The sequence below is a fragment of the Ascaphus truei genome, chromosome 3 (genome assembly GCF_040206685.1).
Source record: "Ascaphus truei isolate aAscTru1 chromosome 3, aAscTru1.hap1, whole genome shotgun sequence".
Lineage (NCBI taxonomy): Eukaryota > Metazoa > Chordata > Amphibia > Anura > Ascaphidae > Ascaphus > Ascaphus truei.
The window spans coordinates 17,903,659-18,045,731 of record NC_134485.1 but is presented as its reverse complement, the minus strand read 5'-3'; the positions used below and the strand labels follow the sequence as shown (position 1 = coordinate 18,045,731).

Sequence of the window (142,073 nt, the reverse complement as noted above, 5' to 3'; positions counted from 1 at the left end):
GAAGAATTTGTCTCCCCCTCCTCCTGATAAACTCCACTCTCAGGCAGGAGCTTGTATAAAAGTGCAGTCTCTTTATTCCTTCCTTATTCACAGCATTCACAGCAGACAGTTGCACAGGAGGCTGTCCTCCTTTAGGATGTCCCTGACTCCACTCTGGGCCTAGGGCCACCCAAAGAGGGTTTAGCTCTTCCCCTACCCCCTTGGCAGGGTAGGAGGTATGTGGTCCACACTATTGAACTCTGACGCTAACTCCAACAGCTCTACTCATTCTCCTCTCACTAACTCATTCTCTCAACTCTCTAACACCGACTTTCCACTAAATAGGAAGCGCAATGCCCCAAGTAAATTCAACAGGCACCGCCCCTGTGTCTCTTGATTGGACACAGAGTCTGGTGACCTGCCTTCACTGCAAGAAATTGGAAAAGTAATCCCTATGGTGCATGCACTCAACCTTTGTAATAGAACTCAATTTTATCAACTAAAAGAGATGGAAATCCATCTCCACTCATATATACTTTATTAATTGGCACAAAATAATTAAAACCTATTTCAACATATAGCTAAGGTCACCATTCGTACCGTTTTTTTGAAACCTGTACCGGTTTAAGTCTGTCCCGGTTTTTGTCCCGGCTTTTGTCCCTGGTCCCGGTATTGCGGTGCAGCGGCGGTGAGGAGAATGCGGCGGCCGGTAAGTATTTTCTATGTGTGTGTGTGAATGCTGCCGGGGGGACTGAATGATGGAGAATGCCGGGGGCGGGACTTAAAATGCCGGCCGGCCCGCAGGGGATTGGTTGAATGATGATGCCGGGGGGGGGACTTAGAATGCTGGCCGGCCCGCAGGGGATTGGTTGCAGGCAGGTCAGAGGAAGCCGGGGGCGGGACTTCCGCTTTGTGCAGAGCACACTTGTCTTCCCGGCTTCCTCTGTGCGCGTGAGTGTCCCCCTTCTGTCCTGGGTCCCAGCCAGGGAGGGGTAATAGGAGGTGGTAGCGGGGGTGCGCCTGCCTTTGTACCACCTTGTACCTTTGCCCCCCCCCGGTGCTCCCAGCATTGTCCCTCCTGGCGCTCCCAGCATTGCCCCCCCGGCGCTCCCAGCATTGCCCCCCCCGGCGCTCCCACCATTGCCCCCCCGGCGCTCCCACTATTGCCCCCCCGGCGCTCCCACTATTGCCCCCCTGGCGCTCCTGCCATTGCCCCCCCGGCACTCCCACCATTGCCCATCGGCGCTCCCAGCTTTGCCCCCCCGGTGCTCACAGCTTTGCCCCCCGGCGCTCACAGCTTTGCCCCTCGGCGCTCACTTCCCCCCGTCCCCTTGGTGTGGGAGATGGGCTCGGGGGCGGGCAGTGGTTGCTGCGCGGTCGCGGGCGGTGCAGGGGCTGGCGGGCGGTGCAGGGGGAGGCGGGGTGTATCTATGTGTGTGTATCAGTGTGTGTATCAGTGTGTGTGTGTGTGTGTATCAGTGCGGGTGTGTGTGTGTATCAGAGGGGGTGTGTGTGTGTATCAGTGGGGGGGTGTGTGTATCAGTGGGGGGGGGTGTATCAGTGGGGGTGTGTGTGTGTATCAGTGGGGGTGTGTGTGTGTGTATCAGTGTGGGGGTGTGTATCAGTGTGGGGGTGTGTGTATCAGTGGGGGGGGGTGTGTATCAGTGGGGGTGGGGGTGTGTATCAGTATCAGTGTGTGTGTGTGTGTGTGTGTATCAGTATCAGTGTGTGTGTGTATCAGTATCAGTGTGTGTGTGTATCAGTGGGGGTGTGTGTATCAGTGTGTGTGTCAGTGGGTGTGTGTCTCTCTCCCTCCCTCTCTCTCCCCCACCCTGTCTCCCTCCTTTCCTCCCACCCTGTCTCCCACCCTTTCTCCCTCCCACCCTGTCTCCCTCCCACCCTGTCTCCCTCCTTTCCTCCCACCCTGTCTCCCTCCTTCCCTCCCACCCAGTCTCCCTCCTTGTCTTCCACCCTGTCTCCCTCCTTGTCTCCCACCCTGTCTCCCTCCTTGTCTCCCACCCTGTCTCCCTCCTTGTCTCCCACCCTGTCTCCCTCCTTGTCTCCCACCCTGTCTCCCTCCTTGTCTCCCTCCTTCCCTCCCTCCCTGTCTCCCACCCTGTCTCCCTGTCTCCCACCCTGTCTCCCTCCCTCCCTGTCTCACCCTCCCTCCCTCCCTGTCTCACCCTCCCTCCCTGTCTCACCCTCCCTCCCTGTCTCCCTCCTTCCCTGTCTCCCTCCTTCCCTGTCTCCCTCCTTCCCTCCCACCCTGTCTCACTTCTTCCCTCCCACCCTGTCTCCCTCCTTCCCTCCCACCCTGTCTCCCTCCTTCCCTCCCACCCTGTCTCCCTCCTTTCCTCCCACCCTGTCTCCCTCCTTGTCTCCCTCCTTCCCTCCCTTCCTGTCTCCCACCCTGTCTCCCTGTCTCCCTCCCTCCCTGTCTCCCTCCCTCCCTGTCTCACCCTCCCTGTCTCACCCTCCCTGTCTCACCCTCCCTCCCTCCCTGTCTCACCTCCCCTCCCTCCCTGTCTCACCCTCCCTCCCTCACCCTCCCTCCCTGTCTCACCCTCCCTCCCTCCCTGTCTCACCCTCCCTCCCTGTCTCACCCTCCCTCCCTATCTCACCCTCCCTCACACTCCCTGTCTCACCCTCCCTCACCCTCCCTGTCTCACACTCCCTCACCCTCCCTGTCTCACACTCCCTCACCCTCCCTGTGTCACCCTCTCACCCTCCCTCACCCTCCCTGTCTCACCCTCCCTGTCTCACCCTCCCTGTCTCACCCTCCCTATCTCACCCTCCCTGTCTCACCCTCCCTCCCTGTCTCCCTCCCTCGCCCTCCCTCCCTAGCCCTCCCTCCCTGTCTCCCTCCCTCGCCCTGTCTCCCTCCCTCGCCCTCCCTCCCCCCCTGTCTCCCTCCCTCCCTCGCCCTCCCTTCCTGTCTGTCTCCCTCCCTCGCCCTCCCTTCCTGTCTGTCTCCCTCGCCCTCCCTCCCTCGCCCTCCCTCCCTCGCCCTCCCTCCCTGTCTCCCTCCATCCCTGTCTCCCTCCATCCCTGTCTCCCTCCATCCCTGTCTCCCTCCATCCCTGTCTCCCTCCCTCGCCCTCCCTCCATCCCTGTCTCCCTCCCTCGCCCTCCCTCCCTGTCTCCCTCCATCCCTGTCTCCCTCCCTCGCCCTCCCTCCCTGTCTCCCTCACCCTCTGTCTTATCTTAACTACCGTATACCTACACCGAAGTAACCTACTCTGCTTTCTTCCAGATCTGACTCAAATTTCACGCGGGAGACATGGGAAGACAGGTAAGGAACACCTCCCCTCCAGTATAGTACCTTGAGGGACTGCGGATCAGGTAAGATCCCAGGCGGGATTGCTGCTTTTAGAAATTGTGAAGAGGGGGCGTCCTGACACTGGTTAATGGGTTCAGAATCATTCACATCTGGGTTTTTTATTTTTTCGATTATTGAGGTGTACACACACACACACACACACACACACACACACACACACACACACACACACACACACACACACACACACACACACACACACACACACACACACACACACACACACACACACACACACACACACACACACACACTCTCTCTCTCTCTAATGGTAGTAAAGTATAAGTGTACTACAATAAATAATCTGTTATATATATATATATATTTAAAAAAAATGTGTCCCGGTTTTTCATTTTCAAAATCTGGTCACCCTACATATAGCGTGTCACTACAATCCTGTATATAAACATATTGGTTGACAGTAAATTGCCTCTTTCAGGTCAAAAGAAGAAAATATCATGTGCTTTATATAGCAAGTGGGCTTGTATAGCAAAGAAAACTGGTTTAAGTGATAAATGTGAGTTATAAAAAATAAATAAATAAATATAGTAAATTGTTACTCGTGCTAGTGAGGATATATGTCCACAGAGTGTACAGATCTGTGATTAAATGTGTACAAAATATACTATATAATATATAATAGACCAGATATCTTTGGTAACAAAATTAAGCACATGATAATGACCTGTGGCAATCCCTGTTAATATAGGGTCACCATATAATACTGATACTTTTTAAATTGTGTACCAATAGTTGCTTTAAAATAGACTATTGATATGCTTCACATATATTGCTCATACATCTCTTAGTAAGCCACTGCACTTCTTTGATATATATGTGCTGTTCGTCAAGTGCAGCTCTTTGGTGTCACTGTTTAGCATATAGGCTAAAAACATATCCCAGTGGGTAGCTTATATCAGATTGCTTAATAGCAATAATGAAAACCTCTGCATATATATATATATATATATATATATATATATATATATATATATATATATATATATATATATCTCCTGTACTGTTATAGCTTTGTTAGTATTTCCTTCCGTCACCATATATTATACAGTATGTCCAGCATCAGGTTTATATATCTATGTCTATGTATAAAGAGGTTAATTTAGGGTAGCCTATGCACTCGCTTCCCGTGGTTGCTGATTCTACGCCACCTCAATTGTTATTTTAGGGCAGATGAGAGCAAGTTTCTAGCTACTAGTGGATAAATCATCGGTCCACATCTCTTTTTAACTAGCTAGAGAATACAAAGTATCGTGTGGCAACTGACTAGCGTCCTGCGTCGCCGTCGCACTACAAACTAGATGACTGTGATGACATCTTCACCCTTGGGAGGTGTGGGAGGCAAGGAGAAGAAACCTAGTATGGCCACTCATACACCTAGTGGATGATAAGTGAAATAGTTAAAACGTAAACTCTTTATTAGCCAAACTAAAATAATGGGTATTAAAACGAATATTAAACACTATGATCCTATAGTCTGATACATATTGATGTTCATTTGCAGTTCTTATTGTTTGATCCAGAGCACTGACTTTAGTGCTCAGACTATAGGATCATAGCGTTTAATACCCATTATTTTAGTTTGGCTAATAAAGAGTTTACATTTTTAGTGCTCCATTTCCTGTGAGACCCTGCCTGGCCTTGTTTGTTTGTTTGTGTTTGTTTGTTTGTGTTCGTTGTGCTCTCTCTCTCTCTCTCTCTCTCTCTCTCTCTCCTCTCTCTCTCTCTCTCTCTCTCTCTCTCTCTCTCTCTCTCTCCTCTCTCTCTCTCTCTCTCTCTCTCTCACTCTATGCCTCAGGGCTGCAGCCTAGGGAACCCCTTCTAGGCATAGACTTCCTCTATGTGAATCACGAGAGTAGTGTGGAGTCTTTCGTGAGAGCACAATGTTGGGCACTGTCCCTAACTCTAAAAAAATAAAGGGAATCTGTATCCTATATCCTAGACATCCATATTCTGAACTATATACAGTACACTATTCATAATGAGGTCCCTCCTCTGTGACTCCACCAGGGACCTCCCTTCCATAAACTTCTCCCTCACTACGTCTATGATGACATCACTATCACTAAGCAGAAGAGGGCAGGGCTATGATCATAGGGAAAAGTTTGAATGGGACTGCCAGGGACCCCTGCTGTGATAATCCGATGGGCCATTAGTCTGTCTGCAGAAATGTCACTGAAATGTTGCAGCATGTACCCAGCATGTACCCAGTATGTACCTGGGTCTTGTTGGTGATAGCCCCAGATTTTCAGACCCAGGACTGAGAGTATCATTGTTGTAATGTTTTGCTATACCTTGATTGCATTTTGTTAAGCTGTGATTGTTTGCTGTGAATATGTGGCTTTTGGTCATCACTCATCAAGTCCCGTCCTTAGTTTGCAAAGCTGTTTTTTTGTTTAGGAGATTGCTGGGGACAATTAAAGTTCGTTAAGGATTCATAGCCCTGTGTTGCTCTTCTGCACTGCCTACTACAGTACCAACTTTATTTGGGTGTGTTGAATAATTCACTGGAAATAAACTATACCACTAGGTGTCACTGTTGCATTCCGTAGATATTTAAAAGGAAAAAAGATTTGTCACGGTATTACTGAAACCCCCCAAAAATCAGCATTATAATGCCTTTTACTGGATCAATAAATGTTTTACAGTATACACTTTTTTTAAAATTCCACAGTATATTTCAATAATAACCATGCGAGGTTCTAAAATATTTCCACTCTGATCTATTAATTTCTTACCTCTCGATTCTTGCCCATTCCATTTGCTAACCCACCCAAATAAATAAACACTTGGATTGGAACAAATACAGACTCTTTGGGTGGGTACAAATGGCCACAGCCTTTTTTATTAAACATAAACCAGCACTCCTGGACCTGGTCAGAAAGTAGCCCAACCTATTGAACCTGATTACGCTCACTGCCGCCACATGACCAGTGATCAGTCCAGTAAACACTCCTGGTTTGTAACACCTGGGGCCCCTCTTAGCAGTATACTCCCAGGCCCATCACTCCTGGCTCTGCCTCAGGAGATGACATCTTGGACCCTCTCCCATTATCTATCTTGGTAAAACTGACCAGTATGTGACAAACGTAATAAAACGTAATAACACCACCAAGACCGTTGCCATACCCTCGATAACCTCTTTTTTCCCCCTTTCCCTTTGGAACAATATAACATTTCGAAATACAATAATAATAATAAACTTAAAACATAACTTATCCCATAAATCTGAAACCCCGAAAGAGGTGGGCAGGAACCTTTTGGGAGGTGTTAAGAAGATGAGAGAGGTAGGTCACAGGGCAAAAGCCCCTTAAATAACCCAATAAACACACAATTCCAGCAAGCTCTAACACCAGAACCCACCACATCATATATATATTTTTGTGTCAAAAGGAGTGCTACTGAGCGTGGCCAAATGTATACAGCAAAAGACAAAGATACACAATGCTACATCCAATGTGACAAAATACATAGTTAAATACTTCAATGTTAGTATTCTCATGAGTAAGGGTCATTTAGTTAAACCCTTTGGCCAAAGCGTTATAAGCCTGCAGCCATTTCTCGGCATGACCTGTATGCAGGTCCTAACACTACATGTGAAAATTCTCATTTACCTCTGCAGTGGAGGGAGAATGGCCTTAAATAACCTATCCCGTCCTCATCCTCCTCTCCACCCCAGTGCATCACTGCATGGCCACTTAGGCAAAGAGTCCGGCTCCCTTCCCCTTATTTGGTCAGGGGTTCCTTTACCCTTGTACCCTCGATCCTTGACCATTCCATTTGCTAACACACCCACGCAAATATAGACACTTTGGTTGAAATAAATACCGACTCTTAGGTTGGGTACAAATTGACAAAGCCTTTTATTAAACAGCACTCCTGGACCTGTTCAGCAAGTAACCCCGCCCATTGAACCTGATTATTCTCACCGCCGATACATAACCCAGTGAGCACTCCTACTTCGTAACACCTGAGGTCCCTCTTAGGAGTACACCCCTTGGCCCGCCGCACCTGACCCTGATCCAGGGCGCATCCTTTCTCAACATTAACCCCCTGCACAAAAAGGACCAGTCTGCACCATTGCAATGCCGAGCCCATGTGACCCCTCAAATGTGCTTTACCACTGCAACAGCAGTGCAGTCTCCTACAAAACATCCTACAAGCCTACATAAAAGAACTACAACTATTCTAAACTGGTGAACTCCCTCCCAATAACTATCGGTGTGTATGTGGATGTGTGCATGACCAGCCTTCTCTCCTTTGAAAGCCCGCTGAACTCTGACTGGATTGCAGAGGCTGGGATTCCATGAGCTCACAGAGCCATCCTTCGCCGTGCTGCTCCGTTTTTCTTCTCAGCCGCCACAAGAATCCTCTCACACTCCTCCTTCAGTGGGGTCAAAACCTTCGCTGCCTGGGCGATCCTCCATGAAGCAGGTGCCACTCTTCCCTTCCTTCTCTTTGGTCCCCTTAGCGCAGCTACAGGAGAATTCTGCACAAAAGACAGAAGCAGCTCCAGGCAGAACCTTTTGGGGAGGCCTTCAGAGGATAAGAGAGGTAGCCCCTTGAATAACCTATCACTCCCTCATTCCCCCCTCCCCCCCCAAGCGCATCACTGCATGGCCACTCTGGCCAAGGGCCAGAACGCCAAAATGTGGTGCCTGAGGCGAGTGCAGAGAGCAACCGCCCCAAAGCGCAAAAATTTGCACAGGCTGTGTACCGATAGGCAGGGGCGGAGTCAGTCGCATCTGTAGAATAATGGATGCAGTTAACCCTTGTTTGCCTGAGTCTTGTTTGCCTTGTTTGCGGCGTCTGCACGTAGAGAGTGCGCGCTTTGCGCCGTCCATGTCATGACAGGGCGGATCCTGGATAGGGTCCCTGCAGCATCTATGGTGCTGAGAGTGGGACACGTGCACGCAGTTTGTGGCTGACGCGCGTCACCCGTGACGTCGCTGGAGGAGTGGTGCTTCACTTCGATCCTCACACACCCTAAAACGGTCTCCATTTGCATAACTCTGCACACATCTTTTACAAATGGGTACAAATGTCACCCATCCTACTGGGCAAAGCTACTAGAGACCAATACAAAAAGTCTCATAGCAGTAATTGCTGCAAAGGTGATTCTACCAAATACTGACTTAAGGGGCTGAATACTTATGCAACCAGTACATTTTGTTTTTGTACATGTAAGGGATCGGGGGACACGCGCCTCTCAGCGGGTCCCCGTCACCCAGACTCCCAGTGCGGCCGCTCGTCCCAGACACCCACCCCGTCGGCTCCTTACCTCCTCCTGTCGGACGCCATGCTGCTCCTCCGCGGCGCATGCCGCATCCTCCCACACACGGCAGGGGCGCGCGCATGGGAACCTTACAGGGCGCGCGCACCCGATTCTCTTTGCCGTCCTCCCGCACCGCTGGCTCCGCCTCCCATCAACTACAGGCTGTCTCCACCACTCACCTGGCTGACTCCCACTCTGGGCACCTGAACCTATCCCTGGGCTCGCTCAGACAGGCCGCCGCTTCACCTCTTGCTCTCATTGGTCCTCCTGCATATATAACCCCAGTCTGCCCTCTCCTTTTTCGCTCTGCATAGTTCTTCTGTGGCTTCGCTTGTTCGGTCGTCTATGCCTGGCTCTCTTCTGTATTACAGCTCTAGTTCCTGTCCCTGCCCCCGTTGGATACCCTTGGATTTGATCTTGGCTCTCGTTGACTTTGTGTACCTCGCTACTCCCTGGACTCGGCTTTGGACCTTACTACGCTGCTCTCTCCTGTCCCTGACCTACGGCTCTTGGATCTCTACCCTCGGACTTCTGGCACCCCGGACACAGCAAGTATCAAGCTAACCCTTTCTCACCAGGCCCGGTAACGCATCATACCACACTCCGGGCACGCCCTCACTGCTGTGGGTGCGTTATACCCTTACCCACCTCAGGTCTGCGGGCATTCAGGCATTACAGTACATTTCCTTTGCTGACATTTAAGTTCCTTCTCAGTGTTCAGTTTAACCACCACAGCTTTGCAGCTTAGAATAAAAAAAGTTTGTTTGAAAGGCTGTGCATACATTATTTGAAATTCAAAAATACGTGACATTATTGGTATGGGGAGAATACTTCTGCAAACAGCTGTAGATTCCATTATCTTAATTAATAAAGGGGAAGTTTAGGTGTAGAAATAATTAAGATGAAGAAGTCCTGAATATTTTCTTATGACTTGTCTTTGATTTCTATGCAAACCCTGAAGATTTCTGATGTAATTTCATTTCCTGTTTGTCTGAGGCTGTCAGTCAGGTCTTTATACTGTAGACATCAGCAAGACTTTCTATCTCAGGACTAGAAAATAGACGGAAGATACTAAAAAGTGGTTAGAAAATGCGCCACAGGAGTCTACTTAAAAGGAGTAGCTTGGCTTCTGAACCATGCACATCAAAAGACAGTGGGAGTCAGACATGGTCAAGCGCTATCTCCCTTTATTTCAACTCCGGTATATGTTTTTTGACGAGACTTAAAATTTAGCATTCGTCTTTACTCCGTGTTGGATAATGTGGGGTTGTACTAATTCAATTTGGGAGGAGGGGAGGTGCTTTGACACAGTGCACTATTGTTTGGAGCTCAATTTCTGTCAAATATAAAATAACCAGTTTTTTTACAACTGGTGCAGATCGTTAGACAGGAGAAATGTGTTATGTGCCCCTTAAAGTTCCCGGCTTTTTGACCCAAACTGAGGGGGGAGGAGGGAAGTGACGCACAGTTTGATACATCTCATTAGAATCTGTGCGTCATATAATTCTTCCCCTAACTCCCTAAATCTTCTGTTTGACACTCGCCAAAATCCCAAACTGACGCCAGCACAGAGAATAGTGGCCCAAAGAGCTTGATACATTAACACAAGGCACGCTAGACGAAAATTATACTTTTTGCATGCAATTTGCTTACAAACTGCCTTAGTATCCAGCCCGCAGCAGATTTAGGGATCTCCCTGTAGAAATCCTGTGCAGTGTAATAATCTAAGGGCGCGTAAATAGTGACGGCGCACAGAACGGGTGAAGGGCTGTCTTGTTTACCAAGCATTGCAAGCTATTTAGAGGTAGATCTTGATTAGCTGTTACGTTATCAGCAGCAAATTATAGAGCAGCTTTTTTTTGAAAGCAACAACTTTAGATTCACTGTTTAACGGTCTGTTTGTATATGTGACAACAATTACTTCTAATCTCAAACCGTCTACAAAAGGCCAGCTGCATTTTACCCAGCATCACCACACAGCAAGCTACAATCATGGCTCAAGAAGGATACAGTCAATTACCATTAGCTCATCCAGAACCGAAGAAGAAGTATAAAGTACCTTGCCGGTCCAGGAGGTCCACAATTATGGATGATATAATATCAATAGTATGAAAAAATAAATCTAATAGACATTGCAATAAAAATAGTGGGGAATATTAAGTATTTGAATGAATCCGGTACTTCTAGTGTTAATGTGGCTACAGTTTGACTAAAAAATACAAAGAAATAGTTTTATGGCCTGCCAGACCAGGCCTGTGTTCTATGGGATTGATAGAATCTAGAGATAGGGCATTTTTTTGGGCAGAGATGGGATTCAATTATGGCTCTTCTGACGCTCAAGTAAACAGGACACTTTTAAAGGTACTTTCTAAGGATTACTGGAAGGGTTCTACAGAGCGCCAAGGGGCTGCTTAACCCTACCATTAAAAAGATAAGAAAATGGAAAACTGGACCTGAAACCTAAAGTTCAAGCCCGTTATAGCGCGATCCGCTACAACGCGGATCCGCAATTAACGCGGTCTGAGTGTGGCTCCCGATTTAAAACATCTCCAAGGATTGTCCAATGCTTTATTGCTAACGGACAAACGCGGAGACAGACACACACGGAGACAGACACACACAGAGACAGACACACACAGAGACAGACACACACAGAGACAGACAGACACACAGACAGACACACACACACACAAACAGGTTAATATACACTTAAAACCTGCCAGAATACTAAAGCAAGCTACCTTCTAAAAAAAACAGCTTAGTGTCTAATTTCTTTACTGGCCTTAAATAATGGTACAGACATTTTAATATGATGCAATATATTTATAAATCTGTAGAAGTACATTAAAGGTATTCATCTATAGTCTTTTGACCTTTAGAAAATTCTTCTCTCAAACAGATTTAATTTTTTTTACATCCTGAATTCTCATGGCACTTTTCTTTTACATTTTTACAGTTAAAATTGGGACGATATCTGGAGGTACAGTACAGGTCCCTCCAAGCAACACAACAAAAGAGGGGGGGAAATACCCTCTGCTCATATACAGATAACATTAACCAAACTAATTTTCCCAAAGGGATCAATGTACAAAATATGTTTTCCTTACTGATCCAATTTCTTGGGGGTGCCGCCGTGTCCCCTGATCGCGGTGGCCATTTTTTTAGTTTTTTTTCTTCTATTCAATGCTTTATTGCTAACGGACACACATGGAGATGGACACACCAGAGACAGACGCACACCCACACGCGCGCGATTGCTGACCCGTAGTGTCGGATTACCAGCACCCTGCAACGGGTATGTCCTGCGTGGGTGCGCCTGGTACCCTGATCCAGGCGGCCAATTTTTGTTCCGCAATCCCCGTCATAACGCGGTCGCATTATAACTGCACTGTGTTATAACTAGGTTCAGCTGTATTTTGAAGTATAACATTTAGACATTTGTAATCATTTCAAGGAGAAGAATGCAATAAGGCCAAACCCTTGATGTTTCAGAGGTGGCAAGGGACAGATATTAATTTGTCACTCAAATTTAAGGGCAAGACAGTCAAAATTAGTTTTATTACATTCAGAAATCTCGCCTAAACCTATTGATGTGACTCGCATCTGTCAAAGTATTAGAGAAATCAAGATATGAGGTCTTTCATATATTTAGTCAGACTTAAAACATCTTTCTAGAGGAGTTTTTATGTTTGCTTAAATCATAAATGTCAGCCCGAGCTGATTTACGACAGGGGAGGACTCATGTTGCTTCAATGGGACAAGAATGGTACATAAGGCTTAGCAAGAAGTTATTATATTGAGAATTCAACAAGATGTGTGTTTTTTCAGATCAAACATGTGAGTTCCCATCTTTCCTATGCCAGTGACCTCTCTGGGAAAAACCTATGACGTGGTAAAGTATAGGAATTTCTATGTATGTTATATCCTTTTATTTTAAGAAATTGATTTGCATTTATTATAACTGTATGTTTTGTAATCTTTTTTCTGTAATCTAAGCACTGTATTTTTATATATATTAAAAACATTTTTTTAAAATAAGTAATGCTTTGGGCTCTGATTGAACTGTTTGCATGCTTTCTGCAGAGTAAAGTACATTTTTAGACACATTTTGCTACAACAGATTTTTGTGTGTTGTGCATACAGTAGTTTTTTTTTCTTTAATAAACAGGGACCTTAGACCATGGCATATATATACATACTAGTTTTTGAGTCTAAGAGGGCTATGCACTAAGCTCGTTAAGTAGTTTTAAGAGCGCAAAGTGCTCTTAGAACGTGATGTTCCGCCGAACACGATTCACTAAGCCACGCAAACAGGCACTTTGCGTTCTTAAAGTGACGTTTTCCTGGAAATTTTTCAAAGTCCAACTTTACTCGTACGATAACCTGTTTGCGTTCAATTCTGCCCTTCTCCGGGATTCACTAAGCTACGCAAAGTTATCGTACGCGAAAGTTGCGTTCAAAAAGATCGTCAGCTCAAGGCAGGTGATAAAAATACTGGACTTTGAATCATTTCTTTGTTTACATTTTTGCATGCGCAAAATCCATACAACAGGCCGGCGGGTGTCCCCGGCTGACACCGCGGGGGTCCCCGAGGGAGGCCGGGGGTCACGCGGGTGTCCCCGGCTGACCCTGCAGGGTCCGGGGGTCCCCGGCTCACCAAGCGGGGGTCCCCGCGGGAGTGAGGGGGTACCCGCGGGCCTGCGGTACCAATGTGGTGCCTCCAAAAATAATAAACAATATTTATAACTAAATACACCCCCTAACACATACAATACAGTAATGGGCAAAATTACTATTATCCACATATGGATAATAATGCATTTGCCCATTTTAAATACATATAAATTACAATAAATACAGTAAACACACTTTACATTTCCAGGCACCCACGATGAAGGCCGTCTTCATCCTCATCTTCATCCTGCCCATGTCCCTTCGGTGCTGCAAAACATACACAAGAATAAAAATAGCCAATGTAATGTCCCCTAACCCCTTAATCACCATAGCGGTCATTAACCGCTTCAGTCATTAAGGGGTTAACCCACCCTCACCCACCACTTGGGAGGCCTAAATACCCTCCACCACTACCCATCCCGTGAGGCCTAACCACCCTCACCCACTAACCAAGGTGGGAGGCCTACCCACATACCCTTGGGGCCAATACACCCTTCCCCCACCCCCAGTACCCACAAGAAAAACAATACACAGCCCCACAATAAACATCATTATATTTATTCAATACATAACTCACCTCCTGTGCCCCCCATAAATACATGATTTATTATTTTACATACAGGGTTAATACCCCAGGCCCACGGGAGTCTCCTTTAGCCCTGATGGGTGTCCGTAAACCTCACAGTAGCCCAGCACCATGTTTCAAACAGGGTCTGGAGGCCTACGGGTGGTCCCCGCCAGGCGCCGTGGTCCACCAGGTGGTCTCCGCGGGTCACCATGGGCCACAATGGGGTCTCCACGGGTAGGCCCGCGGCTGTCTGGGGGGCCCCGGGTCAGACCCACAGGTGTCTGAGGGGTCTCGGGTGGTTCCCACGGGGGTCTGTGGGCCCATGGGTGGTCCCTACGGGTCTGCGGTTTCCCCAGGTGGGGCCACCAGTTCTTCCCCGCAGGTATCCCCCGTGGACACCTCCAGCCTGGTACCTGTGGAAAGCCCGAGGAGACCTCAGGTGGTCTCCAGAGGTCCTCCACAGACCAAAAGGAACCAACCCTCTAAGTAAAAAAATAAACCTGACCTATACAATAAATACATCAATCCCCCCCCCCCCCTCAACACATACAGTACAATAATGTGCAAAATAACTATTATCCATATATGGATAATAGATTATTTGCCCATTATGAAACACATAAAACATGCATAAATAAAAACATGAAATCTTAATCTGAAAATCACCACATTGCATGTTACAATTAATCCAGCAGCACTTTTAAAAATAAACCAACAAACCAGCAGCTACACAAATGTATATCAAATGTCACACAATTGCATTTAGTGTGTACATGATGCAATTAATCTGTGCATCATGTAACACTATGCAAAATCAATTTCAAAATAAAATACACTATGAACAATGTCCCCTAACCACCAATGCCATCCACAAAATCAAATAGAAATTAAGCAATATAAATAAATTTACCATCAATCAATTAATCAATTTCCTAAACCAATTACAATACAATACAAATCAATTATACAATTCCCTATTCAATTCCTAAAGCCAAACCATTGCCAAAATAATTCTAATTGAAAGTAACCACCATCATTCAAATCTAACTACCAGAAATAAGCCATTAAAAATAACATGTAACTAAATACAAATTACATTACACACACCCATGTATAAATAAAGCTGCTAAATACATTAGAAATACATGAAAAGAACATAAACATTAGCATTGCCTTTAAGATGACGTCATGAAAAGAAACATGGCCGCCCTCAGATGGTACGGTAGCCAATCAGAGCGTGGGAACTCCTCCCAACTCTCTAGTAGACCATGTGACAGAGGCTTTGCTTCAGCCAATCAGAGTTGGGATGGAGTTCCCACGCTCTGATTGGCTACCGTACATCTGAAAGCGGCCATGTTCCTTTTCATGACGTCATCTTAAAGGCAATTGAAGCACAGCTATTCTGATTGACTGGCGTCATTGCCTTTAAATGACGTCATCAATTTTTTCCCCCCAAATCACATGGTTTTTACGGTCCAATCAGGGCCGTGGGAACCATTTGACGAAAATGTGACGTCATAGGCCTATTAAAGCCTATGTCGTCTCATTTTGAAGCCAGGCGGCGAGGAGGGAAGACCTCCCCTCCTAAGAAGAGAAGAAGGGCGTGGCAGAAGAAGACAGAAGAAGATGGAGAAGACCCCAAAGAAGATAAGAAGACTCCAAGACTGACGGAAAGGATTATAAATAGAAGAAAGAAGACACAGACTTGGATTGTAATGTTTTTTTATTTTATGGTTACCTTTGGATTGGTTCGAAATCTTCCGGTTCACCTGGATTTCGGTGAGTGGGCCATCTAATGGTAAGTAAACAAAAGTAAAGTTTATTATTTTAACTTTTACAGGTTTTTTTTAATTTTTTATTCATGTGTTCCCCCCCCCCATTTAATGCCCCTGAATTGATCTATGTCCCTATGGATATACATACATTCAGGGACACTGAATGGGTGTATTGTATGTGATTTGTGGATGTAAATGCATTGTTTTTTTATGCACTTTTATTGCCCCTGTATGTTATGTATATCTATCTATATGGATAGACATAATGGGATAATAAATGATTGTTTTGCTAATGTTTATGTTCTTTTCATGTATTTCTAATGTATTTAGCAGCTTTATTTATACATTGGTGTGTAATGTAATTTGTATTTAGTTACATGTTATTATAATGGCTTATTTCTGGTAGTTAGATTTGAATGATGGTGGTTACTTTCAATTAGAATTATTTTGGCAATGGTTTGGCTTTAGGAATTGAATAGGGAATTGTACAGTATAATTGATTTGGATTGTATTGTAATTGGTTTAGGAAATTGATTAATTGATTGATGGTAAATTTATTTATGTTGCTTACTTTCTAATTGATCTTGTGGATGGCATTGGTTGTTAGGGGACATTGTTCATAGTGTATTTTATCTTGAAATTGATTTTGCATAGTGTTACATGATGCACAGATTAATTGCATCATGTACACACTCAATGCAATTGTGTGACATTTGATATACATTTGTGTAGCTGCTGGTTTGTTGGTTTATTTTTAAAAGTGCTACTGGATTAATTGTAAAATGCAATGTGGGGATTTTCAGATTAAGAATTCATGTTTTTATTTATGCATGTTTTATGTGTTTCATAATGGGCAAATAATCTATTATCCATATGTGGATAATAATTATTTTGCCCATTACTGTATTGTATGTGTTAGGGGGCGGGGGTGATGTGTGTTGTATATTGCTATGTTTATTGGGGGCAATTGTCCCCAATAAACATGCTATTGTGCCTTAACCCCTTCATTGCCTTAGCGGATAGCCGCTAAGGTAATGAAGCTACTTTAATGTATTTTATTAATAGTGTGCGGGAGCAGTGGGTCCCCTGAGCTGAACCGCATTGATTTCTGCCTCAGGGACCCCCTGCTTCCCGCGTTACAGGTCCCGGTTTGGGGCATCGGGGCCAGTGTCACCGCCATCTTTATAGAGCCCACGTCGCGTCTTGGACGCTATAAAGATGGCGTGACATTGCCCTCCGATGCCCCATACCGGGGCCTGTAACTCGGGAAGCAAGGGGTCTCTGAGGCAGAAATCAATGTGGTTCAGCTCAGGGGACCCCCTGCTCCCGCACACTATTATTAAAATGTACATTAATGCAGCTTCATTACCATTGCAGATAGCCGCTACAGCAAGGAATTATTGTTTATTGATATGTGTGTTTTGACAGTAGTGTAGATGTGTAGGGGGTCTCCGGAGCTGAACCGCATTGGTTTCATGTCCGGGGGCCTCCTACTTCAGGAGATACAGGCCCTGTTATGGGGTGCCGGTATCCCCTGCAGAATGTAAATGTCCTGGTCACGTGACGCGGAAGCTTAAAAGTGCAGGGGATACCGGCACTCCATAACGGGGCCTGCATCTCCGGAAGTAGGGGGTCCCCGGACCTGAAACCAATGCGGTTCAGCTCAGGAGACCCCCTGCTCATGTATACTATTATTAAAATGATTTTATTTAGTGTACGCCTGTAACAGCCCTGCATGGAGATACAGAATCTCCATGCAAATGTTACATGCAGCTTTTTTTTCTATCAACTATCGCACGTGAAGTTTAAGAACGCTAGCAGAGGGAAAAAGCTTGCAAGTACGATAAGCCAGTTTTTGGTCCGTCCGAGAGAAAATGGGCTCAAGGCCTTAGTGAATCGCATCTCCAGCTTCACTTTGTATCGGACGTGATTTTTTATTTCAACCAGACGCAAAAGCACGGAGCTTAGTGCATAGCCCCCTAAGACTCTTTGACACCAAAACCAAAGGACTTAATGCGGACATGGGTTTTCTCACACCCTATCAAAATTGTTTGTAATTATCCTGCTTGCTTCTATTCTTATCCACACTTTCTCTCCCCCCCCCCCACCCACAGCATCCATCCCCCTCCCCCTCCCCACCTTTCCTTGTCACCCTCCCCTGGCTTCAAACACTTTTAACACTTTTTAACACATACCATCCGAAAACCATCTACAGGCAGTATTACACCACTCTTTTTATATTTCTGCACATCAGATATAACAAACAGAGATAGCGCCCGGGTACCTTCGCAAACAAACTTTTAACACCCTACCTTATCTACAGTACATATCTGTTTTTAATTTTGTATTTTTTTTCTATCTACACTGTTTAAGCCATAGATTCCTGTGTATATCAGTATTGCTGACCTGAAGAAGGGAGGAGAACTCTTGAGAGCTTGTCCATGACATAAATTGTTAGTCCAATAAAAAAGGTATCACCTAATACTGAAGAACTATATATATATATATATATATGTATATATATATATATATATATATATATATATATATATATATATATATATATATTTATTTTTTCCCTGCATATTTCTTGGGTGGTGGAAGCGGATAAATACTATTGCAATCGAGTAAGAGGTAAATATTAACTCATTAAAAGTACCTTGAGCAGGAGAAAGCTGAGCTGGCTACAGTAGCCATGTGCATTAACCCTGGTTGCATATACAAGTCACGTGGTTACTTGTGTGCTGCTCGTGACATATGGATGGGGATGGATTGAAGTGAGATATTGTTCATTGGAGGGACCTTTGCAGCAGGTGAAAAGTGGGCCAGCTTGCAAGCTGTGTATTAACCCTTGTCCCGTATGCAGGTCACGTGCTCACAGGTGTGCCGTACCTTACTGACATGGCCACTCAGTTGGTCCAATGCAGGGAAAGCTATTATGTGGCACAGTGTACTGATACAAGTCAATAAATTCGATCCTGCAATGCAGTTTTCTATAAAAAGCACTGGCACAACGTCCAAAGAAATCTGCAAGCAAACCTAACAGTGCAAAGTAACTGCCCAGGACACCTCTTTGTGATCCTTTCTGACCATCAAATACATAAGGGAGCTGTGTTCCAGCACTTACAACAGCAGAACAATTACTTCAGACAGAGGGCCCAGGACATTTGCAGACTGAGTTCATGTTGATATTTAATGATTGCACATTTAAAGGGACAGTCTCTGCTAGGTCCAAAGATCCAAGGTTCTGGCTGTATAAATGTCATTTTAATGGTACAGCGCTGACTTTTATCAGTGAGAGTCTTGTTAAAGGGGTTAAATATTGGTGTTTGATTCCTTTTTATTAAAATAATTAGATACCTATAATTATTTTGAAATATTTTTGAAAGTTACTTTACAAACATTGTAAGCGGAGACTTACAAGAGGCAAGAATCTCCCCAGGTAACCCCTCGCCCTCCCTCTCTCACCATCCCCTTATCTTTATTAGCTCTCTGATAAGAACAAGTGGGCTAAGGGTAAAGAAGACAAACTTCCACACTCAGAGGCCCTTCAGAAATACAACGTGTAATTCATTTCCAAAGAAACAAAATCTTTGTTTTTAGCATGGTTACTTTTGTTTTAAGGAGGCCATTACATACTCCCTCCCCCCCCCCCCCCCCCCACACACACAAAGGATTGACTTTTGGCCGATTACAAGGGATGGCACCTTTAAAGTGTCAGTGCCAGAAAGCTCACAAAAAGAACAGTTGTAAATAACTTAACATTGTAATTTTGCTGCCTTAACACACGTAATAATTTCTAACCCCTTTGCTGCCAGGGGGGCCAGGAAAGGGGTCAAAACAAAAACGTTTCATGTTTGGGTTGCTTTGAAAATTAAGTAAATTTGTCTTTTAAGAGTTAACTCGGCATGAATAGCTATCCCCTGTTTTTTCAGTCCTTGATTTATCCCCTCCCCGTCATGAGTCCTACCAATGTCACATTTTGCCTATGAAAAGGGTCGTCGTTTGGTACCCAACAACACACAGTGATATCGCCCACACACAAGGAGGGCACTGATCCATCGTCCATCATCTCGCCAAGTTTTATGTTCACAAAATAACATTACATGACTGATTTGTATTTTAGCCTTGACCCTTTTAAACAGGAGAATGCTATTATTATTTATTCATTGTGGTCCTAATACGGAAATGCAGAAATTTGATCTTGTTGTTGGATTCCGTGTTTTTAGCGATTTATTTCAGCACTTAGGGAGGTCATTTATCTACAGATTTATACAGCAAACGTTATAACAACCCGCGGCACGCTGCAGCGGGACCTACACCAAAAGAAAGCAAATATTTGCATCTGCGTCAAATTGCACCAGCTGTACACGTGCGACGCAAACGAATGCTGCATCTTACATTTGGCGCGGATCTCTTAGGAGCCGCGGGTAACACCAAAATCTGGTGGATTTATTTGATGTAACAAGTGAGGAAACTGCACCAGTTATAGGTGCAACTTTTGCCGGTCTAGGACATTCGGTTACGACCGTTTTGCCGTGACAAGGTCACCGCCGGCATTTATCCGCCACTCACCTCACCGCAGGGACATCTCGCTGCCAGATGGTTTGGTAAAAAACCCTAATCTTAACCCTAATACTAATGCTACCCATACCCTAAAAAACTTAACCCCTTACTCTAAAAGCCCTTACCCGAAGCCCTCAGCCTAAACCCCTTACCTTAATCCCCTAATTTAAAAACCTTAAACCCATACCCTAAACCCCCTATCCTTAACCCCCTACCCTAATCACTAAAACACATTAAGTTAACTTACCTTATTGGCAAAACGGATGGCGGCTGAGTGTCCAGCGGCTGTGGTGAAGGGTCCCTTGGCGGCCAAATGCCAGTGGCGACTTGCATCGAGGTGGCTGCGACCTAATTTCCGATTCCTACTTATGATACATCCCGCAGCAATAATCCTCTGGCACCGGGGCAGTTGCCATCATGGTCCTTCAACTTGCCCTCCGCAGTAAAGGCTTGCTACATCTGTATCCTCTGCTATTTGTACACACCTCGCCTTCACTGGGAAGCGATGGACTACATCCAACGCCTTTACACTGAAGAAGTCTTTTGGATATTCTCATTTGTGGCTTGGATGCTTCCAGTGATGTTTGATCTAAATAGTTCCTTTAAACTTCTCCCATTACTTTAGAACAATACTACATTTAAGCTCCGTTGTACGATTGTAACTCAGAACAAAGTGTTTTGCATTCTTCATATCTATTTTGTATTTGAAGCACTGAATTGTTCCTCTTAGCTGGACACAATATACAGCTCAACCCCGTTATAACGCGATCCGTTACAACGCAAATCCGCTTATAACGCGATGCAAGCGCGGCTCCCAATTTTTCTATTTATAAATATTTCACAACACGATTATTGGTATCTTAAATACTTTATTGTACAATGCATACAATTGTACATTATTTCTTATGCGATCCACTTATAGTGCGATGTTTTTCTGTGGACCCCAAGCACAGCGTTATAAGGGGTTGAGCTGTAGTTAAAGAATATAATATTGTAGCCCCCCCCTTTGTGAACAACAAGTTAGTATAAGGGGTTACAACCTTAATGGGTTAACTGTAAGGATAAGGAAATTGGAGGATATACTGTATATAGCTTCCCTGAACCAGGTTCCTCGGGAGTGGCAGTTGTAGAGGGCCTCATCGTGACTCATGTATATAGGTTTGTGTATATAGTTATATGCAGGGTCGCCAACAGAAATCATGGGGCCCGGGACAAATTAAAGGAGCAGGCCCCCCCCAAACCCATAGCGCATCCCCCCCCCCCGAACCCATAGCACACCTACCACGAAAAAATATCTTTTAGCGCGCAATGACAGTGGGTGGGTGGGTGAATGACAGTGGGTGGGTGTGAAGGTGGATGGGTGAATGATAGTGGGTGGGTGGGTGAATGATGGTGGGTGGGTGAATGACAGTGGGTGGGTGAATGAAAGTGGGTGGGTAAATGACAGTGGGTGGGTGGGTAAATGACGATGGGTGGGGGGGTAAATGACGATGGGTGGGGGGGTAAATGACGGTGGGTGGGTAAATGACGGTGGGTGGGTGGGTGGGTTGGGTAAATGACGGTGGGTGGGTCAAATAACGGTGGGTGGGTGGTTGCATAACGGTTGGGTAAATGACGGTTAAATGACGGTGGGTGGGTAAATGATGGTTGGGTAAATGACGGTGGGTAAATGACAGTTGGGTAAATGACGGTGTGTGGGTGGACGGTTTGGGTAAATGACGGTTGGGTAAATGACGGTGGGTGGGTGCATGGGTGGGTTGGTGGGTAAGTGGGTAAATGACAGTGGGTGGGTGGGACGGTTTGAATGACGGTGGGTGGGTGAATGATGGTGGGTTGTTGAATGACAATGGGTGGGTGGGTGAATGTTGAATGTGGGTGGGTGGGTGAATGACAGTGGGTGGGTGGGAGATAGTGACTGGTTGGTTAGGAGATAGTGACTGGGTGGGTGAATGACAGTGACTTGGTGTGTGAATGACAGTGGGTGGGTGAATGACAGTGGGTGGGTGGGTGAATGACAGTGGGTGGGTGAATGACAGTGACTGGGTGGGTGGGAGAAAGTGACTGGGTGGGTGGGAGACAGTGACTGGGTGGGTGGGAGACAGTGACTGGATCGGTGGGAGACAGTGACTGGATCGGTGGGAGACAGTGACTGGGTGGGTGGGAGGCAGTGACTGGGTGGGTGGCAGTGACTGGGTGGGAGACAGTGACTGGGTGAGTGGGAGGCAGTGACTGGGTGGGAGACAGTGACTGGGTGGTTGACAGTGACTGGGTGGGTGACAGTGACTGTGTGGGTGGGTGGGAGACAGTGACTGGGTGGGTGGGAGGCAGTGACTGGATGGGTGACAGTGACTGGGTGGGAGACAGTGACAGTGGGAGACAGTGACAGTGGGTGACAGTGACTAGGTGGCCAAGTCTGCACGGAGCCAGCACCCTGACAAGTTATGAGAGACTGAGCAAAGCCATGTACATAGTCAAACTCCTAAAGAGCCAGGCAGGGAGGGTTTCAATAACTTAGGAAACCATCACTTTGGACTGCTGCACTCACCTGCCTGGGACCTGCTGGATTTCTTGCACGTGTGAGAGATAAAGAGGTTAGACAAATGTAAGTCTCTCTCTCTCAACAACACAATGATTTGAGACAGAGCAGTGTATGGTGAAACATGCAGGGTTAGTTACTAAATCAGGGGTGGCCAACTCCAATCCTCAAGGGCCACCAACAGGTCAGGTTTTAAGGATATCCCTGCTTCAGCACAGGTCACTCAATCAGTGGATCAGTCATTCTGACTGGGCCACTGATTAAGCCACCTGTGCTAAAGCAGGGATACTCCTAATACCTGGCCTGTTGGCAGCCCTCGAGGACTGGAGTTGGCCACCCCTGTACTAAATTCTCAGAGCTGAATAATGGGGGTGTAATCTGTGCAAAAGGACTGCACCATATTTATGAAAAGACCGACATGAAAGAAAAAGCTCCAATTGATTTAAATGGGATTCCTTGTATCCTGCGCTCTAGTGTTAAACATCTCGGTTCTGTGGTTCTTATGGTAACATTTAGACTGCCGAGGGTTTTCAGGAAAGCCTCATTTGAACCTCCTGGGCACTTAATAATTCAAATGCTTATGTCTCCTGAGCAGAGCATCAGATTATAAAAATAAAACACTTTGGAAAGAGAAAGAGATCTCTTAAAGTGGCACTGGCTCTTCACATTTTTGTGCCCAGGGAGCCAGATGGTATAAAGAATGAAACATGTATTGTCTATCAAAAATTACAAAAAGGAGATGAAAAGCCTCCTACTCCTTGGTAAAGCACCTTATGGTGTGAAACGCGTAGGAGGCATGTCACCTCCTTTTTGTAATGTTTGATAGACAATACATTTTTCATTCTTTATACCATCTGGCTCCCTGGGCAGTGCGCTGCTTTGTGCATTTACGTGCATGTTTTTGTTGCTGTTTGATCTCCATCTGCGGCTGGACACGCCTCTAAAGAATCCAGTTGGCTTCAGGAGTGGGTAAGATTCATTGAGGAAATATTATCATTCAAGATTTACTACAAAATGTGGTGAGTTTTGGACTTTTATTATATATCTGTCTCCATTGAGGCTACGGGGAAGTGAGAAAATCATAGTTTCTGTAACATTCAGGAGTGCTAAGAGTTGTTGGGATCAGTTACTCATGTAACATTTTCCCAACTGTCTGGGGGTAGGGGACAGGTGTAGAGTTTCAGCTCACCGAGGGTCCTCTAGTATGGTACTTGGCATGAATGTGACCCTGGTTATGGGTGCTCCTGGCCTGGCTGGAGTACTTGCTGTCAGGGCTGTGGCCCTCCACTCCCCAGGGATGTAGGAGGAGGAGGTGGAAGCCTCAGCCTGATAGGGGACTCCGTAGAGGGTCCAGGAGTGGATGCAGCTAGGGGGATTGCCAGACCAGGATATATGAGTGGGCAACCTTCGGGCAGAGTCTCTGGTAGGTATAGGCCTGAGGGGCATTCTCCATACATATTTCTTGGTCCGCAGTCAGCAGTATGGTACTCCAGTTAAATGTAGGATCATACTTTCGGCCTCTAATCAGGCATTGGCTAACCGGGGAAGTTGTCTTTATTGTTACCGGACTTCCCACTGGGGCGTGAGGGCGGGCACACTTCCCACTGCGACTACATGGCGAGGGGGTTCTTTGACTTCTATGGCCCAGTTGTGGACCTCCTGCCTTGAGGGCACAAACATGGTGTGGGATGTTCTAATTTAGCTGCTGATTTGGGCACCCCAGGTCTGAATCTCAGCAGCGCCTCCAATTGTAGCGCTGTTTCCCCCACCTTATGCGAGATGTTGCGGCTACAGAGTGTGTATGTGGTGCGTTACCTGAAACTCACAGGAGGCCTGAACCTCTGCTGCTGGGAGCCTGGGATGTACCTGATCCATCCGGTGACAATGCCTCCACCAGTGAGGGATCCTGACAGCGCTGGATAACCCCTTCACAGGACTCGATACAATAAGTACACGCAGTGTTTAGAATAACAGGTTTACAGACATGCAATTGGTAACACTATATTACAAATAACTCAGGCCTCACACGGCCTTACCCACACACTGTATCTCACTGTCCAACCACCTAGTCTGCACCCTGGTGAGAATGTCCCCTAACTTACTGAGGTGCCCTGGCACCAAACCAACATGGTGTCCACATTAGCTAATCCACCCTGAAGCATGTGACAGCGCTGCCCAGAGTGTGTACAGTATACTGCTGCGGCCAAGTTTATTCGAGCATTTGCCCGTTCTTGCGCGCCGAAGCAGCGGAAGAGCGCCCTCCGATCGGGGCGCTCTCCCTACCGCTGCCGGGTCCGCCGGGTCCCCCGGAACCCCCTGCCGCTGTCCCGCGATCGCGGGACACCAGGGCTCCCTCGGGGAGCCCCTGGACGCGCGTGCAGGGGGCGCACGCTCCCGAAGACGCGTGACCGCGCGTCTATGACGCGCGGCACGCCGAGGGGCGGCCACTAGCAAGCCGGGAAATCTCCCGGCTTGCGGATCTGGCCGCAGAGTAATAAAGCGTGTCGGTAGTGTAGTTGGTGCACTTGCTGTAGTACCTGTGCAGGTGCTCCAGCACCCAGGTACTGCTGAATGGCAACAGGAATCCGCTGATCCAGTGACATTTTCCGCAAAGGCGTCTGCCTCTACGGGAGGTGGACTCCCGCTGAAGTGTCCTACCATGAAGAGAGTCTCTATACTTGTGGGGTGATCTGGTCCCAGACCACCGGATGCGAGTGCTATGCAGCACCCTGGCTGTGTCCCTTGCACTGACACATAAGGGGCAATGATCCCTGTCTATGGGCTGGTCGCTGAAGCAACCACAATCTAGTTGTGGCTCAGGCCCTACCTGGATCCTAAGAGGAGTAAACTAGGCCTAGTCTCAGAGCCACTGGCTCTGAGACACTACCTACTTGGTTCAGCTTCTTCCCCAGACTGGCGTGGCTTGCAGCGCGCCAAATGTAACAACTCTCCGGACTAGGGGATTGTTGCAGCCCTATTGGCTGTTGTGTAGCACCTGATTTAAGAGCCCCAGGTGCTGCTGGGGATTGTAGTTCCCCCTGCGGAGCTTCCCATACAATGGCTGCCGCTCGCACTAGCCAATGCGCATGCGCACCTCCTTGTAATGGCCACTGGCTTCGGAGCCTCGGAGCAAGCCTCACTGTGCATGCACGTGCATCCAAACATGACGGCACCCTATAAATGGGGCCCGCAGGCTTCTGTACCTTCCCTCACCTGCCGGACACACCCGCGCACCTCTGCAGTCACATCAGGAGGTAGGGAACCACGGGGCAGCCAGGGGGGACCTGCCTACAATTCCAATTAAAACCAAAGGGATTTTAGCACCAGGGTTTGAGCACCAGTTTTGCCCTGATTTTGCAGCTGGGAAACTCTGACAAATTACTCTCAATGTGAACTCATGGAAGTGTGTTGGAGAAATATGCTTTTAAAGGAACATGTGCTCCTAAAACAAATGTCCCCCCCCCCCGCACACTAAGTGGTAAGCAGAGCTGGACCACGTTGATTTCAGCTCCGGGGACCCCCTGCATTCTGAGATACCTACCTCCGTAGGTCATGCCGGCATCTCTCTGCAGGTTTAAATATCCTGGTCACATGGACCAATAGGAAGCCGCAAGGGATGACATCATGGCTTCCTATTGGTCAGCATGATGTGGGACATTTAAACGCCACTATTTTGTTAGCTCCACCAAGCCCAGCAGAAGCTGCTACCGGCACCCTCTACGGAGGTATGTATCTCTGGGAGGAGGGGGTCCCCAGAGCCAAAATTAACGTGTCTCAGCTCCGGAAAGTCCCTGCTTTAACCATAAAGTATTTAAAAGAAATGTAAAAAGTGTCACCATGTTCTGCTGCTTTAAATGACAGATGCGGCATCAGATCTCTAACCGGAAACAGCATTACATCACCTGTCCCCAATTATCATTGTGTCACACTTTTGAACACATGAATACTTTCCTTAACAGACAGCCTTGCTAATGGTATGTAATGCAAATTATATTCTACAAGATATCATGAGAGGGTGACGCATCACTTAATGTTACTGAGCTACAGTACTTGGTGATCTGGCATTTAAAAATAGATCTCTGGCAGGAAAAACAATTGCTCCATGAATGCTGAAGTTAGGGAGATCTGTTTCTGGCATTTAATCCTAATTATCAGGTTAAATATATCATTGATTTTGAAAAGGGTTTATGGTAAAATTGGAAATGAAAAAGACATGGGGAAAAAAAAGATTTCGAAGATGTGTTGTTAGCGTGATAGAATTGTCTCAGTTGTTATATTTGGGAGCCAATTAATTAACAACATATATCAATACTTATGTATGCTACACTGTACATAGGTAGCGTAATACGAAATGCACAAGTAATACACCACAGGTGGTACAGTATCATGAAGGAGCGGCTCAGTGAGTAAAGGCGCTGAGTTTGAAGCAGGGGAACCTGGTTCAATTCCCACAGCTCCTTGTGACCTTGGGCAAGTCTCCCCGTGCCTCAGACACAAAAACATAGATTGTAGCTCCTCTGGGGGGGACTGTGCACTGTACTGTAATTGTAAAGTGCCTCGAGTCCCATTGGGAGGAAAGTGTTATATGAAATAAAAAAGTTATATTATTATTAATGGAGCCATGTATTCTTTTGGCTACTAATCTGGCCTCCCTAACACATAAATGCAGTGCAGGCAGGTTAATCTGGGTTTTCCCCTGCAGTAAGCAGCTCCCTTGAGTGACAGGGGTAGGGTGGGCAGGCTAAGGCCTGTGTACTGCCCAATCAGGGGCTCAGACCTTTGACCCTCCCCCGGGGTACAAAAGGGTCTGCACAGATGAATTTAGTGAGTTCTCTCCACGAGAGAGAAGAGAGAGACGAGAGAGAAGAGAGGGAAGAGAGGGAAGAGAGAGAAGAGAGAGAAGAGAGAGAAGAGAGAGAAGAGAGAGAAGAGAGAGAAGAGAGAGAAGAGAGAGAAGAGAGAGAAGAGAGAGAAGAGAGTGAGTGTTCCAGGGAGTGTGGAGTCAGGGCTCTTACCCCCTTCCATCCCCTCTCTTAGGGGAGTGGGACAGCTTCCCCTCATCCCACCAGGGGAAAAGCAGAGGATAGACCCTTGGGGCCTCAAGCCTCCTGGGTTGATTCCAGAGACCATCCAGCAGAGGGAAGAGAAGTGTACCCTGTATGCTGTTACCCTGTTGGTGAAGAATAAAACCGTTCCTGTTATTTTATACTCCAGTCTGAGACTGCAATTAATCAGGGGGAGTATCAGTAGAGGGTTCTCCTGCAGCGATTGCATCCAGTGCTGCTTGAGCCTGCTGGAGATGGAGGCGCCTGCACCAATGAGAAAGAACCAACCATCACCCCAAAAGCCTGTCCGGTCTTCCCCAATAACAACGATGGAAACTCGGCGCTTCTGTGAGCCAGCAGGTAACCAGCACATAACACCCTGTAATAGTGAGATCTCCCAGAGGGTGGGGGAAAACCTGTTACATTAATATCAAGGAGGGCGTTTTCAATAATAAAAACTCCCCCCCTGTACTTTGCTCAAAGTAACACTAATAATAACTAGTAAGACTGGAGGTCTTAAAGGGGTTTATTTATGAAAGTCCCAGGATGCAAAAAAACAGCACAAGGTTTACCAAAGAAAAAATACTATTGATTTCAATGAGGTTGCTCTTCTTTGGCTTTTTCATGTGTCGGTGTCCGGAGACTTTGATAAATAACCCTCAACAAGCCCAACCTCAGTTGATATTAATTTTTTTCAAGGGAGGGGGCTATTAAAACTTCGAGTGCCCAAGGACATAGTCACTACGTCATGGGGACTGGCACTGCGGTGGGCGCCGAGACTTAGCGCAGGAGCAGGCAACTCCAGTCCTCAAGGGTCACCAAACAGGTCAGGTTTTAAAGATATCCCTGTCTCAGTACAGGTGGCTCGATCAGTGGCTCAGAGTTGAAGACTAAGCTACTGATTGAGCTATTTTTTTCTAGCGCTATCATTCTCTCTGTAAACTTGATGATATTATTCTGTTATCATTATTATATTTGTAAAATCTTAAAATAAACTATTTAAAAAAAAGAAAGAAACAAAGAGTTTTCTATCAGGAAACTCATTACAGTATCTAGGTAGATAAAGTGACTTGCACAGGTTCACCCAAATCAGGACCTGATTTCTGACTACTGTAAGGTTCCATTAACCCTTGTCTTGTCTGAGTGAGCAACCTATTGCTCGGTTGTGAAGGGGTTATTAGAGTTGTATCCTCTGGCATTTAAGGAGTTAATATGCTGTGTTGAAGATTTGCCTAAGAGCAATAATCTCCTCTATGTCCGGACTGCCAATGTTTTTTATGTGGTGGTTTGGCAGAGAAGGAGTTACATGGTAAATATGGCATGAATTCACAAGTGTAAATATTCACAGATTGGTAAGAAAAGAACAAACCCAGAGTTAATTTGTGAGTAGTGGCCACCGGAGGGATTGCATATACTCACACAATTGTTTACAAAAACCGCACGGGCGATTATTATCAAAAAATTGGTTAAATATTCGTGAACTGAAGTTTCATACATTTTTCCACCTCTAAGTGAGAGCATGTCTGTCCCCTGTCTTGCCTTGTGAGCAACTGCTTGCAATTTGAGGGAACAGGTGTCCAGTATTGAACTGGGCTGTCCTGTATTTTTATACACTCTGTCCAGTAATAAATGAGAGTTAATATTGGACATGTATGTGTCCAGTATTACCTCTCTGGACATAGTTACTTGACCGGTTTGTGGGGCCCGCTGGACTTCCCTGATCAGGGAGAGAGCAGTGCTGATGCTGGGTAATGCAGCCAATCAGAAGGAGGGGTCGGGAGACTGGGGGTGCTGCCAAGGAGAGGAGCCGTGAGAGGTATGTGTGTGTCTCGAAAGTGTCGCACTTTTCACCATTGTATCCAGTATTTTTGGAGAAGCCACCTGGTAACCCTATGTGGGATTGATTTTTGCAGTAGTTAGGAAGCGTCTCACATACAGGTAATATAGTGATACAGTATGTAACACATTCTGCACCTGGATCTGTCACTTTTGTTCTTTGTTAATTGCTATGTCTGACTTGCCATACACTTAGCAGAACAAAGATCTGCATCAATGTTTGCTTATGTATACAAAGAACACCCGCACAACTTACCAATGAACCAATGTGAGGTGCTAACTACTGTAGGAAGGGACATGATTGTATCAAAGAGAAAAGGAAACCTAGAATATAAGCACTCTGTCACAACTGTGTTTATAGTGGATGTATTAAAATACTTTATTTGTATCAATAAATAAAAAAGGGGGTTTAAAATAAAATATGTATCAAACAGTACGTGACTGTCAATTTGTAACGTAACTCTGGTAAGTTAGGTTGATGTAACGTATGGCGATCCCTGATAGATTTTTAGGATCTGTTGCTATAGTATAGCTGCCTATAAATATAGGAATGGGCCATAACGGGGCCACCGTATAGATACCGTCTTGTCCCCTTAGGGACTGGATCAAAGCATGTAGTGATTAGCTGTATAGTAATGTATTAATGATCCGTGGCAAGGGTGCGATGATGGTTCCAGTCAATGTGACCACCTATACACATATATTCAGTACAAAACCAGTGGGTAACCTCCTTGACTGTATGGCAAATGATAGGATCCTAAGGGGACAAGATGGTATCTATACGGTGGCCCCATTACGGCCCCATTCCTATATTTATAGGCAGCTATACTATAGCACAACAGATCCTGAAAATCTATCAGGGATCTCCATACGTTACATAAACCTAACTTACCAGAGTTACGTTACAAATTGACAGTCACATACTGTTTGATACATATTTTATTTTAAACCCCCTTTTTTTATTTATTGACACAAATAAAGTATTTTAATACATCCACTATACACACAGTTGTGACAGAGTGCTTATATTCTAGGTTTCCTTTTCTCTTTGATACAATCAATGTTTGCTTAACAAGATTATTACTGTTTGGAACACATACATATTGTTTAGCCAGCAGCGGTGGAACAACCATAGGTTCAGCTGTACCAGGGCCCTTACTGTTAGGGGTCCTCCTTCCAAACTACCACTCGCTCTCCAGAACAGTGTTCTAGCATTTCTACAGGGCCCCCTCTCTCTCCTCCCTGACCTGGGGGCCCTATCTGTGCAGCGGGGCCTTACCCAGCACTAAGCTCTTTCAAGTACCATTGCGCATAGCCGGCCTCAAAATAACCTCTTCTAAAGAATTTAAGAATGATCTGATTGGCTTCCATAACAAATCTAACCTTGCTAAAAACAAATATTTTGCTCCTTTTTGTTTCTTTAGAAATTATTTATAAATTACTTTTCTTAGGAATGGTGCAGTGCTTGTTAGTCAGGTTTTTCCACCTATGCGTTTACCACCCTTTACAAATTTAGAGAGCCACTAAAAGGTACAGTAAGTAAGGAGGAAGAAAGGGAGGTGTTGCCTGTGCAAATTCTTCTTGAACACACAGTGAAAAGGGAACAACCAGAGAAAATGAAAACCCTTTAATATCTCAGCCCACCTGTTTACAAACTAACGTAAAAATCCCTGTTACTGCCATTAAGTACACTTTGATCCTGAAAGGGATTACTCCTTTAAATTGTGTTATGCCAAATGTCTACTATACAGAATGAGGATTGGAAAGCACTACTGCCACTTACTCAGGCAATAGTAAAATAACCCAGCCCATTTTTTTTTTCTCGTTATTTGTTTTCAAATTCCCTCTGGTTTTGTTAATATTTGATTTATCACCCTGATTGTAATCTGAAGTAACCCGGAGACCAGACAGATGGGAAGACCTGGCAGCAAAAAATAAACCAGTTACACTGGTATCCAACAAGCACAAAACCCTGCCCCACTGTTACTGTACCAACGATTCTTCCCTTTGTGGTTGCTTTGGGGTTTTGATGTGTGTGCAATAAAGAAGCTGATGGTTCAGAGTGGGGCAGAGCTCAGTTTGCTCTGAAAAATGACAGCAATTCTGTTAGCAAATTCCATTGGACAAAAGGCAGCAAAACTTGGCATGTTTTTGGCAATTTGACCTACTTTTTGTGTTTGTGCTTAGACCCCAAGGTGCTGTAGGTATCAAGCAAGCGGATGATTTAGATTGTGTGCTGAGAAAGTATGGGCACTTCTGCCTGTACTGACACATAATTATCGTACCCCTGTGAGCGCACAAAGTGCTAGATGCCAGCTCAGCCTGCAGGCATGGCAGGTCCTGCTTTTACTAATGACTCACACTATTATAATGACAGCTTCTATAATCTAACAATACAGACATATGTGCGTGGAAGTAGGAGGAGAGATGCACCGCACATGCACATTCTCCCCATATCTCTGAAATTAATCATTCTGCATTATCCTCTTTGGCTCCTATTCAATACTCTATGAAGCTGCTTTCTCCTTGTCAGCAAAGCTTTAAGCTCTATTCTAACAAGTGGGAATGACAAAGAGAAAACACCATATTAAACAGGGTGTAATTTGTGTATAAAATATTAGGTAGGGTACCCCCGCATCGGCTAATGGTATTACAGTATAAAGGTAGTGGTGCTCCCTGGGTAGTAGTGTGTGTGTGTGTGTGTATATATATATATATACATACATACATACATACATTCATACATACATACATACATACATACACAGTGGTCGACAAATCATCCAAAAATCTACTCGCCGAACAAAAAATCTACTCGCCCCCAGCCCCACCCCCAAACCCGCTTTTTAAAAAAAATGAATAAATTCCTAGTAAGAACAACATTCGTTTTTGACATTAGTATATTTATTGTATTACATTATACTACAACTAGTCCTTGTTACGTGTGTGTGTGTGTGTAAATGTTCCTGAACCCCATAACTAGTGCCTGGACACCCCCGCGTCACAATATCTAAAGCAAGAAAAAATGGGTGTATATAGCGCTAAAAATATAATTCAGTGATAATAAAAGTGAAGTGATAATACACAAAAATTAATGACTAGGCTGCCAGGTAACACCAACTCCAAGACACAGTTGGTAAAACAAGACAAATATTAAACAATACAGACCGCCGCCGATTAGTCCAAAGGTGGAAACAAAATGTCCAGCACTGAAATAGTCTCAAATGGTATATAGCTGTAGATGTATCTTCCCAACTTGACTTCAGTATGTAGACTCCGTCAACATAATGCAGAGAAAAAAAGACAAAAAGAACACATCATAGTGCAATAGGCAAATACTAAAACATGCAGGACCAACAAGACAAGACAAACACTACATATAACAAGCAAGGCTGACTACTACTAAAAGATAAATTTATTATACACAATAACAATGAGGTAGCAGACGTGGGATCCGGTGGGTAAAAACCGGAATCCTACTTACAAGACTGCCACAGATCAAATGCAGGGGTTTAGAGGTGAATGGTGACCGGCTGTAGCTCCGTCTAGACTTCTGACATCCAGGGCTCTCCTCCGCTCCATGACCGGAAGCGCGTCACACCGAGCGACTCGGCGGCTCTCCTGGAGCTGTCCGTCAAGCTGTCTCTGAAAATGCCCTCACAGGGGCGGGTACAATCGCCAAAGTCCCTCTCACAGAACTGAACTGCTGCTGCAAAACTTGCACGTTCTCTGCCACTCTCAACACGTATTAATAAATCGGCCCAACGCGTTTCATGCGCATGCGCACTTCTTCAGGGGATATAGGATACTAGGCATGGATTACGTATATACTGACAAGACTATTGCTATTGGATGGTATAACAAAAAACTGTTACATGATTGGTTTAAGCAGCCGTCAGTCATGCCCTATGAACAATCAGCCTCACTAACACATACATAACAAACAATTACAACAAATCTAATATATCTCTAAAATATCCTAATGCAATAGATGATGTTACCTACTTAGGTGTGTACTTATACATAATATGAAAATCCATAATACTTACAAATCGTAAACTAGACACAATATATAAATCAAACTATTAATATCACATATTACAATAAAAGTTACATAAGTGTAAATATAAATATATATATTTTTTTTTTTAGTAGACAATTAATATACAAAAAATATGATCATTTTAAAAAAGCTCCTAGGTCGAAATCAATGTTTAAGCCGTTCGGAGAGAGGGTTTTCAGCTCATAGATCCAGTATGACTCTCGCCTACTGATCTGATTGAGCTGATCGCCCCCCCTCCAACTGGCCCGCACCGTTTCGATGGCCTTGCATTTCAACCCAACCGGATTTTTATTGTGATGAGTTAAAAAATGGTGTGAAACACTATGTATAATGAGACCTCTCTTTATATTATATATATGCTCATATACTCTCCTCTGATAGCACCTCCCTGTACGGCCCACATACTGAAGGCCGCAGGGGCACTCGTGTAGATAGATCACAAATGAAGTATGGCAATTAATGTAAGACTTAATGTTATAAGTTTTTAAAGTCACATTTGATCTAAATATTTTAGTATTATCACTATATGAACAAGCAGTGCACTTGGTACATTTAAAAAAACCTTTTGTCGTATTTGTTGACACAGATTCACCATGATCCAAAGGACAACTGGGTGCCAACCGTGATTTTAAATTGGATGCTTTGGTGAAAATAATTTTAGGTTTAGCTGGAAGACATTGTGCTAACGTATTATCACACAGAAGAATGGGCCAATGTTTATTTATGATATGCCGAATTTTTGGGGCCATTTCGTTATACTGTGTCACAAAGGCCAGACTACCATTAAATTCGTTGTTTCTTGCTAGTTTTTTTATATTCTAGGAGACTATTTCTATCTATCCGATCTACCTGCTGGATGCATCTGAAAGCAGCAATCCCGCCTGGGATCTTACCTGATCCACAGTCCCTCAATGTCCCGGTACCCTCATTCCCGCAATGTTATACATTGGAGGGGAGGTGTTCCCTACCTGTCTTCTGGTTTAGGGGGGATTCCGATGTCTTCCGTGTGAAGCTCGAGAGTTAGATCCGGAAGAAAGCAGTATAGGTTATTGCGGTGTAGGTATAGGGCAGTTAAGATATATAGGGTAAATAAGAGATCCAGAGTGTGAGAGAGTGTGAGAGAGTGTGAGAGAGAGTGTAGGTGAGACAGAGAGCGAGAAACAGAGAGCGAGAGACACACACACAGAGAGCGAGAGACACACACAGAGAGCGAGAGACACACACACAGAGAGAGAGAGACACACACACACACAGAGACACACACACACACACACAGACACACACACACACACACACACACACACACACACACACACACACACACACACACACACACACACACACACACACACACACACACACACACACACACACACACAGAGAGAGAGAGACACACAGAGAGAGAGAGAGACAGATAGAGAGAGAGACAGAGAGAGAGAGAGCCAGAGACACACACACACACAGAGAGAGAGAGACACGCACACACACACACACACACACACACACACACACACACACACACACACACACACACACACACACACACACACACACACACACACAGAGACACACACATACACAGAGACACACACACACACACACACACACACACACACACACACACACACACACACACACACACACACAGAGAGACACACAGAGAGAGAGAGACACACAGAGAAAGTGAGACACACATAGAAAGTGCGACACACAGAGAAAGAGAGACACACAGAGAAAGAGAGACACACAGAGAAAGAGAGACACACAGAGAAAGAGAAACACACAGAGAAAGAGAGACACAGAGAGAGAAAGAGAGAGAATGAGAGACAAAGACAGAGAGAGTGTAACAGAGAGTGCGAGAGGGCGACAGAGAGAGGGAGAGGGCGACAGAGAGAGGGAGAGGGCGACAGGGAAAGGGTGAGGGCGACAGGGAAAGGGCGAGGGCGACAGGGAAAGGGTGAGGGCGACAGGGAAAGGGTGAGGGCGACAGGGAAAGGGCGAGGGCGACAGGGAAAGGGTGAGGGCGACAGGGAAAGGGTGAGGGCGACAGGGAAAGGGTTAGGGCAACAGGGAGAGGGTGAGGGCAACAGGGAGAGGGTGAGGGCAACAGGGAGAGGAGATGGTGACACAGGGAGAGCGAGAGGGTGACACAGGAAGAGGGAGAGGGTGACACAAGGAGAGGGTGACACAGGGAGAGGGTGACAGGGAGAGGGTGACACAGGGAGAGGATGACACAAGGAGAGGATGACACAGGGAGAGGGTGAGGGTGACACACGGAGAGGGTGAGGGTGACACAGGGAGAGGGTGAGGGTGACACAGGGAGAGGGTGACACAGGGAGAGGGTGACACAGGGAGAGGGTGACACAGGGAGAGGGTGACACAGGGAGAGGGTGACACAGGGAGAGGGTGACACAGGTTGAGGGTGACACAGGGAGAGGGTGACACAGGTTGAGGGTGACACAGGGAGAGGGTGACACAGGGAGAGGGCCACAGGGAGAGGGTGAGGGTGACACACGGAGAGGGTGACACAGGGAGAGGGTGAGGGTGACACAGGGAGAGGGTGACACAGAGAGAGGATGAGGGTGACACAGGGAGAGGGTGACACAGAGAGAGGATGAGGGTGACACAGGGAGAGGGTGAGGGTGACACAGGGAGAGGGTGAGGGTGACACAGGGAGAGGGAGAGGGTGACACAGGGAGAGGGAGAGGGTGACACAGGGAGAGGGTGACAGGGAGAGGGAGAGGGTGACACAGGGAGAGGGTGACACAGGGAGAGGGTGACACAGGGAGAGGGTGAGAGGGTGACACACTCACAGACACACACACTCACTCTCAGACACACTCACTCACAGACACACTCACTCACAGACACACACAGACACACACACACAGACACACACAGACACACACAGACACAGACACACACACACACACACACACACACACACACACACACACACACACACACACACACACACACAGAGAGAGAGAGACACGCACACACACACACACACACACACACACACACACACACACAGAGACACACAGAGACACACACATACACAGAGACACACACACACACACACACACACACACACACACACACACACACACACAGAGAGAGACACACAGAGAGAGAGAGACACACAGAGAAAGTGAGACACACATAGAAAGTGCGACACACAGAGAAAGAGAGACACACAGAGAAAGAGAGACACACAGAGAAAGAGAGACACACAGAGAAAGAGAAACACACAGAGAAAGAGAGACACAGAGAGAGAAAGAGAGAGAATGAGAGACAAAGACAGAGAGAGTGTGACAGAGAGTGCGAGAGGGCGACAGAGAGAGGGAGAGGGTGACAGAGAGAGGAGAGGGCGACAGAGAAAGGGAGAGGGCGACAGGGAAAGGGTGAGGGCGACATGGAAAGGGCGAGGGCGACAGGGAAAGGGTGAGGGCGACAGGGAAAGGGTGAGGGCGACAGGGAAAGGGTTAGGGCAACAGGGAGAGGGTGAGGGCAACAGGGAGAGGGTGAGGGCAACAGGGAGAGGAGATGGTGACACAGGGAGAGCGAGAGGGTGACACAGGAAGAGGGAGAGGGTGACACAAGGAGAGGGTGACACAGGAAGAGGGTGACACGGGGAGAGGGTGACACAGGGAGATGGTGACACAGGGAGAGGGTGACACAGGGAGAGGGTGACAGGGAGAGGGTGACACAGGGAGAGGATGACACAAGGAGAGGATGACACAGGGAGAGGATGAGGGTGACACACGGAGAGGGTGAGGGTGACACAGGGAGAGGGTGAGGGTGACACAGGGAGAGGGTGACACAGGGAGAGGGTGACACAGGGAGAGGGTGACACAGGGAGAGGGTGACACAGGGAGAGGGTGACACAGGGAGAGGGTGACACAGGTTGAGGGTGACACAGAGAGAGGGTGACACAGGTTGAGGGTGACACAGGGAGAGGGTGACACAGGGAGAGGGCCACAGGGAGAGGGTGAGGGTGACACACGGAGAGGGTGACACAGGGAGAGGGTGAGGGTGACACAGGGAGAGGGTGACACAGAGAGAGGATGAGGGTGACACAGGGAGAGGGTGACACAGCGAGAGGATGAGGGTGACACAGGGAGAGGGTGAGGGTGACACAGGGAGAGGGTGAGGGTGACACAGGGAGAGGGTGAGGGTGACACAGGGAGAGGGAGAGGGTGACACAGGGAGAGGGAGAGGGTGACACAGGGAGAGGGTGACAGGGAGAGGGTGACACAAGGGAGAGGGTGACACAGGGAGAGGGTGACACAGGGAGAGGGTGAGAGGGTGACACACTCACAGACACACACACTCACTCTCAGACACACTCACTCACAGACACACTCACTCACAGACACACTCACTCACAGACACACACAGACACACACACACACACACACACACACACACACACACACACACACACACACACACACACACACACACACACACACACACACACACACACACACACACACACACACACTCACAGACACTCACTCACAGACACTCACACACAGTCAGTCACACACACACTCACAGACACTCACTCACAGACACTCACACACAGTCAGTCACACACACAGTCACCCAGTCTGTCACTCACACACACACACTCACCCGCAAGGCAGGGGGTTGCACATGGCAGCAGTGGGGCCTCCGCACGGCAGCAGGGCCCTCTGCACTGCAGGAGGGCCTCTGCAAGGGGCCGCCCCCCCTCCAGAGGTGTACACCGCCGCAGCACCTCCCCCCCAAAGCAGACGCCGCAGCACACACCCCCCGAAGCGGCCGACGCCGCAGCGCGCCCCCCCCGAAGCGGATGCCGACGCCGAAGCACCCCCCCCGAAGCGGCCGACGCCGCAGCACGCTCCCCCCGAGCAACAAGCGGGATCGGGGGCAGGGGGGGGGGGAGGAGATCAGGGGCAGGAGTAGGAGGAGATCGGGGGAAGGGGCTAACCCAGAGCTGCCTGCCGGCCCGCTTCCCCGTGTTAACCCAATCAAGGAGGGGGATTATTTATTTTAAAAAAAAAATGTTAAAGAAATGATGTAAAACACATTATATAATATAGTTTGGGGAAAAAATATATTGATTTTTGTTAACAACAAATATATCTATACTGTAAATAAAGAAACGTAATACATATACCTTTTTTACAAAGCAACATGTACAGTGAAGGCAGAAATAATTATAAGAAAAAAGACAGAAATGGAAGAAATCGTGTCTGATTTTGAAGAAGGAATGTAAGATCTGAATACAAATAGTTATTTTCTTGTGTTTTTTTTATAGCATTTCAGCATTTGTAGCATTCACGAAGTACCAAAATAGTTTGTTGACATTATTCAGTAAAATACTATGTGCAGGAACAAAGTATTCCACTTATAAAGTAATAGGAAGTCCCATGCCATTACAGCTCTGTCACACATAACAAGCTAAGCAGAATCTCTTTATACATCATGTTCTCTTCCAGCAGTTATCTCCAGTGTGGACCGCTGGCCACTGGATACCAATGTCTTCAAAAACATCAGGGCAACACCTTCACTTAATTTACGGGATGATTCAGGGAAACACTTTATTACCACGTGCTGATTTCTGAGGTGTACAGTGAATTGAGAGTGTGGAATTTACAGCACATACCAGACTGCATCAAGTGAACGCTCCAGGGTTGGATAAAGTGAAAACCTAAGCACTAAATATGTCAACTTTAGGTCAATTCTTGATGGAGAAGGATTTAAGAGTAACCGTAGACAGCAGCTTTAGCAATAGTGCTCATTCAGGCTGTTACTGAAAAGAGTAACAGGATATTATCAGGCATAAAACAGGGTATAACAGGATGGGAAGACTGCATGATTGTGCTTCTGTATAAAGCCTTCGCAAGACCACACTTTGATTATGTAGTACAGTTTGGGGCATTATATTACTGGAAAAAGTGCCACTAAAGTAATTCAGGGGCTCGAAGGTCAGAGTTATGAGGAAAGGCTATCTAATTTAGGACTGTTTACATAAGAAAAGAAGTGTGTAAGATGGGACATGATTACTATTTACTAGAGATGGACAAAAACCGGTGCGTGAAATTAGATACTAGTTTTTAAATAACAAAACCCTCAAATGATTTAAAATCGAAACCAGAACATTAGAGCAAGTGCCCATCGTTAGGTGTTTTTCATAATATCTGTTAAAATTATTTAAAGTTTTTCAGTTCGATTACATTAGTTTCCTAATCGTTTTTATGATGTTATACTTATTTTAAGCATGTTATGCTTCAGCATGCTCCTGATGCATTCTTATGCTTGAGTTTTTCTCTCAAAATAAGTCTTGACCATTTCCAATATTTGGTAAGGGGAAGGTATACAGGGTTCTACCAATACATAAACATAGGAGGAATGTTAATCCAGAGAGATATCTGATCTAATTACTGCAGTCCAGAAGGACATTTTTTCCCCCTTTATGAGACATAACCGAATTGGGATTCACTGTTTTTTTTCTATTTGCCTTCCTCTGGAACAATATAATTACACATATAGGATGAGTATCTCGATAGAAGGTTTAGTGACAACTGCGCTCCAGTGCCAGATCATTTGACTCATATGACATTTAACAACATGGAGTATAGCTAGTGAGATAAATATTGTCTCTGCGGGGCCAAATGATCCCTGAAGATGGGGTAAACAGTAGAGCCCCTATAACTCCTCAATGGGATGGTCCCCCTCTGGACAGAATAAATAAGTACTCACATGTAGCCTCGTTCCAATGTCCTTGTGGGATGTGCAATCAAGAGATTGCTGGCAAACTGTAGAACGATAAACTGGCGCACAATCCAATAAAGTGGGTCCCAGGATGAAAGAAGAATTCTTTATTTCTTAATAATCCATTGTACAAACGGAGGTGAGCACCCTCCTACGCGTTTCATGTACACCCGTACACTTTATCAAGGAGTGTTGATAAAAACCTCCGTTTGCACTATGGATTATTAAGAAATAAAGAATTCTTCTTTCATCCTGGGACCCACTTTATTGGATTGTGCGCCAGTTTATCGTTCTATAGGATGAGTATCTCAGCTGATTACATTTAACATACAGTGGGTTGAACTCGATAGACATGTCTTTTTTCAACCTCAACATCTACTATGCTAGTATTTATTTGAATAGTTTTGCAGGTACTGGCACATACACACTACTCATGTGCACATAAGTGTGTATGTGAAGCGTTAATTACATGCAGCTAAACAACTGACACTCTCCTCCCCATAGGGCAGTAAAAAAAGAGCACAAACGACCCAAAAACCATCACATAATACCCCAATTACACTGCCACCACCAGGATTAATTTAAGGTCTATAAACCTCAGGAGTCCTTGGTCCCCCTTTTACAAGAAAAATATGTAATTAACACAAAAAAAACAGTTGCGCAAAACATGTTACTGTGTGCTCATTTGCATGTCACTTCCCAGAATCCCTTGCTGCAGTGGAAGCACTGTATGCTGGGTTATAATGGTGAAAGGCAGGGTTGCAGACCTGTCTAAGACATGTGAATGAGCACACAGTAATATTTCCATACCACGGCAGTTGGAGACACACACACACACACACACACACACACACACACACACACACACACACACACACACACACACACACACACACACACACACACACACACACACACCTCTCCAACACATACATGCAAGGGTGGCACAGAGTACACTTGCTTTTGAATTTGAAACCTAAGACATGCAAATGAGCATATAGAAATATTTCCATTTGCTATATGCTTTACTGTGGAGGGTTTTTGTCACTTTTTTACCCACCATAACGTGTGTGTGTGTGTGTGTGTGTGTGCGCGCGCATACATACACACATTTTATGTATAAAAAGGAAAAAAAAATATACAGATTATACAGTTTTACAAAGCAACATGTACAGTGAAGCCAGAAATAATAATAAGAAATAAGACAGAAATGGAAGAAATTGTGTCTGATTTTGAGGAAGGAATGTAAGATCTGAATACAAATAGTTATTTTCTTGTGTTTTTATGGCATTTCAGCATTTGTAGAATTCACAAAAGTACAAAAATATTTGTTGACATTATTCAGTAAAATACTATGTGCAGGAACAAAGTATTCCACTTATTAAGTAATAGGAAGTCCCATGCCATTACAGCTCTGTCACACATAACAAGCTAAGCAGAATCTTTTCTTACATCGTGTTCTCTTCCAGCAATTATCTCCAGTGTGGACCGCTGGCCACTGGATACCAATGTCTTCAAAAACATCAGGGTAACACCTTCACTTAATTTACGGGATGATTCAGGGAAACACTTTATTACCACGTGCTGATTTCTGAGGTGTACAGTGAATTGAGAGTGTGGAATTTACAGCACATACCAGACTGCATCAAGTGAACGCTCCAGGGTTAAACTGTAAGTTCAAAACACATCACGTTACAACCCTGGGGACATTTTATGCTAAACAAATATGGACCATGTATCCATTTTGGTGCTAAATGAATATGTTTTGAGAAATTTGGATTACTTGTCTCTTCAAGGCCAGGAACATGGCACAACATGCACAGGTATAATTTAGTCTGATTTGAATGTTTAAGTTATATGTAGGACATATGTTACGCTCTTTGATGTGTACACTTAATGGCAGTCTATTAACCATTTCAGTGCCGAAGGTCCGGCGACATTAGTGTGGCACCAGATTTCACGTCATGTGATCGCTTCCATAGCTATCCCATGACCTCCACCATCCCCCAGCTGATGGAAATGGAACTGGGATAGCTACAGAAGCCTTCACATGACCTCCACCATCCCCCAGCTGGCGGAAATGGAAGTGGGATAGCTACGGAAGCCTTCACATGACCTCCACCATCCCCCAGCTGGCGGAAATGGAAGTGGGATAGCTACGGAAGCCTTCACATGACCTCCACCACCCCCCAGCTGGCGGAAATGGAAGTGGGATAGCTACGGAAGCCTTCACATGACCTCCACCATCCCCCAGCTGGCGGAAATGGAAGTGGGATAGCTACGGAAGCCTTCACATGACCTCCACCACCCCCCAGCTGGCGGAAATGGAAGTGGGATAGCTACGGAAGCCTTCACATGACCTCCACCACCCCCCAGCTGGCGGAAATGGAAATGGGATAGCTACGGAAGCCTTCACATGACCTCCACCATCCCCCAGCTGGCGGAAATGGAAGTGGGATAGCTACGGAAGCCTTCACATGACCTCCACCATCCCCCAGCAGGCGGAAATGGAAGTGGGATAGCTACGGAAGCCTTCACATAACCTCCACCATCCCCCAGCTGGTGGAAATGGAAGTGGGATAGCTACGGAAGCCTTCACATGACCTCCACCATCCCCCAGATGGTGGAAATGGAAGTGGGATAGCTACGGAAGCCTTCACATGACCTCCACCATCCCCCAGCTGGCGGAAATGGAAGAGGGATAGCTACGGAAGCCTTCACATGACCTCCATCATCCCCCAGCTGGCGGAAATGGAAGAGGGATAGCTACGGAAGCCTTCACATGACCTCACCATCCCCCAGCTGGCGGAAATGGAAGTGGGATAGCTACGGAAGCCTTCACATGACCTCCACCACCCCCCAGCTTGTGGAAATGGAAGTGGGATAGCTACGGAACCCTTCACATGACCTCCACCACCCCCCAGCTGGCGGAAATGGAAGTGGGATAGCTACGGAAGCCTTCACATGACCTCCACCACCCCCCAGCTGGCGGAAATGGAAATGGGATAGCTACGGAAGCCTTCACATGACCTCCACCATCCCCCAGCTGGCGGAAATGGAAATGGGATTGCTACGGAAGCCTTCACATGACCTCCACCATCCCCCAGCTGGTGGAAATGGAAATGGGATAGCTACGGAAGCCTTCACATGACCTCCACCATCCCCCAGCTGGCGGAAATGGAAGTGGGATAGCTACGGAAGCCTTCACATGACCTCCACCACCCCCCAGCTGGCGGAAATGGAAATGGGATAGCTACGGAAGCCTTCACATGACCTCCACCACCCCCCAGCTGGTGGAAATGGAAGTGGGCTAGCTACAAAAGCCTTCACATGACCTCCACCACCCCCCAGCTGGCGGAAATGGAAGTGGGATAGCTACAGAAGCCTTCTCATGACCCCCACCATCCCCCAGCAGGCGGAAATGGAAGTGGGATAGCTACGGAAGCCTTCACATTCTTTCTACTTATTTATGTCACAGGTTTGAGAACACCGCCAGGTCTGCTTCAAAGAAATCATTCAAAAGTATGAAAGGAAACGAGCAGTCCCACATAGCACGTCAAACAATGAAAATATGTTTTGGCTTAGAAATATTCAATTATTTAAAGTAAAGATTTTAACTATATATCACCTGTGAGAAATGAATGTTTTTTGGGGGTCTTCTGAATTCATGTTTGTCAGCTACTTCTGTTCACAGTGTCTGTCTGACTAACGATGCATCAGGATTAATTTAGAAACAAAAGATTAAAATAAAATTTAAAAAAATAACAAAATACAAAATAAATTTGTAGATCTGAGGACTGAAAGTCTAACTACAAAAAGATCAGATAAAAATATTACAGTTTAAAAAATGTAAATACATATACTTTTCTGATATTTTTATAGCCATCAATCACCTACACTTAACCTATTTAACATGCCACTGCCACTAGCTCCCTTCGGGCATAGTAGATACTGTCTCTTTAAGAAGCAAGCGCTTAAATTTCATGGAGACTTTATCCGATTGAACAGTAAATCAGTGCGATGACGCTGCATGCTGTTCAATGTCAGCTGGTTACAGAGCCCAAAGTCTTTAGCAGTGATTCTCTGGGTATTATATTATTGCAAACTAAAAAAGTGCATGGTACTTATCAGCAAAATAGATGCAAAAGTCTCTACTAGTTCATGAACTGCCTGTGATGCTCACATTTCAAAAACAAAAAAAATTAAGAATGTAGTAGTTGAAGTGCAGTATTTTCCAAATGTTTCCACTATATTTATGGAGGCTTTTACATTGCTATATACAGTTTTGTGAAAAAGAAAGTACACCCTCTTTGAATTCTATGGTTTTACATATCAGGACATAATAACAATCATCTGTTCCTTAGCCGGTCTTAAAATTAGGTAAATACAACCTCAGATGAACAACAACACATAACATATTATACCGTGTCATGATTTATTTAACAAAAATAAAGCCAAAATGGAGACACCATGTGTGAAAATCTTAGTACACCCTTACTGCTTCCATAGGAATTAAGATGCCACATAGCAGACAGCTGCTGCTAATCAAATGCCCTTGATTAATTGATCATCAGCAAGTGTGACCACGTCTATAAAAGCCAAAGTTTTAGCAGTTTGCTGGTCTGGAGCATTCACGTGTGTGTTAACACAATGCCAAGGAGGAAAGACATCAGCAATGATCTTAGAGAAGCAATTGTTGCTGCCCATCAATCTGGCAAGGGTTATAAGGCCATTTCCAAACAATTTAAAGTCCATCATTCTACAGTGAGAAAGATTATTCAAAAGTGGAAAACATCCACTACAACGCGATGTGAGCGTGGCTCCTGATTTAAAAACATCTCCTAGATATTTTTTTTTTATAACATTCAATGCTTTATTGCTAACGGACACACACAGAGATGGACACATGCACCGTTTTTTTGCCAGTAAGCGCTATTCACAAAGCACTGATAACTTTAACGTACAGTTAAAGCTCACCATATCTCGAGTGGTCCCTGCGTGTGTCTGGGGGCCCTTAGGTGGTCCCCATGGGTGTCTGGGCACCCTCAGGTGGTCCCTGTGGTGTCTGGTGGTCCCCGTGGTGTCCGGGGGCCCTCGGGTGGTCCCTGCAGGTGTTCCCTGCGGGTGTATAGGGGTCATTGGATGGTTCCCGCAGGTGTCTGGGGGCCCTCGGGTGGTCCCTGTGGCGTCCGGGGGTCCCCACTGGCCTGCAGTACCAATCCTGTGCCGAAAAAAAATAATCCTCCCCTCCTCCCCCCAACACATACAGTACAGTAACGGGCAAAATTACTATTAACCAGACATGGTTAATAGCTCATTTGCCCAATATAAAATAAAACATTAGCCAGCATAAATAAAGTAAATAAACCTTTTTATTTACCCCTGCCATCATGAAGGGTGTCCTCGTCGGCATACTCCAGGTCCATGTCCACCAATGCTAGTTAGAATACATGAAAAAAATACAATCTAATGGCTCCTAACCCCTTAATCACCTTAGCGGTTAATAGCCGCTATAGTAATTAAGGGGTTAACCCACCCTCCCCTACTACCCACCCTGGAGGCCTAACCACCTGCCCCTGGACCACTATACCCACCCTGTACCCATTGATTGGCATAGTGGTAATATAATATATACTGGGGCCTGTATCTCGGGAAGTAGGTCAAATCAACTTTGTTCAGCTCAGGAGACCCCCTGCTCACGCACACTATAAATAAAAATAAAATGTAAGCAGCTTTATTACCTTAGTAACGATCTGCTAAGGTAATGATTTTTTATTTGTGGGGAGGAGGGTATTTGATACTAGTGTGCGGGTTCAGGGGGTCTTATGAGCTGAACAAAGTTGATTTCAGCATCGGGGACACCCTACGTCCCGAGATACAGGCCCTGTTATGGGGTGCTGGTATCTCCTTCAATGTGGAAATCCAACGGTCACGTGACCCACAGGATTTTTACATGGCGGGGATAACAGGCACCCCATAACGGGGCCTGCATCTCGGTAAGTAGGGGGTCCCTGTACCTGAAATCAATGCTGTTCAGCTCCAGAAACCTCCTGCTACAATACTGTAGTGTTAGAATTTAAATAAACCCCCCGTGATCGCCTGTTAGAGGCGCGCATCATGACTGATTCAGCCTATCTCTTACTGCGCGTCTCTTACAGACAGGTAGACCCCGGTAGGATTAAGGGACCCCTGCTGTGTTAATCCTTTGGGCCATTAGTCTGCCTCGTCAAATTTTGAGAGAATTTCAGGGAAATCTCGAAAACCAATTCGGTAAAGAATCAGATAACGGCTGCTGCATCTGTATGTCGCAACAAGATAGGGATTCAATCAAACAGACATTTGAGCATACCTCTTGGAGTCTCCTCGGACTGATTGCGATGGGTCACAGATAATTTCGCCCTCGAGGAAATAAATCCTGGTTAGGTAAGATGCATCAATTTTGTGCATGGTGTATACTCTATGCAAGTGAAACAGCATTGATTGCTCTACTTTATATACTGTACTGTATATCCACTACAATAAAAGATCTTCAATGGTTGGTGCCCTCTGACTCTTATCAAGTCATATAGCTGCTGTCATATTCTGACTGGTCATCTTACGTTAGATGGACACATTTAGAATGATTACCCTTGGGAGTCAGCGTGCTTGGTAAGGAATTTGCTACTGTAATTCCAATATTGGAAAAACCGCACTAAGTGTAAGCCAGGTCGGTGTGTCTGAATGCCAATAAATGCCACAATCACTTTATATATTTTTTACAGCGCAAAAGAGGAACATGATGGGATAAAGAAAGGTGACAACTGATATCTCCTTTTCAGGCATGGTTTGTACAACAGTAGGAAAATATTGGTCCCTATTTACTAAGCAGTGCTATGCCATATGTAACCTACCAGTGCCATACAGTGCTATATGCAATGGTTAACGTGCTTTAAAAAGAGTAGCTTTACTGTGTCTGGTTTCTAGAAATTCTAAACCAGTTAAACAATGGGACAAAGCTCTTTCAAACTTATTTTTAGAAAGTTTATTATAACAATATTTATGCTTTAAACCCAAAGTCTTGGAAACGTTACCAATGAAACCCCCGTTTCTCGAAAAAAGAAAACGGACCTGTAGGTTTAATGTTTATATTAGTAGTTTTACTTTTGGTTTTGCAAAAACAAATCACTGGCTTTCTCAAATAAAAACTAATTCCATTGAAAGCAAATGGCATTGTTCTTATTTCTCAAATTGCTGTGCTTTATTTTTTACATGTGTAGCTATGACTGATTTCTGGCTACCAGTCTGCCCTTCCTGGCAATAATACAACCTGAGGGTGAAGCCCCAAGAAGTGATCTCTGATGTGTATGCTGTACCAACTGAGTGTGCTGTCAGAATAAAGTGATCCTGTTCAAAGATATCTTCCTGCCTAAGACTACAATCTATCAGGGGGAGGGGAAGTAAGTTCTCCTGCAGGTATTGTCCCCATATCCCTGAGGCCTGCAAGAGATGGAGGCGCTGTCACCGTGAGAAAGAATCAGTTACTACCCCAGAAGCCTGTCCCGTTCTCCTTCACAACACCGCAGGAGACTCAGATCTACTGTAAGCCAGCAGTTATGCACCACACCACACTGTGTAATGGCAGAAGCTCTCAGAGAGAGAGGGGGAAACACTGTTACACATTTCCCCAGTTTTTCTTCTTGGAGATCTAGTAGTTACATAGTAGATGAGGTTGAAAAAAGGCATGCGTCCATCAAATACAAGCAATAGATCTTTCTCTTGATATTATGTTTTCCCATTGATGTGTTTGCTTTTGACGCACCATGTTTTCTGCTTGTTAAACTGGCACACCCTCTCTACACTTATCCTAGTCATGGTTCTGTTTTACATAATAATTATTACAAAACCACGTCAGAATATCAGATACCAGTGCTCACTGGATGCATTACAGCTCTGTAACGTTACATTACGTCATGTGTGAGTTAAGTGAGACCAGTCAGTTAGTCTGGCACGAGGCTAAAAGTGTGCACGAGCGTTGGATCATCTGCAAAACTTTTCGGGTGTTGAAGAACTGCAATGATAAATTGATACACACTGACCAATCAACACAAAAGTGGTAATATTTTGAGCTCATTGTCAATCGCCTGTAGTACATTATACAGTACGCCTTGACCAGTACTTACAAAAAATAAGTAACAGACTATGCTCATCTTTATTATATACATATACCTCTGTTAAATATATATCAGAGATTAATACACAGATTCCAAACAAGTTCTGTGAAACCCCAAACATTACCCCAAAGGCGTGCTAGTGGGCGTGGCTAAATGTATACTGGGTTACGACAGATCCAATGCAGATCATTCTTCCTGTAATTATACAGGTAAATAAGAATTTTAAATCAAGGGAGTGTTAGGACCTGCTAACGGTCATGCCTTGAAAGTGGCAGCAGGCTTAAGAAGCTTTGGCCAAAGGGTTAAACTAAATGACCCTTTTTCAAGAGAATATATAGGTATTGCACTGTGTATTTGTGTCACATTGGAAGTAGATTTGGGCATTTTTGTTTGTTTTTTGTTATATCAGAGATTAGCCTAAAACGCTAAGTGGGTCATTTACCAAAGAGACGATAATGAGGTACAGATGTATAAAGACTTACTGCCACAATCACCGCAACAATTTGAGGGGGCTGGACTGTGGAGGGGACGAGGCTTGATAATGTCCAAGAAAGCAGTAAGAAGCCCAGAAGGATTCACTCAGTGAGGGACTCTGCTTCTGAATGGGAGCACTGCAGCGCTTATCCTACCAAGCCAACTACGAATCTGTAAACTGTGCAGAGGAGTCCCAGGGAGAAGCAGTCTCTGTGTGTCTCCCTGAGCAGCTCTTAAAGACTCCGTCCAGTCCTTTAAATTATTTTTTTCTATACAGGATTGGAGAAGGGATTCTCTGGAGGTGAACCACATTCATTTCAGCTCTGAGGACCCCCTGCTTCCCTAGATATAGACCTCCATAGGGGATGCCGGCAGTCAGACTGGGGTCAGGCAAGGATCTCCCTGGCTCACCTCGCTGGTCTCCTCGGGAACATCTAGGGGTGTAGGCTCTTTGGTCCTTGGAGTGACAGGGTGCGGCTTCATGACCAAACAGCAGAGCTGACATTACCTTGGTTCGAGCTGTGGTGTACAGCCACGATCGGGCCTGAATCTAGCAATATGTCAACATCAAGGCCTGGATGCACCCCACACATAACAGATCCCTCTGCCTGTTCACCAATTGAGGTGAACACGGGCAATCGGCAGGGGTCTGGAGCGTCCATCAGCCAGTTTCACATGGATACCCCCTTAAAAGATGCTCCTTCCTGAAAATATCAGTTACTGTGGCTCCGTTGTCCATCAAGCTGGAAGCCCACCTGTCCCAGATGATCACCTGACAGTGATACTGCCATCAGGGATCATTGGGCTCCTTCTGGATCATGATGATTCTGTACTCCCTACCAGTGATGGCACCTATCTTGGTCTTATAAATCAGAGCCTAGGTCATTTGTGGGGTGATCAAGGTCAGGTTAAACTGCTCTGCTGGTGGCGCTATATCCACGCAGGCGATTGGATGTGGTGCAGGGGTACATGGCTCCTGAGTGGGGGGAGGAGGGGGAGCCGTCGGGCAATTCCGCCAGAGGTATCCCTTCCAGTTGGACCAGAAACACCTCATCTCGTGGGCAAACTTGGCCAGCCGGGATCTTGAACTGGTGGGAGCTCTAGCAGATCTCCAAGGAGAAAAAGCATAAGTGTATTTAAAAGTCTCTTTTCTTTGTTGTCCCATTTTTGCTGGAGGGTTCCTGTCCTTTTTCCCCTCCCCATATCCTTATTATATCTGTCTTAATTTTGAAAGCTGGCAACTGATCATGAGATCCTCAATAAAAGCTCCACGGTGCGGGAATGTTTAGTGATAACATCTTAGAGAAATTAAGTTGCCCATTTTGCACAGTATTAACAGCATTTTTCTTGTAACCAAGCAAATTATTTCTTCTTTATGTCAACCGATTACTTCAACTGAAAGCCTTTACAAATCAGAGCTACTAAAACATGCAAAAACTGTCTGTTTGAAAAAAGCAAGATTTAGGCTCATTTAAGAGCGCATTATGCCTTCTAATTTATTGCTTAGAAATTTTAATACAACAATCCCTCCCAAAATAGCAATTACATTTTTAACATATTCGGAACCGGGAACACACGCTTAGCTAAACAGCGATTTCAGCTTTGGTGACACCACGGTTCTAGAGATATTTACTGGTAAATTTCACTGTGTATCCCTGTAATAGCACCCTTGGCACCGTCACTAATCAATAGGAAGCTACAACCAATATTGTCCAATAGTTCCGCTGGACCCAGGAGACTTCAATGGTAATAAGTTTACCTACACAGACCCTTTCCCAGTAATTATTTTAGGAACTCAGTTGACCTCCGAGGATTCCAATATGCAAGAAAAAATAATAATCCCCCAGGCAGGATTGCTGCTTCAATAATTACCCCAATCGGATTAATATATTCTGTAAAGAAAACAAACAAAATCGAGAGTTGTGAAAAGTTCAGCACGCCATAACAACAATTCTGTATGAGTTTTGACATGCAAAAACACACTCTAAATTATTGTTAAGTAGTCGATGTGAAAGTAACTGAAAACATAAAGTAAACAATAAAAAAAACTACACGACTGTATATAAATTCAACAGCATAGCTACTGTATGTTGGATTCTAGCTGCACAGTCTATGTTAGAACTGATATTTATTAATGTCATCATAACATGAGTGGTATTTTGTGATTCATTTGATGAACTTTTTATTTTACGAGTTCCCTTTCACTCTCCTTTTTAAAAGGCTATATAAACATTATTTACTGTAGTGCCGACGATTATTCTAAAAAAAATCTAGGGCAATCTCAAAAAAGACCCATGTATATGCTGGGTACATGCTGGGTACATGCTGGGTATATGCTGGGTATATGCTGGGTACATGCTGCAACATTTCACACATTTCTGCAGACAGACTAATGGCCCATTGGATTAACAGCAGGGGTCCCAGGCAGTCCCATTCAAACTGAATGGGACTGCCAGGGACCCCTGCTGTGTTAATCCGATGGGCCATTAATCTCTGCAGAAATGTCACTGAAATGTTGCAGCATGTACCCAGCATGTACCCAGCATATACCCAGCATGTACCCAGCATGTACCCAGCATGTACCAGCATGTACCCAGCATGTACCCAGCATATACCCAGCATGTACCCAGCATGTACCCAGCATGTACCAGGGTCTTGTTGGTGATAGACCCAGATTTTCCAAGGCAAATTTAAGGCAAGTTTTAGAATACTCGGCGCACCTGTAGGTGTGAAACGAACTACACAATTGGGCCATTTAGGGCTTGAGAAAGAAATTACAAACAGATAATTGATGAAACCTGAAATATTTTAAAATTACAATAGTGCTTTTACTTAAAGTATCGGATTAATTAAATAATTAAGAGGATTGGACTTCCAAATTAAAAAATATAGCAGTCGAGAAACATTAATGGTAATGGTTAATATCTTAATTTTTAAGGCATTCAAATGCTATTTTTTGCTATGTTTTTCTATTCCAGAATGCAGAAAGGTTATTAAAATGTTGCATTATATTTTACTATCTATAATAGTTGAAGATGCTTCTTTACATAGAAGTCTGCATACACCATGGTGTAGATTTAATATAGCTTGTAACACTTTTTAGGGGACCAAAATCAGATTTCTTCATAGACTAAATCAGCGGTGCGCAAACTAGGGGTGTGCCCCCAAGGGAAGGCAGGAGAATTTGTAGAGGGGGCGCGGGCGGTTAAAGAGGCCCCGAGCTCTTCCCCACGGCATTTAAATTAAATGCTGGGGGAGGCATGAGTCCTCTGTAACTCACCTACCTGATGCCAGCCAGGTCTTTGGTGGTGTCGCCATGACAACGCGGTGTCAAATGATTCTGCAGGGTCATGTGACGTCACATGTTGCCATGGCAACGCACATCAAATGACGTGGTGGGTGCAACGTCATTTGATGCTGAGCCATTGGGAGGGGGGGGGGGGGCAGAGCGAATGCTGCAGGCTCCCAGCAAGTGGGCCGCAGCTCAAGAAGTTTGCGCACCCCTGGACTAAATTATAGTGCACAGAGATTTGGAAACTTCCCAGGTTTCTTCTTCTAGTGTACGGCACCTTTTGGTCCCCTAAAAAGGTATCACAACCTACTATATAGTATAAGAAATCTACCCTTCTGTGGGACCAATTTGGCAACTAGAGCTAGATACTGTATATGAAATAGCCCTATGATAAAATTGTTAGATACTGTACATAGACAGCCCAAACAGACTCCGCAACCTCCGTCCAGTGGGTCTAAGGAACTGAGCCAGCCTCCACAGCTGGGGAGCACTTTCTATCTCCCCCCTTCTCTGAGGAAAACAGTCTCTCTCAATCTCTGTGTCACTCTCAGCATGGCAGCTTCCTGTGTCTGTCTTAAAACACTTCCTTGTTCATTTAGACCAGGCTGATTAGCTGCACCTGAGGGTAGCTTATTCAGGGGAAATCAACCCTCTGTGAGCTGGAAAGTCCCATAGCTGACCCACGTCACGTGTTCATTGTGAGCAGTTGCAGTGAGGAGTTGTTTGTAAGCTGAAAGATGCCTGAGTAAATTGCAGCTGCACGCAGAGAGAACCAGGAAACCCCTCTACACAGGATCTTGAGATCAGAGCTGTGTGTTGCCGGAGGACACATTTACAAGGTGACGCCACGCAGAGGGAAAGTTTTGCCAGAGTGGTTGAAGCGTATCAGCGACCCAGAGGAGCATGTTGGGGAAAGAGATTGCTCTCATACAATGCGCAATTTAAACGGATGTTTGTGAGTGTTCAATTGTAAATGTCCAAGGTGTATTAAATCTTTTTATACGTTATCACACTAGGATCGACGCTTTTTCTTCTATATATATATATACATATATATATATATCAAAAGAAACAGAAAGCAATGAAGTAGCGCCTCTAATATAACCTGAACACAAGCTAATAAAATGAAGAACTAATTAACCCTACCATGAATTAGTCTATTGGGGTGGTTAAATGATGGCCAATGGCAATACTAAAAACCTGTAATCTCAAAGGAGATATGGTAGTGCATATAATGTTTAAATAAACACAATACTACAGTATTTAATAAAGATAATAAATATATAAACAATAATAAAACTCAAAATGTATAAATGCAATTGAAAACTTCTTCAAAATTGAATGAATGAAAAACCTTTAAAAAAACCTCTGAAAAAACAAAGTCCCGTTCCAAAAGCAATGACATCCAGGTGTTTGAAGCCCGTTTCAAAGGGATCACTACTCCCTGAATAAATCTGTGAAAAAAGAAGAAAAAAACAGGCGCACACCTAGTGCATTAACGTAATAACATATAATTTATGGAACTTAAAATCAAGCAAATGCCCACTCACAAAAGTACTGTAAAAATAAGCAGGTATGAGATTGGCTCTCATGTGCCAGCAACGCCGTCCGATTTGAAGTGATAGCGTCCTCCTGTGTCTCTCCTTCGTGTAACCGGATGGCCGGAAGTGAAGCCCTTTCAATTCGGTGTTCAGTGTATGGAGTCCCTCCGGGAACCAGCAGCTCAAGGATTCTTGTGCCGGCAGCAGTATCACGGGAGAACAGGAACTTCACTTCTGGCCATACCTGCTTATTTTTACAGTACTTTTGTGAGTGGGCATTTGCTTGATTTTAAATTCCATAAATTATATGTTGTTACGTTAATGCACTAGGTGTGCACCTGTTTTTTTCTTCTTTTTTCATATATACAGTGGCGGCGTCGCTGAGTCTAAAGCGGCTGGAGCCGCAAGCCGCGTGCAGTCCCGTTTTTTTTTTCCCCTCGGCGTGCCGCACGTCACCGATGCGCGGTCACGCTTCATCGGGTGCGTGCGCGTCATGCGCGCGTGCCCAGGGCTCCCCGAAGGGAGCCCGGGGTTGCTCTATTGTGGGGGATGGCGGTGGGGGGCTCCGGGGCCCCCGGTGGACCCGGAGAGGGGAGGGGGATGCCCCGATCGGAGGACCGATCCTCCGAGGCTCCGGCGCGCGCGCAGGACAATTCGGCGTGCGCCGGGTATCTGCCGCGGCCGAGACCGGGTGATTGTTAGACTCAGCTCGGCCGCGACAGTATATATATATATATATATACTGTATATAAGCATGCAGCATGCAGATACTTTCTGGGACAGCAGGATCCACTCACAGAGACAGTGTTTATTCTGACCCATAACTACTTCACATTTGGAAATTACACATACCTTCAGACAACCGGGACCACTATGGGCATTCGGATGGCACCCCAGTATGCCAATCTGTTCTGCGCAAAACTGGAAAGTGACTTTCTTTCCACCTGCCACTTGAAACCCCTTATATACCTTCGCTACATTGATAACATCCTCCTGATTTGGACCTCTGGTGAACAGGACCTCCTACAGTTCTATGACAACTTCAATACGTTCCACCCGACCATCAACCTCAAACTCACCCATTCCCCGGACGAAGTACATTTCCTAGACACCACCATTACTATAAAGAACAACCTACTACAGACCTCTGTATACTGCAAACCTACAGACAGAGCCAGCTACTTGAGGGACAACAGCTTCCACCCCACACACTCTAAGCATGCAACCATCTAAAGTCAAGCCATATGATACAATCGGATATGCTCCGACAGCAGACAGAGGCTTACAGCCTTGAGATCAGATTTCATAAACCGTGGATATAACCACAGAATTGTAGACCATCAAATCCACAAAGCCACCAGAATACCAAAAAGCGATCTTCTTGAATACAGAAAGAAAGACACAAGCAACAGGGTTCCACTGGTGGTCACATACTGATACGGCCAAGGTTAATCTAAAGCTTAACTGCATTTTTTTCACCTTTTTTTTCCCGTCGAGATTGGCCGTGCGCCAGCCGCATCTCATGGCCGCGTGCGGCCGTTTCTCCAATCAGCGCCTAATGGTGCTAAACAATAGAAGCGCCTGCGGCGCCGAAAGAAAAAAAAAGGCCAGCATCTGAACGGGGTTTTAAATTACCCACGGTGGCGGACGCTTTAGACTCAGGGTGGCCGCCACTGTATAACCCACACCTAGAAGTCCTACGCAAGATCGCCAGGGAACTACAACCCATTCTCCAGGAAGATATAAGACTACAACACGTCTTCCCCTAAAGACCCTTATCATCATACAGACAACCTCATAATCTCAAGAAAATGATGGCGAGGAGTAAAGTATTCAACAGTACTGAATGTGGGATGAGACGATGCCAGGACGGAAGATGCAAAACCTGCGCAATGCTCCACACAGCGGGCACAATACAAATACCACACAGGAATCTGGAGTACAAAATCAAAGGAAGGTTCACCTGTTCCTCCAGCAATGTCGTGTACCTTATGTGTATGAAATGCCCAGAGAGCTGCTACTACATAGGTGAGACAGTACAGGGGCTTAACAAGAGAATGAATCTGCATCGCCACAGCATCATAAGTGGATCAAGAGACAGTCCTGTCGGCGAACATTTCTCTGACTCTGGTCATAAGATGAACGATCTGAAGGTGACCATACTCAAAGGTAATCTTAAAACACCGAAAGAGAGATGGTTGCATGAATACAAATTTATGAAACAGTTTGGGACACTCACCGGTGGCCTAAACCGAGACGCAACTTCATGAGCCTCTACACGGAGATAAGAGAACTCTCTTCCCGTGAGTGCTAATGCCCATGTCTATAAATACTGTGCTATATGAATGCCCACACACCTGTTTCTTACACATACATATGTACAATGTAATTCCATCCCTATATACCAATAGGGACTACATAGTATCCACACACATGGACAGAAATGCAACACCCTCTTACATTTCAACACCTACCCACACCATTGTTATACAATTCCTTTCCACAAACACCTTTTGTAAAGCACTGTACACACTGTGGGTGCTTTATTAATTAAGATTTATACACGTACACGCACACACAAAAATACATACATACATACCCACACACATATACACACACACATACACACACAAACACATACATAGATACACACACATAGTCTCTTACATCATAAGCATTCTGGAACCATTTAACACCTCAGGTCATAAATCGCATACTGCACAGGGGAGAGTGATAGTCTTCACCCACAGATGCTTTGTTTCAAGAAAGTTTTTTGGCTGAATCAATTGTAACTCCACCCAAAGAAGAGATCATTGTATCTCGAAGCTCTCACAAATAAAAGAATTTCGTTGGCCACAGAACGGTATCGACTATCTGTTTTGGATTTTATTTATACTGTATATATGTATATATGTATATATATATATATATATATATAAATATATATATATTTATATATATATATATATATATATATATATATATATATATGTATATATATGTATATATATTTTTTTAAATAAATGTTATGGTGGGTGAAAAAGGCGACAAAAAACCTCCACCGTATAGCATAAAGCAACTAAAAATATCACGTGTGAGCACATTCACATGTCTTAGACAGGTCTGCATCCCTGTCTTTCACCATTATCACCTACAGTGCATACAGTGCTTCCACTGCGGCAAGGGATTCTGGGAAATTACATGTAAATGAGCACACAGTGTCAGCTTTTGCCAGAAATCATTTTTTACTTGGAACCCTTAAAAGAGCATTAGCTTTGGAAGGGTTTCATGTAAAAATGGATTCCAGGCAAAAGGTGTGCTCATTTGCATGGTATTTCCCAGAATCCCTTGCCGTAGTGGAAGCACTGTATGCTAGGTGATAATGGTGAAAGTCAGGTTTGCAGACCTGGCAAGGGAACTTTGTATTTGATATATGTATATATGTAGCCCCTGTTCCCCCCTGCCACAGAAGATCTGGCCACTACATGGGTATTGTCCCTGGTACTGTAGCTCACCTGCTGGTTCAGGAGGTCTGAGTTCCTCCTCAGTTGGAGTTTGGGAGCAGCAACAGCGCAGGCTTTCTCATGGTTCTTACTATGCAGCGCCTCCATCCCATGAGGATCCTGCTGGATGCAGGATGGTCCCCACAGGCAATACTCCTTCCCAATAACCACACACAATAGTTGGTCCAATGGCAGCTTTATTGTACAACAGCATGACCGTCCTCCAGCCCTGGAGCAGACCCCCAGGGCTTGAGGCCCCAAGAGCCCCTCCTAATCTCCCTAACCCTCTGATAGGGAAAAGGGTATCACACCGTCCCATAACCATCAACACCCTCAATTTGGTGGTGTCAGCTTTTATACCTGGGGGAAGGGCTTGTTACCCCGCCCCATAACAGGGCAGGTCCAGGTACTGACAAGCATCACGCCATATACATGTGACCCAGTCAGTAGCCTCCCCAGGTATGACACTCCAACTGCCAGTTTAAGCCTGCACCTAGAGAAGGCAAAATAGTACCCATCCAGGCTAGGGCCTGCGCAGGACTTTAACCCCAACACTGCCTGTTCCTATCTGGACTTATAGTGTTGAGGCCAGTAGAAGGCTATAGCCAGGGGCACGGCTATATATATATATATATATATATATATATATATATATATATATATATGTCACTTTTTGCCTCAATAACCATTAAACCATTAAAAATGGTTATTGAGGCAAAAAGTGACACTGTGTGCTCATTTGCATGTCATTTCCCAGAATCCCTTGCTGCAGTGGAAGTGCTGTATGCTGGGTGATAATGGGGAAAGGCGGGGTTGCAGACCTGCCTAAGACATGCAGATGAGCATACAGTTATATTTGCATATTTGCTTTCCTGTGGAGGGTTTTTGTCACTTTTTTTACTCACCATAACTTAACTCAGTATTATGGTTTAGCCTATCCCATAGCCTCTCTTGCATTCCCAGTAAAATCAACCCCACACTGATGAGACCCATCAAGGTCGAAACGGCTGTCTGTGGGTGGTTTTCTGGGTATGCACCTTAACCCTGGCTGTGCTCAAAGCTGCGACCATGCAGCAAGCTTAAGCCTATAGGGAACCATGTTAAAAATGGTTATTGAGGCAAAAAGTGACACTGTGTGCTCATTTGCATGTCATTTCCCAGAATCCCTTGCTGCAGTGGAAGTGCTGTATGCTGGGTGATAATGGGGAAAGGCGGGGTTGCAGACCTGCCTAAGACATGCAGATGAGCATACAGTTATATTTGCATATATATATATATATATATATATATATATATATATATATATATATATATATATATATATTTGTTTATTTTTAAGTAGATATCACTAGTTGAATTGTGTGATATATATATATGCATGCAGATGAGCATACAGTTATATTTGCATATATATATATATATATATATATATATATATATATATGCAAATATAACTGTATGCTCATCTGCATGCATATATATATATCACACAATTCAACTAGTGATATCTACTTAAAATAAACAAACAAACAAAAAATGCACTTAGTTAATGGACCAAGAGAGAATAGAAAACAAAGTGACAATAAAGAAAAGTCCAATAGTCCTGAAAAAATAAAATAAAAATATTGAAGTGCAAAAGAAGAAGATTGCTGGAGACTTCTGGTAGCTTTCTTGAGAATACACCAAATCCAATAAACACATTTATGAAAGAAAAAAAGAAAGCGTGCACTCCATGGTGTATTAATGTTGTAAAAAGGGGTTTAATGGAGCTAAAAAGCGGTACGATATGTACTCACATCAATAAAAAATGTACAGGACATTGGAGTGGACAATATTCACCACCCTGGAGTCAGGATCACACATTTTGCAAAAGGATTCCCGGGAAGATAGTCGTTGTAGATCCCAGTGATGGGACTGTGGAAATCCGCAGGTAGGCTGGCTGGTAGCAGATGGCTAAAGTCGCACAGGAGAGGCAACAGCTGATCAACTGCAGATCCTCCAGTTTAGCAAATAGGGAAACACATCTAGTGTGCTAAAATCTGTCCGACTGTCATTCCGCAATGATGACATCACTCACATGTAAAATGATGTTCGGCCTACACATTTCATTGCTTAAACAGTTACTTCCTCAGGGGAGTATTGATGACAAGATTGCCAAAGAACAGAGTGTAAATAGGTTCAAGTAACTAGGCAACTTAATTTGGCCAATCAAACGAAAGACCAATGAGCATTGAGAATATACACTGAAAGTTAAAAAAAAGTTGGAGGCACAGCTGTGATCAATCACACATCATAAATAGCAATTGTGATAGACAAAAATATAAATACAAAATACTAATAAAAACAGGAAATGATCATGATCATAAACTAAATAGAATTAGAGATGAGAGAAAACAAACTAAAATGATTAATGTTTGTTAAATACTGAAAAAATAAAATGAATGAATAATTGATCATAAGTGAAAAACATATGTATAAATTAGTATTTGATGTTAATGAAAGAAAAGACTAGTATTGAACTACAATAGAAAACAGTGATTAAACAAAAAACATGTAATACATTGCTAACAAATTATATATGTTATACAATAAAAATACAAAAAAATAAAAATGGATAATAAGCATATTTGTAAAATATGTATACATAAAAAATGGTCAATATATTGGCAATTATATACATAGGCAAGACAGGGCTAATGCCAGCCTGGAGTAGGTGATAAAAAACTGCGGTAATTCTGCCGTTAATTCGGATCCGATAAACAACGCAACGTGATACAGTATACAGTATGGCTGATAATGCAAAAAAAAATGTGGTACTAGGCATATTTTTTTTACCAGATATGATATTTTTAATGGATCCAATAAAAATGGTGTTCTTTTTAGCGGTGCAACGTTAATGTATTGCACTATAAAAAAGAATGCATTTTTGGGGGCAATAATATCACACTTTTGCTTACCGCAGCTTGATGTATCTGGGCCTCAATGTTGTAGTAAAAATGATGCTACATTAGACATTCTGCTCTGTCCCATTTCAGAAATGTATCAACATAGTTCTTCAGTTCCCCTGCTTGTACCAGCCTGTGATTTGAGAATTTCCGTTTTCTACCCACCCCACTCCCATAACTTAGTGTCAAAGATCCACACACTTTCTCGTGTGGTGTATAACTCACTGATTTATGATCTTACATTTAATACAGCTGCAAATACTGTACAATAAATGTTTAATTACTAAATGAGTGCTTAATGCAACTTAGAGACTCTATGAACTGGACTGTTATTGTTTTCACATCTTTTTTTTTTATTTTTATTTTTTACCATTTTTAATGGTGCATGTGCATGTCAGTCTCTTTTTCTGTCAGGAAAGTAACATTTTGGAGATATTTGTTTTCCGTGTTCATTTCTTGTTGTCTTTTGTAGTTGATTCTTGTTAGTAATTTTTTTTTACTTGAATGCGATTTTTCTACTTATCAGAACTACATTGATTGATTATCACAATTTGTCATATTCTTCTTATATGAGTGCTGGTGATATATATTGTGATTATATTGAGGATTTACAAGGATCATCCGTGTTACCCTTGTCAGTATTTAACACTTACTGTTTGTTTGGGGTGGGGCTGGCTGTCAATCTATTAACTATGGTTTTTTTTTTTTTAAATTTAATGTCAGTGGGACATTTCCCAAAGGTAGGTAATCTTGATACACACCATGTCAGTGCTAATGTACAAATACATTATTTATTTTTTAGCAGCATGGAAGCCAGCAACATCCCACCCACTGGTGTCCCCAGGACCTGGGCACAGTGCATTATAATGCAGGGGAAAGGGAGGGACATAGCAATGAGAGGATGACACATACAGTAGATGAAAGAGGATGATGCTAAAATTGCAAATGCACAGGGCTGAGTCTAGATAGAAAACAAGAGCACGTTTACCTGCACCAGGAAGCCCCGCCCATGTACTCCTTCCTAGCCAGTCCTGGGAGAGGAATGCTATGACGGGCTGCTCATTCCGCAGGGCAGTGTAGAAGCTGCCTGAGAACTGTTGGGAGCAGAGCACTGAAGTGAGGCAGTAAGTGAGCAGGCTACAGAGGAACGAGACCATCGGCTTCAGCACCACCCGCCAATAGACAGCGCACACACACAGAGCCTGGACAGGCGGGGGATGGCCTGCCTGACAGCAGCATTTACCGTAGGCACAAGTTTGGTAAGCGCAGGCAATCTCAGTTGTTTTTATCAGTAGTTCTATTGTATCTGTTTATGCCACTTAATGATGCTGGCTCAGTGTACATGTGTTTGATCCTGTGGGTGCGAGGAATAGTCAAGGTCAAAGGGGTTCATTCATTCTTTTCAGTGTAGCCCCTTCTGTGCTGGAGGTGTACTGTAGCACTGATGAGGTTAAATTATCGTGGCTGCTTTAAACATGTCATCAGGGACCATGAGGGGAAATCACAGTATCCACAGATCTGGTAAGCAGGTACAAGGTAGTAGGATGAGATTTAACTTCGTTATAACTAATAGTTTGGAACATATATGTGTGTGTGTGTGTGTGTGTGTGTGTGTGTGTGTGTGTGTGTGTGTGTGTGTGTGTGTGTGTGTGTGTGTGTGTGTGTGTGTGTGTGTGTGTGTGTGTGTGTGTGTGTGTGTGTCAGGGACCATATATATATATATATATATATATATATATATATATATATATATATATATATATATATATATATATATATATATATATAAATATATATATATATATATATATATATATATATGTATGTATATATAATTAAAAATATATATTTTTTATGTAATCAGATGCTAGATATATTTGTTATCAGGAGCTCTGTGATAGAGTTAACATGAAAGTTATCTTTCATACATACTGTAGCAGTCTTATGAGAAGCACAGAGGGACATTGGGATACAATACAATGGCATAGGGACAAGAGGAATCAAGTGGATAATGCTTATTTTGGGTTCACATATTGTGTGTGTGTGTTTTGGGAAAACATGTGGGGTTTTTAGGATGTGAATCATGGATGCAGATGAGCTGGTCTGAATTAATGGCTGTGACTGCAATTAACAGAGGTGATGTTTATCAACGTGACTGTGGCTTAACCCCTTCTGTGCTGGAGGAGGAGGAGAAACAGTGGGAATGTAAAGCAGCTTGATGACAGACCCATGCAGCAGGCATTTCTTTAACCCTTTCACCTAAATTACCTATACACCTCTTTAGTGGCAGAACAGGCTCCAGTTATTGTTGTACATTCAACACTGGCTCCAAAGGAGGGATAAACAAAATCAAACCTCTACTTGTATTTAATTCTACAACTAAAGATAGTAGGTACGCATTACAATTATTATTATTATACTGTTTTAACCCCTCTGGCAGTGAGAGGGTTACATGTGTACATTGGTTTCTACAGCTGACACACAATGTCCAGTTTGTTTTCAATATTCTGTATACAAGAAAATAAAGTACGAGAAACCTGCAGCTGCTGGGGTCTCTGTCCCCATTTTCTGACGCGTGTGTACATCAGGCACTTGCTTTTTAGAGCAGTTGCTGATTGTGCTGTGACCGATAGTTACCTCTCACATTGAGCTGCTCAGTGGAAACAGGATTACAGGATATTCTGAGCATGCGCAGTTCAACTTCACTGCATCTTAGGACTTGCTACCAGCTCCACTGGAAAACACACAGCCTTCCAAGCTGACTATACAGCACATTAGTTTTTGGTTTAATGCTTTTGGGAAAGCACATGCAGAGATTCAGGAACAGATTATTAGATTTGAATGGACAAGAACAAACCTATGAAGGAAAATAATGTATTGGACAGCAACATTTTGATTCTAAAATAGTTGTGTTTTTCTACCCTGACCCTACATATCCGGGGGTCTCTAGTTCTTTTTATATGGAGAAAATCAGATTGACAAGATAATAAATGCTTGTTAGTGGAAAGACACAGCATTAGTTCAAACTGTCCTGGAAATATAGAGTTATGTGATGACCAAGCAAACAAGATTTTACATTGAAGATAATGATGTGTGATATATGTCATTCATTTTGAAGTATGTTTTTCAATTAAAACAGTGATATATATATATATATATATATATACACACACACACACACACACACACACACACACACACACACACACACACACACACACACACACACACAAGTCCAAAAGGCACTAAGATTGTTGCTGTATTAGTAATTGATAAGAATTATTATTAAAGCTTTGTGAAAAGTGCTAGAATACATGGTTCAGCAGTACAGTAGATATACAAGTAAACATCCTCACAAGGGAATACACGACCCCAAAAATATGAAAATAATTTGAAATCTAATTAAATATTCTGAGGAATAATTCAATATTCAATAATCCTGCACTTGCATTTCAGCATTTTACAGTATATTTTAGCTCACATTTTTACAAAGAGTAATACAGTTATCACTATGCAGTAGGATGTGAGTGCATTTATCTTATTCACTTCACATGTGCCAAGTAGCCAACTAAAATGTTTTTTGGCAGGTATTTCAATATATATGAATGCCAGAATAGGAAATGGCTTTACTGCTAAAGATGCTGCAGTTATCTGCTAAAAATAATTTAAGGTCAACCCTCTTGCTGCCAGAGGGGTATAAAAGTGTTCAAATTCAGTTATTAATCATTTCAGTGGTAGACGGACTAGCAACACATTTGTCTTAAATGTATCTTGCTAATTCGATACTGAATGGGTTAAACATACTGTAATATATTCTCTTTCATGGCCAGGATATAGCAGCTAGATAACTAACACAGTTCCGTGGGCGCTTACAATTTATTTTGAAGATTGGAACTTCAAAAGAAATTTGTTAACCTGAAATTATGGCTTAAATAATTTAACTGAAATTTTTTTTAAATGTTTTTTTTAATGAATATTGCAGAATTATTGCAGTTTATACTGGCTAAAATCTATTATTTTGACAGATAAAATGTCAGACATGGGTGAGCTTGTCCCCTATATTTTATCTTTTGGTAGTTACTGAGTGTAGATAGACATGTCTGGTGCCAAATGAAAATAAAATAGCAAAAATAAACTAGTGGGATAATGATCAGATGGGTTATGACCAATCAACTCTCTGCCTAATGATCCTTACCACAAATTAATGAATGGTATGTATGTCTTTATTTATATAGCGCCATTAATGTACATAGCACTTCACAGCAGTAATACACGTGACAATCATATAAATAACAAATATTACAAATAACACATAATGGGAAGAAGTGCTTCAGACATACAAGTAACATTTAGGAAAAGGAGTCCCTCGTCCAAAGAGCTTACAATCTAATTGGTTGGTAGGAAGAACGTACAAAGACAGTAGGAGGGCATTCTGGTAAGTGCATCTGCAAGGGGTCAAGGTTTATGTATGATGTGTAAATTATCAGCCATGGAGCTACTCATATATGCTTTGTTAAGCAGGTGTGTTTTAAGGTGGGTCTTAAAGGTGGATAGAGAGGCTGCTAGTCGGATATTGAGGGGATGGACATTCCAGAAGTGTGGGGCAGTCAGTGAGAAAGGTTTAAGGCGGGATGGTAGGCAAGTTACCCTACTACATGTTGATATGAGAATAAAATATCCCATCACCCATACATTATATTAAGGCAGGGTTTTCTGGGATTTGTTAGGATAAATAGTCGTTATAATTTGTGCTGGAACATTTCGGCTTTCGTGTGACTTGGCGATACTTTAAGCTGTTAAAATTCAATAGGCATAGAAATAGGAAACTCTTATTGTGTTAGTCTTGAATTTTGTACCAGCTTTGTGAACTTAATACTTAATATTTAGCAAAATAATGGGATCTGTGTCTTATTTGAGTTCCCTGGGAATATATTTGGTCATTGTTAACTAAACAAGAAAGATTTGAACTTTTGTAAGATGATTGGTATTAAGTTGCATACAGTAGTTCTCCATGGTAACTGAGTTTATGTTTTTGTGAAGCTAAACCAGAACGTTAGATAATACTATAACATGAACAAGGTTAGAAACAGGTGGATAAAGTTCAAAAATTTTTATTTTGTATAGTGTGTATTCTTATCAGCCACCAAGCATGTGACATTTGACAGACATTAATAAAAGGAATGCAGGAATATAAACAGTGTTAGTGGCATCCTAGGAAGTGTATGGTGGTACCATTATTATAGCCATTAGTCAAACTACCACTGTTGCACAGAATTGCATACATTTATAGAAGCAGCTGGATTGTACTGCAACAAGCTGGGTACAGTAACATTATACAGAGAACATGAAGTCTTTTATGGAAGGAGTAAAATGATGGTACCCTAAAACATGCAGGGCCCAGTATTTTAAGGTTGAATTGCTGAAACTTTCACCTGCACCTGTGTCTGAGTGTATCACTTTGATCTTCATTTGCTAGTATATTTAGGAAAGTACTTTCTTGTTCTTTTGGTTTCCAGAATGCCAGTAATCCCTCCGCAGCAATGTCGGAATCAAAGTCAGTGTGTGTGTCCTTGGATGAAGTGGTCTCCAACTGCACTGGCAACCAAGAGACTCCCCTGCTGAATGGACACTTAAAAAAAGTGGACAACAATCTCACCGAAGCCCAGCGCTTTTCCTCACTGCCACGGAGGCCGGCTGTGAATATAGAGTTCAAGGATATTTCATTTTCTATCCCTGAGGGACCATGGTGGAAAAAGAAAGGTAAGCATTGAACATATAATAATGTATGTGGAAATATATATGCTACAGGGTAAATCAGTACTTGACATAATTTAGAATAATAACATCAATAACAACATACTTGAAAACGAGAGGTAACTCTCAATGTACTGTATTACTTCCTGGTAAAATATTTTTAATAAATGTTAAGCCTTAGGTGTGTAAAACATAAATGGGGAGACTTTGGTCCCTCAAATCCCCTTTGTGTATGTGTTAGAGTCTACACATGAGCCACATCTTGTTTCCAATCACGTAGATCAAGGGCGGCTTGCTCCAGTCATCAAGGGCCACCAACAGGTCATTGGTTGAGCCACTGATTGAACAACCTGTGCTGAAGCAGCGACATCCTTAAAACCTAACCTGCTGGTGGCCATTGAGAACTTGAGTTGGCCACTCCTGAAGTATTTAATGCCAAGACGTATCCAATTGCTAACTACTGTTGTATCTGCACTTTCCTTGTCCTGTTGTAGCTGTTTCACTCCTCACAATAGAACATGAGGGAAAGAAAGGAAGAGGAGGCCCACCAATTAAGCCCTTGAAACACATGCAGGGGAGGAAGGGGGGGGGGGGAGGTGTGAGGGGACATTGTTCAGTACAAAAGCATTGCTTTCAGTTGGATGTTTTTATTTGATAAATCTGATAGTGTAGAGACTCAATGAAAGAGAGACAAAAATATAAAGTCAAAGAGGAGGTGAAGAAGAGAACAGCAGAGACAAACAGACAGCCAAAGGTGGCATGTTAGAGAATGAGAAACATACAGCCACAGAAAGAAAACATGAGAGACTCAGAAGGTAGAGAGTTCAAGATGGAAAGATGAAAATAGCCCAGTAAAAAATGAGACAGACATACAGTATAAGGACATCGAGAGAGGCAAGTACAGAAAGTGAGACAAGCAGTCAGCAACAGAAAGATTCATGGCAGGACAGAGAATTGTGCCTGGTGGCGTAATGGCAATTTCCAGTGTCAATTTCTGTGAAAAGTACCTATGAAAGCCTGGACTAACAGTTCTACTTAGAGGACAGATTCACAAGAAACCATTAATGGCTCCTATTAATAATTAATATTGAGAGTAAAGAGGTACAGTATGAAGATACAGTAGCTAACAAGAGAACTGTAAATATGTAAGGGACTATTTATTCAATCTAACTGAAGCAAACCACTTACAAAATCTGCATCAAGTATGCCAAAGGAAAAAAGTCACATTTACAGTATTTCAATAGGACTCCTTTTCTTTAATAAATGTGAACCTTTTTGTGCTCCAGACTCATAAAGGCAGGGACTTCAAGAGTCTATTCTCTAAAATCTAGCTGCGCAAACAGTGCAAAAACCAGCACATTATTGATCAATGAAAGGGAATCCTTTTGAAAAATGTGAAAAACAAATGGAGTTATTCATTTGACAGGTTAGGTGCAATTCTTTTGCATTTGTTTATCCCCAGTGTTGCAGCTGGAAAACTTTGATAAATAAACCCCATGGAGAGGAATGTACTGTACATGCTGCTCCTTGCAATCTCAGAGGGTAGCAACCCGATGTTTTGCAATAACCAGTGTATTAGGAAGAACACATGTTTTTAGCTCATTAATTGATCATCCCCAACACTGGTTTGGGAGAGGCATTTTTCTCCCAGGCATGGCATGCTGTATTCAAGGAGGTTGAATGGACAGGGATACCAATGTTTCCCTCTTCTGCTTTGTATGTCTATAAAATGTGTTTCCTCTGGTACAGCACAGACAACCAGTCATCTTTTGAAAAGTTAATTATAGGGGAGTATTCAAGGTAATTAAATCAGATGGGGATTTGAAGTTGTCTCACCAGCTTACAGTATCTAGCTAAGTATAGTCTTGTTTATTATGACTAGACAAGAGGATAGAGGAATAAACCCCTAGCAATGCTAACCAGGACATGTCCATGTAGTGAATATGCGAATTAGAGCATTTGAATCTTCATTATCTTTCCAAACAAAACAGCTTGATAAACCCAGAACTCCAAAATCCACAATGTCTGTGATCAATACTGTATGTACTGTATACAACTGTGAGGGTCCCTTAAATGCCACTATCTGCAGACTCCCAATAGCCTATAATAGATATATCTTGTATGGGTGTCAATGGCTATATTGGACCTTGATTGTAGTAAACGTCACCTTGAATAAGTAACATATAATGATAAAGTTACTCACTGATGACCATGTGGAGATCCGGGTGCTGTCGGCGTGATCCTACCAGAGGAATTCAGCATACAAAGATCGTGACAGGCGGTGCAGCTGCCTTGGAAAAAACGTATGACCAGTAGTGCAAAAAATCTAGGAATAAAAATGTATTATAGGCACATTTAAAAACAGTAAGAGAGCACTCTTACGCGTTTCGCGTGATCACCCACGCTTTATAAAACTCTTTGATAAAGCATGCGTGACCACGCGAAACGCGTAAGAGTGCTCTCTTACTGTTTTTAAATGTGCCTATAATACATTTTTGTTCCTAGATTTTTTGCACTACTGGTCATACGTTTTTTCCAAGGCAGCTGCACCGCCTGTCACGACTCTTTATAATGACTAGACCCTGCAGCTATTTAACAGGAATGATGAATGAGATGTAGAAATGTGTTGCACATCTATTAGACTTTTCACAGCTTTTACACGTGCAAAGGAGTATATATATATATATATATATATATATATATATATATATATATATATATACAGGGCTCGATAATTGGGAAAAAAGCCACTCGCTTGAAAAAAGAGGCTCTCGCCCTATTTTTGCCCTTGTTTTGGGGTGCCTACCTACATATCTGCGGCTTGTCTATTACAGTTTTAGAAGGTTAGAGAGAGTTCAAATTGGACAGTGAGGTCAATAGCTGGATTTTAAAGTTCCCCAATAATACTACATATTCAGTACTGGTTTACATTCACCGTAGCAGGTCCTGGGATCCACACGCATGAAATAATGTATCATATTCTTGCCAATGTTCCTCTCTTCCTGTAGCTTTGTTACTGGTCATTCATTTAATCATATAACTAGTTTTCAACTAGAGCAAAAGGGGAGAGTAGGGTTGTTTTCTGTTTTATTGGCACCGCTCACAGAAAAGGTCCTTCCTATATTTGTATCAATTTGTGATGCTATTAAATGAAACTTTTGCCTTTCAGTGGCTTTTAGTATATAACTAGTAATGTTTTCCCATATTTTGTGCATAAAGAAAACATTCATAAGATAAATTGGTCAATGAAACGTAAAAGGGACTTCTGTTTTCTGGCCAAGGGGAGGCTTTACAAACATGCTTTATAGGATTAAAGATTTTCATGTGACTGGGTCATACTCTTTCAAAGTTTGATATGAGTTCTGGAAATGCAAAAATAATAAGAAAGAAGAGGGCGATCTACATTACGTTCAAAGACTGACACCAGGATTTCACAGTTCCTCCTGTCATTTCATGGTCGCTCTGCATAGAAGAAAATCTAAAAGCTACTGTATCTCAATGCGTTATTATTCACATTATTTTGTGGTATATAATGTTGAACAAGTATTCATCGCTGCGCAAAATGCCATTCAACATTAGATAAACATTAGAAAAAAGGAAAAACCTGGGGCACTGCTGAATTAGAAAATAGAGGCTGGTAGTAGGTAAAATTAGATCAATTTATTGGGCATAATGGCCAAAGGAATAAAACAGCACACATCCCCTGATACGTTTCCAGCCTCTCAGGGCGCTTTTTTTTTTTTTTTTAGATAAACATTAGATAAAGAAGTAAACAGGGGGCATGGCAAATTTGGACCAAAATGAGGTCAAATTGAATCATTTTGCTCTTGTGTCCTTTTTACGTCAATGTGTCAGAATGTAAGATCTGCGTGTATCATCTCGTCTTTTGGGGAGCGTCAATATGAGAAGTTAGAGAGGCGTTACTCTACATGATGCTCAGATTATAATGAGATGTATCAAAACCCGCATCTCGGCACGCCAATCTTTTATATTACGTCAAAAGAATCTGCCAGGACAGAAGTGGCATACACTTTTGTGGCAAACAATTTGCGCCACATAGGAAACGTACATTTCATACAACTACCAGCAGGGAAAGGAGCAATCTGTTGAAACACACTTCTATTCACACTTTCTTTATGTTGATACATCTCCCACCAATTGCTTTCAACAGGATTCCTTTAATAAATATTGTGCTGTATCTTGCACTGGTTCTGCCACCACGAGTCTTTAGTAAATAACACCCTCTGTATTACACTGTGCTTTTTGCCTATTGTCCTATTGCCACTGCATTTTTCATAGTTTGTAATTAATATTGGCAAGCACTGAAAAAAAAAAGTGGTAGGTAAATGGGAGAGTGCTCTGACTTTTATGTAGTGTTTGGACTGCAATTACCTCCAATTCAAATAGATTATCACAGGTTAGTCGTTTTGGGGACAGAAGGACTTCGCAGGGCCTGACAACAAGGGGGCGTGGGGGGCCTCCGGAACAATCATTGTAGACTTGGTATAGGTGGGGATACGGTACCCCCCGTTAACTTCAGAGGCTGACTTCGCACTTACCACTCCACAAGTTGGTTTGCAGCTAGTCCTCTCCCCGCTCAACAAATTGGCCACACGGACCGTTCCGCGCTCATCATTTTAGGTCCGTGGCACCCAACTTACCCTCCTGCTTATGAAAATGGGCCTGTGACACCCCTCAAACCTGGCATTCCCGCGCAACAATATGCCAGAGTCCTGAGCCCCGGAAAACCTCATAGTGGACCAGGGGCCGTACATTGAGTGAATGGATTAAGGAAGCATAATATAATTTTAAAATATTTCAGTGGGATATTTCAACACTGTGCATAATTGCCAAACTAAACATATAGGGGGATGTGTATTAATTGTCGCAAACTGGAGCATTCTCCAAGACAGATTGCGCCATTCTTATTCCGCGTCACTTTGCGAATGTGGTGCTTTGCTCCAAATTTACTCCAATTAGTAGTTTGGAGAGTGGTTATAGGAGTAGTTAAGGGAAGAGATAGTCAGAGCAATATTATAATGACATGTATTAAAAGGTGTACAGTAGCTGGTTTAGTTTTTCTATGTCTTTGTATCAAATATTTCCATCAGGTGGCAATAACCCTGCCTAATGTTAAAAGAAAGAATAGCCTGTTTCATACATATTCCACTTTTGCAAATGGAAGCGGATGAAACCTTTTGCTCTGTGTTTTGGAGCAAATCTCCCTATCTTGATACAGATCCCCCATAAGACTGAACATTCTCAGCATATTGACCGGGGTAAGAGAGGAGGAGGATAGGCTCTCAACGGGGACCACATCCAGATGTAGCCAGACTTGATAACCGCTCTGCCGGGAAGCCGCATAATCCTGACCACGGCACTCTTTGCCAGTTGGAAATCTCTCCATGGGGGCTCCATTCTTCCAGAAGCCAGCCGCAGCGTTCAGTGTTGACGGAGCCGCAGTGTGTTGCTTTCATGCCTTAAAAAGCCATTACCGCCATATGTCGCTATATATGATTGATGCCGCAGCACAATACTCTATACTGTTACCGGCTAGTAGGGTCTCCATGTCATTTATCTCTGAGTTTGGCTGTGCAAGTCATTTTTTTTTTTTGTAAAATCTTTTTTTTGGAAATTCTCCAGACTTATACATACAATATATTTTTTACATGCATAATGTAGCAGATTCTTATACAGCTATCTCTCTATGTTCCATACAATATTCGTTTTGCATCATTTCCTTTTTATTTTTAATATAGTAACACTTTAACCTTTAACTCAACTTGTTAACATTTAGCTGTACTATGTCAACCCGTTATTTCATTTTATCTTCAACTTCTTCCCTCTTGATAGTATACCCGAGCCTTTGCTTAGTCTGCTTTGGACCTCTGTTAGACTAACTATGTCGTTCATATAAGGACTCTTCAATCCTATGTTTATACTCTCTTTGCCTCCCCTGTGCAACCATACACCTCTGTCTGATTCCTTGAAGTGTTTATTTCACTAGTCTTATGGTATTGTCAGTAGTCCTGTTAGGTGCCTTTCTACCCCCCAGGTCTCTTGTTTTTTTTTTTAAATGGTGTAGTGTTCAGAGTCTTATTGGGGGATTCCTGGTTAGTGTACATGTTGCATACCATGTTGTGTGTTTAAAGTTTTCTTGGATTTTTGTCTTTGTCTCATCTGACTGTGTGGCAATAAAGCTTTCCCAGATTTGGAAGAATTGTTCCACTTATTTTCTTTCTCCGTCATGGCTTCCACCCAGTCTAATGTGAATATACTAAACATTTTTTTCTCTCCACAGCTGCAGAGATGGGGGAGTGTTATGTATCCATTGTTGTAAGATCGTTTTCCTTGCGGACATAGCTATAATTTGTTTGAGTTTGCTGTTGTCAGTTTTGTCCCCTGCTGCCCCTTCAGCGTTTAGGTTTATAATATAAAAATTGCATATTCAGGATCTATATGGATTGTTGTATTCAGGGAATCTTTGCAGTACTCGCCTATTCGTGACCAGAACTCGTTGATCACTGGGCAGTTCCATAGGCAGTGTATAAGATCTGCCTCTGGGGCTGCGTACTTTGTACATTTACTGTCCAGAGATATTCTTTGTATATTGTGGATGGGATGATTTTCAACGATTTCCCAAACTGTCTCATGATAGTCTCCATACTTAGATTTGGGCAGTCTGCTAACCAAGCTCCAATTCCCGGTGTTTTGTCATCAAAATGTAATGTTTTATTCAGACATTGATAACAATTTGATATTGAGATTTGAAATGCTTTGTTTAGAGCTTTTTTATCTTTGTCTCTTATTATGATTGGCAGCATCTGTAGTATACAGTATATAGGATTTTTGGGAAGATTGTCATCTTCACCAGGTGGCACCTCCCCAGAACTGTTACGCTTAAGTTTTGCCATTTCTGAGTGTTTGTGTGATGTTATCTATCAGTGGTCTAACATTAATATTATATAAATGATGGATATCACTCAGGATGAGTACCCCCCAGAAATTTGATGTGTTTTTTTGCCCATTTAAATTTTTATTTATAATTTTTTTTTACCAGGAAGTAATACAGTACGTAGAGTTACCTCTTGGTTTCAAGTATGTCCTGGGCACAGAGTTTTAAAAATACATGGATACATTAAAAGAACAGAGTTAAACAGTCCGTTCACAGACATTTCATAGACAGATAGAGTTAGAACATTGGGTACAGGGGATAAAGGGTTTGTGAGTTTGAAATGGGATGGGACCCTTCCACTTTATCTTTTGATTGCAGTCTAGAGCTAGTACAGCTGAACCCCCTTATAACGCTGTGCTTGGGATCCAAAGAATCACATCGCGTTATAAGCGGATCGCGTTAGAAATAATGTACAATTGTATGCATTGTACAATAAAGTATTTAACATACCAATAAACGTGTTGTAAAGTATTCATAAATATGAAAATTGGGAGCCACGCTTGCATCGCATTATAAGCGGATTCGCGTTGTAACGGATCGCGTTATAACGGGGTTGAGCTGTACCTCTGATTTTTCATAGTTGATAGTTAAACCCGAGACTTTGCTGTATATTTGTATTGCCTCTATAATAGCTGGTATTGCCTTTTAAGGTTTGAAATGAAAAGGAGCATATCGTCCGCAACTGCTGCAATTTTTAGTTCTCTGTCACCTATTTGAATGCCCTTAAATTTTGCCATCTCTTTTAGGTGTCGGATTAGGGGGTCTAGCGCTATCTCAAATAACATTGGGGATAGGGGACAGCCCTGCCTAGTTCCCCGTTGTAACATGAAAAGTTCAGCGTTCAGTGCATTAGCTGTGATATAGGCTTTGGGGTCGTCGTATATAGTTTGGATTAATGTTGTAAAATTTTCCCCCAAATTTTGTGCCTGGAGAGTCCTGGTAATGTGTACCCATGTCATTTTGCCGAATGCTTTTTCGGCATCGAGATTTACTATTAGGTTGTTGCCTTTGGACTGTCCTGCTGCCACCACCGCAGCCACCGCATATCTTCTACTCATAACTGACTGCCTCCCGGGGACAAAACCTGTTTGCTCTGGAGATATAATATTGAGGAGTATATTTTTGAGGCGATTTGTGTAAATTTTTATTAGAATTTTAAAATCTTGGATTAACATGGAAATGGGTCTGTATGATGATGATTGTTCCATATTTCTGCCTGTTTTTGGGATGACAATTATTTTTGCCATAATAAAGTTTTGCGGCAATTGTTTTTCCTCCCTTATATGGTTGTATAGGTTGGTTAGTGATATTGCTATTTTGGGGTTTAATAATTTGAAGTATTCTGCGCTGCTACCTGGTCCTGGTCATTTGTTTTTTTTTAAGTGTGTTGATAGTTTCCTGTACTTCTAGGATTGTTATAGGTTTATCTAGTGCCTCACTATTTGCTTGGGAGATTTGAGGAAGGTTTGCTTCTTGTATAACTTTTCCTCCTAATTCTTTTTCTTCTGGGCTTGCTGTGTAGAGTTCTTTGTAGTAATTTATAATTGCACAAATTTCTTTGGCGTTCGTTGTTCTGCTGATTAGTGATTTTGGTTTCTTTTGTTAGATTGGCCAACAATTTCCCAGGTTTATTGCCCCATCTAAAATAACTATTTTTTTTTATACATACTGTAAGTTGGGTTTGTGCTCCTTCTGTCAGCAGTGCCTCGTACAACTCTTTGGTTTCTAAATACTGCTTCTTATTTTGTTCTGTATTATCTGTCTTGTATATTTGGAACGCCTGTGTTAGGTGTGTGTTTAGGTTGTTCCGTTTGGTGTTTAGGGTTTGTTTTTTCCTAATACTGTAATCAATTATATGGCCTCTAACTACTGCTTTGGATGCTTCCCAGTACAGAATGGGTTGTACAGTATGCTGCTGGTTGTCCGTCTCATAATTGGACCAATGGTTTTGTAGATACGCTTTGAACTCTTTTGAGTCGGCTAGATACGTGGGCGTGCGCCAGCTTCGTGAGATATTTTTGGGTTTACTGAGTCTTAAGTTGATCCATATCAGTGCATGGTCTGAAATTATTGTATTTTCTATTTTAGCTAAGTTTATTCTCTGCATTAAGTTAGTTGAGATTAGGAACCAGTCTATTCTTGAGAACATATTGGGTGCGTGTGAAAAAAAAGTGAAATCTTTTTCTAGCGGGTTTAAAATTCTCCAGAGGTCAACCAGTGGTAGGTTCTCCCTGAAGGATTTTAAAGTTCCCCGTTGTGAGTGTGAGTTGCGCGGTACCCTTTTGTTTCCTGATCTGTCAAGTGTCCAGTCCTCCACTACATTGAAGTCGCCTCCAACAACAGCAGTCTCTGCATCCCACTCAAAAAAACTTTGGTAGAGATCTGTGAAAAACATGGTTCGGCAAGTTCGGGGCATATACATTAACCAACAACAATCTCGAGTCTTCTATGGTGATGTCAACCATGAGATATCTTCCTTCCGGATCTTTCAGAATTTTATGGATGTTGTAATTCACATTTTTGTTTATTAGTATTGCAGTTTCTCTTTGCTTTCCAGTGTATGGTGCCGCGATTATTTCTTGGATCCATGGCGCTTTCAGTATTTTGGTGTCCTCCTTCAGGAGGTGTGTCTCTTGGAGGAACGTCACCTGCACTTTGGATCTTTTCAGGTGGGAGAGTATCTTCCTTCTTTTTGTTGGTGAATTCAGGCCCCCGAAATTCCAGGAGACAATCTTGAGGTTGTCTATCTGGATTTGTGAATCTTCAGTTTGTACATAGCTTTGTCTTGAGGCTACATCTATCCAATTCTTTTGTGGAGGTATAATCTTTGTTTTGCTTGCTTTCCATTGGAGGTGAGCCTTCCCAGTGATCAGGCCCCCTCCAGGTTTTTGGTGTTTTGGAGTTGAAAGAAGTTTTGATTTTGTTTGAGTTTTTGGTTGACTTTTCCAATTATGTCGTGTTTGGTCCAGCTTAACAAGCAGCAACAGGCTGTGCCTGTGAGCTTTGTGTGCCAATTCCCGTGGCTTCTCACCAACCAGGTTGACTTAGCTGGCTTTTGGTGACCTAGGTTTGCCAAGATTGCCTTTTGTTTAATTCATGAATCGTTTGGTGGTGGATTTGGTTGCTCTTTAAAGTGTGCTTGCACACTTTCTGGTTATTCAAATAGAAAGGTCTTGGAGCCTTCCGTGACTCTCAGTTTAGCTGAGTAGAGTAGTACGAATTGTTTCCCTTTCTGGTATAACTCTTTGCATAATGAGGAGTACTCTCTCCTTTTTTGTGATACTTGGGCCGAGAAGTCTTGAAAGATTAGTAGTTTGTTGCCTTTGTAGTGCAGATCGGACCTTTTCCTGTAGGCTGCTAGCACGTTTGCTCTGTCTGCATAGTTTAGGAACCTCATGATGACCGGTCTCGGTCTTGCTTTGTCTCTTTCTGGTCATAGTCTGTGAGCTCTCTCTATCTTAAGAGCTTCTGCTGAGCCCGGCATTTCCAGCACCGTCGGCAGCCATTTTGATAGCATCTGGGTCAGACGTGTCCCCCTCCGTTTCTGGAATCCCTATTATGCGTAGGTTGTTTCTACGGCTTCTATTTTCTAGGTCATCCAGTTTTTCCTGTATAGATACTATGGTTTTAGATTGTGCCTCTAGTTACTTTGCAGCTGCTGTACTTCTGTCTAACAAACCATGGTTCTGCTCAACAATTCTTCCAATCTTTGCCCGTGCGAGCCCAGCTGTGCCAGCGTTTCCTGTATTACATTTTTAAGCTCGGATATTTTTTCGTCAATTGAGAGGAGAGATCAGCTTCATCACCTCTCTGGCTATGGCCTCCGCCGAAGTCATTTCCTGTTTTGGTGTTCCTATCGGTGGTGTATTTCCTCTTTCAGATCTATCTGGCGATTGTGTCTCTGAGGCCACCGTTGTTTTGTTGTTGTTGTTGTTGTTGTTTGTTTGTCTTTTTGCTTATTGATCTGTGATTGGCTGTGCAAATCTTAATTTTCAAATGTCGGTTTATTTTATAGCACAACATATGGTGCTTGCAAAGGAGTTAATAACCTTGCCTCTGAGCCTTACCTTAATTACCTTATAGTGTGAGATCGTATAAGGTTGTGAGACATGACTGAGGTCAGAATTAATTTTCTGTATTATCAGGCAATAAAACCCACTAAATACTGAGCTTACAGTGGCTGTGTGCGTTTGGTAATTTTAGTTGGTAAAACAACATGTTTACTCATCCCACCTTTTTAATTGCAGTTCTTGCTAAGCACCAGTGAATGACACTGTCCCCCTCCATTAGAGAGGTTCTGAGAGCTTCTTGCAGGTGTAGCAGTGTTAGGACCTACAGATGGGCCATACCGTGACGTTGTTGTAGAAATAAAACACTTTGGCCACAGAATTGGACTACTGCAAATGACCCTTGCTTATGAGAAGATATACAGATAACTATTTAACTATATAATATGTCAAGTTAGATGTAGCACTGAGCCTTTTTTTCTTTTGTTGAATAAAACCCACTAATCCTGATAATTCTTATTCTGAAATACCGAGTTGTTCTACAGGATTATCTCTGTTCAAATGAGTATTAGTACTAGGCCCTTTAGAATTTTTTTTTTAGCATACATGCATGAATTCAGATTCATGCTATCAAAACGCTACATGGTAACATTTGTCAGTTTAAAGCTGCAGTTCAAGCTGCCGATTTTTAAAAATATATATTTTTCCCCATTCAATATGTGCATCAGTATAATCTGCACACTGACAACTGATTAGCTAAGCTGCAGATCGATCCGTTCTCCTTTAATCAATCGCTTGCTCGGGGCTATTAAATTCAGTTCTTGCACAGCATTTTGGGCAATGTAGTTCTTGGAATATGATTGACTGGGCAGTTACTAGATACAATTGGTTCACTGCTAGAGAGAGGGTCGGGGCACAAGAGCCAGAACCTGTCAGAAGGGGATGGGGGCTGTGACTTTGAAAATGCTTCCTACCGACTTTTGTTAGCTTTTCTCACTTGTTCTAAAAAAGAATATTGGTTATGATGGAAATGCTTCACTTTGTCAAACCTAATAAAAAAAAAGATTGAAACGAAAATGCTTCCTACATTAGAAATGTCTTTAAAACCAGTTTTTTTTTAAATGCTACAAGTATTTTCTCACAATACAGAACTGATTTATTAAAACAAACACATATGTAGGAGATTTCTTGAACTGCTGCTTTAAGTGGAATGTTTTTTTATGAATACTGCTGTAATGCCGTCTGCAGCATACTGTAGTACCCACGGTTATTCTAACACAAACCAGTGGCAATCGCCAAAAAGACCCAGGTACACCCAGGTACATGCTGGATACATGCCTTAAACTTGCCTTAAACTAGACCCAGCATTTCTGCATTGATTAATGGCCCATCAGATTAACAGCGGGGGGTCCCTGGCAGTCCCATTCAAACTGATATGTGCTGGGTGTAACCTGGCTAGTTTAAGGCAAGTTTTAGGCATTTCTGTATTGACTAATGACCCATAGTATTCAAACTGAATGGGACTGCCAGGGACCCATGCTGTGTTAATCCTATGGGTCATTAGTCAATGCAGAAATGCCTTAAACTTGCCTTAAACTAGCCAGGTTACACCCAGCACATACCGGGCTAGTTTAAGGCAAGCTTTAGAATACTCGTGGTCTCTTCTGTAACACTGCACAGTATCAGTCACATTCTTTTGAACATTAATTGAATTAATATCCCATAGTGTTATGCACTAACCTACACTGACTTAGGAGTCTTATCCAGTATAACAATTAGTATAACCTCATGTGACACTTCTAGCTGCTGAGATTCATATTCCAGTGCAGTACAAATCACTACAATAATTACAGTGAATATACAGTATCGGCTGCACAAATTAAATGACATATTAACTAAATGTGTGGTGATGTATATTTAATTTGTGTACTTGATGGCAAATGTAATGTCATTAGGATATATGTAATTGCTTCTGTATGCAGTTCCGGTTTTGAAATGAATGATCAACTCTGTCTCCTTTATGAGTTCACTCGTTTTACGAGGTATACAATGTCTGTGAACAATAGTCACTGAGTCTTTAGTGGCCTTGCAGTGAAAGTTATTAGACTGTATCAAGATGACCTTAGTTCCATATGGTACTTTTAGTAGCTCAGTGTGAGCCGCTAAGCGAAACGCAAACACAGGGTGTTCTTTAAATGGGGACATAGGAGTCTAGGGTGTCCCAGCTGCAAAACTGGAGCAAACCAATGTTTGTTTACTCCTGTTTTTCATAAAACACCATGTAGAAGAGAGCCAAGAACAGCAAACAGCAGAACAAATTAAAATATAGCAAAAAAGGTAATTTATTCATCCCTGATGAAGGTGTATGCACACTGAAACGTTGGATGCAACTTTGACTTTTAAGTCATTAAATTACCTTTTTTTGCTATATTTTGATTTTATGTGTGCTGTTTGGTGTGCTTTGCTCTCTTCAACATATTGCTTTGCCTTGACTAGGATTTTTTGCCTTTAGCACCCAGCTTTAGAGTTTTTCTTACCTAGACCCCGGCGTTTAGGGGCATCCCAAGTTGCTGTACCTGATTCTCTCCTCCTATTACGTTACATCACCATTTGAGCATTGGTGTTATATGACCATTGTTTTTTGGAGTGCTGATACAATGTTTGTATACAATAATATAATATTCAATATATTCTAAAACCAGCCTACTACATACATGTATATGGTATTGTATATGCTGTAGATGTAATAATATATTAAATAATATTAAAATTCAGATTCCTTCTTGTCAGCAGCAAATACATATATTATTAGAATGAAACATTTTCGATCTGTTAGCATTAGGATGATTGATGGCTGTTCCTTTGTAAGCAAATGCATTTCTTCCTTCACTTATTGTTACTGCTGAAGCTACAGTATGTGTGGGCGTTTTATCATTTCATAGTTATCTGATTTAAAACGATTGTTTCAACTATAATGCCCATATGGTAAAAAGAAGTTATTTAATGAGTTAAAAAAAAAAATGATATGCTAACTCATTAAATGCTGGAGATGTCATTAATTTACTTTGTTACAGAAACCTTTAGCAGTGATGGAGAATATTGCCTTTAAAAGTAAGATTCACTGCCAGTCTCTGCTGATATTATCTGCTTGTATCAGAAGTTCTTCATAATCAACACATCGGATGTGTCCTACATCCCTTGCTAACCCCCACAGGAGAAGGCTGGATTGCTCTGAGCAGGTGCACTGCAGTATACAGTAGGTGCTGCATGAGCAGTCTTCCTCCGGTTACTCCTGGCCATTGCACTGTAGTAGCCTTAAATCAGTATGCTCCATGATTGGAAGAGCTTTCCGATTGGCTGGTGGCTGCCTTGTTGCTGAGAGGGAAGAGAGCGCTGAATGGGTGGATTAGAAGCCGTGTAAAGGATTCAGCACTTCCCAGCACACAGGCAGCTTTTGCTGTATTGTTTTCATGTGCATATTGCTTAGTCTGCTAAGGTGTATTTCGCATGGCACGAGAGGTACAGATCCCTGCCAGCCATCTGCTAGGTGGGACAAGTAGACTGACCAGCTGGTTATTGCCTGTAGAGACCTAACCCAATTAGCATCAAGACAACTTATTGCTGCAAACGCAACTTTGCTGTGAAATATAACAGATACTGTATGTTTATTTGACCCTGGCATAGTGCAGGGACTGATTTGAAGCAGTAATTATGTCTGCTCCTATTAACGTTTTTGCTTCCCTGTTATATAGCGCGGGAGCTGGGAGGTCCTCTCTGCTATGTGCAGCTCCTTGTATCAAGGGGTTAAAAATGGTGGAATTGCTGCGTTAAGATGGGATGTCTGTCCACATACATTGATTAGTGACTGACATAGTAATATGTATTATCTTCTGCAGGTGCCGTATCTTTGTTCTTGTAGCTTTTAACATAAGAGTTCCATATCTGATAAACGTCTATTATTAATTCACATATTAGATCGGAGAAAAACACTGGGCCTAATAACCAAGAAATGTTATATTTGTGATTGTATTGCACTCAGAATTGCTGGTTTTCCAGGCAGCAATACAACGTCGCTGTTACTGCTGTCTTAATAATGTTGTGACAAGATACAGTATAGAATGGGGTACACAGTCTATTCTCAGGTGCATTTTCTTTTACTAAAGTCCCTTGTTAAAAAAGAACCCTGTTATAGAAACGCCAGTTTCCTACTTTCAGATCTGTATCTTCCCTCTGTGTCACTTAACCAGGCAGTCATTTGTAACTGTGAGTTATCCTGCTTCTCAGTACATTGAAAAGGGGCGTTTAGCAGAATTGCCTTCAGTAAACTGGTTTAAAGGGTGCAGCACCTTTTATATCTGGTTTCAAACTATAAAGTCTATGCTCATGTAGTCTTTAACCCATTCACTACCAGAATTATATATATATATATATATATATATATATATATATATATATATACCATTTAAATCAGTGGGTTATTCTTTTTTATACATATATATATATATATATATATATGTATAAAAAAGAATAACCCACTGATTTAAATGGTAATGTGTTTCCTTGATAAATGTGCAGCAGAATTTTTGTCCCAGTTTTGCTGTTGGGAAACTTTGATAGATGAGAGCGTGCTTACTTGCATACTATTTCCCAGAATCCTTGTCTGCATGTCAGTTCAGTGTATGACGTGCTACAGTGGGGTGACTGAAGCAGATTTGGGGGACCAGCCTTTAATTCTAAGAGCATACTGTAGAAAAGGTGATTCTTTTTTTAGAACTTTGTGAGCCTTCCTTCTTGCAAGATTATTTCATATGATCAAATGAAAATGATAATACTAACAGACATCATTCATTAGCCAAGTATGTGCGAGTACAAATAACACCAAGGGTATAAATGTAAAGGTATCAAGGTTTATGTACTTAGAAGTAATATTACTTCATGAGAATAACAGAATAAGGGTAATTGTGTCTACTCCAATAGCAAAGGTATAAGAAATAAGTAAATAGGGGGCTCCAGGACTGGTTACACTAACGTGAAACTATAAAAACAAGTTGTACTATAACGGGTGCACAATCTTTTTCCCATGTTTCCCCCTGGCGGCTTTATCCCCCCCCCTCCTTGTGCTCCCTTTCTCACGTTGGCTTCGGCGTCACGTGACCCTCCAGCATCATTTGAAGCCATGTTGCCATAGCGACACGTCCGAGCCAAGGTAAGTGAAGTTACAGAAGCCTTTGCCATGCTCCTCAGCATTTAATTTACATGCCTTCAGGAAGCGCGCTGGGCCTCTGTAACCGCCGTGCCCTCCACAGAGAATCTCACCCCCACTTTGGGGCGTGCCCCCCTGTTTGCACCCCCCTGCATAACATACAAACCTAAATGGAAACATCAAAATTGATGACAGCTAGGGACCGTAGGCCCCATCCAGTCTATTCATATTTTTATGTGAATAATCACACTGGCCTTTTCCCATTCATTGGGACTTATTCTGTAAGGTGTGATAAGCCTAGATAACGTGCTATCGCAGGAAAGCCCCATTAAAGTCAATTGGGGCTTTCATGAGAATAACAGAATAAGGGTAATTGTGTCTACTCCAAACAGCTTTGAAATCCTTTACTTTCTGAGTCACCCCTGCTTGTGCTGGGAGGATATTCCTTGGATCCAGTGCGCTGTCGGTGAAGACGAACCTCCTCGTGTTTCCCCGGAACTTACCACCCTCCAGCTTCAGAACATGACCACTGTATTCTTGCCTTCCTCTTCTCTGCTTTCATCCCTTATTATTTTACTGCCTTTGATGTATTTAAAAACTTTTATGATATTCCTTCCCTTTTTATGTAACGGCTGTTGACGTTTCTCAGTCTGTTCTGATATGTTTTATGATGTAGACTGCACATCATCTGCGTTGGCTTTGCACCACCTCTACTTAGTTCATATCCTTCTGGTGTGTTGGCTTCCAGAAGTGAACACGGCTCTTTAGGTCACATACATTCATTTTTATTGATCTGTTATGAGTATTTTGAAGTGTGCTAGTTTAGATGCTCTAAACATTTCCGACATACTTGTCAATTTAGTGATATTGATGAATGTGCCACTGAGCACTACTGGTAGGATGCTCGAAAGGTCAGGAACAGACCCACATATTCAACATAATTCATATAGTCATATTCATGTTGCTGCAGCAAAAGCAATCAATGCCTAAAAAAAAATGCTTCGGGAAATAAATGTGACGCTACGTTTGTTAACAGTGGATGTTACTTACAACAAAAAAAACAAAACAAGTATTGTTAATGATCTACATGGCAGATATCAAAATAACAGTGTGAATCTTGACATGCCAAGTATTAAAATAGACACATAAATGCTGCAAGACATTCTTAACTATATACTGCCACCTGTCTGTTTTTATCTATTTAGCTAAAACCTAAAACAGTTATGTCATAGCTGCAGTGGGCCCAGAAATAAACACACTGCAGCAGATTACTGGCTACGATTTGGATGGTGTTTAAGGAGTTTATTAAGCAGAAATGACCACATACTTTATTGTGAGTATTCCTGCAAAGAGGAGCATAGCATTAATAACCTCAGGGGCTATATTATATTGAGAAAGAACTATAGTGAAACTTCTTAGATGAACAGTTAGTGCTTACTGTTAGAAGTAGACAGTAAATGTCCTGGCTTTATTGTCCACAACTAATTTAATCGATCTTGATATGTGGACACTATTTTATACCCCCCCCCCCTTTTTTTTCTTGGCAAAATAACCCCCTCACAAGCATGCACACCATAAGTATTGGGTTCAAACGATCACAACTACCATGGGCTATCTCCAAAAGATGCACGCAACCGTCTGGTAAAGCTAGCTATGACCTTCTTTTGACCTCTTGTGCCACAGAGCTACTAATCCTAGCCCCCTTACTAAGTCTGCCATCCCACGATTACATTTCCTCTGGCACTGATCCACTACCTTGTAATCCGTAACACCCCATTCCTCCCGTGAAACCATCCTTGTAATAATTTCAAACCCCACTAAAGCCACTGAAGAAAAGGCCAATGATATCGATGCCAAATCCCTTCTAATGCGGTTCATCAAGTCAACCAACCGGACGTGCCATAAATCCAATGTCTTGGTTTCGTTGCGAGTACAGCCCAAATATATCTTTTATCTCACGTCCATTTTTTTCATACCCTGATAACTGAGCATATTTGAGTTAATGTTAAATTCTTAGTTGTTAAGAGGCCAGCAGAGCCTTGTTCAGATACAATCATAAAATTGCAATCATGAGACTTTGAAGTACCCATTTTTTATGAAATATTCAAGAGCCATCTTCTCTACATTATGAGATAGACAAGTAGTATGATTTTAGCCGGCATTTAGCACGGAGTTAATACACAGAGGGTTCTGTATTAAAGTATCTGGGCTTCAAAATTGGCATTTTACTGATAAAACGGGTGCTATTTTCTGATGCATCAACCCCTCATATTTAAAAAATCCTGGGGGTATATGCACAAAGATCACACAATGTGGCTAAAGCCAAGGTCACAGGCAGCTGACATTGGGAATGGGACTGGAAACTTCTGCCTTAACGAAAGCATGGTCACTACTTGGCTACTCATTCTACCTAGACATTCATTATTTGAAATACTTTATTGATAGCAGTACTTACAGGTGCGCCGACGAGTATTCTAAAACTTGCCTTAAACTTGCCTTGGAAAATCTGGGGCTATCACCAACATGACTCAGGTATATGCTGGGTACATGCTGCAACATTTCAGTGACATTTCTGCAGAGACTAATGGCCCATCAAATTAACACAGCAGGGGTCCCTGGCAGTCCCATTCAGTTTGAATGGGACTGCCAGGGACCCCCACTGTTAATCCGATGGGCCATTAGTCTGTCTGCAGAAATGTCACTGAAATGTTGCAGCATGTACCCAGCATGTACCTGGGTATTGTTGGTGATTGCCCCCCAGATTTATTTTAGAATACTCGTCGGCACTACAGTAAAACAGAGAGGGATGTTCCATACCTATGCAATGTAGCCTGGAATACACATATTTGACTGTCACATGCTAGTGGATAGTTCTTCAACCCATTCCTATTTTAGGGTTTTTGTTTACAAAAATACCTGAGTTCCAACTCAAATCCTAATTGTTTTTTCCACATTGAAATGATCATTAGCTTGCTCATTGTGCCCAAATTTAGTCAGAAAATGTTAATAACTGTAACAACTCTGATAGTCATAAGCAATAAATATGATCAATGATGTGAGTATTTAATGATACATATTTTCAATGTGTTGATCCCAAAGCATGGACTTTTATCGTATGTGTCAATAAATAATCTCTGTTAGTCATTTACTAACGTCTCCTGGCTGCAAAGCTAGTACAGAACTGTACAAAACTAGTACATAACTAGTACAGAACTGTACAAAACTAGTACAGAACTGTACAAAACTAGTACAGAACTATACAAAACTGTACAAAACTGTACAAAACGACTGCCTCATCGATATCAAAGCAGAACATCCACTTGCTTTCAGTGGGAATGTTTTCCTTTAATATACCTGGTGATGTTTTATTGCCTCCGTTTTGCAGTTGGGAGAGTTTTTAATAAATGACCCCCTTTATTTTCACTATACTGCAACGAGTGTGCTACTCATATTTACTACTTTCGGATACATACACTGGCCCAGATAAATAAGGGGTCAGCTTACCGACATTAATCTACATTTTGCGTGCATGCAAATATTTCTTTGACGACTCATAATATGAAGAAAAATGAAAGATAAGCTTTCAAGAAACCCAAATCACCAAGCAAAATGGGTTGAAGTATTAAGCACACATAATAAGGGAGATACAAGACTGAGTTATGATAATGTAAAAAAAATTCATCGTTTTGAGGACAAATAAAAAGTTCCGGGGCTTAGCCCCTCTGGCAGGTGTAACCAAAAAAACACACACATACTGTACGTTCTGTTAGAGGGAAGTTTACCTTATATATTTTTTTACAACTTAATTGTCAAGGCGTTGAAACTTAGAAGCAAAAATAACATGCCTGGACTTTAGTGGACTTCATTTTTTGCTGGTATTCAATATGCTTTCTATTCCTCTTCCTGGGAGTTATGTGCTGGTGCACTCGCGATACAGACTGAGTGGCTGTGACAAAACGCGTGGGGTTCCACTGCCCCCTCTAGTCAAGTTCTAGGTGGAACAGAGAGCATATTCAATACCGACACGATAAGTCCTACTAAAGTATGTTATTCTTACCCTAATGTTTGAAAACCTTAACATACAGTACTATTAGTTTGAAAAAATATTACATTTTGCATGGTGCAGGTTGTACTGTCGCTTCAAATGACTATGACATGATAGTTGTGTTGCTTTAATTTAGAAACATCTGTTGTTTTTAAGAGAATACCGTACACAGACTGCAACATTCGATTCATTTTGGTCTTTGGTTACTTCAACACTGGGATGGCAAAACCTTTTCAGGAGTAGCAGGGTTAACCTTGAATTGGCACGAAATGCGTTTGTAATGGAGATGGAATGGATAAACACACCATCTGCTGCTAACTGGAACTAGAAATACCAGGTTTGATCCCTTCAAGTTTTCAGTCATTAGATCCAATCTGGGAGTGCTACCAAAGGTCTCATTCAGAGTGATTTATGCAAGAACAAGGCTGCAGACCTTAAAAGAGCAAATTAAACTGCATATCTATCTCAATAAAGCAGTTCCTATTTTATGGGATTTTTAGGTTTAACATGCATTTTGTCTTTTGTTTTGTAACAGTTTTGTAATTCACCAGGTGATATAAAAACCCAATAAATTGCTCAAAAGTCAAATAAAAACAGAGAGCGTTTATGATAAGTCTGTTGGAGTGTAACAATTTAAGTGTAATAATGTCACACAGCCCTGTGGGTCTTTTTTTATATCAGCCGAAGCGGTCAGTTGTTTCAATAGGGGCATTTTGGGCCAAAATTTCCCATCGGCCGCTTTGGCTGATATAGAATAAATCCCTAAAACTACACAGTAATCTGTAATGTACTGGGCAGAAGTCGCTATTGTATGACAATTTGGGGGTAACTACTGTAATGCTGCTTTACACAAATAATATAATAGTTGAGAAGTACTGACTTATTACAGTGCTCTATATACTTTCAATTGGTGAAACAGGACTGAGACTTAAGGCTTAAGGTTTTTTTTAATTGTCGCCTTGTACTAAAATATTATATTGTAAAATTATTAGGAATGATTATCAAGCAATTATAATACCTAATAATTACAGGTGTGTATATATATATATATATATATATATATATATATATATATATGTATATATATATATAGTAAATATGTTCTTTGCATTATTTTTAAAGAATGCATTGAAAGTACAAGTTTCTCGATGGCGCATTAGGCATTTTTTCTTATTATTAACTATTTGCCAATGATTGCTGTTTACATTTTACACATTTGCACAGTCACACATGTATGTTTTGCAGTTGCATCCATTGTTGCCTCAAAGACATTGGTTATCATTCTGTTAATAGCTACTGTACGTAACTTCCTGATTATCCCCATGTATTCTGTGTTTCTAGGACACACACAGGCTGGGTCTTCTGCCCATTATTATGCTAGGTTTTGTGTTCCATGAAAATTGAGAGCTAGTTCCAATTAAAATGGGTTTCTTATAAGTACTATTTCCCAAATGTGGTCAGATTTTGTACTGTATGTAACCTCCTACATCATCCATAGTCTAAGAAACCCTGGGAGGAACTGGTTAAAATGGCAGAATTTCCATGGCAGCAACTTCTAGAAATATTGGGGATTATGTGAGTATATAGCAGCAATTATAACACCTGTAATCCAAACTCAGTCAATAAAGTTTAGAAAATTGCAAGCTGAGAGCAGTATTGATTTCCAAATGCCGTATCTCCTCTCAAACAAACTAAAATGCAATATATGTACTCAGAAAGCTTTCATTGCTACTAAGAACAATGGCCAGTTCACTAAACTCCGTTAGCCAATTAGACGTGACGTTAACCTATGTTAACGCCGTTAGTCATAGTATTCAATAAAGCAAATAAGGGGATATTATTATCTAGGTTTTATTTCAGTAAAACACGTTATTTATAACTGCTCTTATTCAATGTGATATGCAAATGTGACCTACAAGATATTCACCAAGTGCCATTAATGTTAACGCCAGGAAATTACGTATATATAACGCTATTTAAGTCATACTCCACTCTGCCGTTACTCCCATCCAGACACTGACATAGGGCATTGGCAGGGAAAATCCTGAAGTAATGAGAAGTTAATTCTATGCTAACGAACTCGATTACTGTAGTAAATAAGCAGTTTATTAGAGTGGAGAGGGAGTGGCTTAGTGAGTGAAGCCTGACTGGCACGGAGAGTTTGAAGCAGGCGAGCCTGGTTCAATTCCTGGTGTCGACTCCTTGTGACCTTGGGCAAGTCACTTTATCTCCCTGTGCCTCAGGCACCAAAAACATAGATTGTAAGCTCAATGGGTCAGTGACTTGTGCCCCTGCAAAAACTAAACTATTAATAGTTTACAAAGGCAAAGTAACGTCCATTCCTATTTTAGGTGTCATGTTACCTAAATGCCTTGATGTACTGTCGCAGCCGAGTTTATTCTAACATTTACCCGGTCTCGGCCGCGACAGATACCGGGCACCCGCCGAGGTGTCCCGTGCGCGCGCCGGAGCCTCAGAGGATCTGTCCTCCGATCGAGGCACCCCCCTCCCCTCTCCGGGTCCACCGGGTCCCCCGGAGCCCCCCACCGCCATCTTCACATCTCGGGACACCAGGGCTCCCTTCGGGGAACCCTGGGCACGCACACCGTGCGCGCACGCTCCCGATGAAGCGTGACCGCGCATCTGTGACGCGCGGCACGCCGAGGGAATTCAACAACAAAGCCGGGAAACCTTGCAGCTTGCGGCTCTAGCCGTATTAGAATAAACAGTGTCGCCACTGTAGCACGGTTTAGTGAATCTTGCCCGATGTATTTTACTGGCCATTTGGCTGTAATGAATTATTTGCAAAGAGCTTTATTTTATGTTACTGACATCTGCATTCCTAGTCTGGTAGTTCTTAATATCTGCGTAAAACAAATCTGGTGATGTACAGTATGTATATCTTTATTTATATAGCGCCCAGAGGCACTATACAAAGCACGTGGCGCTTTACAAAGATAATACAATACAGGGAATTATAATACAATAAGCGCAACAAAGTCAGACAACAGGAGCGTTTACAATCTAAGTGGTATATTGGGAGACTTATAGAGACAGCAGATGAGGAGGGTAAGTGCAGTAGATGGCAGTGCTTGGCAGTGCTTGGCAGGAGTGACTGTGGGACAACGTCAATGTCTTTCATGTTCATCACCACATCTACACAGGACATACAGGTGCAGGCAGGGCTACTGCTCGCTGGCGCATTACTGTGAGATATGTTGTGATATTCTGCGTTATCACTGCCATTGAATCCTATGCAAACTGTCAAATAAAGCTGGCTACATTTGATACCACAACCTGCGATTTCCCATTGATATTACTATTACGTTTACCATTGATATTATGACATTTGGGCTCTCTCTTTCTTTTTATCCCAAGGGATGAATCCTGCCGTGTAGCCAGACAATGTTTTCCCCAAGTGATACATGGTAGAAATGTCAATGTCTCAGGAGGGATGAAGATCATATTTATCTAGCTGCAGTAGTTACTGCACTTAATGTATGTCCAGTAGTTACTGTAATGCATGTGAAGTTTCTCTAGGAAAACCTTTACAGGAAACGTACTGTAACTGTAATACACAATTACAAAATGTGCTACTTCAACTAATCTGCTACCAGTCACCTAGCGTTTACAAGGAACAGATGTTTGCTTCATTCAAGAGGAGTTTCATTTCGAGCACTGTGACTGTGCATGTCACCTTCTTCCTTGTGAATAGGGTCACAATAATACATTGCATACAAGAGCTAACGATGGGAAAGTCTTTTAAAGACAATTTGGTGGAAGGAAATACAGACATACCGTAGGCATCCAGAATTCTTGAGATAGATACTAGGTCAGTTTATGGGGATAACAAGTACCTAATACAATGCCTAAATTCTGTCAATCCTTTGATTTTGTGGCAAGCAGGGAAATAGGGACACAAGGTGGTATAATGGGCAATTTGGATGTTTCATAAAACATAGATCTTTTCAAAATATCTTGGATGACAACAAAATAATAGTTCTACTGCATGGCATGACTATTAATGTTTCAATTTTCATAGGGGCATAATATACTGTATAGGGTATTGTTATATATTTTTTAAACATACAGTAATGTTGCTTTATTAAATAGGTAGCTAGCATAAATTGTAGGAATTCAGTTAGAGAATTGACTACGTTATAAGGCTAGAGCTCTGGATTGTGGGGTGGCCTCAGGCTCCTCACCCTTTTCCCCATACAGGCTTCTTCTCTCCTGGTTCCTTTACCTGACTGCATTATTGCTACCACCACCATCCTCTCTTTCCTCATCATCAATTCTTTATTAGGAGGGTGAGCTCTCAGTTATGCCTTACCTACTATCAGTCGCATACACCAAAGCTTATATTCATTCATTACCGTATATTAACTCTTTTATGTAATATATATATTTTTTAAATAGATATGACTGTGTTACAATGTTTGAGTATATAATCTGTAATTTGCTGGAAACGTTATTGAACTGAGCAAGCAGTATTAGTGCTAAACACTAGCTACTGTACAAGTCCCAGCAGTTTAATGGGATAGTTCTTTGGTTTTATGATACCATATACCAGTGATTTCCATAAAGGGGGTTCACCAAAACAAATATTTACTGGCGGATCCAATATAGTGGGTTCCTGAGCTTACGTGGGGACTGCGCGCTTAGTACTGCAAGTCCCCAAACTGGACCTTAATGTGGGTGGTATAGCTGCCAATTACAGCATTACAGCAAGGCATTGACTTTGGAAGCTCCAGCAGTGGTTGACAGCTATGTATACGCTGTCTGCACACACAGAGGTGCAGTTCGGGGCATTATTAAGTGTGTGTTCTCCCACAGGCTCAGGACATTATATTGCCTGTCAAACAGTTTTAATCGTTTGATGAGTAGGCAATAAGATTTATTAATTAGGGGTTCACAGAACAAATATTTTCTAGCACACTGTGAAAAAAAAGTTTGTGAACCCCCAAAACTTCAGCTGTTTGTCTGGAATGAGCATTGCTTCACATTGAAGAACTATTACCATTTCTCTTAGTGATCAAATATATAACGTAATAGTTATTAAGAAAGACGCAGGCAGCAAAGTGATCTACAAAATGTTTAGCATCCTTTTTATTTGTCAAAATGTACAGTATACATCGAAGCCAGAGTTATATACATGAAATCAAATTTATTGTTTTATGCGGAGGAAATAACAGGCGATTTCTATAAATAACTGACAAATATCAAAGAAAAAGTGAGCGATACTGTACAGACAATACCAAGAAATATGTTTATATTTTGTAAGCAACGTGCAAATTACCATGTTTCACTCTGTGATATATTCCAGCTCCTGATAGGTGACACAAGCTATGGGAAACATGAAATGTTTTCATTACATTATTTTTACCATTTTAACAGCGATCAAAACCATTGGTTAGTACAGTTACTCAGATCTCGTGCCAATGTGTGTCATCTATTTCTATCATCCTTGTTGTGAGCGGCAAAGGATATATTTCTGTCTAACTGCAACAGGCAAATAAACCCAGTGGAATATGAATAATGCAGCAGGAAGACACATGGTCCAGGAATTGACTTGTGTTGTAGAACAGGGGTGCTCAACTCCAGTCCTCAGGATATCCCTGCTTCAGCACAGGTGGCACAACTAGTCTCTGCTTCAGCCTCTTCGACTGAGCCTCGGATTGAGCCACCTGTGCTGAAGCTGGGATATCCCAAAAACCTGACCTGTTGGGGATGGGGCGGGGTGGGGGGGCTTGACGACTGGAATTGAGCCCCCCCTGTTGAAGAACATCCGGTGACTGCAGCGCAAAGTGATGCGCAAAATGAACTGAACGTCGTTTATCTTGTCTCATCTTGGCGAGTCCAACTAGTTTGTATTTTTTTTTTAATGAGCCTATTTTTAAATTAGAAGCTATGTCATTTTTTTATGGAATCAGAAATTATATGAAGGCCGTATCACTTTTTTTTCATATCGTTCTGATAAGAATAATTGAGAAATAGTCTTACAATTACTATACGGTTGACTTGAATTGCATTTATTTTATTGCCATACAGCATGGGAAACATGTCTGCTCTACAGTATCCTTAAACAGCTTTATGAATTGCATGTTAAGAATAGGAGAGCTATTTACAGTACCATGGTCAGCGGCTGCAGGTTTTGATCCTGGTGTTCACGCTGTTTTACAACATTGTCTAATGGACGTGTAGTGAAAGATCAGTGACCTACATTGTCCCAAATCGGTCAATAATAGCCAAGGATATACAATATAGTAACAAGAGGAATTATGGACGTTCGTTAATATTGAGCCCATTAAATGCATAATGGAAAAAAAAATGTTCAGAAAGAGGTCCCAGCGCAGGAATGCGGTCACATGATCATATGATCCCTTCCCGTCAATAGATTGAATCTTGTGTTTTGAAGACATTCAGCCTTGTGAGTTTCCTATGAGGTTATTTGACAAACTCTATCTCCCGGCAGACCTGCACAGCAGAGCACACTTACTACCGTGTAATGTGCGGCAGATAGCAACAGGTTTAACAGGGCACTGTTTCTTAACTCTGGGGTACCGTTTTTGTATATTGTTTTCATGTTTCTTTAATCCAGAGGGTCCCTCGGAGATGATTCCTTTTAACAGGAGCTCCCTAGTTCAGGAATAAATGAGTGTTGATTTCCTAGTGCAAATGGAAATGTCCACGTCCCTGGGCATCATTCACAGCATGGCCAGTGTCATCCTTCTGCACTGGCGCTTCACATGGGACTAACTCTTGAACCAGGGTGTTACTATTGGTAAGAAAGCAGCAGTTCTAATCCAGAGCACCTTTGGGTTTGGGTGACATAAAATGCATACAGTATGCACTTGATTGTGGAGATTGCTACTTTTACATAGGGACACCCCCCTCTTTTCTACCTAGACGCCTGTAGGCCATATATCATGCAATAACATTATGTGACTCCTACGGATGAGATGATGTTTACAAACCGGTTCAAAATCCCAGTGTCCGCTTCTGACTTGGGGCAAGTTACGTTATCTCCCTGTGCCTCAGTCACCAACAAAATATATTGTAAGCTTTATGATGTAGGGACTTACTGCGCCTGCAAAATGCTGCATACATTGTTAGCGGTGTATAAGATTATTATTACAAATAACCCTTAAGGTTGGAGGAAAGTAAATTTCACCAGCAACAAAGGAAAGGGATCTTTACAGTAAGGGCAGTTAAAATGTGGAATTCATTACCCATGGAGACTGTGATGGCAGATACAATAGATTTGTTCAAAAAAAGGTTGGACATCTTTTTAGATGGGAAAGGTATACAGGGATATACCAAATAAGTATACATGGGAAGGATGTTGATCCAGGGATTAATCCGATTGCCAATTCTTGGAGTCAGGAAGGAATTAATTTTTCCCCTTAATTGTTTTTTTTGTTTGCCTTCCTCTGGATCAATAAGTAAGTATAGATATAGAATAAAGTATCTGTTGTCTAAATTTAGCATAGGTTTAACTTGATGGACGTACGTCTTTTTTCAACCTCCTCTACTATGTAACTATGCAACTAAGATCCTTTTCATCTTTTTTGTGAATTTTGTACCCATGAGGAATATGTTGGCCCTTTGTAACTGTATGCTAGGAATAATGTATTTAGTAAGGATTGTCATTTAGCCAGAGGTTGCAGTTCTTGAAAATAAACAGACAACCTGCCCCATCGCTTTTATGTAATCGAGTTCTGCAGCTGTGTTTGTTTTGCCAAACATTGGTTTTCTATCTTGCAGGGTACAAAACTTTGCTGAAGGGAATCTCCGGAAGATTCGGCTGTGGGGAGCTTGTTGCTATCATGGGACCCTCAGGAGCGGGTAAATCTACACTAATGAATATCCTGGCAGGATACAGGTCAGTGACAAATAGGGACACAGGGGAAGTAAAAATTAATTGTTACATACTTTTTTGTCAGAGAATAGTTTAGTATGAATGATGACTGTTTTTAGCTGAGATTGCAAGCTTTTGAATAATTGCTGCTAGCTGGGTTCACTATAGGGATCAAACCCTTTTAGCAGGTGCAGTTGCTATCTGGAACATGCTAAAATTAGCACCTTATTTAAAAAGCTTTAATTAACACTTTATGCCAAAATTAGCAATTACGTTTTCTGATGCTGTTCTAGTCACATATACGTTGGTTGTTATGAAGCATTACCCAACGAAGAGTGCATATATTTCACTGCATTTCCCTATTTCCCCTCCTCTCCCTCTGCTTGCCTCACATCAATGCTCATATTTGGGCAGCAAGGTATTTTGTGGTGTAGCACTGCAGTGTAAATATGTTCCAAAATCACATATAACAAAGTTTTTACTCTCAATTAAAGGCTGCAAAAAACTATTCTGCTTCTCCCCATGGCCCTTATTCATTATGATGTAACACTGCTTCCCTGTACTGGAGAGGAAATCACACACAAAAACATTAGTTGCCTCAACATTTTACAAAACTCTCTTAGTTCTCTTACTGAAGCACAAGGGTCTTGGCACCAAGTGACATTTTTATACACTTGCATTCACAGGATTTCTTGATACATTTCTCAAAAGTCATTTTCTCAGAGAATTGTGCCATGTTGTGACTGTCCTTAAAAAATATTGGAATATGATTTACAAAGCAGAGTGGGACTCCTATGTACTTTGCAATCACACCCTGCTTTGGGTCAAAGCATCTGGGGTCGGCAGAATGCAGACTTTGAAGACATTGAACATATTTAGGTAAAGGCAGAATATTAATAAACACACAATCCCAGCAAGCTCTAACCCCAGAACAGACCACATCATGTGTGTGTGTGTGTGTGTGTGTGTGTGTGTGTGTGTGTGTGTGTGTGTGTGTGTGTGTGTGTGTGTGTGTGTGTGTGTGTCAAAAGGAGTGCTACTGAGCGTGGCCAAATGTATACAACAAAATACATAAATACCCAATGCTACATCCAATGTGATAAAATACATAGTTAAATACTTCAATGTTAGTAATCTCATGAGTAAGGGTCATTTAGTTAAATCCTTTGGCCAAAGCGTTATAAGCCTGCAGCCACTTCACGGCATGACTAGTATATTGGTCCTAACACAATACAGTTAGGACCTGCAAATTTGGTCATGCCTTGATGTGGCAGCAGGTTTATAATGCTTTGGCCAAAGGGTTTAACTAAATGACCCTTACTCATGAGAATACGAATATTGAAGTATTTAACTATGTATTTTGTCACATTGGATGTAGCATTAAGTATTTTTGTCTTTTTGTTGTAAGGCAAAATATTGATTTATTAGTCTCTGTTGGTGTTATTATGTAGCATGCAACACCTCGAATATATATTTACGATTATTCTGGTTTGCAAGTAGTTGAGATGAAGTTGCACAATGTTAGCCAGCAGAACAAAACACTGTTCTAAAGGATACAGTATTTGCAGAGGCAAAATTTCAGCGCCAATGGGGATGAAAGATGCTTTTAACAGAGACCTAAGTAATTCTAAGACCTTTCTTCTTTAAAAATTAATCAGTATTGAGCTCGGCTCAACCATTTATCCGTCCATATGTTGGCCGTTGAGTCATCATCAAAAAGTTATTTATTAAACCAATATATTAGCTACATTATTAATCTTTCATTAATGTACCTAATGACCTACACAATGTCACTGCATATATGTAACGGGGGCTGTGTTGTATTACATGTACGACAGAGATGTGTACCATTCCGTACTTACTGGTTTAGTTTCTCTTTTGTTTTAGAGAGACGGGCATGAAAGGCGAAGTCCTCATTAATGGGCAGACTCGTGACCTGCGCACTTTTCGCAAAGTATCCTGCTACATCATGCAAGATGACATGCTGCTGCCCCATCTCACAGTACAGGAGGCCATGATGGTAATTGCATTGAGTGAAAAGAATATTGTTTAAGTAATCGTGTGCATATGATTGTTTTCTAAGCAGGAGGACCTCTCAAGAGATAAAGTGCTAAATGAATCTGCTGCCCAACCAACGATCGAACTCATGCACTTGTGGTTCTTTGCTCATTTATATAGAAGCAAATGTATCAACTCTTCTGTTAATATCAAGGGCACCTATTTATCATGTTTGTCATAGCTCATATATTCAATATGGTGAGGATCCGTGTCCCTGTGCTGGAAAGGATTTGAAGCCTGTTCATTTGAATGTAGCTGAGTTCTTTTCCAGCATTGGGCATTTACAGCATAATGAATTGAGACCATAATCTGATATGCGTGTCTCACTTTCAAGTGCTTGGAAGACACAATTAAGAGTTGATCATGCTCAGTTTAAGTTTATTTCTGGACCTACTTTCCTGTATGTACCTAATTCTGCTGATGGTCCAAATGATACCTCAAAATGAAAAAAGTGTAGATATTCATATGAATTATTTGGCATTTATTATCGGTTAGCATGTGTGTCCAGTGAGCCTTTTTAAGCCACAGCTAAATGATTTGATATAGTCCTCGTTTGTTGATTTACCAAGTTCCACCATATTGACTGGTTCACAGGAGCACCCCACCAACTACTTAATACACAAAGGGTTATATTTAGTAAACCATGGTAAGAAGTAAGGCACCTTATGGTCTATTTGCTTGTAGAAAAGAAATGTACCCCAGTCCTCTATTATCCACTAGAATATTCTATTTATTCTAAATTCAGTAAATATGATCATTCCCATAAATAGACTGAGTGCTGCTCGTAGAAATCTACTAACCAGCTTTGAAAAGGAGTACAAGTTCTGTAAAACATCTCACTGACTAACCCAAGTCACCCTATACTCCCATCTGTCCATTTGTAAAAGAACGTACAGTAAACCTGCTCTGTAAACATCTGGAAATCTCAGGTTACCGGTCACACACAAATCAGTAAACACGACCTTCCCGGCTGCACTGATACCACATGCTAATTACTGTGGAATAAACGAATTCTAAAATAGTGCGCATACAAATACAATTCAAGCCATTCTTGATATACTGCTGTCATCCTGAAAGATGGTTGGTTATTTATCAATTATATATCCTCCTTGAATCGATGACAAATATAAACCTGCTAATCAAATTTAACATGCACGGATCTTTTTAAGGAAGCTCGTGAAACCTTAGGCTACGCTTGTAGTGCCGGTGACGGTGACGCGACGGTCAGGCGACTGTCGCTGGAAAATCAAATAGAGATTACTTCCAGCGATCTCGACCAATCCGTCGATCCGTCGCGTTGCGCTTACTATAAGCGCACGCAACGGCAGCAATGTATTTGTTTTGCCGCAATGTCGCGTTGCTGTCGCCGGCACGATAAGCGCAGCCTTAGACTTTTTTTCTGCACTGCGAATGGAGAAAAATAGCATCTTAATATATGCACCTGTTACCGTGTCTATTGCACTTGGAGATACGTTACTGAAAACACGAAAATGACTTTTTGCACTTTCACAAATTTATTTTCGAGCCGGTTTTCTCCAAAATCAAGTTTTATACCTAGTCGAATAACACTTACAAGACAAATGTGACTTACCAGCCTTAACTGCAGCTGAAAATATGAATCTAAACGTCATATTCCATTATATTGCACTTTTATTTTCATTTATCAATTCTGAGTAATAATATTTTGTGTTAGTAAAAATGAATGTATATTTGTTGTAGGTTTCGGCCAACTTAAAACTTCAGGAAAAGGATGAAGGGAGAAAGGAAATGGTAAGCATTTGCTTCTTGTACTATTAATATTTTTATTTATTATTTATAAAATATTTGACCCGGAAAAATTACATTGAGAGTCACCTCTCGGTTTCAAGTATGTCCTGGGTACAAAATAAAGTTGACAACATTACAAGTTACAGCTACAAACATGTTTAAAGAAGGAAACAACCAGAGTCTTGAATTAACTTAAATAGGAAATGGAATTGAGAGACTCGGGTAAATTGTTCCAGAAGTGGGGTGATCGGTGCAAGAAGGAAGAGCGATCAGATTCTTTATTGAACCTTGGGACTATTAGCAGGTTTGGATGTAAGGAGATCACGGCTGCGTATAGTAGGGGTGAGAAGCTGTAGTCAGACTGTTAATCTCTTGACTATATGAGGCGCTCAACAGTTTGATCCGCAAGCAAAGCAACTGCTAACTGACTAAAATGTAATTTCCCTCAATATCCTGCCTGCCTAATGCACTCTGTTTATAACTCTCATATTCAACTCTTTCACGACTCTCTCTTGCTCACCGCCCCCCAACTTCTGTAACTGACTCACACTCAGTATATGACAAGCACCTTCCTCGCCACCTTACAGTCAAATCAGAAAACCAGCTCACTGAATGAAGCTTTCCAAAACCCTGAATTCATGACAACTTCGTCCCATTCCTGCGGCGGTGCTTACCAATACGCATGGCTGGGCAGTGCTACCCTCACTCCTTCCCCTAATATGATCTGTCGAGCAGGGATTCCTGTTCCCATTGTCAGCGTTAATGTTTGTTACACCTGTTGCACAGGTTGTAGCAGGTGTCATTGTTCCCCTGTGCTGGATTAGGTTGTGATATTCTGCACCAGCAGCACCATCCTATGGAAACGATAACATATTCTGTATGTGGCACTGACTACATCTGTACTATACTTCCCTGTTTTCTTCTGTTGTGTATTTTGTAAAGCGATGTGTATATTGTTGGCTGTATATAAATAAAAAATATACATACACTAGCTGTACCCGACGTAACATACACCGATCTAGGAGATCTGAAAGGTTATTAATTAAACATTACTCTTTGGTTTCACCCCTCCCGGTAATGCCCTGCTGTATCTTGTCCCCTCTCCCCCACCTTACAATCTCCTCCATCATGCCCTGCTGTACTCTCTCCTCTCGTTGCACTCTCTGCACTCCCTGCGTTCCTGTGTCTGCTCCTCTCTGTGCATAATACACCCCCTCCTCGCCTACTTATCTCATCTGTCTCCTCCTCTCCTTGCGGTCTCTCTCTGTCTTCTCTCCCCTCCTTGTTATCTTTCCTCCCCTCCATCATGCCCTGCTCCTCTTTGCACTCTCTCCTCTCATTGCACTCCCTCCTCCCCTCTCTCTGCACTCCCTGCGTTACTGTGTCTGCTCCTCTCTGTGCATAATACACCCCCTCCTCGCCTACTTATCTCATCTGTCTCCTCCTCTCCTTGCGGTCTCTCTCTGTCTTCTCTCCCCTCCTTGTTATCTTTCCTCCCCTCCATCATGCCCTGCTCCTCTTTGCACTCTCTCCTCTCCTCTTTGCACTCCCTGCCTTACTGTGTCTGCTCCTCTCTGTGCACACAACACTGCCTCCTCTCCTACTAATCTGCCTCCTCCTCTTCTTGCTGTCTCTCTGTTTCCTCTTCCTACTCACCTTCCTGTCCTTCCTCCCCGATCTGCACACTGCTCTCCACTGTGTGTCTCATCTCCCCTCTTTGCTGACTCTCCTCCCTCCTCCATCATGCCCTGCTCCTCTTTGCACTTGCACTCTTCTCTGTGCACACTACACTCCCTCCTCTCCGGTAATGCCCTGCTGTATCTTGTCCCCTCTCCCCCACCTTACAATCTCCTCCATCATGCCCTGCTCCTCTTTGTACTCTCTCCTCTCGTTGCACTCTCTGCACTCCCTGCGTTCCTGTGTCTGCTCCTCTCTGTGCATAATACACCCCCTCCTCGCCTACTTATCTCATCTGTCTCCTCCTCTCCTTGCGGTCTCTCTCTGTCTTCTCTCCCCTCCTTGTTATCTTTCCTCCCCTCCATCATGCCCTGCTCCTCTTTGCACTCTCTCCTCTCCTCTTTGCACTCCCTGCCTTACTGTGTCTGCTCCTCTCTGTGCACTCCCTCCTCCCCTCTCTCCTCTCATTGCACTCCCTCCTCCCCTCTCTCTGCACTCCCTGCGTTCCTGTGTCTGCTCCTCTCTGTGCATAATACACCCCCTCCTCGCCTACTTATCTCATCTGTCTCCTCCTCTCCTTGCGGTCTCTCTCTGTCTTCTCTCCCCTCCTTGTTATCTTTCCTCCCCTCCATCATGCCCTGCTCCTCTTTGCACTCTCTCCTCTCATTGCACTCCCTCCTCCCCTCTCTCTGCACTCCCTGCGTTACTGTGTCTGCTCCTCTCTGTGCATAATACACCCCCTCCTCGCCTACTTATCTCATCTGTCTCCTCCTCTCCTTGCGGTCTCTCTCTGTCTTCTCTCCCCTCCTTGTTATCTTTCCTCCCCTCCATCATGCCCTGCTCCTCTTTGCACTCTCTCCTCTCCTCTTTGCACTCCCTGCCTTACTGTGTCTGCTCCTCTCTGTGCACACAACACTGCCTCCTCTCCTACTAATCTGCCTCCTCCTCTTCTTGCTGTCTCTCTGTTTCCTCTTCCTACTCACCTTCCTGTCCTTCCTCCCCGATCTGCACACTGCTCTCCACTGTGTGTCTCATCTCCCCTCTTTGCTGACTCTCCTCCCTCCTCCATCATGCCCTGCTCCTCTTTGCACTTGCACTCTTCTCTGTGCACACTACACTCCCTCCTCTCCTAATCTTCTCATCTCATCTGTCTCCACTGCCATTAAAATCTCTTCCCCCAGTTTCCTGGGTGTGAGAGACCGCTCAGTCTATCACAGAGGGGGAGGGGTGTATGCATATATCTATGTATATCTTCACTTATATAGTGGTGACGGTGTACTCAGCGCTTTACAAAGACAATACAGTACTGTACAGGGAATTATAATACAGTAAGCACAGCAAAGTCAGACAACAGGAAAATAAATCCTTGGCCCCGGAGAGCTTACAATCTAAGTGGTATGTTGGGAGACTTACAGAGACAGCAGGTGAGGGAATAGATGTAGGATCTGGCAGTGATTGGCCACAATTGAGTGACTGTGAGTGTAGAACAGTAACCATGAGTCCAGACTACTGTGATGCTTCTTTTGAGAGGTTGGTTGGTATTAATTTTAGATAGGTTAACATCATTAGCAGAAAAAGACGTGGCAGGGAGGTGTGGGCGAGAGAAGGTGTGTATATGGCTGTGTCCAGTATTAGGAGAGATATCCCCAGCAGCAAGGAGTAGAGAGAGAGAGGAGGTGAGCAGGGGATTTGTGGGGTGCTCTTTATTAAGGGGTGTAGAAGCTGTTGGAAAAGGTGTGTGTATATAGTGGTGCAGTGTATGGGAACATGCATAGGTGGAGGGGAGGAGAGATGAAGAAATGTTTATAGGAGAGTGGGGAAGTTGGAGAGAACAGAAAAGTTTACAAAGGAGTGAGGAAACAGCAAACCGAAAATCAATAGGGAGACATAATGAGATGCAGAGAGAGACAGGTAGGAGGAGAGAGTTCCCATGTTTTGGAAGGGAGGAGGAGTAGACTGTGAAAGAGCAGGTGTATAAATCTGACCTGGGAGGGCAGTGTATTACTGAAGGTTACACAGCAGCTTACAAAGTTAGTCATTAGATGTGAAGAAATTAGCAGAGCATTTAGGACCCCAAATTCTCACAGTTGCAGGGTTGATGAAGTGCTGAGTCCAATTCTAGTATTCTTCACCTCCAATTTAAACTCCACAGACACTTCATATGTAACACTTAAGATGTTACATAACCAATGTGCAGCCTCATTACACAGCATCAGCAGTCTCATTGGCTGTCCATGGGTGAGGGATAGGCCACTTATTTTAATAAATGTGTATTTCATTCTTTATATACTTGTTTTGACTGCTTCAGCCTTAGGTCCCTCGGCACAGTAGGCTCTGCATTCGTTAGAGATAATTGGGTTTATGCACCAGAGTTTTTTTCCTATTTGCCAATTTGTTTATAGGGGAATCGAGATCCCCTTCTACTCCGGCTGCAGAACACCAATTGTCTTCAAGGACCCCAATTTTTTTTGGTTTGAGTAACCATTACACAGAATATAATTTAATAATCACTTTTTATTACTGTTAGTTATTTCACTTTAGTGCCCCTTATATTTTCACTATTGACAGGCCGATCCGCCTATCACAGAGGAGGAGGGATGTGTATCCTCACTGGCTGTCTCTGTGTGAGTGATAGGCCATTCAGCCTATCACAGAGGGATGTGTAGACATCCTCGAGAAATATACAGATAGATAAATTTTGGGATTGAAAAATCCCGGGAGCCTAAAATGTCCCCCCTGGTGCCTGTGCTGGGCGCAGTTATGACTGCTGACCTGATTGACAGGTCAAGTCACTGCTGCACAGCTCAGTGAGGAGAGCAAGGGGTTGGGGGGCATTGAAGAGCAGGAAGCAGAGGCGCACAAGGCTGGCGGCAGGGCTACTTGGGGGCGAGCCTTGTCAGAGCAGAGAGGATTTGAGCGTGTTAGTGTGTGTGCCTCTGTATGTATCTGTGTGAGAGTGTGTCTGTGTGAGAGTGTGTCTGTATGAGAGTGTGTCTGTATGAGTGTGCCTCTGTATGTATCTGTGTGAAAGTGTGTCTGTGTGAGAGTGTCTGTATGAGTGTGCCTCTGTATGTATCTGTGTGAGAGTGTGTCTGTGTGAGAGTGTGTCTGTGTGAGAGTGTGTTTGTATGAGTGTGCCTCTGTATGTATCTGTGTGAGAGTGTGTCTGTATGAGTGTGCCTCTGTATGAGAGTTTGTCTGTGTGAGTGTGCCTCTGTATGTGTCTGTGTGAGAGTGTGTCTGTATGAGAGTTTGTCTGTGTGAGTGTGCGTCTGTATGTATCTGTGTGAGAGTGTGTCTTTGTGAGAGTGTGTCTGTGTGAGAGTGTGTCTGTGTGAGTGTGCCTCTGTATGTGTCTGTGTGAGAGTGTGTCTGTATGAGAGTTTGTCTGTGTGAGTGTGCGTCTGTATGTATCTGTGTGAGAGTGTGTCTATATGAGTGTGCCTCTGTATGTATCTGTGTGAGAGTGTGTCTGTGTGAGAGTGTGTCTGTATGAGTGTGCCTCTGTATGTATCTGTGTGAAAGTGTGTCTGTGTGAGAGTGTCTTTATGAGTGTGCCTCTGTATGTATCTGTGTGAGAGTGTGTCTGTGTGAGAGTGTGTCTGTGTGAGAGTGTGTCTGTGTGAGAGTGTGTTTGTATGAGTGTGCCTCTGTATGTATCTGTGTGAGAGTGTGTCTGTATGAGTGTGCCTCTGTATGAGAGTTTGTCTGTGTGAGTGTGCCTCTGTATGTGTCTGTGTGAGAGTGTGTCTGTATGAGAGTTTGTCTGTGTGAGTGTGCGTCTGTATGTATCTGTGTGAGAGTGTGTCTTTGTGAGAGTGTGTCTGTGTGAGAGTGTGTCTGTGTGAGTGTGCCTCTGTATGTGTCTGTGTGAGAGTGTGTCTGTATGAGAGTTTGTCTGTGTGAGTGTGCGTCTGTATGTATCTGTGTGAGAGTGTGTCTGTGTGAGTGTGCCTCTGTATCTGTGTGAGAGTGTGTCTATATGAGTGTGCCTCTGTATGATCTGTGTGAGAGTGTGTCTGTGTGAGAGTGTGTCTGTGTGAGAGTGTGTCTGTGTGAGAGTGTGTCTGTGTGAGAGTGTGTCTGTGTGAGAGTGTGTCTATATGAGTATGCCTCTGTATGTATCTGTGTGAGAGTGTGTCTGTGTGAGTGTGCCTCTGTATGTATCTGTGTGAAAGTGTGTCTGTATGAGTGTGCCTCTGTATGTATCTGTGTGAGAGTGTGTCTGTGTGAGAGTGTGTTTGTATGAGTATGCCTCTGTATGTATCTGTGTGAGAGTGTGTCTGTGTGATTGTGTGTCTGTATGAGAGTTTGTCTGTGTGAGTGTGCGTCTGTATGTATCTGTGTGAGAGTGTGTCTTTGTGAGAGTGTGTCTGTGTGAGAGTGTGTCTGTGTGAGTGTGCCTCTGTATGTGTCTGTGTGAGAGTGTGTCTGTATGAGAGTTTGTCTGTGTGAGTGTGCGTCTGTATGTATCTGTGTGAGAGTGTGTCTTTGTGAGAGTGTGTCTATATGAGTGTGCCTCTGAATGTATATGTGTGAGAGTGTGTCTGTGTGAGAGTGTGTCTGTATGAGTGTGCCTCTGTATCTATCTGTGTGAGAGTGTGTCTGTGTGAGAGTGTGTCTATATGAGTGTGCCTCTGTATGATCTGTGTGAGAGTGTGTCTGTGTGAGAGTGTGTCTGTGTGAGAGTGTGTCTGTGTGAGAGTGTGTCTATATGAGTATGCCTCTGTATGTATCTGTGTGAGTGTGTCTGTGTGAGAGTGTGTCTGTGTGAGAGTGTGTCTATATGAGTGTGCCTCTGTATGATCTGTGTGACAGTGTGTCTGTGTGAGAGTGTGTCTGTGTGAGAGTGTGCCTGTGTGAGAGTGTGTCTGTGAGAGTGTCTGTGTGAGTGTGTCTGTGTGAGAGTGTGTCTGTGTGAGAGTGTGTCTGTATGAGTGTGCCTCTGTATGTGTCTGTGTGAGAGTGTGTCTGTATGAGTGTGCCTCTGTATGATCTGTGTGAGAGTGTGTCTGTGTGAGAGTGTGTCTGTATGAGTGTGCCTCTGTATGATCTGTGTGAGAATGTGTCTGTGTGAGAGTGTGTCTGTATGAGTGTGCCTCTGTATGTACCTGTGTGAGAGTGTGTCTGTGTGAGAGTGTGTCTGTATGAGTGTGCCTCTGTATGTATCTGTGTGAGAGTGTGTCTGTGTGAGTGTGTCTGTATGGGTATGCCTCTGTATGTATCTGTGTGAGAATGTGTCTGTGGGAGAGTGTGTCTGTATGAGTGTGCCTCTGTATGTATCTGTGTGAGAGTGTCTGTGTGAGTGTGTCTGTATGAGTGTGCCTCTGTATGTATCTGTGTGAGAATATGTCTGTGTGAGAGTGTGTCTGTATGAGTGTGCCTCTGTATGTATCTGTGTGAGAGTGTGTCTGTGTGAGTGTGTCTGTATGAGTGTGCCTCTGTATGTATCTGTGTGAGAGTGTGTCTGTGTGAGAGTGTGTCTGTATGAGTGTGCCTCTGTATGTATCTGTGTGAGAGTGTGTCTGTGTGAGAGTGTGTCTGTGTGAGTGTGCCTCTGTATGTGTCTGGGTGAGAGTGTGTCTGTATGAGAGTTTGTCTGTGTGAGTGTGCGTCTGTATGTATCTGTGTGAGAGTGTGTCTTTGTGAGAGTGTCTGTATGAGTGTGCCTCTGTATGTATCTGTGTGAGAGTGTGTCTGTGTGAGAGTGTCTGTATGAGTGTGCCTCAGTATGTATCTGTGTGAGAGTGTGTCTGTGTGAGAGTGTGTCTGTATGAGTATGCCTCTGTATGTATCTGTGTGAGAGTGTGTCTGTGTGAGAGTGTGTCTGTATGATTGTGCCGCTGAATGTATCTGTGTGAGAGTGTGTCTGTGTGAGAGTGTGTCTGTATGAGTGTGCCTCTGTATGTATCTGTGTGAGAGTGTGTCTGTATGAGTGTGCCTCTGTATGATCTGTGTGAGAGTGTGTCTGTGTGAGTGTGTCTGTGTGAGAGTGTGTCTGTGTGAGTGTGCGTCTGTATGTATCTGTGTGAGAGTGTGTCTTTGTGAGAGTGTCTGTATGAGTGTGCCTCTGTATGTACAGTAGAGGCAGCGATTATTCTAACAAAAACCAGTGGCAATTCCCCAAAAGACCCAGGTACACCCAGGTACATTCTGAATACATGCCTTAAACTAGCCCCAGCATTTCTGCATTGATTAATGGCCTATCAGATTAACAGCGGGGGTCCCTGGCAGTCCCATTCAAACAGAATTTGACTGCCAGGGATCCCTGCTGTGTTAATCCTATGGGTCGTTAGTCAATGCAGAAATGCCTTAAACGTGCCTCAAACTAGCCCCGAACATACCCAGCACATACCCAGCACATACCCAGAATGTAACCTGGCTAGTTTAAGGCAAGTGTTAGAATAAACGTTGCCTCTACTGTATCTGTGTGAGAGTGTGTCTGTATTGTATTGTATTGTATGTCTTTATTTATATGGAGCCATTAATGTACATAGCGCTTCACAGTAATAATTCATGGGGTAATCAAATAAATAACAGATAATATAAATAACAGATCATGGGAATAAGCGCTTTAGACATAAAAGTAACATTAAGGAAGAGGAGTCCCTGCCCCGAGGAGCTTACAGTCTAATTGGTAGTTAGGGAGAACGTACAGAGACAGTAGGAGGGAGTTCTGTGAGAGTGTGTCTGTATGAGTATGCCTCTGTATGTATCTGTGTGAGAGTGTGTCTGTATGAGTGTGCCTCTGTATGTATCTGTGTCAGAGTGTGTCTGTGTGAGAGTGTGTCTGTATGAGTATGCCTCTGTATGTATCTGTGTGAGAGTGTGTCTGTATGAGTGTACCTCTGTATGTATCTGTGTCAGAGTGTGTCTGTGTGAGAGTGTGTCTGTATGAGTATGCCTCTGTATGTATCTGTGTGAGAGTGTGTCTTTATGAGTGTGCCTCTGTATGTATCTGTGTGAGAGTGTGTCTGTGTGAGAGTGTGTCTGTATGAGTGTGCCTCTGTATGTATCTGTGTGAGAGTGTGTCTGTATGAGTGTGCCTCTGTATGTATCTGTGTGAGAGTGTGTCTGTGTGAGAGTGTGTCTGTATGAGTGTGCCTCTGTATGTGTCTGTGTGAAAGTGTGTATGTGTGAGAGTTTGTCTGTATGAGTGTGCCTCTGTATGATCTGTGCGAGTGTGTCTGTGTGAGTATGCCTCTGTATGTATCTGTGTGAGAGTGTGTCTGTGTGAGAGTGTGTTTGTATGAGTGTGCCTCTGTATGATCTGTGTGAGAGTGTGTCTGTGTGAGAGTGTGTCTGTATGTATCTGTGTGAGAGTGTGTCTGTATGAGTGTGCCTCTATGTATCTGTGTGAGAGTGTGTCTGTGTGAGTGTGTCTATATGAGTGTGCCTCTGTATGTATCTGTGTGAAAGTGTGTATGTGTGAGAGTGTGTCTGTATGAGTGTGCCTCTGTATGATCTGTGTGAGTGTGTCTGTATGAGTGTGCCTCTGTATGTATCTGTGTGAGAGTGTATCTGTGTGAGAGTGTGTCTGTATGAGTGTGCCTCTGTATGATCTGTGTGAGAGTGTGTCTGTGTGAGAGTGTGTCTGTATGTATCTGTGTGAGAGTGTGTCTGTATGAGTGTGCCTCTGTATGTATCTGTGTGAGAGTGTGTCTGTGTGAGAGTGTGCCTGTATGAGTGTGCCTCTGTATGATCTGTGTGAGAGTGTGTCTGTGTGAGAGTGTGTCTGTATTATATATTTATTTGTGTCAACTCGGGTGTCACTGGGAAAGTGACCAAGTATACTGCAATAAACAAAGGTACTCCAGTCACATCTAATATGACAAATTATTTAGTAGATTACTATTAAAAATAAAGAAGAGAAGTGTAAGTATTTTTGTTAAGCCTTTAAAGTAACCCAATGCTTTGGAGTATTATTTAGGGTCTTTACCTAATCTCTTTTATTATATGTTTTTGCTGATCCAGATATTTTCATTTTTGTGGCATTGTTTGCTAATCGTAACATTTTTCATTTAAATAGATAAAGTGGATGAACATTATTAGTAAGAACCCCAAGAAAATAGAAACACATACATTTTTACTCTGGCAGCAAAATAATTTATAGTAAGTGTGATTTAGTCTAAGGAAGATACTGCAAGATACACTGGGGTTTTTGTTTTGTTTTTTTGTTTGTCTGTTGTGTGGAACTGCCAATTAGAAGCTGGATTGATCCAGAAGGACATGGATAGATTGAAACATTAGGCAGGTAAATGGCAGATGAGGTTTAATGCAGATAAATGTAAGGTTATGCATTTGGAAAACAAGAATAAACAGGTGACTTACAAAGGAAATGCGGAAAAATTAGGTGAATCCTTGATGGAGAAGAACTTAGGAGTAATTGTAGACAGCAGGCTTAGCAATAGTGCCCAATGTCATGCAGTAGCTGCAAAGCCAAACAAGATCCTATCATGCATTAAACGGGGAATGGATGGAAGGGAAGTAAAGATAACTGTGTCCCTCTAGAAAGCATTAGTAAGAACCTTGAATATGGAGTTCAGTCTTGGGCATCACTCCAGAAAAATGACATTATGGAACTAGAAATAGCCGCCAAATTAATAAAGGGGATGGAACATCTAATTTATGAGGAAAGGCTAGATAATTTAGATTTGTTTACATTGGAAAGAGGCGTGTAAGAGGGGATATGATAATTATATACAAAGATATTCAGGGACAATACACAGAGCTTTAAAAAAAAAAAAAATATTCATCCCAAAGGCAGAACAAATGACTCGGGGGCATCCCTTAGAGTTGGAGGAAAGGAGATTTCACCAGCAACAAAGGAAAGGGTTCTACACACTAAGGGCAGTTACAATGTGGAATTCTTTACTCATGGAGACTGTGATGGCAGATACAATAGATATCTTCAAATAAAGGTTGGACATCTTTTTTAGAAAGGAAAGGTATACAGGGATAGCTCAAATAAGTATACATGGGTAGGATGTTTATCCAGTGAGTAATCTGATTGCTATTATTTGGAGTCAGGAAGGAATTTATTTTTCTCCTTATAAGACATCATTAGATAATGTGCCACTGTTTTTTTTTTTGTTTGCCTTCCTCCTGATCAATATACTGCAAATATAAATATAGGATAAAGTATATGTCATCTAAATTTAGCATAGGTTGAACTTGATGGACGCACTGTATGTCTTTTTCAACCTTATCTACTATGCAACTATGTAACCTGTCACTCCCAACCTATTTACAGACAGTAAATCTTTACTTCTGCACTCGTCATTAAATGTATGTGTGTGTTTGCGCCTTCATTGGTTTCCTGGTTCTATAAATGGAAAGCATGCTTGGCAATCCCCATGTGATAGGCATTGTTTTGCATTCTGGAGGGCCTAGTACACTGGCCCGGATATTCTGGTTTTGTTGATTGTCGTATAGCACAGAAGGTCAGTTTGGACTGAACATGTTTCTATGCGTTTGAGTTACAGGCAGAATACAAGAATGTTTTCAAAATAATTAGTTGTTCAAGAACGCATGTGATGGTCTGTAGAGATATAATGGCATTTGGAGGTGTTTTGCCACTATGGGCCATATGCTAATAACTGCTACTCCATAAGATACCTTCTGTGCTGAAAGGCAACTTAACCCCATTTACCTAAAAGGGACATAAAGGGCTTTATTTACTATGTTGTGCTGGAAGGTGTCTTATGAAGTAGCACTACTTTGTAAATATGGCCCTAAATGTTTAACAGTTTAAGGGGATTGATGTATTTTTCTATAATAATTTCTTAAAGTTTATCAGTGTTTGTAAACACTGGATTTTAGGATTTGGTTCTCTGCCCCTCACAGCGGACATTTGTCCTGTCCCCTGTCATCTTAGTTGATCCATTGTTGTGTGCATGAGTACCGTAAATATATTACTAAATTGGGGAAAACAGTATTAACCATCTTACACCGGTACTTTTTATGGTATTACAACATGTAAAAATATAACCCAAGATTTTTATAGGGCATTCTATATTATTTGTTGTACAGTGACTGCTATTGCTTGCACTTGGCATTCCAATACATACAGTACTATTGTTTACAGTACATCACCTCCCATTGCACAGGGCTGCCTTGTTTTTTTGAATAATGTAGATACCTCATTGTTTTCTGCTTCATGTTCTGAACACAGCACCTGGATCCTGAAACCTTCTGCACTATCATTGTGAATATCAGAACTCCAGCATTAGAACACATTTGCCACATAAGAAAGGCTTGCACTGCAGTCCTGCTACTGTATGTAGAAGGATGTGCAGAGCCTCTTAGCGCCCAGGTGATGCGTTCAGAAGTTGGTCTGGATATGAAGCACTGCATTTACTGTATGTGCATTATGTGGTGTAACTGATTCACCTGACCGCAAAGTAGTGAAAATGATGCTTTCTTACAGCTGGTATTCCTTGGTTGTGTCTGTATTTCTGGTTGCAGGTTTTAAGTCTAATCTCATATCCCAATTTCAGGTGAAGGAGATCCTGACGGCCCTGGGTTTGTTGCCATGTGCAGACACCAGAACTGGAAGTCTTTCTGGGGGTCAAAGAAAGCGCCTCGCTATTGCTTTGGAATTAGTGAATAATCCGCCAGTTATGTTCTTTGATGAACCAACCAGGTACGGAAGTCTTTGTCGTGATACCGATAGGAAGTATCCTGACGGCTGTGATAGAACTGTATGACATATTGCAATATCATATTAGAAATCAACATATCAGAAATCTTCTATGTGATGCAATAATTAAATAGCTCATCTTATAATATCATTTGTTAGTCCAAATAAAAAAGGTATCACCTAATAACGATATAATTACTAATTTACTGTGAACTATTTGATTCAATTGTAATGCTCACATATCACACTGTGCTAACCAGCTGTATATGAGCATGTACAGTATATTTACAAGGTTTAACACAGTTGTTTCGATAAGGATGCCTCCTACTAGAGATTATGTTGTACTCAGTATTTCCTGTGTTGTCAGACTTGATAGTTTTGTACATCAACTCCCATTCATTTAGGAAATGTTAATAATTACCAGGCTTTATGAATCCTACTGTATAATTAACATGTGCACAATAAATTGGAGTATTCAATTGTGTCTGACTTAGAATGATATTTAAAAGATGTATTTTCTGTACACTGAATCAGTCCCTTATTGTACCCGATTATCTCCATCTAAAAGCTAACATATCTTTTATTTCTCTCAGTGGCTTGGACAGTTCGTCCTGTTTCCAGGTCGTGTCCTTGATGAAATCTTTGGCTCAAGGTGGCAGGAATATAATCTGCACAATCCACCAGCCCAGTGCCAAACTGTTTGAGTTATTTGACCAGGTGAGTATTCTTAATTCTGTGTGCTCCTGCTAGGACAAAAGGATAATAGATTACTAAATGGTGCAGTGGAGGCAAATCCATACAGATAGTAATAATAGATAAATATAACCATTAATATTGGATGCATGTCACATGTTGAGAAACTCTAAATAGTTAAACATTTGGTACAGGAGGCGCCTGCATCATGTTTAATCAATGTGCCTTTGATGTAGTGCCGCATAAAGATCTGTTAACCCCACATTGCCAGACACTCTGACAGCAGAGGGGTTTAAATCCAATTCATAGAGAGAAAATGGGGATAAATCCCCTGGGGTGCTGCCAAAACTCCTCCGTGTGGTTTAATCAGCGTGGGTATAATGAATTCAGACGAAAATGAAACGGATCAATAATAGTCCATATACAGCTGTGTAGTGGCCCCAGAATGATGCTAATCCAGTCAGGTGGCAATATACATAGGGGATGGAGGAGGGGGGACCAATAAGGGGCACTTAGACAATGCTGGTATAAGGCACTCCCCTCACACATCCCAATCCCTTACCCTCCTCCTATGGATCCTCTAAAACGCACAATGTCCCGAGAAGCACTAGCCACATATCAGCAATCATAAAATGGAATGTACTCACTGATTGTGATAGAAGGCAAGTAAGCCTTGAAGCATCCGTTTCAGAAGGCGGGCATCGCTCCCACATTAGGCGAGGAAGAAGGAAAAAAGGGAACAAGCACTGCAAACAATTCAAACTGGAGGCGGGTTAAAAATGCAAAAAAAACTTTATTTAGGCATAACGCCTAAGAAAAAACACTATCAGCACTATCCTCTGACGCGTTTCGTGCCGGAGGCACTTTGTCAAAGAGTTTTTTCTTAGGCGTTATGCCTACATAATTTTTTTTTGCATTTTTAACCCGCCTCCAGTTCGAATTGCTTGCAGTGCCTGTTTCCTTCTTAAATCCAATACAGATGTTATTTTTTTAATGGTTTTATTTTCATTAGCATACAAAGCAAGTAAACTGATATCTTTTCACTTCCCAAATGCATTTTTCGTTCTCTTACAGCTTTATGTGCTAAGCCAGGGACAATGCATCTATCGTGGGAAAGTCTCCAATCTGGTTTCTTACTTGAGAGGTCTGGGATTAAACTGTCCAACCTACCACAACCCGGCGGATTTCAGTAAGTAATATCGTTAGCAAAAGTACCTCCTTCTCCTTCTCCGGGGGTAGAGGTGTGAAAAAGCAGATTATAAATACACGAACGTGCGAGGGTTAAGATGTAACTTTTGTGTGGGGAACATCTCTTACTGCTGCCCTATTATATAACTGTAAAAAAAACAACAGAATAAAGCCATTATTATAGATAATTATGGTTAAATCAGTCTCATTACGTCTGAGACAGCAACCAAAATAGTAAGCACGCATTTTGTGACAGGGACTTTTTGTGCTTGTACCTTGCTGGTTATGTGTATGCTGCATAATAATGTCTTACTAATATATGGAAACTGTGCAAATTAGTAAATGAAAGGATTGTTTTTACCATTACTTAAGAGTGTTGCAAGTGCCATCCGGTGTTTCAAACACATTTGTCAGTTTGTATCTCTATGAAGTTGTTACCCTGGCTGTGCTCAAAGCTGTGACCATGCAGCAAGCTTAAGCCTATAGGGAACCATGTTAAAAATGGTTTTTGAGGCAAAAAGTGACACTGTGCTCATTTGCATGTCATTTCCCAGAATCCCTTGCTACAGTGGAAGTGCTGTGTGCTGGGTGATAATGGGGAAAGGCGGGGTTGCAGACCTGCCTAAGACATGCAGATGAGCATACAGTTGTATTTGTGTATATATATATATATATATATATATATATATATATATATATTATATATATAAAAAAAAATATATATATATATATATATATATATATATATATATATATATATATATATATATATATATATATATATATATATATATATATATATATATATATATATATCACATTTATTAAAGTTAAAGCACTCTCCCAACTCTCCCAAGATCTCCAACCTGTTTCAGTGCATTATTGGCCAAATGAATACATAGTTCCCCAAGTTCTCATGGACAACCAACAACCAGGTTTTCAGGGCAGCACATTACTATGCAAGTTGTGACTGATTGGTTATTTACAGTAAGTGTTCAATAGAGAGAACCTAGCCTGTTAGTTGATCTTGGTGAATGGATTTGTGGCGCCCTGGATTAAGATATGTGCCGTCGCTTTTCAGAAACCTACAGTAATTATCAATGCCACGCAGACAGTAAACAAACCCTGCAGAGTTACACTTGTGATTCACTGAACCTTTGCACTTCCCGGTGTAGCTACTGTATGATACAAAGGCAGCGTGTGCATGATAGGGGCTTACCAGGTTAGGAAAGAGTTCCCAATTCCAGTCATGTTTGCTTCATCATATTAGTTTCGAAAATATATCTTGAACCTATTCGCGAACTCGCAATGTAGTTTGCTGAGGATGGCAGAGTAACTGTGAAGATGAGATATAAAAGAAATGGTGTTTGTGGTGCGCAAATAGTATTTTTTTATTTGGAGTTTGCGATAGATCAGGAACATTATTGTACCGTATATATGAGAAGACTTTGGAAACGTTTTACTTCGGGCATGATATTTTGTAGAATGTGTTAAACTTTCACACACACGGACATATTTCCAGTGTTAAAACTGACATTTGTCTTTTGATGAATGTGCATTATTGTGGTATCTGCCATTTGGCAAACATGAAATGCATGTGTCAATTTTAGCTGTTAATATTCTTTTAATACCACATTTCCAAATGTGGCCCATATGAGACCTATGTCACTCGTCCCCTTCATGTTTGTTTCTTAGCACATGGCACATAGTACTGTATATACTGTCATGTATTGTAAAATCGTATGCATTAGCTAAACCAGAAAGTATATTTATGTGTATATTCCTTTGGAAAGTCTGTGTCCTGTATGTATATCTGTTTGTGGTGTGCTCATGCCCTCTGGTGGTTGAACATGACAGAATACATTATTAAAACATGACATCATACAGTACTTTTGGATCATACAGTACAGGTGCTTTGTTAGGGTGCAGTATCAGTTCACACAAAACATTTTTAAAGGAATTTTTTCTTTACATTTAAAAAAAATATTGTTTTATATGATGAGACAACAACATATCTTCCACATTAAAATAATGACATTTGTTGACCTTGAATTCAGTCTGATTAAACATTTTTTTTGTATTTTGATGAGGGTCTCATTTTTTTTAAGATAATAATATTTTTGGTTGATACCTAACCCTACTGCAGCGGGATTATGCATATTAGTGTGGATGTTGCCATGGTCATTGAGTCTATGGGCCAAACCATAAAGCCCATTTCCACCCCCAGAGCTGCAGACAGATATCCCGGGGCTCAGGACTAGAGTTTGAAGTAGTGTCCCTGATTCATTTTGGTGGCCTTGCAAGCCCCCCCTTTCACATCTCCTCGAGAACCCCCTCTATCCTCCCCCACCTCTCGCACCTCCTCCTCTATTCCCCCCCTCTAACACCTCCTGGTGAGTCCCTTCATTTCCCCGTGTAGTTCTCTTCCCTCCCTTTGTCTCTCACTCTTCCCCCCTCACTCACTCTCCCCCTCTCACTCCTCTACCACCCTCTTCCACCCTATCTCCTCTCACACTCTTCACCCCACCCCCCCTCGGCTACCACTTAATTATCCCCCGTTCCCTCAATCCCATCGCCCCCCCCCCACACGCCCCCCAAACACACACAATACCACCCCCACCCGACAAATACAGTACCCCCCCCCCCCCACCATACACACAGAATGCCAACTAAGGGCTCGTTCAGGGAGGCAGCTGAGGACTCGGAGGGGGGGCGTGCGGGAGGCAGTGCTGGGAGTTTGCTGGCGACATGTGATTATCCCCCAGCTGCCTTTTCAGCGTTGGGGAGGGGGCGGGGCTACAGGCTGCAGGGTTAAAGTATCCAAGCTGCAGCCATGAAATCATTCTGAAGAATGATTTCATTGGCTGCCTTGGTCCCTGTGACGCGGCTTCAGCTCCAAGAAACGAAATTTTCGTTTACTGAGCTGTCGTCAGCGGCAACGCCTGGCTTCGGAGGCAGGGCAGTAGCTACCTTGAAAACAAGTATTCAAATTGAATACTTTGTTTCTCACTGCAGCAAGCACGTCAGCACGCCCTCCCTCCGAAGCCAGCACCCTGAACGAGGCCTAACACACACAAGCACACTAACTACTTTGGGATGGTCTGAAGCCTCTGGTGCCCTGGCTCTCCCCAGCTGTTGCTGGGCCTCTCTCCCATGCCGCACTTCCCTCTCTGCGAGACTGGGCCTCTCTCCTGCCGGTGCGTGCTGGAAGCTAGGCCCGCCTAGAAGTCGCACGCAGCTTTCAGCGCGCCCAGTGTGAGAGAGGACCAGGGAGAGCCGGAGCCAGCCGACCAGTCCCCCCACATCTGCCGGGCCTGGGACACGTGTCCCGGCTCACCCCCCCCCTCCTGTCGGCGGCCCTGCCCACCTCTGTCATGTTTGGCCCACTCAGTATCGTGCAAGATCTCTCCAAACACAGTCTCCTGCATTTTCAAAGCATAAATAACTCAGACTTGTGAGTATGATGCCATCTTACGACACAGCAGAGAGCTGCATGATAGAGAATAGCTGGAGCAGGTGGTGTGCACCGGGTTTGATACTTCTGGTGGCATTATTGTGGGTTAGATGGTATATGGGGTGGGTCAATACACACAATCTATATTTTCTCTGAAAATGCATAAAGATTGCTCCTAAGTACTGCAGCATAATTAGAACAAACAGGACAAATATACAATACACCATGTTAAACTCAAGACTTATTTCTTTAAACCCGAAACACACTTTGTAGTCTGTCTATAAAGGCAAATGGGGAGCGTCATTTTCTTTTGTGTCTTTACTGTATGTCCCCGTTTGTACCAGCTTTCATTTTGGGAAATACTGCCACCAATAGTAAGAAGTTACAGACCAAAAATGCATATCCAGGATGTAGCAATTCTGAATTTGTGTGTGTAATTTTTCCTCTCTTTCTTCATCCATATTTCCGCCAGATCTTAGATGGCATAAGCCACTCAGTCTAAAAGAACCTTATAATGGTGCAGTGCATCAAAGTAAACTTTTCTTTGCTTTCCATACAAAACCCCAACGTCACTTGAAATTGCACCCATTCTCATGGCTGTGGTTTTGCTGTAGGAGATTGGTGTGAAAAAGTAGAAAGCTCAACGTAGCTATAATACAGATGCCCTATACTATGGCTGTGGGGTGTTTAAAATGTGCCATTCTGAAATGAATACAAACCATACAGAGCCCCAGTGACTCATGCCGTATGTTAATCCCTGTAGTAATGGAAGTGGCATCCGGGGAATATGGGGAGCAGAACCCTCGCCTTGTGAGAGCCGTGCAGGATAACGTTTGCGAAGCAGAACAGAAAAGAGCCCTTTGCGGAGACAGTGATCCAAATCCGTTCCTGTGGCACAAGCCATCCGACGAGGTAAAGCACTTTCTTTGCAGAATTTTATTTTAAAACCCATTATTAATCTACAAGCACAACCTGTAAAGAACAAGGTGGTTTTAACATGTCTAAATTCGTCACAGATTTAGTGGTACATTCTATATCTGCTGAAGCGGCCGTCCAGGCCTTTTTCTAATGAAAATCGTCATAGATTTTCTTTGGTATATATAGCAAATTAACATACAATACCACTTATGAGCATACAGTATTCCCATACTTAGACACCTCTGCAATCCTGCCTTTCCCCATTATCTCTTAACATACAATGCTTCCACTGCAGCCAGGGATTCTGGGTAATGACATGCAAATGAGTACTCGCAGTCTGTGACGTTTTGCTTCTTGTCTATTTTAACATGGGCCCCCTATAAGCTTATGCCTGGCGTATCACACAGTTTATGCAGCACAGCCTTTACTCCCATCCCAATGTTACTGCTCACTGTTGCCAGAAGTTTGTAGATGTTTGCTTTTAGGATCACTTTGGTTCATCGGACAATAAAAAGATTATATCTACAAAACTGACCTGTTAGTGGCCCTTGAGGACTGGAGTTGCCCACCCCTGTGCTAGTCAGCAGTTGCAGGGTTTTGTCCGGACTGCCTTTCATATTTATACAAATGAAATGTTTGCTGGTTAACACTGGCACTTTGACTCTTCTTGCATACGGGTATCATTGAAATGGGCAGAAAATGAGATGATCTAATCCTACGTGTATTATTTTTAGGACTCCTTACCCACAGAAGGTTGCCACAGTTTCTCAGCTAGTTGCCTCACTCAGTTCTGCATCCTATTTAAGAGGACATGCCTCAGTATCATGAGGGACTCGGTAAGTTATTCCATCTCTCGCCATTTTCAGTCCCCCCCCCCCACACACACACAAATTGGCGTGTTGAACACTCATGACAGTAATGAAACAATAGAATTAACGTGTGTTAGTATCAACCTGGAAAATACTTCTTGAGTACCTCTGGACATCAGAAAGACTGGAAGATGGTTCCTCTTGGAAACAAAATATTAGGGTTTAATTTACCAATAAACATACGGGGGGGGGTGTCCCTAAAGTGTCCTGGCTGCAAAACTGGGACAATGTCCATGCAACAGAATTGCACCAGCTTTATCAAAGCAAAATCTCCCATTGCTTTCAATGGAATTGCAGTTCTTTGATGAATATGGCTCTGTTTTATTGCACTGGTAAATGTAGACCCCATTGTGTGCTTTTATTGCTCGTACTGTGGACCTAGACCATGATTCTTCTCTTTCCAATTAAAGACACATTATTGTTGATGTTTAGGTGTTTATTTAAGTATATAATGCTGTTATTAATTGGTTATAGATCATATGTTTAGTGAATTCAATGTAAGACAAGAAGCTCACTACATTCTAGAATAAGTGAGGGAGAGGGGGGACATGTATGCAGGAAATAAAATTATAGACAAGCATTTCAGACGCTGAAGTTATAGCATAGTTATAGTACATTCAAGACAAATGTGTCAATAGTGCAGGCACTAAATGTATATTACAGCCCCACACCTGTGGGAGAGGATCTCAAATGCAGTAAATACATATATATATATATATATATATATGGATTTGTACAGAGGGACAGATTAGCAAGTACACAGATGAAGTAATGTCTACGGTTTACAGTTTAATGAATCTATATGAGCTAATTAATCATGCGAAAGCAATCAACAGGCTAACATTTGTGGCTAATGGTTGAGCTAGTTTTTGAATGTGATTGTTTCTTCAGCATTTTTCATGCTTGCAGGTTGTGTTTGTTCACAAAATATAACTGTTGGTCACAACTTCTTCCTACTGTAGGTGCTGACCCACTTACGGATCATTTCACACGTCGGAATTGGAATCCTCATAGGTTTACTGTACTTAGGCATTGGGAACGAGGCCAAGAAGGTCCTGAGTAACTCTGGCTTCCTCTTCTTCTCCATGCTGTTCCTGATGTTTGCAGCTCTCATGCCAACTGTTCTGACATGTGAGTATATGCGTTATTACACTGCATATCTGTGATGCAAACGTGTTGGCCTTTTATTCATGTAATTAAAACAAATGCCCATGACAGATTGTAGAGATGTTGCCCTATCTAGACTGCTATTTGCTTAAAGCATAGAGTTAAACCGTGTACTTTCCAAAAGCATGGGAATACCAGTATGGCTATAGGAGAAGTCAGTAGGACAACAATGGTGGAGATAGAGGAGGCATAAAGGTTAATCATATCCCCCATGTGAGGTAACAGTGAGGATGGTGGGACATGAGTATTACAATAAGTACATGATATTCGTAGCATGATGGTCACAGCAGACTTACTTACACAAAACAAATGTATGTTTTTTTTTTTTTTTCATTTTAATTATAGTTCCTCTTGAAATGGGAGTGTTTCTCAGAGAGCATCTAAACTACTGGTACAGCCTGAAGGCTTACTACTTAGCCAAAACTATGGCGGATGTACCCTTTCAGGTAAGTCAAATCTATTCCAATAGAACGCCCCTGTCCTTGTTGTTTCCTTGCAATAGAAGGGAATACAGTATATTTGGGGTTTTTTCATTACGATAAGGAAATTCACTTTGGCATTAATACAGTCGCGGCCGCCTTTATCCTCGTGAGGCCGTATCGGCGCAACTCTGAAAACCGCGGGCAAATGCAGTATTTGATGCGGTATGTTCCGGTATTTTAGCCACGGCCGCCTTTATCCTAGTGCATTGTATTAGCGCTGTCTCAGCATGAACGCTTGAAGTGCGTGGCATTCGGAAAAAATACCCAAACAAAATCGGAGATGTTGGAGAATAAAAGGGGCCGTGACAGTATACCTATGGTTCATTTTAGGACTTTAGGATTCAAGATTAAAAAGCTGATTGTGACAGTACTAGCCATACAGATGTGGCAGAAGTTATTGCACCTGTTAATGTGATACGTTGCGTTAACGCTGGTGCGTTATTGGACAGCACTGCTATTGAAAACAAGGGTTAACCAGATAACACACGTGTTATTTAACGTGTTATTTTGTGCATTAATGTGCGTTAAGGGGGTTAATAGCACCTGCTACATCTGTATTTTAACTTTCATTTAACTTTAGTAGGGATTTGGGCACTTTGAGCTGTTAAAAAATACCATGAACATGCTGTAAATAAAGAAGTGTGTACAGTATATTTAAGTAATAATCCCTGAAGAACAGAGCATTACTGGTCAATAATGCCCTGGCTGGAAGAGTTGAAGGCCCGAGGCAAAGCCGAGGGACTTTAACCCAGCCAGGGCATTATTGGCCAGTAATGCCCTGTTCTGAGGGGATTATTACTATTATAGGCTAAATGTAGGCTTATTTAATAAATAATAGACACTTTTGTATAGTTAAATAGATTTTTTTATTAAACTAAAATGGTAAATACATGTAACCACCTCTATATACGCTTACACTGCAGATATCTATATCCACATACTGCCGCCCCCTCTGTGTACACACACACACACACACACACACACATACACACACACAAAACAGCACAGCACACACAACACAGTGCCTCTACACACACACATACACTGGAGCTCTAGACACACAACACAGCACTTCCTCTACACTCATTACACAGCACCTCTACACACACAGCAGCAGCTATACACACACAGCAGCTCTACACACACACAAACTCTGCTGCTACACACACATGCTACACCCATAAACACTGCTACTGACACACACACATACACTGGAGCTCTATACAGACACACACACACACACACACACACACACACACACACACACACACACACACACACAAACACACACAGTAGCTTTATACACACACACACACATCAGCCATACACTCACACAAACTGCTTCTACACATACAACAGCACAACACACACACACACTGCAGCCACAATCAAAAATGCAGACACTTACTAAACTTTGCACTCTCCCGCCCAGCTCTACACACAATACAGCACCACACAGCACCTCTACCCCCCCCCCCACACACACACAACACTGCACCTCTATACACAACACACTCACTTCTTTGCAGTCTCTCCCCCCCCCAATTCAACTGAATCTGCTCAGAAAATCTCAGTCAGCTCGGGAGGGGGAGGAGTCAAACCGTGGCTGATACTTTTTGACCAATCCCCTGCCATGTCTCACAGCTTTTACTTAATTAAAACCAATCCCCTGCCCTGTCTCAGCTGTTCTGAAAGCTGATTGGCTGGAAATAAACAGATTGAAAACTGCATTTTGCAAGCTGCTGAAATTCAGGGCATTACTGTGGATAATGCCCGGAATGTTAACCAATCAGAGAGCAGGGTTTTCAATAATGCCCTGAATTTTACTGCTTTAGCCTATAATTAGGAATAATAACTCATTCTTGGTTATTTAGCTAACATAATGTTATAGTATGAACCTGTCTTATCTATGCTAAGGATGCCGTGACTGAACCATATATCTTTTTGTTTTAGATTATATTTCCGGTATCTTACTGCAGTATTGTATATTGGATGACGTCTCAACCCTCCGATGCACTCAGATTCATCCTGTTTTCTGCGTTGGGAACAATGACGTCACTCGTGGCTCAGTCTTTAGGGCTCGTCATAGGAGCAGCTTCCACTTCTCTGCAGGTACATGCTGCATAAATGCCTTACACCAGGGGCGGCCAACTCCAGTCCTCAAGAGCCACCAACAAGTCAGGTTATAAGGATATCCCTGCTTCAGCACAAGTGAATCAATCAGTGGCTCAGTCATTGATTGAGCCACCTGTGTTGAAGCAGGGATGTCCTTAACACCTGGACCTGCTGGTGGCCTTTGAAGACTGGAGTTAGCCACCACAACCATACACAAGTAGTATGTTCATTTCCTTTTGTTTTGCCTGCTACATTTGAAAATGCGATTTTTCGATGTGTTATTGTCTGATTAGAGGTAGTACAAATAGATGACGGTTGGCCGAATTTGTAGACTTCATGGGTTTTCTTCTCTTCCAGGTGGCGACATTTGCGGGGCCAGTTACAGCTATCCCTGTGCTCCTATTCTCGGGGTTCTTTGTCAGCTTCGATACTATTCCAGGCTACCTTCAATGGATGTCATACATGTCCTATGTCAGGTACAGTAATGTTAAAGTTAAAATAAATGGCCTCCATCAGCTCTTAACTCATTGCCCAATGGTAACATTCTTCTGGTTTGGGCTTTTTCACTGTGTTCATAGACACTCATTAAAAAACCATAGACCTCCAATGCGGGACTTCGTTAAGGAGCTTACTTTAAACAGCGGCGGGAGTGTTTTTCTTTGCAAAAGGCCTTGGCCTATTGGGGGAAGAGATTTTAGAAGATAATATAGGGACATAGGAGGCTATGTATCAAGTTCTAAAGATGTTTAAATTGACACAGAGGACTCTATTCCCTAAAGTCGCCCCATGGCGTAAAACTGGTGCAAAACAGCGCAGCAGCAACAGCATCATATTTATCAACGTGAATTTATTTGGAAGGAATTGAAGGTTTGCTCTTTGTGTCATCTGGTACAACCCTCAAGCACTGGGTGTGCAGCTGGTAGACTGTAGTAATGTATCCCCGAACATCTGGATTTACTGATCGGAGCAAGAACAATTTACTTTTGGTGTACATGTGAGGTGTACATGTATAGGAAGGAATGGGAGGTGTACGTGTATAGGAAGGAATGGGAGGTATACATGTATAGGAAGGAATGGGAGGTGTACATGTATAGGAAGGAGTGGGAGGTGTACATGTATAGGAAGGAATGGGAGGTGTACGTGTATAGGAAGGAGTGGGAGGTGTACATGTATAAGAAGGAGTGGGAGGTGTACATGTATAGGAAGGAGTGGGAGGTGTACATGTATAGGAAGGAGTGGGAGGTGTACATGTATAGGAAGGAGTGGGAGGTGTACATGTATAGGAAGGAGTGGGAGGTGTACATGTATAGGAAGGAGTGGGAGGTGTACATGTATAGGAAGGAGTGGGAGGTGTACATGTATAGGAAGGAGTGGGAGGTGTACATGTATAGGAAGGAGTGGGAGGTGTACATGTATAGGAAGGAGTGGGAGGTGTACATGTATAGGAAGGAGTGGGAGGTGTACATGTATAGGAAGGAGTGGGAGGTGTACATGTATAGGAAGGAGTGGGAGGTGTACATGTATAGGAAGGAGTGGAGGTGTACATGTATAGGAAGGAATGGGAGGTGTACATGTATAGGAAGGAATGGGAGGTGTACATGTATAGGAAGGAATGGGAGGTGTACATGTACAGGAAGGAATGGGAGGTGTACATGTATAGGAAGGAATGGGAGGTGTACATGTATAGGAAGGAATGTGAGGTGTACATGTACAGGAAGGAATGGGAGGTGTACATGTATAGGAAGGAATGGGAGGTGTACATGTATAGGAAGGAATGGGAGGTGTACATGTATAGGAAGGAATGGGAGGTGTACATGTATAGGAAGGAAAGGGAGGTGTACATGTATAGGAAGGAATGGGAGGTGTACATGTATAGGAAGGAGTGGGAGGTGTACATGTATAGGAAGGAGTGGGAGGTGTACATGTATAGGAAGGAATGGGAGGTGTACATGTATAGGAAGGAATGGGAGGTGTACATGTATAGGAAGGAGTGGGAGGTGTACATGTATAGGAAGGAATGGGAGGTGTACATGTATAGGAAGGAGTGGGAGGTGTACATGTATAGGAAGGAATGTGAGGTGTACATGTATAGGAAGGAGTGGGAGGTGTACATGTATAGGAAGGAATGGGAGTTGTACATGTATAGGAAGGAGTGTGAGGTGTACATGTATAGGAAGGAGTGTGAGGTGTACATGTATAGGAAGGAGTGGGAGGTGTACATGTATAGGAAGGAGTGGGAGGTGTACATGTATAGGAAGGAGTGGGAGGTGTACATGTATAGGAAGGAGTGGGAGGTGTACATGTATAGGAAGGAGTGGGAGGTGTACATGTATAGGAAGGAGTGGGAGGTGTACATGTATAGGAAGGAGTGGGAGGTGTACATGTATCTGAAGGAATGTGAGGTGTACATGTATAGGAAGGAGTGGGAGGTGTACATGTATAGGAAGGAATGGGAGGTGTACATGTATAGGAAGGAGTGGGAGGTGTACATGTATAGGAAGGAATGGGAGGTGTACATGTATAGGAAGGAGTGGGAGGTGTACATGTATAGGAAGGAGTGGGAGATGTACATGTATAGGAAGGAATGGGAGGTGTACATGTATAGGAAGGAGTGGGAGGTGTACATGTATAGGAAGGAGTGGGAGGTGTACATGTATAGGAAGGAGTGGGAGGTGTACATGTATAGGAAGGAGTGGGAGGTGTACATGTATAGGAAGGAGTGGGAGATGTACATGTATAGGAAGGAATGGGAGGTGTACATGTATAGGAAGGAATGTGAGGTGTACATGTACAGGAAGGAATGGGAGGTGTACATGTATAGGAAGGAATGGGAGGTGTACATGTATAGAAAGGAATGGGAGGTGTATATGTATAGGATGGAATGGGAGGTGTACATGTATAGGAAGGAATGGGATGTGTACATGTATAGGAGGAAATGGGGTGTACTTACATGTATAGGAGGAAATGAGGTGTACTTACATGTATAGGAGGAAATGAGAGGTGTACTGTGCATGTATAGGAGGAAATGAGAGGTGTACTGTGCATGTATAGGAGGAAATGAGAGGTGTACTGTGCATGTATAGGAGGAAATGAGAGGTGTACTGTGCATGTATAGGAGGAAATGAGAGGTGTACTGTGCATGTATAGGAGGAAATGAGAGGTGTACTGTACATGTATTGGAAGGAGTGGGAGGTGTACTTGCATGTATAGGAGGAAATTAGGTGTACTGTACATATATAGGAGGAAATGAGGTGTGTAATGTGCATGTATAGGAGGAAATGAGAGGTGCACTGTGCATGTATAGGAGGAAATGAGAGGTGTACTGTGCATGTATAGGAGGAAATGAGAGGTGTACTGTGCATGTATAGGAGGAAATGAGAGGTGTACTGTGCATGTATAGGAGGAAATGAGAGGTGTACATGTATAGGAAGGAATGGAGGTGGGCATGTGCTATTTAAAATGTAAGCAAGCCAATAATATTGTAATTACTTTTTTGTGAGATCAATTTATCAATACAGCACAAATTCTGTGAACAATGGAATTACCTAAAGTTATTCATATATTAGCTTTTAATATATACACCAATTTAGTGCGTTCACGTTAATGTAAGTCTTTAGCCCTCATTCAGTAAAGTGAAAATGGAAAAAAATATGCAATAAACCATGCATTCGCTTCTGGTCAAGTGAATGGAAGTTACTGCACCTGTAATTGTGTTATTCAACTTCTCGTTATTTCTCGAAGTGGAAATAGGGACGTACTAATCATAGAATATTGTTTGTAAGGCTTATATTTTGTCTCTTTGCAGATATGGATTTGAGGGGGTGATCTTGGCGATTTACGGTCTTGATCGAGAAGATCTGCACTGTGATGAAGGCGAGACGTGCCACTTTCAGAAGTCTAAAGCTATCTTGAAGGAGCTGGACGTGGAGAATGCCAAACTGTACTTAGATTTTATTATCCTTGGAGTATTCTTTGTCGCCCTGCGCCTCATAGCGTATTTTGTTCTCAGATACAAAATTCGGGCAGAGAGGTAAAGGCCAAACAAGCAAAACAAAACGCTCAACATGTCTGGGTAGATATGTGCCACAACTACGAATGATTCCAATGAAGCTTGTTGTTGTCTCACTGTACTTGGCAGGCAAATGCCGAGTTGTAGAGACACTATCAAGATCTAACTCTTTGGAACTGTGTTGGGTTAGCGGCTTTATTGCGTAAGAATCAAAATCCTATTAGGATTTCTCTTGGGCCACTTGTTCTTTAAAATTTCTAGATTTAACTAGGAAGAAATAGAAGGGAATCACGACATTAAGAAATTCACTCCAGTATTGCATTGAGATTGGTCACAGATTTTTTTTTTTTAACTTGGCAATGTCATTTGTAGAATGTCTACCTTACAAATGACTTTGACTTACTTTAGTGTATTCAGATCTCGACAGATTGAGCTCACCTTTTGTGGAATTCCTGAAGTATTATTCTCAATGTGTCTGATACTAATTGTACCTAAAATATTCCCTTACTGACTGAGCCAACAGCTTCTTTGTCAGATTGACAAGATCTGATTGTCCTATTAGCTACAAGCCATCTTCTTAACTTATTTTTTTGATAATTTAGGATTTAGTATTTTACTCACAAAGCTGGTCTCACTTTCAACATCAATTAGGGAAGAAGAGGAGGGGGCTGTTACTGTAGTCTTTTTAATTGTTTTCAGTTTGGGTAACATCTAGATCTGACCACCAAATATATTAATCAATACATTGATATTATTGTGTTAGTTAGAGCCTCAAGCTTTAGTATTTGATATGCTTCATTAAAGAAAGGAATCCACTTTAGGAAATCATGTAACGAGTTACACTAGCTCCTCCACCAAGTGCAAGTATAATATATGTTTTTCATTCGTTGTACGTCTCATCACACCCTTATTCATTTGTCTGTTATTTAAACACGTTTCCTGTACAGTATTGTACAAAAATGGAATAGACTGATACAAATTTGTGTTTTCTTTACTTTATCTTTTATTAATTTCTTGTTTACTCTGACCCAGCTAAATCAATCCCTTCACACATACATATACATATATAAGACACCTTATGAACATTGCATACGGCAAATCTTAAGTTGTCTTGCAATTAGCTCCTATGTACAATTCACAGTCACAACAACTACCTCAACCAAATGGACAAATATAGGACATTGAAGCTTTTAGTGAATATACTTATTAAAACATAGTACATCAAATTGTACCATAACAGTATGGAAGTACAATGCCACTTGCATGTTTGTAACAGCATGCACATTACAGGCAAGTACTATGTTCAAAATGCCACATGCATGTGTCACATATATTATGAAGATGGAACACATATGTGGCATCCATAGATAATGGCCTAACACTACAATGTCCAAACATTCTGATCATGATAGGATGAAATGTTAGTAAGATTTAGATTTTTTAATTTAATTATTATTGTTATTATCATTATTGTTATTGTTATTATTTTTATTATTATTATTATTATTATTTATGTCATCAAATACAAGAGAGAGATAGAATGAACTTTAGAGACATTCCCTGAAACTTTTTTTTTCAGTTGTTCATGGCGTGTGTAATTTTTGACTTTACTGATATTTCATCATTTATTAACATTTGTATAGTTGAATAAATTTGTACTGAAAACATGAACTCCACCCCTGCCATCTGTCATTTGACCTACCTTTGTTGTGAATGTTGATCAAAGAGCCCACACTCGCTTCCTTCACCATTTTCCATGAGCTATCATCAGGAGCTTTACTGAAAAGCATTGTTAAATTGCAAAGGATTTTGGGGCCGTATTTAATAAGCTGTACTAAATCATGACAGGTGGTAACTGAATGGACCACAAGGGGTTCCTGGAATTGCAGATACCAAGAAATACAAATGTGTGTGTGGCATTTTGCACAGGTGTTGTGTTGTGTTCTAGGTAGCTTACATTACACACTACAAATAACTTATCACTAGTCTAGAATATGTCTAGGGTCAGTGGGTGCAATGCTTGTTTCTTGTTATCAGATATGTTTCTTGTTATCAGATTGGGCACGTGCCTTCTTGCCTTATTATACAAATGTATGTGAGACAAGAAGGTGGTTTCCCCAAAGTAGAGGTGCGCTTTCATATTGGAGGTTTACTCACAATGGTATTCTTCCTTAACCTGAATATTAGATACACCTGTTGAGACCTCATTGGTGGGTATCATGAATCCAGAGTACAGCACTCCAGGGTATGGGTTCACACCATCACAATACATCACCAGCTTTCTTCAGAAAGGAGGGATATAGAGAGTGCTTGGCATGTCAGCATGATAGGGTGGTAGAATGTTTGCAGCATAGTGATTGGTTGAAAACTGTGCCAATATTAAACCATAATGTTTAACCTGTTGTTATATCTGGGGATACTAGTCATTTAAATGACTGGCAATCATCTTGATCTCTGCCAGTGAGCTAAGCAAATGATGAAAAATTTACCACTCCAGTGATACACAATTTTGGAGCGACAGCAATGGGTGACGTCATCGGTCGCGTCGCCGTCGCAAGCACTATAAGCGCGACCAAACAGTGAATCCGTTTTTCATTTTGGAATACTGTTAACAAAATCTCCTCTCGTGTCATAAACATCCCTGTCTAACCATAACATGTGACATTCATACTTGAACCTGTAATACAGTGCTCGCGCGTGCGCTACCGTGCGCATCAATGATAATTGCCTGAGGTTGCTATAGTTGAGACGTGCGTGCGCACGGCCGTGAGCGTTGGCACAGCAGATCTGAGGAAATACAAGAAATTCGTATTTTTGCGCTGTTGCCGCACCACAGTGAGCCAATCAGAGTGCGGCCTAACACTGTGATGTCATAGCCATGCCTCCTAGCCGCGTGCGTCACTGCTTGCCCTATAGACATTAAACGTGTGCGCCACAAGCACGTGCAACACTGTGTGCGCGCCCGCTAGCGCTTACTATATTACAAGCCTTACACTGTCTTACATCTGATTCAGTTGCAAGCAAAACATGGTGCAGTGCATCCAAACAAGCCCACTGGATAAATATCTCCATCCCAGCTGAGCCGAAAGTGGAGATCCTATAACCGGTATTAGCAAAGGCTGGATGGTTGCTCCTTTAATGTCCAGTGACAGCAGTACAAGACCTACTCACATAAACAGCATTCCCGATCTCTTTAGGGAAGTTACTTATAGCACAGCATCTAATTAAGGGAGGAGGATATTTCCTTCAATTCATCTTTCCCCAAAAATCTGAATTGATCTATAATGAGGGTCTTCGGTACTCTTTAAAACCAATTATCCTGATAAAATAATAAAAGAATAAAACAGATGGCGGTTTGGGTGGTGGCTTTATGAGAATGAAAATGCCCAAAGAATGGAACAAATTTAGCTGGAATATTCAGCAATGTGTACTCGGTAATTAAATGTATGCAAAATGCACATATTTTGTCACGTTAAAAAAAATTGTTTAAAAGTATTATTTTTCTAAAAAAAAAAAGGCGTAATACTATAGAAAAGGAAATACACATAAAAAAATATTAAGCACTAGTGCAATATATATATTAGTTCTGCATATTGTTTGTCATATTATGTACTGTTAGACTTTTTGTGCCAGTCCATTCAAAATCCCTCCCCTCAGTGTTTCTTCGAATGTGTGTGCAATACCATCTACAGCAGCAATACAAATAATACCTTTTTTTTCTCTTCTGAATAGCACTCACTTTATATACAGGAAGGATTACAGAAACCCGGCCCTGAAAAGGCATAACATAGAGATCACAGGCAATATCTACTAAGCGCCGCTATGCCATTAGACGTACAGCCCATTGAAGTCAGGTGTCTTATGTAGTAGCCCTGCATAGTAAATATGGGCAAATGTAACTCAACCAAAGCACCAACAAAATGCTGACACTGGTTTCCAAAGCGGGTTCTGCTAGTTCAGAAGTCACCACAGGCTTGAAAATCACTATTATCTTTCTTAACCTCTCTGCAGACTAATACGCTGCTTATTGCTCTGACAGCTAAGGGTTTATGATTTTTTTCCCACAACAGCATAATTAGGTAATGGGCTAGATAACATTATTCGACTTGTGTAATCACGCAGGCCAATTTTTAGGGGACCACGTGATACATAGATGGAAGGTGTATCATGTTCATATTCTAAAGCGTGTAAAGGAAACCACAGCCACGTTAGGGACAGAGTGGCTTGTGATTCATTGCAGGCTCCTCTGCTCTGACACAAAAAGATCGCACTCATTTGCCTCTCAAATCCCTGATAGTGAGACACACAGCATGCACATAGCAGGGTGTTAGATACAAATATAATAATGCACGGCTGCTGTAGTTGATGCGTGCCACTTATTTGCTGCAGCTGAATCTTTCAGACAGGCCACGGCTTGGTTAGTACTCCTGCACGCAAGGGAGTGGCTTGTTTTATTAAGCAACAGCCACCTTGAAAATAAGCAAAAGCATTTGGACAAATTCAATCTTGAGTGAGCAAGAACAAACGTGTTTCTAAAAGGCAGCTCCGTCACCCTGTTCAAACAAGCTGAAAGAAAACCTCCTCTGCCTCATTTATGGCAAAAGTCAATATTTATCCCCCTAAAAGCCGGACTTCCAGTTATCCCTCAATCCCTACAATAAAAAGCTAAGGCGCAATTTGCTTTTAAATTCTGATAACACACTTCATTGCAAATAATTCTGTCATTTTCTATTTTTGAAAAAAAAATAAAAAAAATATATATATATATATATATATATATATATATAGTCAAGGTATGGAGATTTGCACTCACGTTTTGGTATACGAGGCAGATGCTTGTCCCATATGTAGTATATAGACGTGTGGTGACCAGGGGATCCTGATAACCAAAAGAAGACAGCACACTGCAAAGTTAGTATCAAAAAAAGTGTATTGCGTGACACAGGGCCGCCAACGTTTCGGTCCCGTTGGGAGGACCGAAACGTTGGCGGCCCTGTGTCACGCAATACACTTTTTTTGATACTTACTTTGCAGTGTGCTGTCTTCTTTTGGTTATCAGGATCCCCTGGTCACCACACGTCTATATATATATATATATAGTTAAGTTATGGTGAGTAAAAAAAGTGACAAAAACCCTCCACAGCAAAGCAAATATGCCAATGCAAATACAACTGTATGCTCATCTGCATTGCGTACCTGCCTAAGAAATGCAGATGAGCATACAGTTGTATTTACATTTGCATATTTGCTTTGCTGTGGAGGGTTTTTGTCACTTTTTTTACTCACCATAACTTAACTCAGTATTATGGTTGGCCCACCCTTTAGCTTCTTTGCATACCCAATTAATCAACCCCACACTGATGAGACCCATTAAGGTCGAAACAGCTGTCTGTGGGTGGTTTTCTCGGTATGCACCTTAACCCTGGCTGTGCTCAAAGCTGTGACCATGCAGCAAGCTTAAGCCTATAGGGAACCATGTTAAAAATGGTTTTTGAAGCAAAAAGTGGCACTGCGTGCTCATTTGCATGTCATTTCCCAGAATCCCTTGCTGCAGTGGAAGTGCTGTGTGCTGGGTGATAATGGGGAAAGGTGGGGTTGCAGACCTGCCTAAGACATGCAGATGAGCATACAGTTATATTTACATTTGCATATATATATATTGCTAGGTGGGACTGCAACTTAAACATGTAGTTACACTTGGTACTGTATCATTTACTGTACTTGCAAGAAACTGAAAGCACCCAGTCTCTAAATCAGGAGTGGGGAACTCCAGTCCTCAAGGCTACCAACAGGTCAGGTTTTCAGGCTATCCCTGCTTCAGCACAGTTGGATCTATCTGATGGAGCCGCCCTGTGCTGAAGCAGGGATATTCTGAAAACCTGACCAGTTGGTGGCCATTGAGGACTGGGGTTGCTCACCCCTGCTCTATGTCATTGCCAACAAGCATTTAGGAATGCAAAATATTTTTAAAAACTTGTCATTTGTAGCCCAAAAAACCTAACTACAAAAAATCAAAATATGCCAGAAACTGACAAATGACAGTAAATATTGACAAATATATCTATCTAAATAGAAAAGTTTCCAAAATATGTGTTTGGTATATAAACATGTATGAGACTGCACCTATATCCTAATCATAATCATGCTTAGCCCGTATACACATACACTAACATCTAATAGTGAAAGCAGTTACTTTGTAGCACATCGGTTTCCTTTGAAGTACATTGGTAGCAAACTCCAGTTCTCAGCAGGCAGATTATAAAACTAACCATCCCGCCCCCCTCCCCACCCCCGCTCCCCCACCTCCCCCACTCCCCCACCTCCCCCACCTCCCCCGCTCTAGGCTTATGCTCAATATCCCTATTAGCCAAATCTGGCTAATTGTGATTTGGGGCATTAACCCAAAAAATAAACACATCAAAAACATGAACCTTAAAACATTCATTGTCACTGTGGATATCTAGGCGCTCTCAATGTGGGCCTAGATAGCCACCTTGGCAATCCATGGTAAGCTATCACACCCAAAAAATATTAATGAACATAATGAAAATACATTCCTTGCCCCCTTCATTACCTTAGAGACTAACCCCCCCACCCCTCAGGAAACCTAACCCCTGTGGCCTAACTAGCCCCTTACACCAAGACCCCAACAAAACTACCCCCCCCCCCTTAAGTGTGTAGTGAGAAGTGTTAAAGGTGGCCGACCAGCATAGAATATTTGTGGGATATCATTTGCTTTCAATAAAATTAGGAGAGAAACAGGCACACAGACTTGCTGATCAAAAAAAATGTATTGTGCCAAAAGGAACCAGCATTTCTGCTACAAATAACAGCCTTTGTCTAGGTGAGTGCTACCAACTTGACAAAGGCTGTTATTTGCAGCCGAAACGTTGGTTCCATTTGGCACAATACCTTTTCTTTGATAAGAAAGTGTGTGTGCCTGTTTCTCTCCTAATCTTCTCTGATGATTCCTCTGGGACCTAGGGATTCCCCTCTGATATGAAGCACCGGTTGATAAGGTGCCTGCACTTTCCTTCTAATATCATTTGTTTTCCACTTTTTATTTATTTTTTTATAACTTATTTTTTATTAGTGGAAAGGGATGAGGTCAGAGTTACAAAATTACACACAGGAATATAATCCAAGTTATTTCTATAGATTAATACAATCAGGAAACAATATTCAGTTGTACACGTACAGTACATCTTGTGAGTGCCCAGTATGATTAGGCTGAGATCTAGAGTTTCCCATCATTGCAGGCGTTTGAACTCCAGGTTCCCATAGTTTTATTTGGGTGGGAAGGGGGTACAGATGGGGATAAAATCAAAACAGAACCATGGTTACAGTGACGATAAGCATATATACAAACTTGATCACATTAGTACATCTTTATATATATGTTGAAGTAGTTTTGGGACAGAATGATGATTAGATTGGGCTCTTTGGCCTGAGTATTGAAGCCAATGGCTGCTTTCCACTTTCTATGCTACCGACTTAAAATGATTATAATCTCATTTAACAGTTTAACAAACATCAAAAATACATTTTTATCCTTCCCCCCCACCCCCCCCGTCAAGAATTAAGTCTGAAATGTAGACCAACAGTGCCATGATGCGGGTGTATTTGTAAGTGTAAAAATGAGTTCTAATTAGCCATTTGTATTAGTTGCTGCCAAGTTTTATAGGAACGCTAAGAAACTAAACTATTTCTAATCTGATATCGTTTCCCAACCATTGGGCTGAATGATTACTTTTGGATTGTTTGAGAGGTTTGGGTCTTTTTTTAATCAAATGCCAGAAGGGTCTGGGACACACTGCAGAACAATTTGTTCTGGCTCCGAAGGGGTTAAGTAGTAGTGTCCTAAAGGGTTAAAAATAGAAGCAGACTCAACATGTAAGTATGTGGGCTGAAAGTTGTCAGGTACTGACTTCTGTTATCAGTTGACTGCTCAGTGCCAAGATAAACCCAACCAACCTAGTGTCCCCCTTATCATTATTTTCTTTTCCTAGCCTTAACCCTGAGGGTGTGAACAGGCCTCATGCTGCAAGGCAGAAATAGCTCAGTAAACACATATTTCACTAAAGGATCTCAGCAACAGTCTTCAGCAATCCTATCAACCTCCACATGTTGCCATGACCATACCACATACAGTATTACACTATCTGCGCTATACAAAGAAAAACTTATTATTATTATTATTATTATTATTATTATTTTGGTACATCTGGAGATATACAATTGGACTTTATTGGCTGTCTTTTTATATCTCTGATTACTTAAGTAATTGACACCAAAATGCAAATAAGTGTTGTTTTAGGAAAAAAAAGGGAGAGGCACATTTCAACAGTTCCGTGGCAAATGTAAAAAAGGAACATTCCTGTGTTTCCCAATCATCAGATAATTTTGGAAGTGACCAGCATTTCAACCACGTCCATTTTTACATGTTTCACTCCCAGAAGGATTTTCTCCTCATCCCAGCATGGAGACACAGGGCATAGTTGGGGTGTAGAGATCAGGATGTCACCCCCCCCTTCACTTCAACAACTGGGGGGCCAAGGTAATCCTGGGCTCCGTGAGAGTCGGTGGCTCTGTGTGTTGATATTGTATAGTACCTGTGGCTATTGTCCTCTTGATCAGTGTTTCTCAAACCTCTTTGAGACTTGGGAAACGTTGGACTTTTAAGCTCTGTTTCAATATGCTGAGACACCCCATTGCTGGAGACAATGTATGCTCCATTCATTTAAAATCTCCGCAAGCAAGGGGAAGACATCTTATGAAACAACAGGAAAGCTCTAAGTAGGGGGGCGGTAGATGACATTAGGGGGCTATTTATCAAAGTCTCGCTGCTATAAAACTGGGTCAACATTTTTGTACCAGATTTAGCAAAGAGAAGTATCCCGTTGAAACCAATGGGATTTCTTTGAGAACTAGGGTCCATTATTTTTGCACAAGAGTTGACCTAGTCTTACAGCTTGGGGACTCAGATTAATGATCCCCCTAGGACCTGAAGTTATTAATGGGAGCCAATAATGTACTTAAGAAAGATGGCAGTGCATATTTAACTCAGAGGGCTCATTTTCAGACTGAAATAGTTAAAGTAGCTTTAAGATCTTTCATAGGCTTGCGCTGTTCTTGAACTTTTTTGTATAAATGTTTCTACATAGCTGTCTATATATCTCTTGAATCGACATGGGAACCCAAACCAGTGGAGACCATAGTGCCATATTTATTCACGAAAAGGAATCCCTTTTAAAGCAATTCACGTTTTTTTCCCATTGATTCCTTTTGTGCTGGGTTTGCCCCAGTTCTTCAGATGGGAGACTCTCTTAGGTCACCTCCATAGGCTATTTACTTGTAATAAGTGTGCTTAACCCATGGGTGGCCAACTTCAGTCCTCAACGGCCACCAACAGCTCAGGTTTTAAGGATATCCCCGCTTCAGCAAGTGACTGAATCAGTGGCTCTGTCATTGACTTAACCCATTCTCTGCTTGATGAACATTAGCACATTGACCCAGCATGACAACTGTTCCATACTAAGCTGCCTTTGGTGCTGTATGATGATATGAATTATTGTGGTTGACCAGTTTATGTTTTTTCCCTAATACATCGGGTGCGGTTTTTGTTTGCCCTGGTTTTGAAGCCGGGAGACTAAAACAAATAACCGTCATAAACCTCGCGGCCCATACAGTGTATGTATGATGTCAAAGCTGGGGCAATTCAAGCCTGCATCAGGTGCATCAAAGCCAAAAATCCCTCTGATCTCAATGGCTCACAGGTTTTAAGGCAAAAGTGGTGCGCGATTCTGAGCCCCAAAATATGCACTGTATGTCTGTGTGTGTGTGTGTGTGTGTGTGTGTGTATATGTCTGTCTGTCTGTGTGTGTGTATATATATATATACAGTATATAGAAGAAAACAGGACAGGCACTCCAAAATCCAAAGGTAAAAGTTATGTCTCAGCGGAATAAATGTCACCTTTGGATTTTGGAGTGCCTGTCCTGTTTTCTTCTATCTGGTGTGCTGCCATGCTGACACCTGGATGGTTTGTACACTGCTACCACCTGTATCTACACATATGTGAGTGCCGGGTTTTCTAGACTGTTAGACATTTTTGTTTTCTGTGATACTTCTGAAGCAAAGGTTTTGACCCAGATTTGCTCCAGTTTTGCCTTCATACTTATGCCCTTACAGACCCCCCACTGTAACAATATGGCAACATGGAAGCAGAGAGCAGATTTACCAAACAAAAAGAATCAAATTGAAATGAATGATACATCTGATGATGCTGTTTGCCCTGAAGCCGAGGTTTCCAACTCCAGTCCTCAAGGGCCACTAACTGTCCAGGTTGTAAGGCTTTCCTCTCATTAGCACAGGGGCCCAATCACTTTGACTGAACCCCCTGTGCTCAAGCCGGGGGTATCCTTAACCTGCACTGTTAGTGCTCCTTCAGGACTGGAGTGTGGAATCTCTGCCCTAGGGGACAGGATATAAATATTCTGTTGCATATGGGTATGGAAATAGAATGTATGGGACTGGAGACTGAACTTATACCTTAAAGCTGGGCCTTTATTGCTGGTGCGTTAGGGTGGGACACTGTATGTTGCGATATTCTGAGTTTTCACTGCCATTGAATCCTGGGGAAACTCCGTGATCCCCTGCATTGTAATGCAATACGTTATCTGTTGGAACAGTAACCTTTGCTATAACTGTATACAGAACAGAATGTGTCCAGACACCCAGAACTAGACATTACTTGTATTGTTGGCATCTGCAGACCAAACAAATAACCTGCTAACTACTAACCTACTGTATATGCTGGAGCAGGGGTGGCCAACTCCAGGCCTCAAGAGCTACCAACAGGTCAGGTTTTCAGCATATCCCTGCTTCAGCACAGGTGGTGCAGTCAAAAGCTGAGCCATTGATTAAGCCAGCTGTGTGCAAACTGGGGGGCGTGCCCCCCAGGGGGGGGGCAGAATATTTCTCTGGCGGGGGCGCGGGCGGTTGGAGAGGTCCCGCACTCCTCCCCAAGGCATTTAAATTAAATGCCGGGGATCGCGTGAGGCCTCTGCAACAGTAACACTACATGGCAATGCGGCATCAAATGACGCTGCGGGGTCATGTGACGTGACATCACAGGCGTCATATGACGCTGCGGGTCACGTGACGTGACGTCACCCGACCCCGGAGCGTCATATGACGCAGCTGGCAGGTAGGTGAGGGGGCTCGAGACTGGGGGACGCCAGGCAGGGGGCGCAGCTTCAAAAGTTTGCGCTCCCATGGATTAAGCTACCTGTACTGAAGCAGGGATAGCTGCTGGAGTTGACTACCCTTGTACTGGAGCATTACACAGATAATCTAAGTGACATTTTGAGTTAAATACCTCTTTTAAACACCTAATCACTTTAAGCCTTTATCCTGCTTTTAATGCATATTAGCGCTCTTCACCATTGATGTATATAGCTGTAAATCAGGTTTAACCAATCCAAACTCTGCTGGTTCATATTAAGCAAAGTCGTTTGCTGGTTCTGATGATTGTACCTAAACTTGGAATGTAGTCTATTTGCAAAGGATATTCGTTTACAGGGGAAATAATATGATGTATTTTTATAGTGAGGAATAATATGGTACATTTTTTTTTAAAGAAAAATCAGTTGCAACTTTAGGATTAGTTGAATTCAGATCTGACAGTATTACATTTTATGGTTTGTGTATACATAAAAAATCCATCATGTCACAAAGTTTTGGTGCAAAAAACCCCAATATGTTATTTTTTGTAATCACTGCATACAAGTAAATATTACCAACACGTTTTGTTAAACTTTAGAGAGATTAACCCTTGCAATGCTGGAATGCACTACATTAGGGCTGGAATTTAAAAAAAGGATTCTTTTGCATAAAAAGTGAGTGTTATGGGAAACTATACAGTAAAAATAATATATCCGTAAGGTTCACTAACAAACCAAGCCATTCTGTGTTAAATTGAAATGACATAACATCCTGTAAGGTATTATTTAGTGTTTAAAATGCAGTAAATAAAATAGGTGTTGACTATATTACATATTGTGTTGCATACAGTAGCATTAGGAATGTGTTCAACATTATGGATTATTGCATTTTAGAGTATTAAATAACACATTTATTTATGAATCCACACTTGTTTTTCAGACATTGTGCGGCTGTTTTTGGTCAAAATTTCCAATTGACTTTATTTGTCCCAATTTGCCACTTTGGCTGATATTGAATAAGTCCCTAATAGTGACCGTTTGTTAACACTACAGTATAGCAGCCCTGCAACTTAACACGCATAGTCCTACACAATGTGTAAGTAGTATGATCTAGATTAGTTCTCGTAGGGAGCAATGTTTTATTTTGATAAATAGTTCTGCAGGGAGCAGCAAACAGTTGGATGTGATTGCGATGAGAAGAAAAGTATGGGTCAGTTTTCTCTTATACAACGTGCAGTCATTTCACCTGCCGAGATGGCAAAGTCCCTTTTCCATATATCCAACAAAACATACGACGTTGTCTTACAAGTAGGAAAACAAATATAATGCTTAAAACATTCCAACAAAAGTGAGCGCTAACAGTTAAAGAGGCTGATTTATTTCAAGGCCCTGTTGAGCTGTTTTTTTTTTTTAAAGGATAGAAACAAATGCAAATTACAAGGCAAGGTTATCTCCACTTGGAAAAGATCTGTCAAATGCTTTCTTATAGCAAATACTACTTTGTATTACAGCAGGGATGCTCAAACCCCCTCCCCCATAACCCCCAACAGGTCAGGTTTTCAGGATATCCCAGCAGCACAGGTGACTCAATCACAGGCTCAATCATAGACTGAGCCACTTGTGCTGAAGCTAGGATATCCTGAAAACCTGACCTGTTTGTGGGGGGTGGGGGGGGAGCTTGAGGACTGGAGTTGAACACCCCTGTATTACAGTACCATATGTGCATGAATTTATGTGATGCTGTCCATCGGGCTATAAAACTACTGAGATGCCAAATAAAGTCAACAATAACGTCTCCTGGGATGCGCTATTAAACTAGAACACAGTCTGGTTTGTTCTTCAAACATTTCTCGAGGATACGTCAGGAATTCAGATCTGACACTATAACATTTTATTGTTTGTGTATACATAAAAAAATCCGTCATGTCAAAGTTTTGGTGCAAAAAAAACCCCAATATGTAATTTTTTGTAATCACTGCATACAAGTAAATATTACAAAGTCAATATATATTGTTTGTACAGTTCGCTCAGAAAGATAAGGAATTCATTTTTTACAATGTATATTTGAAACGTAATAAACTTATAGCCAGGGGGAAAAAATGACCTATGTTTTAAACTTGTCCTCTAATTAATGTTATATTAACATGTTGCAACAAGTCTTGGAATTAGAATTCCTTTTTTTTTTTTACAAAGCAAGAATCAATGCAAGTAACACTTTTAATCAGCGTGCAACAATGTGCATACTATGTATATTGTGGAAGTGAACTATATATTGCTCGTTTATGTGCAAAGTGTGTTGCACTATTTAATTGGGGGAGTATAGGGTTAACAGCTTCATGCACGCGGTGATAGATTTGCACTGCTGTAGATAATATGTGTTACCTACTGGATGTGGTTTCTATTCTTTGGAACAATGTACTGTACATGAATAAACTATTAGGATGTGGGGCATTTTAATAAAGGTTACACAATTACAATTCTTTCTCTTCGGTGTGTGTCTGACTATTTAGTCCCAGTAGTAAATTTGCATATGCATTTTTTTTTCTTCTTATATCTCCCTAAGGGTTGTTTTCATACTGCTTTCTTGATAATGTAGTGTAATGGATGCAAAACATAATAAAACATTACCATTTTAATTTGACTTTCTGGGTTTCTAATTGCACTAAACGAATTAAACCAAAGAAAATCAGATTTCATGGCTGACACTAACCAAGGATCAGAATAACTGGGATTTGAGGTACAGTAAAAAAAAAAAATCTGATACTAATTACAAAGTCTTTATTGGAGTCCAGGTTACTGCTGAACTAAGGCCCACTAGACCCAGGCATGGGGCAGCAACATATTCCAAAATGTTAGCTAACAGATTGAGTCGAATTCTACCCAGACTCATCCACCCAGATCAGGTAGGGTTTATTAAAGGTAGTCAAGCGGCCGACAGTACGAGGCGAATAATTCATCTGATTGAATTGGCTAACTCTAAAAAGATACAGGTGATGGGCTGAGTATGGATGCTGAAAAAGCATTTGATAAGATTGACTGGCCTTATCTACATGCTATGCTTGGAGCGTTGGTGGCAGAATTTTTAAAGCAATCACAGCACTATATTCGAACCCAAAGGCCAGAGTAATCCATCAGGGTTTTCCATCAGATCGGTTCTTGATTAAGAGCGCACAAGACAGGGATGTCTGCTATCCCCTCTTCTGTTCACCCTCTGTATGGAAACCATGGCTGCACATATCCAGAAAAACCCTGACATAGCAGGCATCCAGGTGAATACTCAGACCACACAGTTGCACTTTTACGTGGACGATGTTTTACTGACACTATCTAGGCCTCTCACCTCTCTGCCTAATCTTTTCAGCTTATTGGAAAAATGTTATAGAGTCTCAGGCTTCAAAATTAACCAAACAAAGTCAGAAGCCTTAAATATCAATTTACCCAAAGAAATGGAGAAACTCATAGAGAGAAAATTATCAACTATTTGGGAATTAGTATCACAAATGATTACAAAACTTTATACAAAGCCAACTATCCCAAGCTCATGCACAAGCTGAGAGAAGATATTAGAACTAGGTCCACATACAATATATTCGGCCAATCCAAGATATATTGTATCATGATTAATATGCTTCCCCTTATCCTTTATCTTTTCCAAACCTTACCAATCCCATAAGTAAGGAGGGATATTGTAGCCCTCCAAGCTTTGGTCTCCAAATTTATGTGGATTTAAAAAAAAGTCCGAGATTCTGGGGAAGGATTTTAAAGAGGCCAACATTGGCGGGGTGGCTAGCGGTACTATTCTTGTGGTCCTACTATAAGGTGGACGATTATGTCAAATTGTCCAATGGCACTGTGATCCAAGTCTCAAACGCTTGGTTGCAATAGAAAAGGAAATATGTGAGCCACTGGAGCTGCATAATATAATCTGGTCCCCATCTCGGATACTAAAGTCTATCAAAGAGCCGCTATCCTCAATGATCAACTCGTTAGCAGTTTGGGCGACAGCTAAATTTAGATGCTCATTGATCACCAAAAATTCTCTTATGACACTCCTATTCGACAACCTGGATTTCGCTTCAGGCCTGAATGGCAAGGATTTCAGCATTTGGAGAAAAATAGGAGTTTTTAGACTTAAAGATCTGGAAGACAGAATTAGTATAAAAACATTTGAACAAATGAAGTCATAAAATGACATCCCACATACAATTTTTTTTCGGTATCTCCAGATCAGAGTCTTTTATAACAAATTCCCAGCCCGCCCCCGATTGACCAATTTTGAACCGCTCTGTACGTTTGAAACGGACACAAGGGGACTCATCTCAGATATACAGAGAATTAACCTGATCTGGCAAGGGGTATGATAAGAAATTGCAGTATATGTCCAAATGGGAAGCAGACTTGGGTGAGGTGCCAGAGGAAGAGAATTGGGACGAGATGGTCACAGCAGCAGCTAGGAGCTCGATATGCACAACATTAAGGGAGAACGCATATAAAGCTTTAATGAGATGATATCTCACCCTAAAATTATCAAACTTTATACCAGGTTACTCACCATTGTGCCCAATACAATGTGGAGCTCAGGCAGATTTGTCACATATGCTGTGGTCCTGCCCCAAGTTGGTGCCCCTTTGGGAGCAAATTAGAGATTGGCTACAGAGAATGTTGGGCCTCACAATTTCGTTAGACCCGTGGTTATTTATTTTGTTTAGACCAATGCAAAGTTTATCCAGGGTCCAGTGTAATTATGCATTATGGAAATAACTAGAAACCCCATCTAAACGTAAAATCAGAAACAGCTTTTGGTTTGCATGCCAGATGGAGAAATTCTCTGATATTGTACCGCCTGGTCCTAAGAATGGCAAGGCAGATGCTCTTTTCAGGTTGTCTCCTCAATCTTCTTTAAGTTCTGAACATGAAAAAATATTCTGCCTAAGAATCATTTCCTGTGTGTTACATTTTCTTCTGATCCTCTCTCACGTATTAAAAGAGCCTATTCCGAGGATCTACTCATACTCAGTCCCCTGCAGGATGTCAATATAGTCCTGCAAGAAAGCCTAAGGACCTTCCAAAACTGGCTGCCTGTTCCAGAATGTGTAAAATTTCAGATTCCACAAATTATGCACAACTCTAATCCAGTAGTAGATCGCCTCACCAAGAGGAGTCACTTCCTTACCACCCAAAGTTTCTTTACAGTAGACAAGACTGCCGATTAACTAATAATGGGAATTTTCTGCCTACACAGTGTACTAGATCAAATTGTATCTGACAGGGCAGTACAGTTCTTGCCAGATTCTGGAGATGGTTTTGTGCTTTCCTAAGAATCATCCTGAATTAGTCCTCCGCCTTCCACCCAGTCTGATGGCTAAACAGGGATGATTAACCAGACTCTTAAGCAATACCTACCCTGTTTTGTAGGTCTAATTTTTCCCTGTTGCACAATTTGCATATAATCCAGCAGATATTTAAAACCAGAGACATAACATAAAACACAGACAAAGCTCAGTGCACATCCAGAAAAACTTATATACGGTACAATGCCTAAATATACATGCATAAATAACTAATAAATAAAATGGTCTTTTAGTTTAACATTTTGGCCAAATTGTTGTAAGCCCTTGAGTCAACTGCATGGCAGA

The 142,073-nt window shown here is 42.4% G+C and overlaps 1 protein-coding gene across 1 annotated transcript; it reads left to right on the top strand.

The window, feature by feature from the left end:
* The first annotated feature begins 61,330 nt into the window (after positions 1-61,330).
* ABCG1 (ATP binding cassette subfamily G member 1) lies at positions 61,331-129,949 on the top strand. The gene is made up of 15 exons (XM_075593672.1): positions 61,331-61,607; positions 65,865-66,108; positions 94,080-94,197; positions 96,061-96,193; positions 97,951-98,001; positions 110,175-110,320; positions 110,911-111,034; positions 112,085-112,199; positions 116,416-116,564; positions 117,305-117,406; positions 118,402-118,570; positions 118,952-119,052; positions 121,042-121,200; positions 121,561-121,679; positions 125,009-129,949. The coding sequence occupies exons 1-15, from the start codon at positions 61,566-61,568 to the stop codon at positions 125,235-125,237; spliced, it is 2,001 nt and encodes a 666-aa protein (XP_075449787.1). The 5' UTR covers positions 61,331-61,565; the 3' UTR covers positions 125,238-129,949.
* The last annotated feature ends 12,124 nt before the right edge of the window (positions 129,950-142,073 follow it).

Bases quoted from the DNA above. Each gene is read 5' to 3' on its own strand.
- ABCG1 (XM_075593672.1), top strand. From the start codon at position 61,566: ATGGCCTGCCTGACAGCAGCATTTACCGTAGGCACAAGTTTG. The intron at 111,035-112,084 runs GTGAGTATTCTT...GTTCTCTTACAG, and splicing joins TGTTTGAGTTATTTGACCAG to CTTTATGTGCTAAGCCAGGG. The intron at 119,053-121,041 runs GTAAGTCAAATC...TTTTTGTTTTAG, and splicing joins TGGCGGATGTACCCTTTCAG to ATTATATTTCCGGTATCTTA.